The sequence below is a fragment of the Triturus cristatus genome, chromosome 7, assembly GCF_964204655.1.
Source record: "Triturus cristatus chromosome 7, aTriCri1.1, whole genome shotgun sequence".
NCBI classification, from domain to species: Eukaryota; Metazoa; Chordata; class Amphibia; order Caudata; family Salamandridae; genus Triturus; species Triturus cristatus.
This window is the reverse complement of record NC_140590.1, coordinates 1,663,925,758-1,664,069,936: the sequence shown is the minus strand read 5'-3', so window position 1 is coordinate 1,664,069,936 and position 144,179 is coordinate 1,663,925,758. Positions and strand designations below refer to the sequence as shown.

Below are 144,179 nucleotides of genomic sequence, written 5' to 3'. Positions count from 1 at the left end.
GACTTGTCACACATTGTCAATTGAGAAAATATAATGACTAAAAGTGGACTGTGGGGGCAACAAATCTTTAGTTCAACAGCTCTTGCTGAATGGCTAGCAATAGCCCCCCCCCCCTTGTTTGTTGATGACTTGTTGTAGAGTGGAGGATGTCACTTATGCATAGTTGCACTTACATAGCACTTCTCTCTCCACACCAGGGCAGTTTTTGTACATAGAAGAGGCATGGTTATAGTTCAGTTACATCCCTTGATGGTTTGCTCTTGGGCTGCACTATCCATAATGTAGTGTCCCTTCATTTTGTGCACAAGTTGTTGTCCTCTAGATATTCCTACAGTACAATGCATTTTCCAGCCTTTCCACCATTGGGGTTTCTGCTCCTGGTCTGTTTTGTGCCAGTGAAAGACCACCTTTAACTGAATCTCAGTGTGTACATTTAGATTTTTATCAGCTCTGCTTGCAACATAGAACTGGTGGTACCTGTTAAGAGGAGAAGTGGTGTCAGACTTTTCATTGGTATGTGTACTGTCTTGGCACTACCATGCCCGCCTTCATATCGATTTGCTTCGTTGCCCGACCACTTACATCCTACATGCAATGGCTAACACTAAAGAGTACCCTTTAACTAAGGGAAACACTGCAGAGTAGTTCTGTAATTTGGCCATATAAAATGCCTGTGAGATAATAAGGGAGGGGGTAGATCTTGTCCTGGTATCGACTCCTTTTTACATGGCTAATGGATGACCAGTGGCATTGGATCTCCTTTGCACGTGCTGCAACGTCAACAAGCTCACTGAATTCCATCTTCTGGCCCTCTATCATAAGCGCTGTGATTAACTATCATGGGGTTTTATGCTCTTCATCCATCTACTTCACAGAGGAAGCAAAGCACAGTTACCTTCTTGGTAATGGCTGCGAATACTGCTTTATTCCCACAACTTCAGACCCAGAGTAAGTTTCCAGAATCATGTGCCATTTGGGTATTGCTGTAATACCCATCTCCATTGACAAAGGAAAGAGTTATGTGACCCATGCATGGTCTAGGAGTTGGACTGCAGTGTTTGTAGAGAGTAACTTATAAAGAGACCATGGTAATTTTTTTACTCGCCTGCTCGTGTGTCCTGTGTGGCAGTTTTTTGTTATCGTATTTATTAAAGCCAGATGTCTCCCTGCACTAGTTCATCATAAGCTCTCCCATCCTTGTTAAGGCATGCAGAGCTCATCAGTGAACAGGGGCTCACATCCTGGTGAAATTTGATTTCAAGAAAATATATGCATAATTTAAAAAAAATGAAAATTTGACATTTAGTGCTATATTTTAGCGCAAAAAGTGTCCCTCGTATCAGTTTACTCCATGACGCATCCGGAATTCGAATGGACGTTTCATTCCATTTCACCCCGCCGTACTTTGAGGTGCCGGCTTATCCTTCTCCAGGCACCCTCCAGCGACAGGACCTCCAACCCTGGTCCTAAGTGGCACTCGATGTCCTCCTCCTTTGGCGTACACTTAATTGTGCTTCCAGATTATTTTCTCTGCTGACATTCAACCGACTCCACAGTGGCCCTGAAGAGTCACGGGATACTTCCCGCAAGTGACGAAACACATGTCGGCTGGTCGTTTCTTTGTTTGTCGCTTCATTAAAAATAACATTCTTAGCATATCACTGGTGTCGACCGCTGATTTGCAAATACCAGACATTGCTACCAGAAAGAATTTTGTTATCCTCATTACGTGTGCCCGGGACTTTTTCACTCAATTACCAGGGTGGGTTCCACGACCCACACATCCACGGCGGTTACAGGGTAGTTCCTCCAACGTGGCAGCACCGTACTTACTCTCCTCCACTCACACATTACGCATATCTGCTAGAGCGCCAATCTTCCTGTCTTACTAAAAACCCTACATCAATATATTACTCCATGACGCATGATCGCAAGTAAAAAAGTACGAAAAACCTTAGTTGTGCGAGCAACAGCCATTTGCATTCTGTCCGTTCATATTATTCCCATTGTAAAACTTTTGCTGTTAAGGGTGCCTAATGACATGGCATAATCTCGGGAATTTCGGGTTAATAAGCGTAACATGACATTCCCCTAATATACGAATTACGTTGCATAATTTAAGTTTTGCCCTGACCTAATCCTAGCCCTATTCTCAGTTTTTAATCAGTTTGCGTATTAAACCAAGATGCTGATTCTGGCCTTTGTCAGTGGGCTTGTAAATGATTTTACCATTGGGTATTGGATCCGCTACATCTCTCTCACTGATTTAAAAGAAACTTAAAAAGATAAGCCTTCTCTTTGTGCACCTCCTATGGCCATAACCATTTAGTAGCTACAGCCCTATGTTTGCCCGTCATGTTTTGTGATTTTGCTTTGCTTTTTTAGTTGGCAGAAGCCTTGCCCTTGGTCTACTTTACATCTACTGCTCTCTCTACATTCATTACATCAGATCATTGCAGTCAATACAGTCATATGTTTTTTCACAGTCAAACTGTATGCATAGAGCTTGGGAATTTAAAAAAAAAAAAAGCTGAAAAAATATGAAATATCAGGTCTGTGAATGTTCATGTGAAATGCAACTTTGTTGGGAGGATGGAAAGGCTTTACATGGCCGCTTCACAAATTCAGATGGGCCCTCTGCAATGTTCTTTAACATCTCCCTCTTATTGCAGGTGGTTTTCTCAAGGGACCAATCCCTACACAGGGACTTCAGACTGGCTGTACTCTGGGGGATACTTTGACAGAGACTTCTCAGACTGTCCAGACATTTACTGATACTTGTGGGGACCTGAGCACACCATCTCATCCGGACATCGCCCAGTAGCTATCACCCCACTCGACTGGTTCTCTTCATGATGAAGAGGGAGCAGCCCCCTTCTCTGCAAAGATGAAGTTTTCAAGAGCACGGCCTTGTTCACTAGTCGGAGTGAAACGTCCTTTCATCATAGGATTGCCAAATATTTCATTACAAAGGACAAGATAAAACAATGTTACATTGCTAAACAGGCTTCGCGTTGAACAGTCATATTTAACTAGGTAAAATAAAATGGACAAGTTTTTGCCAGCACCGATGGGGATGCTCTATAGAGGGTCAAGTGGCACTGATTGTGCTCTGACCAGTGGTGATAGGAGGCAGATGAATGGCTGCATCTCCGGCTGTACCCAAACAGAAGTGGAGGAGTCTCTCGCTGCTTACCGTAACAAATTAAATTGTATGTAACACAAGAATATTTTGTTTTGGAGGGACCCTTCCAGACGGACAAAGCAATTTAGGGCTATATGTTTTAGGGGCTGGCCGGGTGGGAGGCTGCTATACTTTCGGAAGCAGTTGACAAGACTCGCGTTCTTTTAGAGCTTTGTCAGTGAAACCTTTCCGAGCTTGATAAGAGGCGCAGCTGACTTTGGCAAGTTGACTGGCTGAGTGTAGGGGGGAGGGACTCTGACAATATTGACAGTTTCAAGACAGTCCCATAAAGTCTTGATTATTTTGCTTTATATCCATTCTTCACCGCTGTGAGCTTTGCTGACACCATACACCACCGTAAAGTACTAGCATGGCTAAGTGTATGAAAAGGGCACAGGGATTCAAATACATCTGCTTCTCACCCGGTACGTTACTTTGTATTGGACTCTGCTACTGTATGCAGTGGTGGTAGTGTGCAGTGCCCCTTGACAGCTAGGCACCTTTCAGTGGCAGGAGCCCCTCTCTGTGCCTGAGCTGTTTCTAGTCACACACTTCTCCCTCCAGGCACCGCGTACCTGTCTCACCGCACTGTGGATCTCACCTACGCTTTCCCTTTCCTCCTGTGGTGGCATGCTGAGGTATTTCTGGGTCAAATACAGCTTTAATGGGTGAGGCTGAGGGCCATGGGGCAATAACCTGGTTCAAAACGTAAGAACTTTAGCTTGAGATTTAAGGAGCCCTTGGGGAACGGTTGCTCCTAGTCTTATCAATGTGATGCGTATACATATATTTTTGTTTGCATAGAAATTTCTAAGCCATAATGTAAAACTTATTGAACTGCAAATCAATTTATTGTAAATATTTATATAAATATATATATATATATATATATCAAGAGAGTTTTTGGGAGATAGATTTTGAAAAGATGCACATGTACAATTAGGAGGGAGGGTGTGTTTTTTGATGTACGTGCCTACCTGGTTAATTAATTTCTAATTGAGGCAATGTTTTACCATCACGTCTTTTAATTTTGTGATCAGTGGAAAACTGAGCTTGAGTTGTCCGCTAATGGTATGTTACATACATTGTGCCACTTTCTGCTGCTGCCATCTCCCACTGGGAAAAGAAGGCCATGTTTTTCATTCTGTTGGCAAGTTATAAAATGTTTTGCTGCTTTCATTTTAAGACACCGTGTTTTATGGTGGCATCTGTGTAAGATCATAATGAATGTAAGAAAGAGGTCTTAGATGATCCAGGTGTAGGCCAAGAACTGTAGCAGTGTTTTCATCCAGCCAGGAGTGCGCAGCCAAGGACTTTCACAGACAACCAAATATAAATTAGGAATATGGGATACAGACTGTTCTAGCCATATCTGACTGGCAGACCAAGAGAGGCTTCACACAACCGCTTTCTCTGGTTCTCCACGAAACAGTTTGATCCATCCACCAGATCTGCAGGTAGTGCGTTGGACAACGTAAATGCGAAATTGTTTTTAAATGTTTACCATGATGCCAAGAGGATAGGCGATGGGACAGGGCTCGGCAGTCTTCCTCGCCTCAACACTATCACTACCTAACCTCCTATATGTACCTGTGCCACATGCCTTGTGGAAATACTTTTTCCCATTCCAGGCGTATGATCAATCCTGCCACTGTGTTTTGTAATATTCCTGCAGGTATTGCTCATATGAGGCAAGGTTTATATTGAGGCAAGCCTCTGATATGTGGCATCTCCACTTAAATAGCCACAAATCTACGATATCAATTAAGCAATAATAACCTTTCCTATAAATGTGTCCACACCGAAGGAGTGGTATTTTTAAATGTATTTATGTCTAATGGTGCAAAGGTAGAAGTTCTTGCCCTTGGATTCTGTTTTTGCAGGGTTTGGGTCACAGCGTCTGCAGTTTATTGTGAGGTCTCAGTTAACTTTCAAAAGTGTTCTGGTGGGGATTGGAGAAAGGGCTGCTTGCAAAAAAAGTAATGGAGAATGACTGTCTTTCCAACTTCTTGCTCAGCTCTTTTCACCAGAAGATTCACATGCCGAGCCACTTTCGACAGTCTCAGAAGACACAAGCCCACTATACAGCACTGCAGGCAGCGACTATCCTTCTATGCCTGGCTTTAAGCACAAGTCACAAGCACTATATTTGCCTTTGAATATGATACCGCAACAACACTACAAAAAACCCAGACCTGTTGAATTACTTTTTAATTACTATAAGCACTCTACACGCAGAGTCGCTACTGAAGGCTCACCATGTCCTATCCAGAGGTCCGATTTAGAGTTTATTCTGAACACTGCTCACATCCACTCCAAAGGTTTTTTTATTTAGAAAAAGGAAAATGTCATTTAGTCACCAAAAGGATTTATTTGTCTACACGTGAAATTTTAAAGCTATATTCTTTAATAAAGTTCTGTTTTAATGATCACAAGACGTTTTGTAAATTGTACGTGTGCTATGGTAAATAAAAATGTGTGTAATCCGCTCAGCTAACTGTATACATCCAAAGGTTGATGTGGGTGGTGCTCACAGATGTCTTGAATGTATGGACACACATGTTGGGAGTAGCTTTTTGGAAAAGCTGTAGGATGCTGGCAGGTGAGCTGAGCCGACAGAAGGGGGCAGATTCTTGGAGTCGGGAGCTTTAGAGGAAACAGCCATGTGCTTTCCTGCGTACCCCAAAATGTTTTTTAATAGGAAATAAAAAAACTAGCAGGTGCACACTGCTGAAATATTGGTTACGTTTGTCTATACTCAAATGGCTGTTTTAAAATGTCGTGTCTAGTTGTCTGTCCGACATGATTTGTTCTCATAAAAGATGTTACCAAGCCAACATCAAGCATTTTCTCAGTAGCATTATTTTCTGAAATCAACCACCACTTTTATTTTGAATCATCCTTCTTTTTCGTTGTTTTACTGACTTGCTTTACAAATACAATAAATCTCAGGGTTGCAGTAAAACTTGGGATACATTTGACTGTTTCTCAGCTTTAAGGGCTGTCAGAAGCAACCCGGACAGTGTCTTAAGTTTTCCTACAGCCATGTCACCCTCTTGTAAAACTGAACAATGCCCTGCTTGGGGACACCTTGAGGAGGTCTCTGAGACATTGTAGATGGTCTCACCTGAGAACGCAGTAACTGAGTGTTGTAATGGGCCTGCAGTTTACAGCTCTGCGACGGAGCAGAACGGCCCCTCAGAACTACAATTGTGAGTCGGGGGCATCAAAAGCTTAGCCAGTCTGAAGAGCTTTGGCTGCAACTAAGTAATAGATTACCCTCTTTTCATTTCAGTGCCTCTTAAAATGGAGCATGAAATGAGTTTTAACAATTAAAGACTCTTCTGGAGTCTTATTTTACAAAGTGGTGGGTCGGTCAGTAAAATATTCTTCCAGTAGAGATGATTTCATGAGAACAAACATGTAATTGGCTGTTTCCTTGACTGGCTCCGGATTCCCTTTGTCGCTGCGCCCTACAGAACTGGTCAGGAACCCTCTGTCACATCCTGTATACCAAATATATTGTTTACAGATTCTGAGGGTGTCCAGAAAGGAGCCCATCATCATAAATTCATTTGTGAACAACATTGGGTCTAATAAAATAAAGATTCACCATGGCTGATTCTGCTCTGTGTTTTGCATTGTTTTAAAGTTTATCAGAAAGTATCTTTTTCCTAAAAAGGAAGTAAATTAAAGGTGACTTCCCTTGGGTTGTGATGAGAGCATGCAAAAATCCTGCCTGCAGCCATATAATGTTCTTGATTTAAAGCTCTCCTTGTATTGCCACACCATTCTTCCATCAGATTCTGACTGATTGCTTACATTCATGAAGTAGTTACTCCACATTTGCTCCTAAACAACATTCTAGCTAGGCCCAGCTAAATGGCATTTCTATTGTTTTTTTACTTAACTGTGGTATTCTTATGTTATACTAAATATTGTTTCATTTTCACTAAAGGCCCAGGGCCCGATTTAGATCTTAGCGAACTGTTTGATCCTTCACAATGTTGACATATCCCGGTTGCCGAAATATAAATCCCATTATATCCTATTGGATTTATATTTCGACGGACAGGATATCCGTCACCGTTGCGATGGAATAACCCGTTTGCAAGATCTAAACCCGGCCCCTAGTCTGTAGATCACCAAAGTCACCGTTGAACTAATGGCTCTGAGTTATTTAGTCCTGTCATGCCTCATTAGTAAAATAGCTGGCTAACTGAATTTTCTGATTCTAACTATGCCCAACCAATCGGATTTACCTTCCTTTAATTTAAGTTACTCTTCCACTTTGAGACTGCCCTCCAAACTTTGACTAAGTTTTGTATACTGTAATCATTTCCCTGCCTCCTCCCATCAGCTATCTTCTACTCTTCCCCACTGCCACTGTTGGTGCACTCTGCTGCGCTTGTAGTTTGGTACGTGCTATATAAACTCCCAGTGCAGCACAGACGGCTCCCCAACCTTAGACTGTTACTGCAAAGGAGTCCTCCAGAGCTTTGCTCTTTATTTAATCCCCCTAAGAAAACCAAGTGCTTTCCTGGCTACAGGCAGTGGCCGGGGGTTGATGTTTTCAGTACTCCTGTACAAAGCTTAAACATTTTCAAAGGTTTTCACCTATATAAAATGAAAAGGAAGAGAACCCTCTTAACTCTGTCTGATTCCCCTTTTCATTGACGACATGTAAGGAGCGCCTTACGAAGGTGATGTACTTCGAGTAAGAGTCTGACTGGACTAAGAAAGAGGCAAGCACCTTCACAAAGTGCCCCTCAAAAACCTATTTACCAAGCCCCTTGAAAGGAGGGACACAGACAAAACTCTGCATGGGGCACTAACTAGCCTAATAGGCACCCTAGGACCATCCCATTTTTCCCTCCAGAGTAATCCTCTGATACAGGGGTCCTTGCTGCTGTCCCAACACGGTCATGCTTCTTCCCAAACTTTGACTCTGTTCGCATTATTTAAACCCTAGGTTTTGGCTTCTTGAGAACAAAGACCTTTCATGTAGTCTCGATAACGTTGCCCCATTTCCACTACATCGTTCTCCATTTGGCATAATGGGTGATCCTGCCAATTCTGGGCCTGATCTGTTTCAACATTGAGGGTGACACTGAGAGGCACAGAAAATAGAAGGAACTGAAAGAGGAACTCCAATAGAAAGTTGAGCAGAGTGCACAAAATGGGAAGACATGCTTCACAAACAGAAAGAACCCTTGCCCATCCTTCCTTAAAGGATGTCTGAGGGCATAACCTCCCTGAGGTTCAGCTGGAGGGAGCACAATAAGAGTCTTCAGTCATTCAGTCATAAACTTTATTTCGGGTAACAAAGTAGCCATAAAAGTACATCAAAAACACATTATTCAAATAAAAGGCAAGCCATATAAAGAGTTAAAATCCTCACGAAGGCAAGACACATTTGAACTATATATCTGATAGAGACTTCTAGCTGCAGATTCCTTACCTTTGAATTTCCCAGGAGTCAGGCTGGATCTGGAAACTTTTGCTGAGCAATACCTCTTGCGCATGCTGTCGGGTGGCTTCATTCGGCTCTGCGTGACATCATCAGTGTCTTTAGTATCTGTTATGACGTCATAGTACCTATGTAGGTGCCACCCAGGTGTGCGGACGTCAGTTCTTTTCTTTCTGAGCCAGTTAAGCGCCGATCGGCTGCTACTCTGCCGCTTTTTGGCATTTTTTTTTCCTTGACGTTTTGTCGCTTTCTGTATTTTTTTAAAACTTTATGTGCGAGGGATGTCTTCCAGGAAGACATGGTTTAAACCGTTCGTGGCCTGTCCCCGCACGATGTCGGTCACCGATCTCCACCTCGTATGCCTATGGTGTCTCAAGCACGACCACAATCTGAAGTTGTGCTCAGACTGTCAGGCCAAGGCTCCTAACACCTTGAAGGAGTGGGCTTTGAAGCTCCTTGCGGCCCGTCAGCCGACACCATTAAGTGAGACTCCGCGAAGGACCCGATCATAGAAGAGGAGGTTGCTGGATTGTTCAAAGCCCAAAGTCCTCTTCATCCCACTCAAGGTCGTCGGGACACTCTAGGAAGAGGCCCAAGAAGAAGAAGAAGAAGTCCAAGCGGACTTCATCTTCACCTCAGATGTTGTCCATCGACGAAGGAGGTAAAGAGCACCGACGCTCTAGGTATGTTTCTACGGACCCAGAGCCAGGGTGGACTTCGGTCCTCCCTCCATTTCAGACGGGGAACATTCAAATCTTTCTCAAATGAGAGACAGCCCTTAACAATTTCCCTGTTAAAAGAGGCAGGTGGGTTAGTCCAAATCAAGCACCACAGGAGTAGGGGTGTCAGTTTAATAGTATCTTCCACATAATCTACCCCCAGCTCCTGGTGTAGGCCCTGGGTCTTGGCTACTAAAGTTTGTGATGTTACGCGCTTGTGACTACCCCTCTTCTAGGGATACATAAACCAAGACTCAAGGGATTGTGGTTACTATGATGACTTTCACTAATAGCATCCCTAGATACCCTGGATAATGTGTTACGGGTGACACAAATATAATCGATAACAGAGGAGCATTCTCCTCTTTCAAAGGTACCTTTTGTTGGATAAAGTGGGTCCTAAAATTCTTTGACATTAAAAAAATCCATCATTTTTAAAGTTTGAAAAACTACATGACCTCCCTTTTCCCTAGACTGCCAACACTCCCTATACTAAGATAATCAAATGTGTGGGATTCGTTTTCAGACTGAGTTAGCCCTGATTTAACATTACAATCTTAACCGAGGATGATTTGATACACTTTGTGTGCTGAGGCAAAATGGGCTTCGAGACCTAAGATAAGGTCAGACAATACATTAAGATTGCCAATATGGGCACATTCAAAATATCCATCATAAAGATTAACCAAAATAATGCTCACACTAGAGGGCCACGTTGGTAAAAAAGCTTGGAGCAGATTGCTACTGGAGGGGATTGGAGTAATACTACATTCTAAGGTAACTTTGAACCATGCCATAAGACCAGCATGGGCCCTGCCCGATGAAGATGGAACGGCGGGAACCATGTGTGTATAGTAGTCATCTATATTATCACCTCTGTGAACCATGTTTCCTGGAAAAAAACAATGTCGTACTTGTCTATGAGCTGGCCCCATTCTTCACAGCCCATTTTACTGGCAAGGCCGGCAATATTCCAAAAAAGCATATTAACCTCATGGGCAGGGTCCACAGGGATGGTTAGGCTTACCTTATTGGGTTGCAAAGATAGCTCTATATGGTCAAAAACAGTCAAATTCCAATGGTTTAACATGGCATGGGAGATTATTGTTTGGGCAACTGAGGGACCCAAACCACATATAGCCCCTTCGAAAGGGTTCAACTTTGGAAAATTACAAGTATTGAGTCAGTCATTTTCTGTCCGGTCGCCCAGGGGGGAGAAACTGGTATAAGTTGTGAAATTAAAGCAAAGTAGTTGAGGTGCCAAGATGCTAGGGGAGCGCACCCTGATATGAGAAGGTTTAAGTCTCTGTAAAAGAAGCTGAGGGGCAAGATCTTAACATCGATACTTTTAATTTGGCCTAACTGAGAGGCCCGAATTAGATCAACGGCAGGCCTAGGGATTCTAAAGGTGACAATGACAGAATCCCCCAGGAATTCTTTATGCATCCTCCCGACCCACCCACCCTTCTTGCCATAAGAACCTCGGGGAAAAAGTTACCCTGGGGCCTGGAGTGTCCATTCATCCAATCTATAGCTTTGTTAATAAGCTCAGCAGTGGACTCGCTCGTTTTAGGGCGCAACCTTGGAACATTTGCCATAACTATAATATAAGGACATGCAGCAGGTGGGAGATCACCTCTTGTATCACACCCTATGGTCGACTCCATGTATTTAGAGGGTAAAATAGAATTTCCCTCTTGACGGTGACCCCCAACTTGTATAGCAGGCAACTCCTGATCTCTTGTGCAAGAGTGGACAGACACCTCTGGGCCTGAGGCGGGTCCTACACCATTCATACAAAAAGACAGTTTCCCCCAAACCAGGGGCCGATCCTCCTAGATAGGGCTTGAAGGCCTCTGCCCAATAGTGGTATCACCCCCTTCCTATTGTGCCTTGTGTCAGCCTAGTATCCAATTCCCTCAGTTTACCCCCACGTTCACACAGCCCTGATAACTCCGACTCAAGGAGGTCGGCAATCTCCTTGCTAATCTGCACAAATTGTCCTGCAGGAACCCGTTTACAGTTAAGAGTCATGAGGCGTTGATGTAGGCTTCACTGGATTAGCTGCAAGTTTATGAATAGGCCCTCTTTTCCTCTTCGTGTATAGTGGCAGGGTTTGATTAGCTGCCATCATATGAGGTGAAGGGGGCACAATTACCTGGAATGTCATAACCCGCATTTTTGTGGCCCAATAGGCTAGTGGAGGCTCCACCATCAATAGGTAAGGTAGCAAATTCTAGCCATTTCTCAGCTAGGAGAATTTCCTTGTGTAAGCCCCCTACTGCCTTTTCAATGTATCTATCAAGGGTGCCTATTTTCTTGGCGGCTGCGCTCTCAGTGTTAGGGCCTAACTTATGCATGGCCATCCTATGTAGATATAAGACCAACACCAGGCAACAGATATGTTGAAGATCAAATAGGCAGACCAATGCAAAAAAAAAAAGTTACTTCCAAAGGAACACTTAAAGAACATTCACAATAGCAGTGTATAAAGCCTACTTGGAAACCAAAGCCCAGAGGGATAGCCCAGCCCTATCTTTGAGTGCTGCAAAAGATGGTAAAACACTTAAAGGCAAGAGGAGGAACAACAACAACAACAGAAGCCCCTCCTCATCTGCAAATAGAGTATTATAGGGCTAAAAGACTCAAGGGTAGCAAAGTCTCCCGTTACATATGGGTGGTCAAAATGCAAACACCCAGCCATGCAACCACACAAGAGGTCAAGACTGGGGGTCAAAAGTCCTACCCCAAGCTAAAGTGCGGGGATGCAGAGAGTCATGGCTGGGGGACAACGTGTCACCCCAGCAGATATGCACACATACCAAAAGTTAGGGCCAGGGGAATAGGCCCACCCTAGCAAATGTGCAAACGTGCCAAAATTCAGGGCCGGGGGACAATTGCCCACCCCAGCAAATGTGCAAACGTGCCAAAAGTCGAGCCGAGAGTCGAGGACCCACCCCAGTAAATATGCAAAGAGTCAGGGCAGGTAGGAGACAAGGCAAGTGGGCACTAGGGAACAAGGTCCTGCCCCTGCAGGTGTACAGGCACACAAAGGATTTATGCCAAGGGACAAAATCCTACCCCAGGTAAAGTGCAAAAATACGAGAAATCAATGCATGCACCAGAATATTGGGGCGTCCTCGTAAGGAATGTAATTACAGTACCAGAGTAATATAAGATGGTCTTGATAGTGAAACCATACAGCACCCGGTCAAAAAGCCAAGGAGGGTGGCCCTGCCGCTTCCTGGCGCTGATGGGTGCAGGATGGGTTCCGCCCTGATTTAGATCTTGGCAGACCGGTTACTCCATCACAACGGGGACTAATATCCCAGCCACCGAAATATAAATCCCATTACATCCTACGGGATTTATATTTGGGCGGACGGGATATAAGTCACCGTTGCGAAGGAGTAAACCGTCCGTCAAGATCTAAATCAGGCCCCTAGTCTGTAGATCATCAAATCCACAGTTGAACTAATGGCCCTGAGTTCATTAGCTCATTAGGCTTTGTCTGGGCGCATACTGCACCCCAGTAGGTGGCATCGCCCTTTTTAAAGCTTGCGGTGTGGGAAACCAATGTCTGCCCCTCCTATCCTATCCTGGGCTGAGGCGTTGGCGTTGTGGAACTTAAAGTTCTGAAGCAACAGGGCAGCAAAGTACTCCCGGATTGTTCGGTCACAGCCCATCAGCAGATCAGCGCACAGACTATCCCGGTAATCCTTTCCTAACAGGTGTAAGTAAGTGACAAAGAACGCAGGTCTCTGACCAATATTAGGCCCCAATTCCAGAGTATTACTAGGATACACTGTCTCGCATGGCCCTCATGGACAAGGTCTGTTCTAAATCTGGTTTTGACGTGCAAGTGGAGACTGAGAACCCAGGACCACTTTTCATCTAGAATAGACTGCATTGAAGAGCACACCAATTGTAGGGCCATACATGGAAATGGGACAAAGCTCAGTTGAAGACACCGGCATTTGTTCAGGCAATCCTCACTATGCTAATACAAGAATAAGGCTCCAGACTCTACCAACTCTAACCTGAGGTCTGTGGTAAAACACAACGCTGTCCTAGTGGCAGAAGTTCATTGAAACCCGTGTTTGATTAATGTGTTTCACCACCAGAGAAGGAAAGGTGCATGTTAGAAGGTACTGGGGGAATAATTATCACATACAGATTCCTTCACCATTGAAGCCGCAAAGAGCAATTTTTAAGACCTGCCATGAGAGGGAGCAGTAGCAGAAGATGGGAAGGCTTGTCCAGTAATTTCCTGAGACCGGCAGGAAGAAGCAGTAGTGGGAAGGCTGGACAGAAATATCCAAGACGGTTGTACTGCCCCGTCTATTATATTATTTTACAAATCTGTCCTTGATGCTCTCTTCAGATGATTAAATCAACTCTTGGGAGACTTGCTATGTGGCGCAGGACGGCTTCGGGTGACCTTATGCATGCTTAAGCTACCCACTTCAAGGGTGGCTTGGAAATTCCCGATTTTGTAAAATACTATGCGGCTGCTCAACTGTAAGGGCCCACTAGAACGTTGGCAAATTGTTATCGGAGAATGGACTGTCCTTGGGCATCATGCCGCTGATTTGTTGCAGGCTGCCCTCTTGCCTGGTTCTAAACAGCCGGTCCAATGTTCTGACTTGATTTGCGTAGCAATGGCTGCTTTGCAGCATGGCCTCATCCTGACTGGTGCCTTACTCCCTGGCTATCCCGCTGATAGGCCCACCCCTACATAAGGGTTGGCTTACACCTAAAGCTTTGGCCTCCTGGACCAAAATGAAAATTGTGTGGGAGCGTTCTAACAAAACGGTTTCCTTGTCCATTTCCATGCTTTCGTTCAACAATGTGGTATCGATTGAGGACAAAGTTTAACCTATAGACAAACAGCTGCACCCCACAGAAACCCTCCACACCTGAACTACTCCAGATGATAAACTCTATGGGTGAAGGGTGTTATCCGGTGCAATGCTTCTAAAGACAACAGTTGCAGCATTCTAAAGCTGAATTATCAACACAGAGACACAAATGGAGATGGATATCAGGTGGGCACTTAATGATCAGGATTAGTACAAAATGATACAATATCTGAACAAGGTCTCATAATTCCGGTGCAATGCTTCTAAAGACAACAGTTGCAGCATTCTAAAGCTGAATTATCAACACAGAGACACAAATGGAGATGGATATCAGGTGGGCACTTAATGATCAGGATTAGGACAAAATGATACAATATCTGAACAAGGTCTCATAATTTGAGATTCAAATTAATAAAATTGTATATACTACATAGGGCATATTTCAACCCCTCGAAGGCTGGTAGGGCATTTCCAGAGGTTGGCTATGACCACATGATGTGGAACTGCCCCTTGCACCTTTCTGACACGTTATTGTGGATATACTGCAAAAGTATTTTTGCAGTTGACGAGGGTGTCCAACCTTTTGACAGTTGAAGTGGGCCTGTTGGCTTTAGGCAACTGAAGTCTGATAAGGCAGCAGTTAAGTTCCTGGCCTTGCCCTCTTGTTAGCTAGAAGAAACTTTAGCATAGCATGGAAACCCCGAGACAAAAGCTTGCTTCTAGTTCCACTACCGTTGCATGAGTCGACGGAGCCGCTGTCGAGGGTGGTCTTGGTCAGGCTCCAAATCCACAGGTAAGCTTAAGAAACATAAGAGGTCTAAGCAGAGTTCCTCTCTTTGTGCAATTCCCACTCCCCTGATAAAGTGCTTGGGCAGTGCCAATGGTCCTGTTTCCACTCCTGAAGTTGGCTGACTTTGGAGTCGATTCTGCAGCTGGTTTCAGCACAACTGAAGTTTCCGGTGCATTCAACCATGCCGCGCCAAATGAAGAGTTTCGCTAAGCCATACTCCAAATCTTTGGGTCTTTACCAACTCCCTCTGGTGCACCTTTGGGCCCTGAGGAGCTGAGAGGCCTACCAACTAGATTACCACTTGCAGGTTCACCCTTAGCACCAGTTGGCTCTGCCCAAGCAAATTCCACTAATGGTTCCAGTACCAACGACAAGCTCGGTGTCCTTACCCAATCCAGGAACATGCAATTCGACACCTATGCTGATTTGCAGCATTAAGAGGTGGCCCTGATTTTCCTTTTTGATGCCTGGCTGAATTCGACCGACGCCCCAACCGAATTCGACATGGGTTTCTGCTCTCATCTTACCACCAAGCACGCAACACTTCATGTATTTTCTTTTTGGCACAGACTCCAACAACGATCGTTATCAGGGTGATGAATTTGCTCAGCCCTATGCCGATGACAATTGGTATGAAGACTTGTAAGATGCTAGTGGGCTGGACACGTCCCTAGAGTCCGCTCTTTTCTCCCCTGAGGGCCCAGCCTTGGAAGAATCTGCTTCCTGCGTCATCGGCATGCATAGGGCGACTTTGGTCCTTGACCTCCAGCTTCCCACTATGGAGGTGACAACCAGCATCCTGATAGATGTCCCGCAGCCTGGCCAGATTGCTTCTGAGCCTCTCAATTTTTGAATGAGGCCTTTCAATTTTTGAATGAGGCCTTGACGGATACCATACTAGTCACTTGGGATGAGCCTTGTGCCACCCTCCGGCTAACCGGTAGATTGGCAGACGCCATCCCCCATGCTCCAGGCGACCAAGAGTTATCGCAGCACCCTTCTGAGATCCTTGTGGTACAGACCTCCACCAGCCGGACCAACCCCAACTCTTTTTCTACTATACCCTTAGACAGGGAGTCGAAGCATGTGGAGACATTCGGTAAACACCTCTTCTCATCAACCAGTTTGGCCCTTCTGTCCATTATTGCTTCTTGCTTACTAGGCCGCTACACTCATGACTTCTGGATCTAGTGGCAAAAGTCCTTCCAGGTATTTTTGAAGATCTTCACCTTGTTCTGTCACAGCCCATTTAGGGTGGTCGTGATGAGGCAGAGTTTAAATTTGTTGGGGCTTGGACACTACTTATTCCGTCGGATGGGCTATAGGCACCAGTTTTGCCATTCACCGTCCTGCTCAGCTGGGTTCTCTGGCGATTTCCAGTCCTCACTGATAGACCAACCTTTCGATGGGACTTGCCTGTTTGGACACTAGGCTGATTTGGGGCAAGACTGATTCTGGTTTGGAAAATCTTATGGAGAGTACGGCCACTCCTCGCTCTCTTGGCTTTTCCACCCAGCCTCACCAGCAACACTTACAATGTTCCTTTGATGGCTATGGCTGAGGCATTCCCTATCGTCAGCCTATAAAACCCCAACAGGGAACCCAGAGGTTTTGCAGGAGAGGCCGTGGTGCCCACCGCCCCTGATGCCGAGGTCATTGTGCCGCTTAGAATGACGGCCACAGCCCCTCCTGCAAAGCCTCTTTAGTGTACCCTTGCAGGGTCACAGCCACCTAGTGTTAGGCAGAATACATTAATTCTATCCGGGCTACCAAGCAATCACATTGAACTGTTGGGTCCTCCAAACTGTTTGCAAAGGCTATGCCTTACCCTGCTATTTGTCCCAGTCGCACCTTTCACTATCTACCCAACTAACTGAGGACCATCTCTCCATTTTGCAGCAGGAGATGCAAGCCTTTTTTGCCAAAGGGGATATCAAGATGGTGCCGGCATCAGTAGTAGGATGTGGTTGTTATTTCTGCTACTTTTTGGTGCCCCAGGATGGAGGTTTTCGGCCTATTCTAGATCTGCATCCTCTCAATTTCTTCCTCTGTAAGCATAAGTTCAAAGTGTTCACCCTGGCCCAGGTCTTTTCTGGACCCTGTGGACTGGATGGATGCCTATTTTCATATACCCGTCCTGCCGGCTCATCAGTGCTACCTGCAGTTTACGGTGAGTTCCAGTTCGCTGTGCACCCTTTTGGCCTCACCTACGCCCCTTGGGTGTTCACGAAAGGGATGGTGGTGGCAGTATACCTTTGGAGGTCAGGGGTGCCATCTTCCCCCACCTCGATGACTGGCTGTTGAAGATGGGCTCACCCCTGGCAGTTGTCAACCACCTCCCAACGACGGCGAACCTTGCCATCCTTGAGGGATCACTATCAATGTACCAAAGTCACACCTGACTCCTCAGACGCTCCCTTTAAAAGGAGCGAATGTGGACACTGGGAAGAGTCTTTCCTCCGGGGAGGAGTCCAGGACATTTCAGCTATGATCCCCTTTCAGCCTCAGTCCTGCATTTAAGTGAGGGTTACTCTGAGCCTCCTGCTACTGATCATCGCCTGCATCCTGCTGGCCAAGCACATCAGGTGGAATATGCAGGCTCTGCATTGGGATCCGAAAACCCAGCGGGCCCAACATCAAAGGACCTCTCCGACCATGTCCAGCTCTCGGACGAGACTGCAAAAGATCTGCAGTGGTGGCTAATAGACCGTTATTAGGTCAGCAGCAGACCTCTCTCCTTTCCTCACCCAGAACCGACAGTGGTGAACGAGCCTTCTGGGCGACCAAGCTGCACTCCAACGACTCTCCCATATCCAGCAGACTCGGGTGCAACTTTGAGCATCGGGTCCTGGTATCTGCTGCTGCACAGCGGCGAGGAGCAGCGGCTTGAAGATCTCACCCCAGCAAGCTTCTTCAAATATTGTGATCCTGTGCTGAGAACAGGTGGTCAGCCAACTGAACCTTGGAGTCTTTTGCTTCAGCTGTGCTTTGGAAAAAACTTCTCCATGAGCAGGACACAGTCCCTTCTTTGCTAGCCACCAGGTTCAGCAGTAGCAGTCCATGCCAGTGCAGACTCTCTTTGCCAGTCCCTCGGTGCAACAATGCAGTCCTCCTTCAGTCCTCTTCTCCAGTCCATCGAGATCTGAGTTCTGGGTGCCAGGGGTGCCTTTTTATGGGCAGGAAATGCCCTTGGGGTGCATGGGGTTAGTAGCCAATGGTATACTAAGTTCCCGCCCTCATGATGACCACTTCCTGCATACTGTATCATCTGGCTATACCAGAATTCTCCATTCTGCCACTTTCAAGATGGCAGAACACCTCTCTTGATGTGTAGCGCTCACTAGCCCAACCCAGAGGTGTGTCTTCCAAGGGGGCTACTCGCCCCTGGAAAAAAGATTGGCAACTGATTTCCCCTCTCCTTCCCGAGTGCCAGCCTGTCTACTTAAACAATAGAGCAGCACTACTCCCTAGCCCCCCATACCCCCATTTCCCTTCAAAGGCAGCTTCTTCTTTGTAGCTCGCCTTTTGGGCCAACATCTGTGTTTGCACATCTCCCCAGGAAGGCAGAAAGCTGTCGCAAGAAAAATCCAGGGCCTGATTCACAAATGTAAACTTAGACCAAAAGTCTAATTTTGACAAAATGTCTAGCTTAACTACTTTTTGGTATTCACAAAGGTATGGCCTTGCTCTGGGCACATTGAAAGGCGCTATGGGCACAATTAAAGGTTTTCTTTTGTCCCTCTCTTGCTTGATGAGCCCTCCTTATTGAAATTATCTTGTGATTCATTTTTTTTAAAGGGCTGCAACAGTTGTTTTTTCCTGTCTATTTATGAGGCCCTAATGGAACCTCAGTCTTGCCCTTGGGAATGATGTGTAATCAATTTGAGGTGATCCACAGGTGTTCTTTATGGCTTCTCACCAACAAAACTTTCTTCCTACTCCCCATCACTTCAGCATGGCATGAGTGCCTGTAAGAAAGTGCCCTCTTTCTGCATGGTAGCCCCCACTTTTTGCTGAACTGCTGATGTGCTTTGACTGAGTGTGCCCTGCCAATCAGGTGCCCAGGGCCTTTGTTCTTTCCCTAAAACTGCATTGAAAACAAAACCCAATTGGCATCTCTGGCCACAGGTCAGCCCCTGGTAAATGGTACCACAGGTACCTAGGGCACTGTGACCAGGGAAGACCTCTAAGGGCTACAGCACATATTGTGCCACCCTTAGAGGCTCTGTACCATTACTCTCACACACTGCCTTTGCAGGCTGCTTGTCTTGGTGCAGAACAAAGTGAAGAGTGACATGGCACACATTCCTGTGTAAAACACACAAGATGATGGATGGAATGTTGCACATTGGCAAAACATTCACCACACAGTCACAGATCTGTGTTTAATACATCATTATTTTGCTCACCATGCCACCCCAGTTCAGACATGGTCATATGCAAATCAGTCTTGAACCTGTGCCTCATGGGAACAGACTAGCCTGAACTGCCAAGCCATGTCTTCCCTGGACCAGAATCATCCTAGGACCGGTTTTGGGGTTTCATCCCCTCTTCAGCCAGGATAGCTTGACTCCAGTGGCCGGTCCTAGGATGCTTGATTCCGGTTCAGGGAAGACATGGCTTGGCAGTTCGGGCTGGACTGTTCCCATGAGGCACAGGGTCAAGACTGATTTGCATATGGCCATGTCTGAACTGGGGTGGCGTGGTGAGCAAAATAACGATGGATTAAACCCAGATCTGTCACTGGGGGTGAATGCTTTGCCCATGTGCAACATTCCGTCCATCATCTTGTGTGTTTTGCTGTTCGCCCTATGTGGGAAGGGTATGCCCAGACGTGGGTCCTGTGCTCACTACGCCAATGGAGTCAAGCTATCCTGGCTGAAGGGGGGTGAAACCCCGAAACCGGTCCTAGGATGCTTGATTCCGGTCCAGGGAAGACATGGCTTGTCAGTTCGGGCTGGACTGTTCCCATGAGGCACATGGCCAAGACTGATTTGCATATGGCCATGTCTGAACTGGGGTGGCGTGGTGAGCAAAATAACGATGGATTAAACCCAGATCTGTGACTGGGGGTGAATGTTTTGCCAATGTGCAACATTCCGTCCATCATCTTGTGTGTTTTACACATTCCTGTGTGCCATGCCTACAACCCACTGCCCTGGCATAGATCAGTCACCCCTCTAGCTGGGTGCCCTATACCAGTGGTGAGGGTACAGGTGCATGAGCCCTGTACCCCTACAGTGTCCAAGTCCATTCTTAGACATTGTAAGTGCAGTGCTGCCATTAAGAGTATATGGTGCTGAAAGTTTGTCATTACGAACGCCACAGCACCATAATGGCTACACCAAAAACTGAGAAGTTTGGTATCAAGCTTCACAGCACATTAAACCCACACTGATGCCAGTATGGGATTTAATGAAGAATGCACACAGAGGGCATCTTAAATATGCCCCCTGAAAAAGACCTACCACTAGTGTCCAGGCTGAATGGTTGCTTTCAGCTGCCAACACCATACATGTCTCTGGACCCCTGGGTCAAGAGCCTGCTGCACTCGGGGGCCTGAAACAATGCACATCCTGGGACGAGGTGCCAAACCTTCTCCCCCAGGAGGGGCAGGGTCCACGAAGCGGAAGCTTCAAAGGCTTGCTGCATTTATGAGGTTCTCCAGGCCACTTGCTGCTTTCAGCAACTGGTCCCCACTGGTTCTGACCCCACTTTGGGCGGATGCAGATGGGGGGGGGACCCAGCCAACCAGGGAAAGGCTCCTGCCCCACTCCCACTGGAGGGTGGCATAATAGGGGGTGTACCCACCCCAGGGAAGGGACCCATTAGTCCCAACCTTTTTACCTACCTGTAACACCCCTAAATCTAGTATTTAGAGCCAGCCCTGAACCTTGCTTCCTCAGAAAAGAAACCAGAAGAAGAAACGAAGAAGGACTGAACAGCCATGCCGAAGCTAAAAAGAGGACACCCACTGACTTGGCCCCAGCCCTACCGGCCTGTCCCCACCTCTAACTTGCTTCAGCAAAATCCCGGTGTGTCCTGCAGCCAGCAACCTCGAGAAACCAGGAGGACCTGCATGCCTTCAATCCCAAAGACTCTGTCTCCCGGGAACACTGGATTTCTTCAAACAGACTCCAGCTCCACAAGGATCCGCGAGTTTGCACCCCTCTGCACCCGACACCAAGGACCCGAGTTCGAGTCGCCCAACACTAAGAGGAGGTCTTCCCGGGATCCTGACCCCTGACCTGCCTGAAGCCTTCAGCCGACGCCTGCAGCCTCAAACCGGAAGGTCCCCCCAACCGCGACCAGGAGCTGGTAAGAAGATCTGACCCTAAAAGGCACCCCTACACCCGACGCCCAACGGCCTTGGGTGGCAAAATCAACGGTGCCTAACCAACCCCCAACATCCCAACTTACCCCTCCAAGTGGTGGTCGCGGGGAACAACCTTTACAACGCAACTTTTACAACGCACTACCATTACAACGCATTTTTTACAACGCATAATCCATTACAACGCATGATATTACAACGCATGACACTACAACGCATTTTTAAAAACTACCTTTACAACGCATTCCATTACAACGCATACTACCATTACAACGCATACCATTACAACGCATAATATTACACTATACTATCCAATACTTACCCTACTGATGCACCCCCTGGAGTTAGATTAGTAATTTTTACCCCTATACTATCCAACACTTATCCTACTGATGCACCCCCTGGAGTTAGAATAGTAATTTTTACCCCTATACTATCCAACACTTACCCTACTGATGCACCCCCTGGAGTTAGAATAGTAATTTTTACCCCTATACTATCCAACACTTACCCTACTGATGCACCCCCTGGAGTTAGAATAGTAATTTTTACCCCTATACTATCCAACACTTACCCTACTGATGCACCCCCTGGAGTTAGAATAGTAATTTTTACCCCTATACTATCCAACACTTACCCTACTGATGCACCCCCTGGAGTTAGAATAGTAATTTTTACCCCTATACTATCCAACACTTACCCTACTGATGCACGCCCTGGAGTTAGAATAGTAATTTTTACCCCTATACTATCCAACACTTACCCTACTGATGCACCCCCTGGAGTTAGAATAGTAATTTTTACCCCTATACTATCCAACACTTACCCTACTGATGCACCCCCTGGAGTTAGAATAGTAATTTTTACCCCTATACTATCCAACACTTACCCTACTGATGCACCCCCTGGAGTTAGAATAGTATTTTTTACCCCTACACTATCCAACACTTACCCTACTGTTGCACCCCCTGGAGTTAGAATAGTAATTTTTACCCCTACACTATCCAACACTTACCCTACTGTTGCACCCCCTGGAGTTAGAATAGTAATTTTTACCCCTATACTATCTAATACTTACCTTAAATGTAATTTAATATTATGCGTTGTAATGGTATGCGTTGTAAAGGTAGTATGCGTTGTAATGGTAGTGCGTTGTAAAGGTATTTTTTAAAAATGCGTTGTAGTGTCATGCGTTGTAATGTCATGCGTTGTAATGGATTATGCGTTGTAAAAAATGCGTTGTAAGTGCATGCGTTGTAATAGTGTGCGTTGTAAGGTCATACATCCGGTGGTCGCACTCAGAAGACCTTAGTCCCCGAGCTTGCAGTGTTTGTGCAAACCGGAGACTCCCCATTGAAAGCTACAGGGCTTCCGACGCCAAAACAGCACTCTGCACCCTGCCGCCCCAGTGTCGCTGAGGGTGCATCTTATGTGCTGGCTTAAACCCCATTTGCCCTGAACTTAAGTCCAGGAGCTTTGCTCCCACAATCCAGTGGCCTGCTTGTCAACAGCCACCAACCTGAGGACCCCCTACCCTCTATTGGAGAACATTGGGCCTCAGCACTCTGCACCTGGCCGCCCTAGTGCCGCTGAGGGTGTAACGAGAGTGCGTCCTTGACCCTAGGAGACCCCTGAGTCTAACCCCAGAATACCAACTCTCACAACAAAGTACTTCCCTTTAAACTGATAACACTATTTCTCTCCATAGGATAACATTGACTATTTTTCTATGAAAAGTTTCTACGTGTGGAGTTGGAAAATCTAAGGAAATACTTAAAAATTATACTACATAACAAAAACGCTTTTACTTACCTGTGTACAGGAAATGTCCCAGTGTAGTATCCAGGTATACTACACTCTGTAAGAAAAGTTATCTGAAAGTAATGTACTGGTCATTTTACTAAAAAGCCCATTCAAAGTATATGTACTGTATTTCCAAAGCATTGCATTTCTCGGTAACTGTACTGTAAATCAAAACAAAGTGCATATACAATTACAATTCAAACTGTTTTACAACTGTATATTTACTGCAAAGTATTTATCACTTATCTGTGCCTGGCTTGCTTTGTTCTAAAAATAAATACCTATAATAATATTTTTATGCAAAAACAATTGGTCTGATGTTCAGTCTTTGAGTGTGGTAATTCATTTGCTGACTGAGGGTGTACAACAAATGCTTAACACTGCCCTCTGATAAAGCCTGAATGCTCGACCACCCTACCACAAATAGAGAGTGAGGTGCTATCTACTTTACCTTAGCCTACCTTTTGGGTTCCACTGGACTCTGTGCACACTATACCTCACTCTGGTATAGTATATACAGAGCCAGCTTCCTACAGTGCCTACATGGACACCTCTCTGGTTGCTCCTCATCTACAGTACTGTTTCCAGATAAAGTCTCAAATCAATTTCTTCTGCCATAGCAGCAATAATTCAAGAAGAGGGAAGCTATTTGTGAGTCTGACTCTGATGTGATACAAGGTTTTCACTGTGCTGTACAAGACGAGGGGATAAAGATGATGAGGTGGATAACTTGCATCCTTTCATTATAATTATGCTGGCTTGCATCTCGATTTATGTAATGCAAGTGGCCTAGGCACCTATCGAGGATTCATCCTGGATTCTCTTATGGGGTCGGAAGCTGAAGACAGAACCTCTTTTGTTGTGGTTAGGAGGTCATCATAAGTGCTAAAACTGTCCCTCCCTACTGAAGATATTCTTAGAGATTATACTACCTGGACTCTCTACTTCACTACCTCTGTTCTCATTCAAAGAAGCTCTGGTTGACCCGATTATGTCTGGTTGGCTGAAATCATGTTCGGTGCTTGTGTTGAATCACACTATAGCGAGGCACCAGTTTACCAGCACCTGGTGAGCCTTAGTTCTTGATGCAGCACACTACTCCAGAGAGACTTGTGGTACAGACCTCCATTTGCAAGGTGAAGCTTAGCTCCTTTTCTGCAGCTCCTCTGGGCATGAAGTTCAAAAGAATTGACAAATGGGTCAGGAAAGTTTTTTTGTTTTTGGGCATATTTTACGTTCTGGTCTGGACAACACTGGCTTAAGTGTCCTAGCATTGGGCACCAGTCCGCTTAGTAGACAGCAAGCCTGAATGCACACCACCAGATTTTCCTGAGATGTCAAGGCTTCATTGATGGGTATGCCCTTTGAAGGGGCCAGACGTTTTTGGCAGAAGGGCTTATGGACCTCCGGAGCCTTTCAAAAACAGCTAGTCTGCTGTTTGCTCCTTAAAATTGCTATTCCGGCCTGCCAATTCCACCAGCAGTCCTGGAAGTTCTGAGATTACTCTAGGAACCTCATCTTCTACCATCTATAGCCAATGCAGCCCATCCAGCAAACATTGTAGACTTTTTGGTACTAGTAGCAGAGTCGGTGTCCAGTGCCAAGTTCAACAGAACTATCAGTATTTTTCTCTTGATCTCAAGGAAAGCTTACAAATTCCTTCAGTTTGCCCTGGACCAGACATTTGGGGAGGTTGACATTGCCCACCTTTGATCACTTCTGATCTTTTTTTTCTTTTTTTCTTTTTATTGAGCCATAAGTATAACACAATACAATACAATCAACAGAGAATAAAGCGAAGAAGACAGAAAATAGGTAAGACATAAAATATACATAAATTGTACACTAACGTTGGAAATGTTAACATCACACAGTTCCAATCTCTAACTGACTATTATAGCTGGAGAAATAAAAAAGGTATAGCAGAAAGAATACAAAAAACAAAAGTGTAAGAAGTGACAGCAAGTTCCAATTTTGAGATTATTACAAAGATTAAGATAGATAAAGTGACAGTGCATCATTAATCCTATTGAATTTAAGCCAGGAGCGAGGCCCTCTTGTTGCAGGGATTCTGCTCATGCACAGAACTATGCGCAGGAAACCAGGACCTCAGTGAACTGTGGTGTACCAAAAACTCACCTCAGTACCCAGACCCCAGCATCAGTGTCCCATTCGTTATCTGTATTCTCTCGGAGGTCCCAATGTATAGACAACCCAGAACAAGCGACTTAGAGTACTCTCAGGAATGGTGGGAATCAGAAATACCTGTTCGCTATTATTCTCATATCAGTCCACAACAAGAGTAATCAGAGACACAGTAAAGTTTAAAAGGTTTATTTTATAAACTACGTGTCCTAAAATGCAGTACTTTGGCTAACATAATCAGACAAATGATTATAATAAAAACCATCAGCATTGTTGCAATACCATAGAAAATGAAGGGAGAAATCATATTACAAATGACAGTGGATTACAGCCACCTTACCTTAGCTAGTAGGCTAGTATTATTATATTAATAGAAGGTCTCTAGGCTTGAATGGGGAACCCCATACCGTAAAGATCAGCGTAGGTGAATCACATCACAGGATCAGCTTTGCTCTGCGCCTGGAAAAGTTCTTCTCCAGAATGTGTTTCTAACGCATGGAAACTGTATTAAAGGCTCTCGGCATTCAGGTATTTGCAGCTGTGTGCATATTATGGCTAGAGAGTGGGCCGATCAACCTGAACTCAAAAACATACATTGTCTGGCGGCTCAGTGTGTTTTGCACACAATGTTCAGACCAAGGTCGCAGTGCACGTCTAGGGATGTGAACAACAGACAGTTCTCATGTGAAGAAAAGGCAAGCAAGCAGTTTTCAAATAATAACATGTCTCTGGAGTGTCGTGTGCAAAAGCATCAAAAGTGGCAACATCTAACGCGCTTATGCTAACATAGCAATGTATGCATCTAAATCGCTGCCTTCACTACACCCCCCTCCCCTTGATCGGACCACAAACAAATAGGGATACAAAAAGGAACGCAGAGTTCAAGTTCGATAGAGCGGAACCAAGTGCATGTATTGGAAATCCAAATAAAGAGGAGTGAAAGTTCGAAAAAAAACGTAAAAAAACCAAAATGAAGGGGGAAAAAAAGAAAATGGTAAGTCTATACATCATGCAAAGGCTCAACGAGCCCAGATGTTGGAACACACACAAAAAATGTGTGCTTTGTGCAAGGGAAGCTGGACGATAATCAAGTTAATCCATCAATGTGTAAGCACAGTACGTAGCAACAGCTTCCAAAAGGAAGTCATAGGAACGAGTTGAAAAAGTGTCCGCCATCCAGTCTAATAAGGTAAACGAACATACATGTTCTTCGACCACTGGAGCCTCTAGCATGTTCAGAGGACAACTGGCGTGTTCTTCTAAATAACTTTGTGCCAAGAAGTCATACGCTGCCGTTCCGATGTCCCAATTCCCTAGGACTCCATGTGCCGCTCCACAGGCCATAATCCTAACACCAGAACAGTCCAACTCATGAGCCACTAATGGACTCAGCAGTCGATCATAATCCGGGGCTGGAGACACCGAGTTTGACAAGCACAAATCCAGAGCCCGTTCGAAAGGACAATCTAGGCAATGAAAAAGAGGTTGCACGCATGTAAAGTAGGCAAACCCGGAAGGATAATCCATAGGCTATGCTCAGGGTAGCCAGTGGTAAAGTTCCATAATATTCAAGCATCCGGTTACGAAGATGGAGCAGCCGGGACAGGCTGTCGCGTGACACAAAGTGTGCAGCCATTGAGCAGTACGCAGACCAACAGCAGCATGCCAGCCGTGAGGGCGAGAATCAACGGGAGCCCTCCAAAGACGCTGAAAAAAATAGAATGAAAAAAGGCCGGTATCACACCAAAAATAGTTTGGAAGGAGGTCACGAGGCCGGAGCCCACAATTTTGAAAAAATGCGCCAAGCCAGTCGTTGACGAGGCGTTAAATATAGTTTGAATCAGGGCACCAAAATGAAGTGGGAGATCAGTATTTAAAAGCGCCTGCACCTCGGTACGGGTGTTGGCTACGTGAAGGACAAATGTTTCACGGGACGAAGTCAGAGCGACTTCTTTTTCAGACAATAGAGCCCTTATTCTGCTCATCTTGTTGAACTCTGCTTTCAAGGTTGGAATGGAAGGCCAGATGGATACATCCAGCCGCCCATGCGGGGGTGGGAAAAGGACATTTTTACAGCAGACTACTCTCTGTGATACAGTCACAATGTAAGGAATTCCCACTAGCATCCCACAGCAAGCCTCATTATTTAAAAGCAAATAACTACCGTTAGCTAACAACGTGAAAGATGGTGTAATAGCTGGCACTGGAATCCATTTCAGGACGCCTGCTAAATTAGGCGCTTGCACATTGCACGCGCCATGCAATTGGATGTGCCTACAGACTACAGAATGATCAGCTGTGGAAGAGTATTCCTCACCCTTCAAATAAACTTCTTTACCTTCTCTCATGCACCTGTATGTAAATGGGAGTGACCATATTTCATGCAGGAAAGCAGTACCCAATGGTTCATATCTGCCTAGGGCATAATGTTTCATGCACGAACTGAATTTAAATAAAGGAAATGGCAATGTGATTAACCCGTGGATAAGCCACACAGCTGAGTTAAATTCGGCCACTGAGAAAGGCAAAGGTTCTAACTTTTCAATATGCAGTAATGAGTATGTTGCATCTTTCATGGACATGAATTGTTGTTTCGCAGTTAGATTAAAAGGAAGGAATAATGATGAAGTATTCATGTAGTCCCAGGGGACTTTCCCAGCTATTAACGTTTGCAATGTCTATGCAAACTGCATTATAGAACGCAATTGATTCTGACCATGATACAAAACAGACACATCATTCTGCACGATATCAACAACAGATGAAACAATATTATCTAATGTGTAAATTCTGGAAGAAAGGGTGTTAATGCTGTTCTCTATAACCGCTAGCACCTTTTCCATATTAGCTTGATCAATAGCTCTCAATCTGTATGTATGTATTTGACTCTTATTAAGCGCATCTGTCACCCCAAGGGTATCCTGGCGCTGAGACCCTATTTAAACCACCGATAGAATGTTTATATTGCCCTAGGGAACAGATAGGTCTTAAGGTCCCTTTTGAAGGAGGTCAGATCTTGCTTACCCCTCAGCACTAGCGGAAGGGAATTCCATAATGAGGCGGCTGTGTGGCTGAAAGCTCGGCCACCTATCCTAACTCTAGTGATCCTTGGGATCCGCACCAGAAACGCCGATGAGGATCTCAAAGGCCGGGCAGCTTGGTACCAAGAAAACAGGCCCTGGAGTGGGATTGGTCCAAGTCCATGCAGCGCCTTAAATACAAGACATGCCGCCTTAAACGCGATCCTCTGATGTATCGGCAGCCAATGTAGGTCAGCTAAAGCTGCCGAGGAGGAAGCAGATCGCGGGCGCGATAGAGCCAGTTTTGCCGCCATATTCTGGATCCTCTGCAGCTTCAGGATCAGTTTTTTTGGGGCTCCTAAGAGTAGTGCGTTGCAGTAGTCTAATCTACTGAGTATAATACTCCGCACCACCTCAGCTCTAAAACCTTTGGGGAGAATAGGCAAAATTTTGCGTAGGGCACGGAGCAGGCCCATACAAGTCGCTGCGGTCTTATTAACTGAACCATCCAACTGTAGGTCCGGTTCGAATACCACTCCTAAATTACGGGCCGATTTAGCTCCTGCCACAGAGCCAGGAATGGAAGGTGGCCAGAAGTCGTCAGGCAGCGCCCGGGGAAGGCGATCAGGAGAGCAATGGAGAACCTCTGTTTTAGCCCCATTGAACTGGAGTGAGTTGGTTCGCAGCCATTCAGCTGTGGCCGACATACAGCGATGAAAGGTGTCTTTCGAAACCGCCTCACTACCCTCAAATGAAAAAATCATTTGAGTGTCATCGGCATAATTGATGACTGATATGCCGAATGACTTAATCAGTGCTATAAGGGGTCGAAGATATAAATTAAACAGGATCGGACTAATCGCCGACCCTTGAGGAACTCCCTGCTTCACCTGTCGAGTGGCAGATTGAAAAGGTGGTAAAGCCACTGCTTGCTGTCTGTCACTGAGATAGGACGTTAACCAATCTAAGGCTAGACTGGTTACACCCACGCTATGGAGACGCTCCAGGAGAACCGCATGGTCAACCGTGTCAAACCTGTCAAACCGTGTCAAACCGTGACAAAACCGTGACAAAACCGTGTCAAACCGTGTCAAATCTGAAAGCAGCTTCAATTTGTGACAACTTCCAAACTTCGTTATAAATAGCATACACCCATCTTTTGGACCTGCCACCCACAGGACCTTTAACAAAATCATTCAAATCTATTTTGTCATGTAATTTAGATAAATGAACTTTAACAGATGCCAAGATGGAGTGTTGCAGCCAAGACTGGCATAACTTCCCAACTGAGTAGGTAGTAACAGAATGAGAAGATTCAAAGCGAGGGTCTACGCGAACCTGCGTATACCCAGGCTGCAGACCCAAAAAACGATGTTGACAGGAATCTGAGCTTGTCTACCAAGTCAACCATCCTTCTGAATTTAATTTGGAAATATTGAATGATGTGTTAGTAATGTATGACTGCAACGCAGCAAGGGACAGATCTGTGTGATTATCCCAATGTGGATAAGCACCCAGATCTGGAATAGAGGGGGAATTCAGCTTTTTAGAAGTAGCCAATCTAAAACAGGTGGTCTGAAAAATGGTCGAATTCAAAAACAATATGTGGTTCGGGATGAGGCAGGCACGATGCAAAGCTTCTGTTCCTTGTACCTGCCATGGTTTAGAACCCCGAGCAGATTTAAGATCAATAGTATCTTTCCACAGATCATAACCCCTGACTGCTAAATCATCCATAAAGGATTTGGAATATAATAATTTAGTGTTTGTCAGCCTAACCTTCGAGGCAGACTCTGCTGCCATTTTAAAATAAAAGGCGGCAGGTTGTGAAACACTGTGTTGGACCTAAAGTCCTAGGGTAGCTTGGCTCAGGTGGAAAGGCCTCGTTCCGGAGTAACATGTTGTGCTTGCATCACACTCACCTCAGCACTCCAGCGTATCACCACTAAAAACGACACTACACCAAGGAATTATAAAAGTTAGAAAAGCTTTATCTTTCCTTTTATCAGGTTTCTCTTTTCTTTCAAATGAAACCAATCAGTTTTTATCCACACCACATTAGGGTCAAAACATTTCGTTGTGGTTAAATTGGCAGTACTTAAGTTCCTTAGCCCTGATGTGAAATCAAGCGCACCACCTGGTGGTCAAACACAGCACAGCAAATTCAATAACGCTTTAAATAGAGTCATTAAACATAGCGCTGCACATAGCAATTTCATAGCGCCTTAAATAGAGTCATTAACATAGCGCTGCACATAGCAATTTCATAGCGCCTTAAATAGTCATTTACGTAGCACTACACATAGTAATTTCATAGTGCCTTAAATAAAGTCATTAACATAGCACTGCACTTGCTAATTTCATAGCGCCTTAAATAGTCATTAACATAGCACTGCACTTGGTAATTTCATAGCGCCTTAAATAGAGTCATTAACATAGCACTGCACTTGGTAATTTCATAGCGCCTTAAATAGAGTCATTAACATAGCACTGCAGTTGGTAATTTCATAGCGCCTTAAAAGTGGCCCTTCCGCTTAGCGGTGTACTCAGTACCTCATTAGTGCTATCCCCGGCAAGTACCTAAGGCCTTAACGGGACTCTCCGTCTGAGGCGAGGTCCTCGGGCCCCAAACTCCCTTGTCCTGGAGCCCTACAGAGGCAGGAGATGCTGGTGAGGTGGGTCCCAGGTCAGGGGGAAATGTTGTGGCTCACTGCGCCTCCCCAGGGGAGGGGCGAACTCTGGGCCTCTCTACGGCCTTCCGCCCGCATCCCCCCGGGGTTACCTTTCTCCTCAGCCTTCTCTCGGCCCCTGCGCTGGTTTTCGCCCCTCACGGGCCTCCTCTCAGTCAGCGCTCCACTCGGCGCGGTCCGGCGAGGTGGTGGGGGCTCCACAGGACTCCAGACGGCTCCGGAGTTTCCCTCAGACTTCCAGGGCCCGTGCCCGCAGCCGCTGATGCAGCGCGACCTGCGGGGCGCGGCCCAGTCGGCAAATCACCCAGCGGCGGGGGCGGCGTCTCGCAGTCCGCCCACGTCACGTGATGGGGGGAATCCGCTTCAAGGCCTTGCGCGGCCCTCACAGGATGGCTCCAGGCCTGGTGAGGCCTTCGCAGGGTTCCAGTGGGCTTTCGTGCCTTCCGACTGCAGCGATGGGGCCCTGGACTTCTACACGGGCCCCAATGACTATGGGGGCGATCTTTCCGGCCCTGGGCCGCAGCGGTGAGCTATTCTCTGGGACAGTCCAGACGGGGGTGGCACAAATTAAGGGGTGGCCGGCAGTTCGGGGGTGGCGAAGTGTTCGGCGCCTAGCGCCCCCTGTCTCCTCACAGCGACGCCCAGGCTCAGGACAGGTTGGTTGGAATGCGGCAGGCCACACGCCAGTGGCGGACCAAGATAGGGGGGACCCAGGCACAGTCAGGAAAATCGTGGATAAGGTCAGAAATGGTCACTCTCTTCCCCAGTTCTCTTCAGGGGTCCTGACTAGGTGGGGAGCACAAAAAGTTGACGTGATCCCAGGGTCAGAGGCTGAAGGCAGGGCTAGGTCACGAGGTAGGGGGTGGTGTCAACCGAGGGGGGAGAAAAAGCAGGCCCTAAGAACAGTCAGTTCCCCCCCTCTGGCGCTCCTACCTCCCCACTCAGGTGCCTTACTCCTGACTACCTCAGATCACCCCCCCAAAATGGCCGTCGCACCTCACCTCTATATATAGCCTGGGCCCTGACTGGCTAGACTGGCTAGAGTGGCTCAGAAGGTTCTGGAACTCCTCATGCCAGCCTATGGCCCAGGTTCTAAGGTGACAGTTTAGGCCACCATTTTGTGGAGAAGCTCTCTCCCTCCCTCCATTTTAGGGAAGCGCCTTGCGCCACACCATCAATTAGTGATGATGGGGCACCCAGAGCCTCCAAGTCAACACCAAAAAAAACTAGTGGACAGAAAAATTAGAGGGTAAAGGAAGAAAAAATGAGGAGGGGACAGCCAAAGGGCTGGCAGGTCTAACACGCGTCCCCCCCCAGCTGAAAGTGGGGAGAGCTACCCAATCCCTTGGGAGTTCTCTTCACTAAGGCGGAAATACCTGGAGAGACCGTCAGCATTGGCGTGGTCCACTCCTGGGCGATGTTCCACCCTAAAGTCCATTCCCTGTAGGGAGATGGACCACCTCAACAACATAGGATTCTCGCCCCTCATTTGCATCAGCCACCTGAGGGGCTGGTGGTCGGTCTGAACCAGGAAGTGCGAGCGAAACAGGTATGGCCGCAACTTCTTCAGAGCCCACACCACCGCAAAAGCCTCCTTCTCGATCGCACTCCACCTCTGTTCCCGGGGGAGTAGTCTCCTGGATAGGAAAACCACCGGTTGGTCCAGACCCTCTTCATTGAGCTGCGACAGCACTGCCCCGATGCCATGCCCCGACGCATCCGTTTGGACGATGAACTCTTTGGAGAAGTCAGGGGCCCTGAGGAAAGGCGCCGCACACATTGCTTGTTTCAAGGTGTCAAAGGCTCATTGACACACCTCGGTCCAGATTACCCGTCGAGGGTGCTTCTTGGATGTAAGCTCAGTCAAGGGAGCCACGATAGTTCCATACCCCTTGACGAAGCGTCGGTAGTAACCGGTGAGGCCCAGAAAGGCTCGGACCTCCGTCTGAGTCTTGGGGGGTTCCCAGGCCATGATGGTTTCGATCTTAGCCTGGAGGGGTTGCACCTTGCCCCGACTCACCAAGTGACCGAGGTACACTACCGACCCCTGCCCGATCTGGCATTTGCTAGCCTTAATCGTCAGACCCGCCTGCTGCAGGGCCTGAAGAACAGCCTGAAGGTGACACAAATGGTCCTCCCAGCTGCTGCTGAAGACGGCGATGTCATCCAGGTAAGCAGCCGAGAAAGCCTCCATCCCGGGGAGGACCTAGTTCACCAGCCACTGAAAAGTGGCAGGGGCGTTCTTGAGCCCAAAGGGCATCACGCAGAACTGGTAGTGACCCTCAGGGGTGGAGAAGGCTGACCTTTCCTTTGCTCCATCTGTCAGGGAGATCTGCCAGTACCCGGATGTAAGGTCAAAGGTACTCAGATATTGGGCAGCTCCCAGCCAGTCAATGAGCTCATCCGCCCTCGGGATAGGATGAGCATCGGTCTTCGTCACAGAGTTCAGTCCTCTGTAATCCACACAGAACCTGAGTTCTGGGGTAGTGCCCGGCGGGGCAGCTTTAGGTACCAGTACCACCGTACTGGACCAGGGACTGCTTGAAGGTTCAATCACTCCCAGCTCCAGCATCTTGGTGACTTCACCATGGGTGCTAGCCTTCACCATATCCGACAAGCGGTAGGACTTGGACTTCACAGGTGGGCTATCCCCTGTGTCCACATCATGGGTACACAGATGAGTCCTTCCCGGGATAAGTGAGAACAGTGAAGCGTACTGCTCCAGAACCTGGCGGCAGTCCTTCCGCTGTTCGGGAGTTAGAGATGGTGAGAGGATCGCTCCCTCCACCGACCCATCCTTCTCTTGGGACGCGAAAAGATCAGGGAGAGGTTCACTTTGCTCTTCCTCTGACCCACCAGTCACCATCATCAAAGTGACCTCTGATCTCTCTTGGTGGGGCTTGAGGCGGTTGACATGGAGCACCCGATGGGGCTGCCTGGGGGTCTTAAGATCCACCACATAGGTGACCTTGCCCCTCTTCTCAATCACCTCAAAGGGGCCTGACCAGCGATCCTGGAGGGCGCTAAGCTCTCCAGGCTCCATGACCAACACCTTCTGGCCAGGCGCCAGCTCCACCAGGTGAGCATTTTGGTCATACCACTCCTTCATGACTGTCTGGCTGGCTTCTAGGTTTTCGGAAGCTTGCTTCCACAACCTAGCCATTTGGCTACGAAAGGCCAGCATGTAGCTCACCACATCCGGGGGAAGTTTTCTGGGAGTCTTTTACCATCCATCCTTCACCAGGCTGAGGGGTCCTCGTACAGGGTGCCCGTACAACAGCTCGAAGGGGCTGAAGCCCACTCCCTTCTGCGGTACATCCCTGTAGGAGAACAGCAAACAAGGCAGGAGGACATCCCATTTCCTCCGCAGGCTCTCGGGCAGACTCCTGATCATGCCCTTCAAGGTTTTATTAAACCTCTCCACCAGACCATTGGTCTGAGGGTGATAAGAGGTGGAGAACCGGTAGGTGACTCCACACTCCTACCACATAGCCCGCATGTATACCGACATGAAGTTGGCACCTCTGTCAGACACAACTTCCTTGGGGAACCCCATCCGGGTGAAAATCCCCATCAGGGCCCGTGCCACCGCAGGTGCGGTAATGGTCCTCAGAGGAATAGCCTCTGGGTACCGGGTGGCATGATCCACCAGAACCAGGATAAACCTGTGACCGACAGACGTTGGTGGATCCAATGGCCCAACAATGTCGATGCCCACCCTCTCAAAGGGGATGCCAACGACAGGCAGTGGTTCCAGGGGAGCCTTCAGCTTCACCCCTGTTTTCCCACTAGCTTGGCAGGTGACACATGTCCTACAAAAAGTGTCGGACGTGATCCTCACCCGAGGCCAGTAGAAGTGAGGGACAAGCCGAGCAAAGGTCTTGTCCTGTCCCAAGTGTCCTGCCAAGGGTATCTCGTGAGCCAATTCCAAAAGGAAGGCTCGGTAACGCTGGGGAACCACCAAGGCCCGAGATGATCCATGCACCGGAGCCTTGGGTTCGCTATAGAGGAGACCATCTTCCCAATATATGTGGAAGTTCCCCAAATCGTTACCCGCTGCATGGGCTTCGGCCTGCCGCCGTAAGCCCTCAAGGGTGGGGCACTCCTTCTGGGCCCGACAAAACTCCTCCCTGGTAGGTCCTCCCTCCACCTGCCATTCTGCAGGGGTAGGTAAACCCTCCAGGGAAGTCACGTCCCCTCTGTGGACTCCAGGACCACCTCAGTTGCCCCATCCACCTTACGAGGTGCAGATGCCGGGGCAGGCTTCCCCTGTCCCCGTTTACCCTTTTTGGCAGCTGGTTGGGCCTTTTTCCCAGGCTCCAACCTCTGTGAACTCCCCCTCCGGGCAGTCACGGACCGCGTGTTCGCACAAGTCCACTCAGGCGACCCCAACATCTCCACATGAACCTTGAACTCGACCTCCTTCCAGGCCGTATGTTCAAGGTCATTTCCCAACATATAGTCGACCGACATGGCAGGGCTTACCGCAACTCGAAGAGGACCCGCAACCCCTCCCCACTCAAAGGGAATCTGAGCCACCGGATAGTGACCCTCTCGGTTGTCAGCCATCACAACCGGGTGGACTACGTTGGGAACCACCTGCTCTGGGGACACCAGCTGACTCCTTACCATAGTCATGCTGGCTCCTGTGTCCCTCAGAGCCTCCACCCTCTGGCCATTGATGGTGACCCATTGCCTGTACTTGGTAGTATTCGAGGGCACATGGGTCTTAGGAACCATCTCGCAGTCTCCCAGGGCCACTAATGTTAGCCCTGCCCACTCACCTCCCTTATCTAGGGGCAATTCCTCCCCGAGCACTACACTCGCCACCCCGGGGGTCTTTCCTCCTGTGGGAGGGTGTGGTCTCTTGGGACACTTGGTATCCCCCTTGTAGTGCCCAATCTCGCCACACTCATAGCAACGGACAACCCTAGGCTGCTGACCACGGTCAGGATAAGGGGGTTTGTGGGGGCCAACCTTAGGAGGGAATCCTGATCCCTTTGCCTGCGAACTCTTTTGGGGGCCTTTAGGGAACTCCTTCTTTTTGTCTCCCCCCTCTTTCTTCTGGGAAGCGCACTGTCCAGTCCTTTGGGAATCCCCCCCAGTTCCTTTAGAAGACACCTGGGTACTAGCCCAGATGTCCGCCTCCTCTGCAAGCTTCCTAGGATTAGTCAGCTTGCTGTCCACCAGGTGTTGACGCAGCTCCTGAAAACTTTTCTCGAGGAGGTGCTCCCTCAAAAACAGGTTATACAACCCCTCGTAGTCTTTTACCTCACTGCTCTGCACCCAGCCCTCCAAAGCCTTTTTGGCGTAGTCCAGGAAGTCCACCCAATTCTGGGTGGCCAGCTTTTGGCTACCCCGGAATCTCTGCCTGTACTTCTCAGGGGTCAGCCCAAACTTCCTAATCAAGGAGACCCTCATGGTGGGGTAATTGGTCTGCTCCCGTTGTTCTAGGGCTAAAAGGGCATCCCTCCCCACCGGAGGCATGTACCTATACAGACCACCCCCCCCCCCCTGAGCTTCCGGGATCCCATGGGCTCGTAAGAAGACCTCATAGGCAGCCAACCACTTGGCGATGTCGTCCCCAACACCGTAGCTGGCAACTACGTCCTTTGGTAAGTGGGGTCTGGGCTCCCTGGTGACTTCTTTCTGTACGCTGCCACCAACAGGACTACTGGGGGCCCCGAACTGAAGGGCCTTGAGATCCAATTCTTTCAAATGGAGCTCATGAAGGAACCTCCGCTCCTCCCTCTCCTTCTCCAAGCGGGCTAATTCCATCCTGAATTGCCTCTCCTCCCTCCTGTCGGCTAAATCAGCCGAAGACAGGCTTCCCCCTGAAGCGCTACTACCGGCGCTTGAAGGCGCCCTGGGTCCTGCAACCATATTGCTGCTCTCAGGGGGAAGAAGTGACTCTGCCCCTGACGTGGTGTCCGGTCCCGGTTCCTCCTCCTCCCGTCCCCCGCTAGGGTGGGCCATTACCTAGGCTCTCAAGCTAGTCTGGAGCTCCTCTCTCTTTGCCTCCCGCTTGAAAAATACCCCTCTCTCCTGGCAGAATTCCTTTAGCTGGGTTACAGTGTACTCTTCTAGACTATCCAGCTCAAACTCCATCCTGCCAGGTGGGGCCCTAAACAATGCGGAAAAGACCTCTCAAGGTAAGAAGAACCTTCTTTCAAAAGAAAGCCACACCACAGGACAGGGATAATTTAGGAAAATCCAAAAAGAATCCAATCAGGGAGACAACCTGGAGAAAACTCCAATAAAAACAAAAATCAGGTGTAGGGTGCGTGGCACACACTGAATTGCTGATGAATGGACGCAAGCACAAGCTCAGAATTCCACCGCTGAACACCAACTTGTTGGACCTAAAGTCCTAGGGTAGCTTGGCTCAGGTGGAAAGGCCTTGTTCCGGAGTAACATGTCGTGCTTGCATCACACTCACCTCAGCACGCCAGCATATCACCACTAAAAACGACACTACACCAAGGTATTATAAAAGTTAGAAAAGCTTTATCTTTCCTTTTATCAGGTTTCTCTTTTCTTTCAAATGAAACCAATCAGTTTTTATCTACACCACATTAGGGTCAAAACATTTAGTTGTGGTTAAATTGGCAGTACTTAAGTTCCTTAGCCCTGATGTGAAATCAAGCGCGCCACCTGGTGGTCAAACACAGCACAGCAAATTCAATAACGCTTTAAATAGTCATTAAACATAGCGCTGCACATAGCAGTTTCATAGCGCCTTAAATAGAGTCATTAACATAGCGCTGCACATAGCAATTTCATAGCGCCTTAAATAGAGTAATTTACGTAGCACTACACATCGTAATTTCATAGTGCCTTAAATAAAGTCATTAACATTGCACTGCACTTGGTAATTTCATAGCGCCTTAAATAGAGTCATTAACATAGCAGTGCACTTGGTAATTTCATAGCGCCTTAAATAGAGTCATTAACATAGCACTGCACTTGGTAATTTCATAGCGCCTTAAAAGTGGCCCTTCCGCTTAGCTGTGTACTCAGTACCTCATTAGTGCTATCCCCGGCAAGTACCTAAGGCCTTAACGGGACTCTCCGTCTGAGGCGAGGTCCTCGGGCCCCAAACTCCCTTGTCCTGGAGCCCTACAGAGGCAGCAGATGCTGGTGAGGTGGGTCCCAGGTCAGGGGGAAATGTTGTGGCTCACTGGGCCTCCCCAGGGGAGGGGCGAACTCTGGGCCTCTCTACGGCCTTCCGCCCGCCTCCCCCAGGGGTTACCTTTCTCCTCCGCCTTCTCTCGGCCCCTGTGCTGGTTTTCACCCCTCACGGGCCTCCTCTCAGTCAGCGCACCACTCGGCGCGGTCCGGCGAGGTGGTGGGGGCTCCGCAGGACTCCAGACGGCTCTGGAGTTTCCCTCAGACTTCCAGGGCCCGCGCCCGCAGCCGCCGATGCAGCGCGACCTGCGGGGCGCGGCCCAGTTGGCAAATCACCCGGCGGCGGGGGCGGCGTCTCGCAGTCCGCCTCCGTCACGTGATGGGGGGAATCCGCTTCACGGCCTTGCGCGCCCTCACAGGATGCTCCAGGCCTGGTGTGGCCTTCGCAGGGTTCCAGTGGGTTTTCCTGCCTTCCGACTGCAGCGATGGGGCCCTGGGCTTCTCCACGGGCCCCTATGACTATGGGGGCGATCTTTCCAGCCCTGGGCCGCATCGGTGAGCTATTCTCTGGGACAGCCCCGACGGGGGTGGCACAAATTAAGGGGTGGCCGGCAGTTCGGGGGTGGCGAAGTGTTCGGCGCCTAGCGCCCCCTGTCTCCTCACAGCGACGCCCAGGCTCAGGACAGGTTGGTTGGAATGCGGCAGGCCACACGCCAGTGGGGGACCAAGATAGGGGGGACCCAGGCACAGTCAGGAAAATGGTGGATAAGGTCAGAAATGGTCACTCTCTTCCCCAGTTCTCTTCAGGGGTCCTGACTAGACGGGGAGCACAAAAAGTTGACGTGATCCCAGGGTCAGAGGCTGAAGGCAGGGCTAGGTCACGAGGTAGGGGGTGGTGTCAACCGAGGGGGGAGAAAAAGCAGGCCCTAAGAACAGTCAGTTCCCCCCCTCTGGCGCTCCTACCTCCCCACTCAGGTGCCTTATTCCTGACTACCTCAGTTCACCCCCCCAAAATGGTCGTCGCACCTCACCTCTATATATAGCCTGGGCCCTGACTGGCTAGAGTGGCCCAGAAGGTTCTGGAACGCCTCATGCCAGCCTATGGCCCATGTTCTAAGGTGACAGTTTAGGCCACCATTTTGTGGAGGAGCTCTCTCCCTCCCTCCATTTTAGGGAAGCGCCTTGCGCCACACCATCAATTAGTGATGATGGGGCACCCAGAGCCTCTAAGTCAACACCAAAAAAAACTAGTGGACAGAAAAATTAGAGGGTAAAGGAAGAAAAAATGAGGAGGGGACAGCCAAAGGGCTAGCAGGTCTAACACACTGAAATCAGTAAAATGGGTAAATTTGTTCACCAATGTGTTGGAGCTGCCTAACATTGGCGTTGGACAATGTTCCCATTGTGTATAATTCACAAAATTATGAAACGTATTGGCTGTATGTAGGAAATGATTGCCATAATGTTGATAGCAAAACAACTCCCCGTAATTAGCAGTGTCTAAATACAAATCTTCTGCATCAAAAGCGGCATAATATTTCAAATCAGAAAACAGTGCTTCTATGGCCTGAACGTCCCAATCATCAGAGCGGATGTTTTGTTTAACCACATCACCCATAGAAACACGAAATACATTCGGAACATTAATAACCTCAGTGGGTCCATGAATTTGAACATCTGAAAGAAACACGTTAGTTAGATTCCTCACCTTAGAATATCCCCAGGCGTCAGACTGGATCCGGAAGATTTTTTCGTCAGCAATACCCCTTGCGCGTCGCTAGGCGTCGTCTGTGCCTCCGCGTCCGTCGTCGGCGTCGTGCGCTGGAATGACGTCGTCGGAGTACTTAGATGCCGCCCTCGCACGCTGACGTCAGTTCTTCTTTTTTCCGCGCCAGTAAGCGCCGATCCGGGAGAGCTACCCCTTTAGTCAATTTTTGACTAACTTTTTCAATTCTTTTTGGTCACTTCTCGACTCTGGTGACCGATCATCACCGCCGGTGCCTGTACTGCTTGGGCCTCGACCACGACGCATAGTCGTGCTCCGATTGTATGGCCCTGACCTCGAAAGCTAGGCGGGAGCGGTCCCGCAAGCTTCTCGAGCTTCGCCACTCGGCCCCGCGCCCCTCTCGATCCCGGTCCAGGAGGAGGTCCAAGGATCGGTCGCGGAGCCGCACTCGACATCGTCGCTCGTCTGGCTCGAAGTCTTCGGGTAAGTCGAAGCACTCCAAGAAGTCCAAGAGGCGACACCGCTCTTCGGACTCCCCTCGCCGGTCGCGCGACTCGGCCGAGGGTCCGGGTGGTTCCACCCCCGCGGCTCCGGGAGAGCCGCAGGCGCCGCGCAAGTCCCCATACCCGCCGGTCCCTGGGACTGACGCGACGCCGGCGGAGGTCAGTGCCTTCCTCTCGGCCATGAGGAGCCTGGCCCCGCCGTCAACGCCCGCTGGCGCGCCTTCGGGCCCCGTGGACTCGACTGGGTGACCTCGCGTGCCGGCGGCTCCGGCCCCGGCGCCGTTGGAGGCTCCGGCCCGACGCCGCAGGCCCCCAAGGGGCCCGAGCCTGGGCCCCCGTCGACGCCGGTCGACCTCGTTACGCCTCCTCCGCCGGCGCCGACACCGGTACCACCCCTGACGCCGACTCCGGTCGACGTCGATCCCCGGTTCAGCCCCTGTCCGGTCCCGACGCCGATGCGGCGCCGCCCGATGCCGCATCCGACGCCGCTAGAGAGACATATTGTCTATCAACCGGCTCTGATCATTCCTCCTGTTTACCAGGAATCGGATGACGGGGGCGAATGGGAGGGGTCTGAGGACCCTATGGCCCTTCAGGGGCAACTTTCTCAGGACTGGGCAGATGAACTGGGGGAGGCCAGTGGATTGGATACCTCACCGGACACTGGATTAATCACTCCTCCGACTGTGGCTTCGGAGGAGGGTGCAGCTTTTTTTGTGGTGCTGCGCAAGGCGGCCGCAGCCCTTGGGCTTGAGCTGCCTGCCGTGGCTGTGAGGACTAACATCCTCACTGAGGTGCTTCAGTCTGCCGCATGCTCCACTGAGCCTCTGCTGCAATTCAATGAGGCCCTCACTGACGTTCTGCAGGGCACCTGGTCCAAGCCCTCCATAGTCCCTCCTGTGGATAGGAACGTTGCCAGGCACCACCGCCCTGCTCCGGGCGACCCCAGTTTTCTGTCCCAACACCCCACCCCCGAGAGTCTGGTTATCCAGGCCTCTACCTCCCAATCCTTTTTCCCGTCCGCTCCTCCGGACCGGGATTCCAAGAGACTGGAACAGTTCGGTAAGAAGCTGTTCTCCTCGCTCAGTTTGGGCCTGTGCTCTTTGAACACCGCCTGTCTCTTGGACTGTTATTCCCACTCTCTGTGGGATACGGTGGAGGACGTGCTGCCACTGTGCTCGGAGGAGGCCCGGGCGCGGCTTTCCTCGGCTCTGGCCGATGGGAGAGATGCAGCGCGCCATGCAATCCGATGTGGACTCCACACTACGGACTCGCTGGGTAGGGCGATTTCTACCACGGTGGCGCTTCGACGTCACGCCTGGCTGCAGTCCACGTCCTTTTCAGGGGATGTCAAGAGCACACTCATGGACATGCCTTTTGATGGCGCTCGCCTTTTTGGTGAGAAAGCGGACAGTGCGCTGGCTCGCTTCAAGGACTCCCGGGCTACGGCCACGTCCTTGGGCCTCTCGGCCCCGCGGCCATAAACTTCCGCTTTTCGCTCCTTTCGTGGCCAAGGAAGGGGCACCTCCTCACGCCCGCCTAGCCACCGGCCGCAGAACCAGCCTGCACGCGGACGTGGTTTCCGCCGAGGCGGTACTGGAGGACGACGCGGTCGGTCCACATCCACCCCGGCAGCATCCGCCTCAAAGCCTTCCTAGTCCGAGCTTTCAGGCCCATTCCACGCCAGTGGGAGGCCGGGTTCGCCATCACCTGCTCCACTGGCGTACCATTACTTCGGACAGGTGGGTGCTGCAAATCGTCCGAAGGGGCTACTCCCTCCCCTTCGAGACGACCCCTCCAGCCATGCCACCGCAGCACCACCATATCTCGGGGGATCATTTGAATCTTCTACAAGAGGACGTTTCGGCCCTCTTGGCCAAGGAGGCCGTCGAGCGCGTTCTGACCCCAGAAGTAGGTCGTGGTTGTTATTCCCACTACTTTCTGGTTCCCAAGAAGGGCAAAGGAGGCCTACGCCCTATCTTGGACCTCAGGAACGTCAATGCCTTCCTCAGGAAGGAACGGTTCAAAATGTTGACTTTGGCTCAGGTTCTAGCTGCCCTAGACCCTGGAGACTGGATGGTAGCATTGGACTTGCAGGACGCATATTTCCATATCCCCGTCCTGCCGGCCCACCGGCGTTACCTGCGGTTCACGGTGGGTCAGGAGCACTTTCAGTTCACCGTGCTCCCCTTCGGCCTTACCAGTGCCCCTCGGGTGTTCACGAAAGTGATGGCGGTGGTCGCAGCTCATCTGCGCAGATCAGGGGTTCCAGTCTTCCCCTATCTCAACGACTGGTTGTTGAAGGTGGGCTCGCCCCAGACAGTCGTCTCCCACCTCCAGACTACAGCGGATCTCCTGCATTTGCTAGGGTTTTCCATCAACGTGCCGAAGTCACACCTGAGCCCCACTCAGAAGCTCCTCTTCATCGGAGCGGTTCTCGATTCGGCGCAGTTCCGGGTTCATCTACCGGAACAGCTAGTCCGGGATATACAGACCCTGATTCCCATCTTTCGGCCTCTATCCTGGGTTTCGGTCAGGCTAGTGTTGCGGCTTCTGGGGCTGATGGCCTCCTGCATCCTACTAGTGCATCACGCCAGGCGGCGCATGCGGGCTCTGCAGTGGGACCTGAAGTTTCAGTGGGCCCAGCATCACGGCAACCTGTCCGACCATGTCTTGATCTCGGAGGGCACTGCACAGCAGTTGCAGTGGTCGCTCACGGACCGCGATTGGGTCACGGGCAAGAGCCTCTCCCTACCCCTACCGGAGCATGTCGTAGTGACGGATGCGTCCCTCCTGGGATGGGGTGGCCATATGGGAGAGGCAGAGATCAGAGGCCTCTGGTCTCCTGCGGAGTCTCGCCTCCACATCAACTTGTTGGAGCTGAGAGCGATCCGACTTGCACTGAAAGCCTTCCTTCCCTCTGTCCGGGGAAGTGTCGTGCAGGTGTTCACGAACAACACCACCGCCATGTGGTATTGCAACAAACAGGGCAGGGTGGGGTCGTGGACCCTTTGTCAGGAGGCTCTGCGCCTCTGGACATGGCTGGAACACCAGGGCATCACCCTGGTCGTTCAACATCTGGCGGGCTCTCTGAACGCCAGAGCAGACGAACTCAGCCGCCGGTGCATGATGGATCACGAATGGCGTCTGAATTCCGAGGTGGCGCAAGGTCTCTTTCAGCAGTGGGGAGAGCCTTGGTTAGATCTATTCGCCACCGACGAGAACACGCAATGTCAGCAGTTCTGCGCGTTGGAATTTCCAAGGCGGCACTCGCTCGGCTACGCTTTTCGTCGCGAGTGGAGTTGCGGTCTGTTGTACGCCTTTCCGCCTATACCACTTCTGCCCAGAGTGCTGAAGAAGATCAGGCGCAACCGGGCCCAAGTCATCTTGGTGGCTCCGGATTGGGCACGAAGGTACTGGTATCCCGAGCTACTCAGTATGTTGACCGATCCTCCGATACGTCTGCCCCTTCGGGAGGATCTTCTGTCGCAGCAGCAGGGGACGGTCCTCCACCCGAACCTGTCCAGCCTCCACCTCCATGCGTGGAGATTGAGCGGCGGCAGTTGATGCCATTTGACTTGCCTCCTGAAGTCTGTGATGTCATTCTGGCAGCCAGGCGTCCCTCCACAAAGACGGTAACACGCCTGCCGGTGAAACAAATTTGTGGCATGGTGCACAGCAAAGGCTGTGGATCCCCTTTCCGCCCCTCTTTCTGAGGTTCTCCCCTCTCCGCTCTGGGCACCTTGAAAGGTTATCTTGCTGCCCTCTCTGCCTTCTTACGGCTTCCTGATCAACCCTCTCTTTTCAAGTCCCCTGTAGTGTCACGCTTTCTTAAAGGCATTACTCACACGTTCCCTCCTGTCCCTTTCGTAATGCCTCAGTGGGACTTGAATCTTGTCTTAACATTTCTGATGTGCGCTCCCTTTGAGCCTCTTCACAATTGTCCTCTTCGTCTTCTAACTCTTAAGACTGCTTTCCTGGTAGCCATCACCTCGGCTAGACGGGTGAGTGAGCTCAAGGCTCTATCGTCCAAGCCTCCTTTTCTATCTGTTCATCCGGACAAGGTTGTCCTTCGGCCTCGTCCTTCCTTTCTACCGAAAGTGGTGACCCCCTTTCATCTTGGGCAATCTGTCACCTTGCCCACCTTCTTTCCGCCGCCGCATCCTTCCAAAGAGGAAGAGCGGCTCCACCGTCTGGACCCAAAACGTGCGCTCTCCTTTTATTTGGACCGCACAAAACAGTTCCGAGTGGACGACCAGCATTTCGTTGGCTACGTGGGTGCAAAGAAGGGAAAAGCTGTGCACAAACGGACCATCTCCCGGTGGGTCGTTTTGTGTATAAAAATCTGTTATTCCTTGGCAAAAAAGGACCCTCCTGTTGGGCTGCGAGCCCATTCTACTCGGGCCACGGCGGCTACTACTGCTTTGGGACGGGGAGTCCCTTTACAGGACATCAGTCAGGCCGCGACGTGGGCTTCGCTGCACACATTTGCCAGGCACTATTGCCTAGACAGCCAAGTCCAGGGGGATGGCTTCTTTGGCCGTTCTGTCCTCCAGGACTTTCTGGTGTGATCTTGGTTCGCAGACCCACCACCGGGGTTGGTATTGCTTGGGTATCTATGCTAAGGTGAGGAATCTAACTAACGTGTTTCTTTCAGATGAACAAGTTACTTACCTTCGGTAACGATGTACCTGTAAGAAACATTAGTTAGTTAGATTCCTCACCGACCCACCCATCCTCCCCGTTCTGCGAACTGACATCTAGGGTTAAGGTTATCCCTTTCAGGGCCCTAGATTTTTTGGCACCAGTGTCGGTCTCTTGCATGGCTCTGCATTCCTGGCGCGGAAAGCTATGTACAAGAACTGACGTCAGCGCGCGAGGGCGGCGTCTAAGTACTCTGACGACGTCATTCCGGCGCACGACGACGGACGCGGAGCCGCAGACAACGCCTAGCGACGCGCAAGGGTTATTGCTGTCGAAAAATCTTCCGGATCCAGTCTGACGCCTGGGGATATTCTAAGGTGAAGAATCTAACTAATGTTTCTTACAGATACATTGTTACCGAAGGTAAGTAACTTGTTCTTTAACAGCATCCCACGCAATCCCATCTAACACAGGCCAGGCAGTAATATTCAACAAAAGACTGGTCTCTCTTCATGATGTGTGATGAGGAGTGGGGGGGCCAAAGTTCCATCAATTAGTCTAATTGTAGATCTTTCTTTTAGGTAGTGTCCGTTCACAAGACGAAAAAATACCACCACAAATTTGATGGACATAAATAAAAAAAAACACATATGAGCATTAGCCAAATGTAAGTCCAAGGGGGAATTAAAAAATGTCTTTTAAACCAAACAGCAAAAATAGAAACTTTTGATGGGGCCCTGGAAGTCATACAGTTAGTATCAAAGGAGAAACGTGACTGGGTAACTGCGGTTGATTGTAAAACAGGTAATGTTAAATCTGCAGGATAAGCATACTCAGTATCTTCAGGTAGACCACCAGCCGGTGGTAGCAACAAAGGATCAGTAACTGTATGCATCTCGATGGCAACATCAGGCCTGGTGGTAGGAGCCGGAGCCAAAACAGAATTCCTCAGCATCGCAGGGCAAGAGACCGCTGGAGTCATACTAAGAAGAATCGGCCACTCGCTGTACCTTGACATTGTCAATGGAGATGTACCTGTTATCCTTGCGACCAGGAAGGGGAGGTAAAATGACTGTTCTTGTACCCTGCACGCCAAGCACTGGAACCGGGGCAAGATAAGAGGGGCTGAACTCCTTCTTGTTCTCCACCTTCTCACGGACCAGGTCACCAACTCGAGGTAGCCAGCCGACTACCGGAATCTGAAGTGCAGCATCAGATGTGGAGGGCATGTGTTCCTTCGCGAGACTATCTCTGGTCTCATGTAGACTCTGTAACACAGCACAGTGATCATCTATGTCAAAGGGTGCGGCAGATGCCACCATGTCAAGACCATCAAGGTCCGGGACAAACATTTGTATGCCAAAGAGCATCATGTATGGGGTCCGCCCACCCAGAGACCTTCTAGGGAGATTATTAAGTGCACGTTGAACATTATACAAATGGGCTAACCAGTTCCGGCCAGTGCCTAAAACCCTAGCTGTCAAGGATTGCTTTAAGTCACGGTTCATCCGCTCCACCACACTATTACCCTCAGGTCGGTGGGGAGACGAAAATTTGACTTGGACCCCCAAATTTTTCATAGCTTCTTTGTACGCCTTAGAGACGAAAGCAGGGCCCTGATCAGAATGAAAGGTACCACACACAAAACTTCCCACAAAGACACGCAAATCCCTGATGACAGTGCGAGCATCAGCACTCCTTTGTAGCCATACCCAAAGAAAACATGTGCACGAATACACTGCAACTAAGATATACTTGTACGCAGTATCAGAGGAGAAAGGACCGCAGTGATCTAAATAAACACAACCAAGTGGTTTATTAGATATGTACAACTGAGTTTGTGGTGGGCGCGCAGCAGTTAAAGGTTTAATCTGCTGGCAAATGTCACAATCAAGAACATAAGTGCGAGCCTGTTTACATAACCCGCGCCACCAGTAACGTTGTTGTAACAGGGTAACAGTTGCTGCAACGCCGGCATGGGCAGAGGCCATACCCTCGTGAGCCGCTGTTATCAAGGATGGTCTGCAGTCCGTGTTGGGAATCAATCTGTCACTAACATCGTTAATTATCACTAATGGGATGTTATCAGGACTTTAGTGATAATGGTAACGAGAAGGGAAAACTCTCGGGTAATTACTTCCCTTCTCTGTTGCAGCGATAGCTGCCAAAATGTCATCATCGATCTTACTTTTGGATCTTGTAACTGCTGCTACTAGATATGTCGCCACTGCTGTTTTCTCTGCCTCGTCAGCTAAGCTGTTGCCGACAGCGTGGACACCAACTTGTTGATGACCAAGAGTGTGAATTACATTCACGAGAGGCAGATGTTCTTTAAGTTCTGCCACTCGAGCCCAAAGCATTTTATGCTTAATTGTGCTACCTTTGGAATCACGATATTCATTTTGAGACCAAAAGAATAGATTGTCGTTAAAAGACTGAACACAGTAAAACGAGTCACCCACTATAAGAGTAGTAACCCGAGGATCAGCAAACTCCAGTGCAAGCACCAGAGCACGGAGCTCTGCCAACTGTGCAGTACAATCACCCAATGACTGCGTATGCACGACATCGGACTTGATTTCTCCATTCTAGAAAGTACCCGCCACAATTGCGCAGGCCGCTGAAGAGGCATGCTTCGATTCCATCGTCGGTTGCGCCAAACCATCAGTATAAATGACACAATGGTAATCTTCGAGCGGGCGCAAAGACAGAGGAGCCGGATGAACAAATTCATATTGCAATTACTCCTGCGCCTGCAAAGAGGCATCAAAGATGTAGGTGACATCTGGCGATGTCAGAGAAGTGGCCCATTGTATCCAACGTGGATGCAAAGCTTTTGAATTGGGTACACTGGCTTTCGTCACTGCCTCTAGGGCAGTATACGGTGTGACCACCAACATGCGTTTTCCTTGCGATAGCGCTCATTCTTTAAGAATCGCCATCTGCACCGCAGTCAAAACTTTCTCGACTGAGGAAAAGCGCAGTTCAGCCGAAGTGTACAAGTGTGATTTGTAGGCAATGGGGACTGTGTCGCCCTCATTGAACGTTAAGTACGTGAAACCCACTGCACCTGGCACAATTCTTATCACCAGGTTAGTGTGGTTATCACGTGTCAGTAAGTATTTTGAAGCAAGAAGATCAGCCTGCAAAGATTGCAAAGTAGCTGAATGCTCTGGCAGCCAGCTCGATTTGGAAAAAGTTGGTTGTACCAAGGCATAAAGCGGCTTGATATGCTGGGCATTGTCGGGAATGTACGTACGACCGAAATTCAGAAAGCCCAGCAAAGATTGTAATTTTTTCAATGTTGTAGGAGCACGCAGACATGCGCACTTCTCCAGAAAGTGAGGAGCTAATCCTCGACCCTCATTGTTGAGCTCATAGCCCAAAAACAACACTGTATACTCTGCAATGTGTGACTTCGCAAAATTGAATTTGTAACCGAAGTCTGCAAACATAACAATAATGCGATCAACGCGACACAGATGCGGCCACAACTCGTCGTCCGTGAGATAGATATCATCAACATACAAGTACGCATCCGGGTCAATGCTCTCTAACAGAGAGACTACATGTGCAGCAAAGACGCCAGGGCTGTTTTTATAGCCCATGGCCAATCTTTTAAATTGTTTTTGCTTGCCGCCAGAAGTAAACTGTCAAGAATTCCTGTCATACAAGGGAAACACGCCCTTAGGTAAACAGGAGAGCTGTTACATAACTCAAGGGAAACACGCCCTTATGTAAACAGGAGAGCTGTTACATAACTCAAGGGAAACACGCCCTTATGTAAACAGGAGAGCTGTTACATAACTCAAGGGAAACACGCCCTTATGTAAACAGGAGAGCTGTTACATAACTCAAGGAAAACACGCCCTATAAAGGGAGGAACCGGGAGGTACAAGGCTGTCGGATATTGTGTTTACACCGACGTACCTGCTTCGTGAAGAGCAGTGTTCCGGAGTGGTGCTCCAGTAAGGCAAGAACGGAGGTAGGTCGAGTCGTTACTCCCTGGGCCGTGTCTTGCCCCATCGTCACCTGTGAAGGACCCGGAAGCTCTACCGGTCAACCATTGAGCTTCGCTTTTTGACTCGGCTGAGTCCAAGCGCAGTGGCGCTTTTGCTGGTTGGAGTCGTAACTCCCAGCCCGACCAGAGACACAGGGACTGCCAGCTGTAACGCACACCAGGAGGTGTTTGCCGCGTTACAGACTCGGAAGTCCACAGGATCGATCGAGCGGCTGCTCTCGGTTCAGTCTTCTTGCTTGTGATTGGGGTAGCGGTGACGCATCACCAGGAGGTGACTCCGCGTCCCGGTGCAGTCTGAGGAAGAGGTTGAGCGGCTGCTCCCTTCAGGTAGAGACCCCGGCTGGGTGTTTCCCTGACTCCTCGATTCTCCCCAACACTCTTCGTGCCCCTCACAGCCTACCGATTGGCATTGTCGGCCAATTCATTTCTGCCCTCTGTTGGCATACGCCGGGATCGGCGTATATGCAGAGGACGGTTAGGACCATCCGTGCTGTGGGCTGGTAACGTACTTAGCCTGGAGGATTCCAGTGACTATAACTTTTGTTTGTTCTTTGTATTTTATTTGCCTTCATTAAAAGAACTAACCGTTCACAAGTGGTTGCGTCCTCATTGTCGTGTCTGTTAAACGATCCTGAGACGTTCAGGGCGTTACAAAATATCCGACCTTAATAACACTAACTGTCTCCCGGTCGATAACAGACATGGCAACACTTGATGATGTGCTGGCTGCTTTAGCGGCCATGCAAGTTGAAGTGGCTGCCTCTAGGCAAGAAACAGCCGATGTAAAAGCCAGACTGGATGCTATCCAATTGGACCCGCTCACGCCCAGCACCTCCCTCACGAACCAGACCCCTGCGGTAGTAGTGGAAATGCCGGTAGCCATCCCCTTGGCAACACCAGAGAGGTACAGTGGGGATCCTAACACAGTGCAGGTATTCCTCACACAAGTGGCGCTACATTTATCGTGCAAACCAAAGGCGTTCCCCACGAGTCAGGCTCGTGTGGCTTTCCTTATATCCTATTTGGCTGGAAACGCGGCACAATGGGCCGTACCTCTGGTGAGCAGGGACGACCCCCTCTTATGTGATTGGGGTGCTTTTCGCGAGGAATTCCTGAAGGTATTCGACAGAAGGGCTGACTCGTACACGGCGGACTGTGAAATGCTTGAGTTGAGACAGGGATCCAACGACCTGGTGCAGTATCTCAACGCGTTCCGAAGGCTGGTTGCGGAAACCAAGTGGCCTGTTGCTAAACAGACGGCGCTCTTCCATCAAGGGCTGTGCGATGAGCTCAAGGACGCCGTGGCTCATATTGACCCTCAACCCAAGACATGTGAGGGCCTTATCAACCTGGTATTACGGCTGGAACATAGGCTAAGTGAAAGAAAGGGGGATCATGGGAGAAAAGGAAAATCCCTTCCATCCTATGTGACGGTGGGAAGTCCTGAAACTTCCACCGCATCCAAGGGAGAACCCATGGACATCAGCGCAATACGAGCGAGCCTCACAGCCACGGAGAAAGAGTCACGCCGTAAACAAGGATTGTGCCTATATTGTGGCAAAAAAGGCCACTACGTACGTGAATGCCCTGCCAAACCGAAGACGTCACGTTATCGGGCCAACCGGTCGGTAACAGCCGTGGTGGACATACCGGCGGAAAACTAGAGGACTCCAAGACCAGAGAAGGGGCATCTCGGAGTCACTCATCCATCCCTTCACTTTCCAACTCGGTCACTAAGGGACAACGACACCTGTTTATCACGGTGCACGTGGGAGTGCATGACCAGTGGATACCCGTTGTGGCCATGGTGGATTCAGGGGCCACTGGCATGTTTATGGACCACAACGAGGCATGCAGGCTAGGGCTAGTGCTTCTTCCCAAAGCAGTACCCGAAGACGTCTATGCGGTAGACGGAAGGCGATTGGTGACGGGGCCCATCGGACAGCACACGGGGGTCCTTCCGATGAGATATGGGAGGAACCATTTGGAACAAATCGATTTTAACATCATCCGAGCGCCCCAATATGGCGTCATATTGGGATTGCCGTGGCTACAGAAACACAACCCCTTTGTGGATTGGCCAACACATCGCATCGAAATGACGTCACCGTATTGCATCCTGCATTGTGGAATAAGAACGGAATCCCTTGACGCAGATGAGAGCGGGAGTCAGACGGTGGCTACAGCGGCAGAAAAAGATGTGGCTCTCCCCCAGGCTTATCACAGTTTTGAGGATGTATTTGATGAGGTGAAGGCGGAAGTGCTACCACCACATAGACAGTTTGACTGCCAGATCGACCTGGTGCCAGGGGCCAGCGTTCCCAGCGGCAGGCTGTATGCCCTGACGGAGCCTGAAAACGTGCATCTCCGGGGGTACCTGGATAAACTCCTCAAGCTAGGATTCATCCGCCCGTCCAAGTCTCCGGCCGCCTCGCCACTCTTCTTCATCCCGAAGGCTAATGGGGAGCTGAGAGCCTGTGTGTACTTTAGGGCATTGAATGCGATAACCATAAAAAATCGGTACCCCTTGCCTCTCATCAGTGTACTTCTGGAACAGGTCAAGAAAGCTCGTATCTACACCAAGTTGGATTTGAAAGGGGCATACCATCTGGTGCGCATGAGGGACGGAGACGAGTGGAAGACCGCCTTTAAGACCAGGTTCGGCCTTTTTGAGTACCTCGTCATGCCGTTCGGTCTGTGCAACGCCCCGGCAGCCTTTCAGTACTTTTTGAATGAGGTATTCAGAGAGGAGTTGGATATCTACGTGGTCGTATATATCGACGACATCCTCATCTATTCGTCCAGTGTGGAGGAGCACGTACACCACGTCAAAGCTGTGCTCCAAAAGCTGAGGGAAAACATGCTGTTTTGTAAACTCAGCAAGTGTGACTTCCATGTCACATCCGTGGAATTCCTCGGAGTGATGCTGAGTCCAGAGGGACAGGAGATGGCAGAACGAAAGATCAAGGCGGTGAAAGAATGGCCGGTGCCCCAAAGCGTGAAGGACGTCCAAAGTTTCATTGGCTTCGCCAACTTTTACAGGCGGTTTATAGATGGATTTTCAGGAGTGGTGGCCCCAATCACACAGCTACTGAGGAAGTCCAAGGAGTTTGTCTGGTCCCCTGAAGCGAACAAAGCCTTTGAGGCCCTGAAAAGCGCCTTTGGTAAGGCGCCGGTGTTGGCTCACCCCGATCCGGATCTCCCCTACGTGGTGGAAGCGGACGCGTCGGATGTGGCGCTGGGGGCTATCTTGTCCCAACGCAACCACGACACAGGGGTGCTTCATCCCGTTGCGTACATGTCCCGCAAACTCAACGACGCCGAACGCAACTACCATATTGCGGAGAAGGAGCTTCTCGCAATCAAGGACGCCTTCACCGAATGGAGGCATTGGTTGATGGGGGCAAGACATGTGGTATCGGTGTACACGGACCATCGGAACCTACAGTTCATGACGGCCACTAGACACCTTTCTCCCAGGCAGCTGCGGTGGATGATCTTCTTTGCGGGGTTCAACTTCCGCATCACATATCGGCCGGGGACGGAAAACCGGAAGGCGGACGCCCTGTCCCGTCAATCTGCAGTTAAGGAACCATTGCCTGCAACCGAGCGTTCCATCATTTCCCCGAGGATGGTATTGGGGGTTATCCAACTGTGAGAAAGTGCCATCTTTCTTGCATGGTATGCCCCCACTTTTTGCTAAATTGCTGAATGTACTTCGATTGAGTGTACCCTGGGTTCCTGCCAATCAGGTGCCCAGGGCCTATGTTCCTTCCTTAAACCACACAAACTCCAAATTGGCAAACCCTAGCCACATGTCAGCCCCTAGTAAATGGTACCCTAGGTACCCAGGGCCTTGTGACCAGGGAAGGCCTCTAAGGGCTGCAGCACTCATTGTGCCACCCTCAGAGGCCCTGTACCCTTACACACACACACTGCCCTTGCAGGCTGAGTGTCTGGGTGCAGGACAAAACAAAGAGTCGACATGGCACACATCACTGTGTACCATGCCCATCACCTACACTGCCAAGGCATATGTCAGCCACCCCTCTAGCTGGGTGCATTACGCCTATGGTGTGGGCACAGGAGCAGGAGCCCTGTGCCCCTACAGTACCCGGGTCCCTTCCTGGGCACTGTAAGTGCAGTGCTGTCACTTAAGAATACATGGTGCTGAGAGCTGGTCAAACACGAGCTCCACAGCACCATATTGGCAACACTGAAGCCTGGGAAGTTTGGTATCAAACTTCTCAGCACATTGAACCCACACTGATGCCAGTGTAGGATTTAATGTACTAAGCACCCCAGAGGGCATTTTAGAAGATACCCCCTTACAGCTAACTTGCAATCCACGTCTGCTCTGAGGCTGCCCAGGCTGCCACACAGCAGACACGTTGCTGGACCCCTGGGTGGGAGAGCCCCTGCTCTCCCGGGCCTGCAACAATGCACATCCTGGGTGAGGTGAGAAATCTCCTCCCCCAGGATGAGCAAAGGGAAGCTTCAAAGGCATGCCGCCAGTTGGAGTTTCCCCAGGCCACTGCAACCCCCCACTCTGGCGGGAAGCTTGGCCGGAAACCCCATACAAGGACAGGGGATGTGCCAGCCTGCCCACCCCACCCCTCAGGTGGGGGAGGCGAGGTGAAGCACATCTCCGGGCTCTCGCCATCTTGGAGATGGGAGGCCCTACCCTATCAGGATTAGGCTACTGCCCCCCTCCCACAGGAGAGAGGCAGGATAGGGGGTGTACCCACCCCAGGACAAGGACCCATTGGTCCCTGGCCTTCACCTACCTGTAACGCCCCTAAATCTAGTATTTAGGGGCCCCCTGAACCTTCCTTCCTCAGATTCCAGATAGAAAAACGACAAGAAGAGCAAGAAGAACAAAGACCTGCCCTGCAGCTGCTAAAAAGAGAAGAAGACACCAACTGCTTTGGCCCCAGCCCTACCGGCCTGTCGACTCTCGAACCTGCACCAGCGCGGCATCCCACGTGGCCAGCAACCTCACCAACCCCGGAGGACCTGGCTACCCTTTAGCTCTAAGCCCCTGGGACTCCCACGAGTAGAGGCTCTACTCAAGAAACCTACTTGCTATCCCTGGCACCAGCCCGGGACCGCGGACCCAACACACTCTGCACCAGCCAAGCCTGGCCAGTGCCGGAGTGGACAAAGACCCAGAGGACGACCCCACGGCGACTGTGACCCAGAGTCCGGCACCCAAGGACCCCCCTCGACATCCCGGAAGAAGCCTGCAGCCTCAGAACCAAGTGCCACCCCAGCCGCGATCAACCAGAGGGTAAGATTCCCGACGTCAAAAGGCACCCCTGCACCCGGCGCCCTGCGACCCCCTGTGCCCAATCCCGGGGTACCCACCTAACCTACAACTACCCAACTTACCTCTCGAAGTGGTGGTGGCACCTGAAACATCCTCGTCCCCGAGCCTGCAGCCTCTTTCCAAACCGGAATATTCCCATTGATTTCCATTGAGCGCCCTAAGGCTCAAAAGCACCCTGCACCCAGCCGCCCGAGTGGCCCTGGCAGTGCCCTCTCTACTCTAACCTACTTCCCCACTTGCCCTGAGTAAGTGACCAGGAGCCCAGCTCCCACAGCCGCGTGGCTTGCCAGACAGCAGCCACCAACCAAGGCCCCCCTATCCCTCATAGGATAACATTGGGCCCAACTCTCTCTGCACCCGGCCGTCCTGAAACCGCTGAGGGTGAATCAACTGTACTTACCTGACACTGGGGGACCCCTGAGTCCATGCCCGGAATTTCAACACTACCAGTCGAGTACTTACCCTTAAACCGCTAACTTCATTTTCCTCATAGGGTAACATTGACTGGCTTTTTCTTCAAAAATCTTCTAAGTGTGAACTTTTCAAAACTGCAAAAATTCACCAAAAATCAGCCAAGTGACAAAAACGAATTTACTCACCTGCTCCCCGGTGAGCTCCCAGTGCTGGATCTTGGTGCCCAGCCCTGACTCTGAAAAGTGTTCACAACTATACTTACTTCTAACTCATTTTTCTCCCATAGGAAACCATTGTCTGCTTTTCTGTGAAATTTCTTCTAAGTGTCTACTTTTGCAAATTTGAAATATTCTTTTAAAATCGTACCAATTCTGCAAACGAAATTACTTACCTGCTTTTGATAAGGACCCCAGTCCTGGGTCTAGGCACCCAGTCCTGGATTACTAAAGTAACGATTAAGTACTCTACCTGCAATTTGAATTTCTTGCCATAGAGATCCATTGGATGTTTTCTGTGAAATATTTTCTAAGTGCTAACTTTTGAAATAGCTAAATATTATTTAAAAATCATTACAGTTATTAAGTCGACTTTCATCACTTGATTCTGAATACTGACCCCAGGCTGGTTCTAGGATCCAGACCTGGAATTCCAAAAGTAATCTGAAAAGTAATTTATTACAAATAACCTAAATTTACCATTGAGCTCAATACATTGTTATGTTTAGGAAATAGGATTGTTTATTGCAACCAACTGTGACTGTTTACACAAATTTATTGCTTGAAACAAAAGTATTTATATTCAACCTCTCATTCTGAGAAAGTATATTTTTACCCCCTTTGTGGTTCTAAAAATAAAACAAGCATATATTTTATATATACAAATCATTGGCCTAGAGTTCAGTTATTGAGTGTGTGAAACCATTTGCTGACTGAGTGTGTACAATAAATGCTTTACACTGTCCTCTGGTACTGCCTTACTGCTCGACCAAGCTACCACTTTTGAGAGTAAGGTCATACCTAACTTTGACCTCTATCAGCCTCTGGGGGACTGTGGACTCTGTACACCCTGTACCTATTAGGGAACAGTATATACAGAGCCACTTTCTCACACCAACCGGATACTTTCCTGAGGGGAATAAAGAGAGGGATCAGGTCATTCGCATGGCGGAGGTGGCTCCTCAGTCACAGAGAATGGCAGCTGAAGGACGGGATACCCCTGAAGGGCAGGTGCCTATTGATACCCACGCCTAGGCTAAGGAAACAAGCATTCATCTGGTGCCATGACTCTCCATGCGCAGGTCATTTGGGCTTTGAAAAAACGGTGGCTAGCATGGGACGGCATTTCTGGTGGCCAACCATGAGAGTGGATGTCAGGAGGTGGGGACAGGAGTGTCCTACGTGTGCTACCATGAAGGCCGACCATGGCCGAACCCAAGGGCTCTTACATCCACTTCCGACCCCGGATAGACCATGGGATAGCATATCACTGGACTTCGTGGTGGGCCTACCGGTAGACCAGGGGATGACGGCAATACTGGTGGTGGTGGATTACTTGACGAAAATGGGGCACTTCATCCCCTGCAAGAGAGTCCCTACGGCCGGGGAATTGGCGTCACTACTCCTAAAGAATGTGGTACGACTGCATGGATTACCTGGGGTGATCGTGTCGGACCGGGGGTCGCAGTTTACTGCGCAATTCTGGAAGACTTGGTGCACTGCGCTGCATGTTAAGACCGCCCTGTCCACCAGCTACCACCCTCAAACGGACGGCCAAACCGAGCGCCTGAACCAAACGCTCAAACAGTATCTGCGATGTTTTGTGGACCAGGGCAGGGAAGAATGGGTCGACTTGCTATGGGTTGCAGAGATAGCCTATAACAACGCCACTCACAGCTCCACACAGTCATCTCCGTTCTATAGCAACTATGGCCAACATCCCAGGTTCTTGCCATTTCTACATCCGTTCAGAGAGGACAGGATTCCCGCCACAGCGGACAGGGTGGCACACATAAAAGACACGTTGATGCGCTCAAGGGCTGTCCTAATAGAGGCCAAGAGAAGATACAAGGCTGCGGCAGATAGGAAGAGAAGGCCCGGGCCACTGTACCGCACTGGAGACTACGTCTGGATATCCACAAGAAACATGAGGTTTCGAAAGAACAGTGTGTTCCATCCCAAGTACATGGGCCCCTATCGAATTACCAAGTGTATGGGTCCCGTGAACGTGAAGGTGTGCTTGCCCCAGTCATTGCGGATACGCCCTGTCTTTCATGTATCATTGCTCAAACCAGCACCCTCCAAGCCGTCTGGGACACCTAGGCCGGTATGCGTGGAGTCGGAGGTGGAGTATGAAGTGTCGGGCATACGGGCGTCCAAATGGCGCAGGGGGAAGCTGTGGTACCTGGTTGCGTGGAAAGGCTATGGCCCGGAGGAGCATTCATGGGAACCGGCTGAAGGGGTTCATGCTCCGCGCTTGGTCTCCTTGTTCCATCGGCGTTTTCCTGCCAGCGCTGGACCCGTGGGGAGCCGCTGAGAGGGAGGATGTACTGTCAAGAATTCCTGTCATACAAGGGAAACACGCCCTTAGGTAAACAGGAGAGCTGTTACATAACTCAAGGGAAACACGCCCTTATGTAAACAGGAGAGCTGTTACATAACTCAAGGGAAACACGCCCTTATGTAAACAGGAGAGCTGTTACATAACTCAAGGGAAACACGCCCTTATGTAAACAGGAGAGCTGTTACATAACTCAAGGAAAACACGCCCTATAAAGGGAGGAACCGGGAGGTACAAGGCTGTCGGATATTGTGTTTACACCGACGTACCTGCTTCGTGAAGAGCAGTGTTCCGGAGTGGTGCTCCAGTAAGGCAAGAACGGAGGTAGGTCGAGTCGTTACTCCCTGGGCCGTGTCTTGCCCCATCGTCACCTGTGAAGGACCCGGAAGCTCTACCGGTCAACCATTGAGCTTCGCTTTTTGACTCGGCTGAGTCCAAGCGCAGTGGCGCTTTTGCTGGTTGGAGTCGTAACTCCCAGCCCGACCAGAGACACAGGGACTGCCAGCTGTAACGCACACCAGGAGGTGTTTGCCGCGTTACAGACTCGGAAGTCCACAGGATCGATCGAGCGGCTGCTCTCGGTTCAGTCTTCTTGCTTGTGATTGGGGTAGCGGTGACGCATCACCAGGAGGTGACTCCGCGTCCCGGTGCAGTCTGAGGAAGAGGTTGAGCGGCTGCTCCCTTCAGGTAGAGACCCCGGCTGGGTGTTTCCCTGACTCCTCGATTCTCCCCAACACTCTTCGTGCCCCTCACAGCCTACCGATTGGCATTGTCGGCCAATTCATTTCTGCCCTCTGTTGGCATACGCCGGGATCGGCGTATATGCAGAGGACGGTTAGGACCATCCGTGCTGTGGGCTGGTAACGTACTTAGCCTGGAGGATTCCAGTGACTATAACTTTTGTTTGTTCTTTGTATTTTATTTGCCTTCATTAAAAGAACTAACCGTTCACAAGTGGTTGCGTCCTCATTGTCGTGTCTGTTAAACGATCCTGAGACGTTCAGGGCGTTACATAAACTCTGTCCACTGACTACTAATAGAGGACAGGTTATGGCTGTAAAAGCCATTGGATATGTCAAGTGTGGTTTTAAACCTTTTACGCACAAGACTATCTACGAGGGCAGAACTGTGGGTATTCTGTACCGCGCACGTCCGGCAATGAGAGTTTAAATGCCGGTAATCCAAAACTAGGCGGTACGACCCATCAGGCTTCGTTACAGTGAATAAAGGATTATTCATTGGGGACACACATGTTTCAATAACTCCCTGATATTCCAATTGCTCAAGGATGTCCGCAACGTGAGATCTAGCTTTGCGACGCATGGGATATTGGGGCTGTGGTTGAGGCATAGACCGCAAGGGAATCTCATGGCTGGGAGACAATTTATCTGTAGGACTGGGGGTCACCAGGCCCTATGGGGGTAGCGTGGCGCGAGCAGGTAGGCATCCAAGGGCCTACGTGTAAAGTGACCATACAGCACACACATCCACTGAGACAGGAAACGCACGCAATAATTGACACCACACCGTAGTTTGAATAAAACCAATCAGTTTTATCTCGTTCAACATTAGGATCAAAAGCAGTGCGTTAGAAATAAATTTGGCAGGTCATTAACACATCGAAACCTGGCCTGGAATCAAAGCGCAGCACTTAGCAAATCCATAGCGCTTTAAATATGGCAGTTTAACATAACGCTGCACATAGCAATTCAATAGCGCTTTAAAACATTGCATTTACCATAGCGCTGCACATAGCAATTCAATAGCGCTTTAAAAACATGGCACTTAACATAGCCCTGCACATAGCAATTTAATAGCGCTTTAAAACATTGCATTTACCATAGCGTTGCACATAGCAACTCAATAGCGCTTCAAATCAGAGCCTTCAATCAGGGTATTAAATCTAGTACTGAATCAGAACATTGCATCTGGCATTGTAGTTCCCTGTAGCGCTAACCCTGTATTTCTCTCAAAGCGTTATACATGGTATTTCATCCGGGCATGTCAGTGGGGCCTCCAATGTGTCCACCCCTTACAGCATACCGTCTAGGCCGTTGCAGCTGCCCACTGTCCTGCGGGGCAGCTGTGCAGAGTGCAGCGAGTCAACGTGGGGTTGGAGTCCCCTCCGGGACTCTGAAATCCCCCAGTGCGGCACTAGTCAGAGCCCAGCCCCACTCCCCACTCCTTGGGGGCTGGGCAGGTGAGTCCACCACCGGTTCAGTTCATGGGGGCCCAAGGCGCCCTGGATCGGTGTCCTGATGCCCCCATGTGGGCTCTCACGCCAATTGGGCACACGTTGCAGCTGCCCACTGCCAGCCGGGGCAGCTGAGGAAAGCGGGCCGGCACGGACACTTCTGGTGTCTTCCGGGAAGGCCCAACGGGGGCGGGCACCGACACTGTGCCCCGCTACCCCCCCCTCCTCCTGCAACGGGCCCCCACTCACCGGGGATCTTGCGGGTGTCCTCCGCCTCTTCTGGCTTCACCCGGGCCCCTCCTGGGACCCGGGACTTCGAGGCAGCCTCTGCGAGGCTGCAGACGTCGCGCTTCACCCGGGTCCCTCCCCTGGGGCCCAGGGCTTCACCATGGAGCTGGCGGGGCTCCCGCTGCACTCGGGGCTCTCCTCCGCCTCCGGAGGGCCCCCACCACGGAGCGAAGTCTCCGTCGACGTTGGCCAGCGCGGGGTAGGCTCCCGCCCGGCTCCTCGTCTTTCACCCGGGCTGCTTCCTGGTTTCTTGCCGGCCGGCAGCCAATCTGTGCGCGGCTGACGTGGGGGCGCGGCCGATGACGCGGCCGGGACTTCTGTTGCCGGGCAATGCCTCCCAGCGTACTCCAGGCCCGCGCGGCCTTGGTTCCAGGCGCGACAGCCCTTCCCTCACTCAGGGGGCCGCGGCGGCCATCAGACCCCCAGCGCCTTCCTCCGGAGCAGCGCCAGGGCGGCGGCGGTACTACCAGCCAGCGAGGAGGGGTAGGCTCCCTCCTAAGGTACGGCACACACGCGGGGTGGGCTCCCGCTGTTGTAACTAAGCGCCGAGGCAGTTGGCACTCGCGCCGAAGGGCGGCATCACGCGGAGTGGGCTCCCGCGCCAATTTAAGTACTCTCAAAAGGTGCCAGAACCATGGGGTGGGCTCCCGCTGGCGTCAATATACCGACAATATTGCTACAGCAAAGGGGAGTGGAAAGGTAGCGCTCACCAGCAGACCACAGTCAGTTCAAATATAGCGCTCACCGGATATAGCGCTCTCTTTCCACAGGCAGCTTGTATATAGCGCCCATTCTCCGCAGGGACTGCAGTCCGGGTCCCACGAGGCGCTTGCTGGTTCCTGCGCCCTCGGTTGAGGGTTTCTCAAGGGGGGGGGGGTTGAGTTGGTGGCTGAAGACGGACTAATTAGTCTCTGCAGGTCATCCCTGGGTTCTCCTCCTGCCGGGCCAGATCAGTGGGCTAGTTCAGGATCCCTCACTCAGCTTAAAAGGCAGCACCTAAGCCCTGTCACTTCTAGCGGCATAGGTCCCTGACTAAACCCTACCGCCTAAAACTCCTGCGTAGGTTTCTCCAGGTCTGCTTTGCCCCAACTATAGCTTTCCCTCGCCCTGTGGACAGTAGAGGGGGGTAGGTAGGCTCAGGGCCCAGCACACAGGCCCATGTGGCGGTAACCCCTGGCAGCAGGTCCCCTCTCTCTCAGGTCCACCCTCTGACTGAGCACATGGCAGCCCAGCTCCGCCCTTTATACGCCCCTCACCCCACCTTCCAGACAGTGCCAGAAGCTTCTAGAAGCGTCTGGGGAAACTGGGTCTAACTGGCCTAGGGGGAGGGGTAGAGCACCCTGGGTGCCAGGCTTCCCTCCAAAAGCTAGGGTTGCTGGGAAATAACCTCTAGACTGTTAACCCAGCTCAGTCAAACGGCGCAACCACACAGCTATGGCATCCATTTTAACAGTTACATGTTTAAAATGGGGGGAACTCAGTCTGCGTACACCTTCGCACAGCATTCAATATTTGCATTTACATAACATGTGGTTCCCCATAAAGCGAAAAATTCAGGGAAAAGGGCCAAGTCCAACACCAGCCCACCTAAGTACGATACAAAGCCGGTGCAAGCACCTGAGCCCACACTTCGGCAAACCTTTCAGCGTGCTCCCTTGGCACTGTGTGCGCAAAGGACGGGAGGATTACCTCCTCCCCTCTAGGAGCATCTAAAATGAAAGCCGGGGGCCAGTCCGCCTCTGCCAAGAGAATGTCATAGGAAGAGGTCAGATTATCCCAAAAAATCCCGTGTATTGTACGTTGTATGTCACCTTCAATTAAGAGGACTATGTCATATAATCTGTCAGGGGAGCCACTCTAGTGTCAGCAGTTTCTACAGTAATGAACGTGTCAGTTGCTGTCGCCTCCAGAAATGGACGCAGTGCTTGCCCCACTACTGTAACCTCCGCTGCGCTGTCGAGCAGCGTTAGTGCCCATGTCTTGTTCCGAAGCTGCGTCCGCACTATCTGTGGCATACCTCGCTGTTAGGGCAGCAACCTTCTTCTTCTGAAACGGGGGACATTGATGTGCAAACTCGTCTTGCTTGCCTTTACCATCAGCCTGACGGGGTTGCTCACGTCCTTGTTGGGCACCCCGACCCTTGCCACGTTCTCCGCCACCGGACTATGAGGCCGATGTTTCCTGTGAAGAAGGAGGAGAGCGTTGTTCAGTAACCTGAAATCTATCAGGTGACCTAATCCTAGTGCGATCGCGCAAATCGTATGTGCGTTCACTAGTCGGCTGTACGGGAGACGCAGGACGAGACCCCTGTTTCGGTTGCTGCTTTCCCTGTTTCTTTGTTCGCCAATTTTGCTTTGGAAAAGTTGGACGATCATCTTTAACAGACAAACTCACATTAGTGTGTTGTATTAAGTCAGGAATTACTATAGTTGGTTTGATCCCTAAACTACTGCGGCCAATAGTTCTATATGCTTCCGCAATAATTTTAGGCAACTCTTTGGACTTATCGAGGTCTTCGACGCGGGCTAAGCCATTAGCCACTTGGAACTGTACCGCATCTCCCTTGAGGTTACCAAGGATGAGAGAGGCAACTACGTCGAACACCCCGACAAGCCGCATTCCCAACTCAACAGACGCCTCCGGACCGTGGTTATCTTGAACTCGTTTAATGATGGAGGGAAGCACAGCCATAGACGGAGTGCCAAAGCACTTCGAGTAGACCGCGGCAAAAACCTTGCCCCAGTTGTCACAATCAGACACTTCTGGGATTAAATCTTTCGGCAAACTAATGGTGAGGATCCTGTGTTTCGCAACAGGAGTAGAGTGCGGAAATACTGCTTCCAGTTGGTCAAATTTCTCGGCAAGCCAATAAGGCAAATCGTCCTTATTCTGGGGGCGCTTGCCCATCACCGAATTAACTATGACGGGGCTAATAACAACCGCGGGATGACCAGCCGGTAGTCCCGCAACAGCAGGTGCCCCCACCTGCACGTTGCGTGAAACGTATTGCACTAAAGCCCTATATACTGCAATAAGGGCTGTATGGAGTGTACGCAATTCCTTCACCGCAACAGTCAAATAGAAGGGGTGAGGCGTAAATCCGGCCAGCAACGGCCATGTGGCCCCTGGAATCGACAAAGGGCCCATTCTAGCCGGTGCAACCGTATGGGGAAGGGCGCCATTAAACCAAATGCTATGCTGCCAGGCTGAAAGGGGAATCTCTTGCGTCCTATATGGTGTATAATTTGCTGGGACCCACGTGTGAGTATAAGAGTGAAACGTTTTATCATCCGCATTCACAGCCGGCAGCGTCACCCAAGAGTAAAACAACTCGTAGGGGTGTGACGCATCGGCACTCACCACAAAAATAACGGGCATCCCATTGTCCGGCACCCCATACTGCGTCAAATGACGCCGCAGAGGCGTACGGCTATGTGCTGCAATATCGACCGCCATAAGGCCACAGAGAAGAACAACAATGGATTTTACAGTAGCACCAGGGTTCAGAAATATAAAATACCTTTTTAATTAACAAGCTTGTGTGAACCTATTAAGTGACTAACAGGTAGGTGAAATCCGTCACTCCCGTTATCCGGAAACAAGAGTGAGAGTGTTGTGGACTAATATAAGTACTACTAAGGCGTTTCAAATCAAAAGACCCAACGTTGGGCGCCATGTTGCAGGGATTCTGCTCATGCACAGAACTATGCGCAGGAAACCAGGACCTCAGTGAATTGTGGTGTACCAAAAACTCACCTCAGTACCCAGAACCCCTATCCGACCAGCATCAGTGTCCCATTCGTTATCCGTATTCTCTCGGAGGTCCCAATGTATAGACAACCCAGAACAAGCGACTTAGAGTACTCTCAGGAATGGTGGGAATCAGAAATACCTGTTCGCTATAATTCTCATATCAGTCCACAACAAGAGTAATCAGAGACACGGTAAAGTTTAAAAGGTTTATTTTATAAGCTACATGTCCTAAGATGCAGTACTTTGTCTAACATAAGCAGACAAATGATTATAATAAAAACCATCAGCATTGTTGCAATACCATAGAAAATGTAGGGAGAAATCATATTACAAATGACAGTGGATTACAGCCACCTTCCCTTAGCTAGTAGGCTAGTATTATTATATTAATAGAAGGTCTCTAGGCTTGAATGGGGAACCCCATACCGTAAAGATCAGCGTAGGTGAATCACATCACAGGATCAGCTTTGCTCTGCGCCTGGAAATGTTCTTCTCCAGAATGTGTTTCTAACGCATGCAAACTGTAATATTAAAGGCTCTCGGCATTCAGGTATTTGCAGCTGTGTGCATATTATGGCTAGAGTGTGGGCCGATCAACCTGAACTCAAAAACATACATTGTCTGGCGGCTCAGTGTGTTTTGCACACAATGTTCAGACCAAGGTCGCAGAGCACGTCTAGGGATGTGAACAACAGACAGTTCTCATGTGAAGAAAAGGCAAGCAAGCAGTTTTCAAATAATATGTCTCTGCAGTGTCGTGTGCAAAAGCAGCAAAAGTGGCAAGATGGCTTTCTAACATCTAACGCGCTTATGCTAACATAGCAATTTATGTATCTAAATCGCTGCCTTCACTACACTCTGGCCTTAGCCAGGGCAAGTTCCATCTCATACACCTGGCGGAGCAGAACCCAAACTTCGCTAATGTTTGGACCGACATTGTTAATACAGACTCTAGCGATACATAGTCGGTCACATACTATAATGATAGTAGCTAACAAACTCTAATTCCTAGCATCATCGCATTTGATCCCCAAAAATATTTCCTTTTCAGTGAGCTGGAAATTATGGCCAAAAAGTGTGAAGAGAATTTTAGAGACTACACTCCAAAATCTGTTAAGCCTTGGTCAATCAATAAACATGTGCCTTAAATCTGCAGCATATAATTGACATTTCGGATAAAGTGACTTAAGAGAGGGTCGAGATACAGCCCACTTGGAATTAATCGTCGGTGTATAATACAACATGTAGATTGTCCGATGTTGTAATTTCAGATTAACAGAAGTTACCACCTTATCCAATACACCCATTGACTCCTGTATTTCCTCAGCCGTTATTTCAACCCTAAGAATCCGACTTAATTTGGTAGCTATTTGTGTGCTATCATCATTAACTTCTGCAAGAAATTCTGATAAGCAGCACCGATTGCTCCTCGACTGAAGCTCATATATATTCCAGACAGTATTTTCGATGATTTTGGCATGACTACTAGCCTTTGACCTATTAAAAAAAAGTCCCTGATTTGTAAGTACTTTAAAAAAGTAATCTTTTAATGAAACAAAGGAGTGAAACCCCCATGCGTTGTACAATTGTCCGATTTGATTGATGCCATTACGTTGCCAGCTTTTTCCAATAGAATCTTGAAATACATTAGGAAGCACAGGGTGGCCCCATAGCACCGTATACTGGTGAGGCAGAGGCAGAGAGTATTGTTTACAGATATCCTGCCAAACCCTTGTGATATCTTTTACTACCTTAAACTTAACTCGCTTAAAGAAGTTAGGATCGGAGGTCTTGTATAGCATGAACTCAACCGACGGACCGCAAGCTAGCTGGATAGGCAGCAAGGCTGGACCTACATCCAACCCGCTGAGCAGGCCCCGGATCCTGCCGAGAAAAGCAGCCCAATAGTAGAGCCTGAAGTCTGGGAGCTTAAACCCTCTTGTGTGTTTGGCAATTTCATCAGTCAGAGATCCCTATTGGCGCGTCTATGCCCCCAAATAAAACTGCCTATAACACTGTCTAATCGCTTAAAGAAAGACCAAGGAACCCGCAGAGGTATTAAGCGATATAAGTATAGAAATTTAATCAGAATATTCATTCTGATTATGTTGCACCTCCCATAGATGCTGAGAGGAAGCCAATGCCAACTACGCAATTTAACAGAGACTGTCTTGAGTAGCGGTTCGTAGTTTAAAGATACAATGTCTTCAACCGGACAACTGAGATAAACACCTGGATAGGTAGCGGTTTGTGTAATCCCGAGTGCTAGAGGCAGAGTTTCTGATTAAAAATTTACAATTGTCTGGGTCTTGGCTAAATTCAGCTTATAGCCGGAAGAAGAGCCAAACAGCTCAGCCTCTTGCTTAATGTTGACTATGGCGTCTCTAGGATTAGCAGATAAGACTGCGATGATATCGGCATACCCAGTGACCTTGAGTTCCACACCATTGAGACAAACTGGGGAAATCCCTTCATTCTGTTGCAAATGCCTCGATGTAGAGAGCTAGCAGTAAGAGGGACAGTGGGCAGCCCTGCCTTGTCCTCCGTTGGATGGTAAAAAGGGCAGATGTCATGCCGTTCAATTTAATTGCTGCTACCGGCTTTTTATAAAGCTTCTGCACAAAAGAAATACCAAAGGTTAGCATGGTCGACCAGAGAGCTTCCCAAGCATCTCTGTCAAACGCCTTCTCTGTGTCCAGCATGGCCATCCCTATCTGTTTGTTAAGTTTACCGGAGACATCGAAGGCAGATACAGCAGTGTTAATGTGAGCCGTCGTGTCTCTGCCAGAGACAAAGCCATGCTGTTGCTCCGAGACTAGCTTATGGATGAGGAGAGAAAGATGTGAAGCCAGAATCTTAGAACATTTTTGGGCGTCGGCATTAATTAGAGATATTTAACGTTAAGAGCCTCTATCGTCAATTGGCTTCCCTTTCTTAGGAAATACCACAATATTAGTAGCACTCCATGAGGCAGGAGCGTCGCCCCCACTAAAAATGTCCATATTCAACTGCGTAAAGACAGGTACAAGTATATCCCTGAAAGTCTTATAAAATTCAAGCTGAATAGTATCCTCGCCACCCTCTTTGCCTGACGGCAAAGACTTTATGGCATCCTCGACCTCAACTGGTTCTATGTCTTTCTGTAACTCTATGGAGTCCAAAGAGTCAAGTTGAGGCAGGTTACTCTCCTGCAAATACTCGAGAAAAGTACATTTATTAAATGACGCAGACTCTGAATATAAGTTGGCATAAAATAGTCTAAACTGCTCCGCTATGTCCTGTCGCTGAGTGAAAGACAAATCGCCATCTCCTTTGATCAATTTAATGTTGGATCTAGCCTTCTGATCGGCGATCTGAATTGCCAACACACGCCCCACCCTTTCCTCGTATTCATACTGTAAAATGTTATGCTTCGGGTACTTGGTGGCAATTTTATCCATTAGCCCTCTATTAATTTTAGACCAATCTTTCAAAACCCGAAGGTATAATAGCTGCGCCATTGGATCCCTTGCCCCGATCGCCCTAGCATGCTGGTGTTCCAGGTCTAAATAGTCAAAATGATCCTGTTCTGCCTCCTCAGTTGCATGCCTGTTTAGTACTAGAACAAACTGAAGTGTCACCACCCTAACAAAAGCTTTCATACAGTCCCAAACTATTGAGATACTGGCAGTACCCAGATTATTACTTAGATACTCCTCCAATGTTCCTCTAATATGTACCAGATACTCCGGATTATTGAGCAAGTGTTTGGGAAATGAAAAAGCCAGAGGATCCTTTCTAACACCAAGTTGTTTCTGTAGGGTTAGCATTACTGGATTATGGTCGGATGTAATTTGGGACAGACCTCTAGGCGTACATTTTCCAACAGTGACCTCTTAATAAAGATCATGTCAATACAGGAATACTGTTTATGCGGGTGAGAGTAGAGCGTTTACACTGGTAGCGATGGAAAGATTGTCCTCCAGGCATCGTCAAGCTGATGTATGTGCAATAATGCCAACAAAGCGGCCCTGGTCTTGACCATTCTGGCCCCTGCTTCACTATTGGTAGTATCTATTTTACTGTCCGTAATACAATTGAAGTCGCCTATAATAATCAAATCCCCGGCCCACCCCAATAATTCAGAACTTAAATAATCAAAGACATCGGTACAATCCGAGTTAGGACCATACACTACACAGATCATGGCTTTACGCCCTGATATCGGCAACTGAACTATTGCCCACCTACCCTTAGTATCAGCTAATGTGCTTAAAACAGTAACTGCGAAGTTCCTAGATTTCAATATAGTGACCCCACGGATAGAGTCTGCTTGTGAAGTGCATATTAGTATGTCATACCCAAGTTGTCTCATCAGTGATCTGTCCTTATATGCAAGATGAGTCTCAGTTTGGCCAAGTAAATGTGGTTTAAATGCACTGAGTTCCTCCCCAATTAGTCGCCGTTTTCTCGCTTGATTCAACCCCACGACATTCCAACACATACATTTTAAGTCAGACATTACATAATTTTTAATTCAACCGCTTCCAACCTGGTTCCATCTTCAAACGCCTTATGTTCTGCATCTACATTCCAGCATGGTGTAAGACCGCTATCTGACGGAGCAACCTCCAACCAACCCCGGCTACGCTCCCCCAGCTCCTACAGAAAGGAATCATCCCCTTATCCCGCTGTCGATAGATGACAGCCAAAGGAGAACAACCCACCCGCGACCCCCAACCAATGTGTAAAGAATACCTCAAGCAATAAAAAATTAGAATTTACAAAAAATTGGAGAGAGCGAGCATTGAGAGAGAGAAGAGAAGAGAGAGATAAGATAGCAACATTATGCACACTTTGATATATCACTTTACATATCTGCCCGTATCTGTACTGTTAACCAGCTGATTCAGTCTGCCAGGCTGGGAGTGCTTGTCAAGCCTCGTGCTCAGTATAGAAGAAAGGCGAATGTCTATGTTTCTAATAATCTTCAGGCGGGCTGGTTCCTGAAGAAAGAATTGTGAGTAGACTGACTTAAAGGGATCGATTAACTGGCGAAGCTTCCATCGCTTGTCCATTGAAGACTTACACAAATCTGAGCGCACATACATAGTAATCGAGTCTAATTGGACTGGAGTAGAAGGACGTGCTTTTACAGAAATGGGTTGCCGCAACAGAAAATTGCCCAGGAATACCAAAATTGGGCGTGGACAAGGTGGCTTAGCTTGATTACCCTGTGTGATAATTAGAGGAAACTGATGTGCCCGCTGGACTTGCAAATCCATGTCCCAGTCTGCCAGATCTGGAAACGCTTGTTGAAATAAATTGACTGTACGCCCGTGGGTCGGAACCATCTCTCCTTTCCGGTATGCCTCAAACACGTAGGTTATGGTGCCGTTTTCGATTTTCAAGATCGTCAACTTTAGAATGTAGAAGTGCCATCTGATTCTCGCAGGTCTTGGCAAATCTTGAGGTGAAGGTGTTGACTTCCTCGACTGCTGCTACCCGTTCTTGCAAGTCCGTAACATCTGAGGATAGTGAGGGGACCTTAATAGTAACGTCCATGAGTGCTTGTTTAATCTCCCGGCTATCAGCTTTAGCTTGAAGATAGTATTCATGAGCCTCAGCTCTCTGAATGGATACCGCCTGCAAAATTGTAGACATGCAGGGCACCTCATGCTTGAGTGATTGCGAGAGGCCGGCAGACGGCCCTTCCATGGAGTTACTGCACTCCGTTGATTTTGTGAGGGCAGATTCAAGTACCTCAGGATCTCTGCCTCAATTCCCTTCGGACCTGGCCAGCTGAGCAGTTGGCGAGACCATAGAGTTCGTATAGAGGTGAAAAGATGTTAGTGAGTCCCCCCGCTCAACAGATGCCGCAGGGCCCATAGGTGCAACAGCCTCCATATTCCTAGAGTTGGAAAGTCGTGAAATGATGGCTTTAACCTCTCCCTTTGATGCCACCCATTTGCGCAGAGGACTAAAGCCAGAATCGACTTTTGTGCTGCTCGGGGCGGAATTTTTAAATCACAGTTTGGTTCTACCACAGCCTTTGCTACCTTTGGCCCCTCTAGTGCTTTTAGAACCTCTCGCCTTTAGGCCTTTCTCCCCGGCCGGGGAATAGACTTTTTGTGTGTCTGATAGCAAGGCGTCGTCAGTCTCAACATCCTCACCAATTGCATTCACTGACAGAGCTACGGACTCCAGCTAGGTACCACCCTGGATATCCAAGAGAGCATTGACAAGATGAGTGCGCATAGAGCCAGCAGGGAGTTCTAGCCCAGGGTTGCTGCTAAGCCTGGATGACTGCATATAACATTCCGAGCCCGAAATAATATTGGTTTGAGAGTAAGTATCCACATCACTGGGCATTGCGATGTTTAGATTATTAGCACACAATGGTAGATAAGAATGTACTTGAGTTGGCAAAGCAGGTTGGATGGCAGTCAACACTGGAGAACTGCAGTCACCTGATTCTAAGCCACCTGACTGCATTTGTACTGCATGGCTCTCCCTACATCCGGAAAGACTTCTTCAATGCTACTAAAGTCTGCTATGGGGGGGCCACTCCCCTGCTGTCCAGGAACTGATAGTACTGTATTCATAGTAGGACAGACTGGTGGATCACCCTTTTAACTCCAGCCTTCATGTACTGCATTAATCAGGACAACAGCCATCTCAAGCCCCGGAATGGATGTTTCAGAACCACAGGACCGGAGCAGCCCACCAGCCCTGCCTCAGTGCAATAAACGTAGGATTGGTCTTCCCTGTTGGGAGCAACTGTCTGCATCAACAGCTGATCCACGATCTCCAGTCCTGCTACCAGTACCGAGACCCCCCCTCAGCTAGAACGGAGATTGCTACTGCAGCTCCAGCCATTCCCACTGCTTTGGTTATTGCCACTGAATCGTCGGTGCATCTGCTTCCTTTGGGAGCAGCGGTACGCTGTGGAGCCATCACTGCACGAGATAAACACAGCTGACGTTCGCCCACAGCAGCCAGCCGCATGCCTGGAAACCGGTGCAGAAAGAGGATAGAAGGGCTGCCCAGCACGACACCACTGAACTGCTCTGCTCACCTGAAAGCAGTTGCGAGAGGCCGCTGAGCACAGCCGCCAGATCTGAATCGCCCGGACTGCAACTGCTACTGCCGCCGTGTATGGCGGCTCCGCTAGCCGCTGTGTGCTCTTCGCCGCAAGTAAGTAATAATTGACAAGCGTTTATCAAGTCATCGGGGCATCACATCCGCATGCACCCTACGGCTTCTTCAAAAGATCTCCGCCAAAGAGCCCCATTTACGGGAGCCTGTCGGGCATTGCAGAGCGGCCCGATGAGGAGTTTGGCCCAATGATGAAGCATGACATCCTTCGGGGTGTGTGAGGGCATCACGAAGAAAGACCACCTTCTCCCCTCCCACTAGGAACTGCACACCCCTTTGATCCGCGTTCTTTTATGTACCAGGCCTGCAGTTCTATAACAAGTATCTTGGAGTTGTGGTGTAATACCTGCTAGAGCATTCTTTTATGTACCAGGCCTGCAGTTCCACAGAAGTATCTTGGAGATCTGGTGCGATCAAACTACTTCTAGTTCACAATCTTGCCTCTCAGTCTTACATCAGCCCCTATGGTCTTTACCATGGTCAGGTCAATGGTTGTGGCCCATCTTTGCAGGTCGGGTATCCATATATTTCCTTACCTCAAGAAGCTATTGAAGGCAGGCTAGGTTGGGGCAGGGTTCAATCAGTGAGTTCAAGTCTCAACTTCAACCTTTAGAGAAGCTACCCTTTATCAGGCCATCTTGGACATGGTTGCCTTAAAGGCTTTTCCACATCCCTACCAGGTCTTGGACATTCAGCTAAGAACTCAAAGTTTTGAGCAAGAGCAACTCTACCAGGCTTGACAGTTCTGAGGCTCCTGGGCCCACGCCCAGTGGTGCATGCAGGCATTACAGAGGAATGTATGCCTGCAGTGAGCACAACATTGGGGAAGCATCATAGTTAAGATCTGTATTTCTTATGAAGCGGTTCAAGACCTCAGTGGTGGATGACGGCCACCACTCTGATTTGTGTCAGATGGATCTCCTTATCCCCTGTGGAAGTCACAGTGGTAATTGATGCATAGGCTCTCAGATGGGGATGTTTCCTGGATGATGTTGAGAAGAGAACACCACATAAATGTGCTGGAAATGCATTCCTTATCCGACTTGCTGTCTAGGCATTTCTGGCTTCTATCACACAGGAGCTGAAAAACAAGCAAATGCGATATTGTACTGCAACAAGCAGGCAGGCAGGCATAGGACATTATGTCAAAGTGGGTCCTTAATTTGCTTTTAAACTTTTTCTTGCGTGCTCCCTTCAAACATTTACATTGTTGTACTCAGAGGCTGTCTATGCTGTAAACTAGGTTTTTAATTACTACTTCATCTGTGCACTGCATTAGCTAGCTGCAGTCCTTGTCAATTTAGCCATTGTATGCTATGGGTTTCCCTGACATGCAGGAACTAAGAAACTGTGCATCCTTTCTGCCAGCAGTGATATCATCTTTCCATGTTTGGCAGTCAATCCCACTCCCTGCCTTCTTTTCTCAATCCATCATCAGAAGAGGAGGGGTTACACCGATGGCATGCCCCTAGTTTATACATTGATAGTACTGTTTGATGATCTAATCTTGAGTTCACCAATGTGAAGAAAGGAAATTCAGTCCAAAAACTGACCTCATTATGATGAATTGTCCTCTGCATATAACAGTGTTATGCCTGAGCCAAAAATGATCCTTTTGAGGGTCTTTTGGTTTATTCATCCAGGGCAAACCTGCCATGACTGTCCCTAGCTCACGTTGTTCCTGTTTGGAGCATTTGCAATGCAACAACGTGGCTATATGTCCATACTACCACCTGACATTCCTGCATCAATTCTTAAGTCCCTGTGGAGGGTTATTCGCCCGCTCATCCGGGAGGACATCCAGGTGGAAGTCCACACCATCGATTCTCCACCTTGGAGGAGGCATTGCTTTGATACTGATTGACAAGTGAGCAATCTGCAGTTGCAAGTATCCAACAGAGGGTAACGCTCTTTATGATTGATACGGTCTCTAACTGCAGATTCTTTGTCGTTTACCTCCACATGGTGTGAACTTCAAAGGATTTATAAAGCATTCCGAATCACCCATGAGAGTCTCAAGGGGCTGGGGTTGCTAGCTGCTTTGTGGTGATTTGTTCATTCGAACAGCCAGGTCTTGAGGCCTTTCCTGAATTCCTGAAGTGATGAGGCGGTCCTGAGTTTCATGGGAAGGTTGTTCCAAGATTTGGCCTGCAGGTGTGATAAGGAGCGTCATCCGCTATTGCTTCAGCATATCTGGGGGGGGAGTGTCTGCGAGGAAGAAGGAGGCTTATCGCAAGTGTCTGGTCAGTTGGTGGAAGGTCATGCGTTTGCTGATGTATGCTGGTCCTTCGTTAAGCAGGGCTTTCTTTGTATGTTTGGGTTAACATCTTGAACTGGCATCTCTTCTGGATCAGGAGCCAGTGTAGCTGTTTAAGGTGCAGTGTGATGTGCGTCCATCCGGGGAGGTCGAGGATTACTCCTGCCGCTGAATTTTGTATTGTCTGTAGTCTTTCAGGAGCCGTGATGTGATTCCTACTTAGTGTGTTCCCATAGTCCAGCCTGCTGGTGATGAAGGCCTATGTGACGGCCCTTCTGGTGTTAATATTAAAGTCCCCACTTAGGTTTGCACACTGCCTTGTTAGCCATGGTCCACTGGGAAGTGGTTAGTACCCTTGTCTTGAGTAATGCAAGGGTAGATAATTTGTGAAATTCTTGACCCTGGGAAAGGGGACAAATACTACTCTGCCCTTGACAAGGCAGTTTAGTAACTATTAAACAACCCTCTTGCACTTGGACAAGGTAAGAAGTGTGCACGCCCTTAAGGCCCCCTTCTTGGGAGTTTATATTAAAACGTATGCTGCCTTCCTCCCCTAATTTTCTTTTGTGTTTCTTAAAAAAAAAAAATATATAAAATCTCTCCTATTTGCAAACAATAGGTCTGGTTTACATTTTTACACACAAGCCAGCCTCTGCCAGTTATATCTCTTAGGGTCACTGCTGCTTCAAGTGGAGTAGGACCATAGAAAGGGGCTGCAGTGTGTGTGGTGATACAATGGGGGAAGGCAGTGGAGACACGAGGTGGGACATAAAGAAGTTCTGCAGGAGGGGGTTGGTGAGGTCACACACAGAGGCACCTGGTCCTATAAAATACCATCACTGGTATCTTATAGATTCACATGCTGTTTAAATATTTCCCATCATCAAACTGGTTATCCACATTAAAAAGAAAGAACATGTCATGTCTTTATGTAAAAGTCCTATGAAAGGGTTTTCTATGGTCAATTCAGCTCATGTTTACCCACTAGTAGGGGTATATTTGTTAGAAACCCCTAGTCCTCTTACCAGTAAAAGAACTCGATCATCCCAACTACCTTGAATTCTACTAGGTAAAGTAGCAAGATCCTGCAGTGTTGTGACCCTTCCTAATCACACAATAATGCAAACCAGCAATATACCATGCCTTGAAAGAATAATATTGATATTGAATATTGATAAACGTATGAACTGTTTAATTGTGATCCACAGAACTCGCACCGTATGGCATGATGTGGGTCCAGATATTACGACCCTCACTCCATAAGAGCTACACAAATTCAATAGCTAGTTGATGACAATCAACTCAAAGTGCCACGCTTCGTAGTGAATTGAATATACATCTGAGGGATACCCAAGATGTGAATGGTGATAGCAACCATACAGCATTAACGCTATTTTTCATAATATTTACCCTTTCCTTGTCAGGGCCAGATATTTGGTAAGAATCAAATAGGTTTGGTTTAGAAAACGTTGTTCTTTAGTTTTATATAGATTTAGGCGAAGAAGTGTGGATTACACCTAGATCCTAAAGAAAGCAAAGGTATTGTGTCTGTACATTAAAGTGTACTGTAGACCATAATGGATGACTGAGGGTGGAACGATAATAGTTACCTCTACTCCCACAACGTTCTGTTTTTGATCATGTGTAGGACAGGAACTTTTCAAATAAGGTCATAGCTTTCCCCTGCCTTAATACCATCTTAATGCACCCTTAATAGAAATAAAACTATAACATTCCACTTATTAAAGTACTGGTACTTTTGAAGGTGGCCCCTATGATGAAGCATGTCGCCAAGAGTCGTGAGGGGTGCCATCCTTTAAAAAAAAAATGTTTTTAATTATTTTGTTTAAAAAACAGGGCTGTGAACTTACAAAATATCACTTTGGAATCATCTCAGATAAATCGTCTTGCTTTGTATGTGACTGCACTTGAGGTGCCTCATGATCGGGTGCAGGCCTAGCTAGAAAAGTTTGCAGGAGTGAGGAAGTGAAGGACCACACGTTTTTTGCTCTGCTTGGTCTCATTTCATTTTGTATAATCTTGGTGCTGCTGCGAAGAGCCAAGACTTGAGCCCCGAAGAACGTTCTTTACTGCTAAAGGTTGACAAGAATTGGGAGGATTAGGTTCAGGTGACGGGTCTAAAGAAACTGACTTAAGACTAGTGGGTCCATCATATGCACCTGATGGTCTGCGTGCATTTTTGTCTTCTGCTCTGGAGTTCATGGCAGTTGCAGATGATTCCATAGGAGGTAAGGGAGTGTACGATGGACCACTGCTGACTGGGGGCCTGGGATCTAATTCTGAAAGGAAGACACATGAATTTGCTGGAGGCACAATACTTCTGCATGTTCATAACTGAGTCAGTAAAACTGGGTTTGAGCTGTGGAACATAACCTGTTTAATCAGTGGGTTGCCATGAGCATCGTCCTATTTGTGATGGGAGAATATATGCTTGTCTGTGCACTTTAGCTTGCTCTAGAAATGCCTCTAGATGCTTGCCAGTTCTAGGGCTGGCTCAGCCTACACTGGGTAAGATCAAAAGTGAGAGGTTCTGCATCAAATGCTGAAAGGAAAGTTAGTAACCATTGGTGTGCAAGTCATTTGAACTGTTGTCTTCCCTTCTTGTCTTGGCAAAGTCAGGACTGCAACATGAGTCCACCAGTGTATCTAGCAGTGACATCTTGCTGCATTGGCTATAAGTCCTTCATTCACTCTGTAATACGACACTTTCTGTAAAATCTGCTATGAATGTTGCTCAAGACCGTCTCCCGGTGGTAACTCACTATGGCGCTGAAATGCCTCATGTCAAAGCTTGAAACTGATTTCATATTCCTGCTGTGGTAGGCAGCCTTCCAGACCAGTATCATAATTAGAAGGGATAGGGCAGTTCAAGCATTTTCTTTAGATGATTCCTACATATGATGTCTATGAGGAACTTGGTTATTATTTAGGGTGGGTGACTAATTCAAAGAATAATCGGCCCTTGTCAGGGTGAACCCTCATCAATAACTGTGCCACAGCTTCAATCTTCAAAACATCTAGTCCGGTACTGTGCTCCTTTCAATGTCACATTGCCTTGCCCCTTCAGTATACACATGCCTACCTTTGGGGATGTTCCTCTGTTCTCATGACTGTGTTTATAATTGTCCCAGTGAGTAGGTCTTCAGTGTGAAGCCAGAGCCAAATTAGTACCAAAGGAAAGTTAAATCTATTGGACACCCCTAACAGTACAGAACTCCTGAGTCTCCGGGCCAGCTTTGGATGTCCCAGTTAGGTAGGATCGCTTGACCTCAATCAGAATGTCATTGAAGAATGAACTCATCCTCAACGTTCTCCATGCAGCCTACCGCCCCATATGTAGTGCCTCTTTCCTTCTTCTGAACTATCACTCCTTATGCTAGCATGCACTAAGCGATTGTATGTTACTTTCAGATCTGCCAATCACCTAACTTGAAAGGGATCATGGTTTATCATTATGCAGGTTTCTTTCATAAATTGCCAAGTGCCAATAATTATGCATAATGTGAAAATACAAATATCTTTCATGTGCCATATGTGAAGAGACACATTGCCCACATGAATTGTGCAAGTTACTTTTAAGGGTACCATGATGTTGTACACGCATAGACAAAAATAATACGCTGCAGATGGCAAAACTGTTGCTGTATTATTGTGCACAGTTGCACAACAAGAACATCTTTAATTACATCCTGGTCTCCTAACCAATGCCTTAGCCTCCCCTGAATCACCACCTCCGTTTAATTTGGTGAGAATCTGCACTTTCTATTCCATTGAAACACTGCTAATAAGATGTTAAATTGTTACCTGTCATGGACTCAAAATCCACAACCTTTTAAAGGGTGCGATTTTCCTTGTCCTTCTTTTGTTTCCATGTTTGGCTCCATAATGCCGTATCACGATGGTCTGTTTTTAGTTTTCATTACCCTTCCTTATGACACAGCACACAAAGCGCATCAGCCTAACTTGCTAACCCGCTACGAGCATATGATCCGGTTAACTGAAGGATGGATCATTTAGCCAACCAGCTAGGAGAACGATGGGCTGGTACTTCACTGCACTCCAATGGGAGCCAGGAGTAGGCGGGGCCAAGGGTGATGCTGTGACGCGGACGGAAGACCTATACTGAAACGCGGAGGAAGTGTAGCGGGAGTTAACAGCATCACCATCAAATTTACAGGTACGGTTGTATACATCTTTTTTTTTTTAATTATTATTAGTCTACCGAGCAGTTAGTGTCCGGCGTAAGTAACCAAGTGTCAGCCTGAGCGTACGCCATGTTCTCGCTTATTGATCCTTCCTGTAGTGTGTGTGCGCCCGTGCTGTCCTGAAGGTGTGCCGTCCTGAATGTGTTTTTGTGACAGCGCGAAGTCGGTCTCCTTGTACCTTGGTCACGGAGCGATCGTAATCCAGCCTGCCTTGTTTTACTGTTTAAGGCAGGCGCATTTCGCGCTTCAAGACTCATAAGTTGCTTCTAGACTCGTAAGTTTGTCTTTTAAAAGTATTGGCTCAAACAACCAGTGTACAAAATGTTTAAAAAGCCAGACCAAATATGCATCACATTTAACTATGGTGTGTCTGTGTGCATATTCCAGGACAACTACAACTTTCACTGTAACCCTGCGATGCAACGTTCCATTTACTCACTGCAGCTCAGTCATGACCTTGAAGACTACAGAGAGAAAATACTGATGATTTGTTAATGCCCAAAAAATTCCGCCACTCTCTGAGAAATTTTCACTGCATGTTAGAGCTGCTGCAGCCTGTCCTGTGAAACGTACCATTTAGGTTATGCATTTACCTGAACCCTCAATGCAGCACCAGTTCTTTAAGCATTGCATTTATATACTCGAGAACATATACACCATAAGCTGTTATCTTACCAGCACCACAGCTACTAACTAACTCCTTATATGTCCATGCACAGAACTTAAAGTTAAAATTCCAGCCCAGAGTCACAACTTTTGCCCACAAAACATTTTCATCTAGTGTAATGGAGATTTTCTTAGCTTTATTGAAAGAAAGTTTTGGTTTTATTAAAGACCGAGGTGAGTATTATCCCTTCTTTTCTTGCCTTTAATTGATTTGCAGCCAAGAAAAAACTTCATCTCCCAGCATGCTTAGAAAAGAGACTACAGTATGCTATCACAAAGAGTAAACAACCAATCATAAATAAGCAACTCCATAAATATCTTGACTGGGAGCAACAAGTCCTCTTTTCTTGCAGAAGCAGTTAAGGATATTGTAACTGTAATCATAACAATAGAAACAACCAAAAATAGACAAAAACGTTCTCTAGACAGTTCATAAGACAACAACATTGTGGGAACAGAAAATTAAAGTCACTATCCTAATCCACATGCCCATGCTGGTATGAAGGATTTGAGAACCCTGAAAATCGATGAGACCCGAGTATATGATGAAGTTGAAATCCCTTCTTAAGAGATCGGGTTGGTGGATGAGACTGATGCTATAGAAAAGAAAAAGGGAATGCCCATGAGGAGGGATAATACTCGCCTCCGTGTCTTTAATAAAATCAAGACTTTCTTTCACTAAAATTAAGATAATCTCCATTTTATTTCAAGAACTGGAGGATCCTATTATGCTTGTTCAAAGCATAGGGAAAAAATGCATTAGTAGCATGAGAAACAGGTTTGCAATAGAAAGTCCTAAACGTGGAAACATTTGTCCAGTCAGCATATTTGTGGATGTCATCTAGACTCACTCCAGCCCAAAAGGCCTTTGGAGTCATAGCTCCTCTGGTAGAGTGGGCATTAAAAACTAAGGTGTTAATGCACGCCAAACTCAATCCATTTGACCCAACGAGCTATGGTAGAAAATGAAACCGGATTATGAGGAGTTCTAAATGAAATAAGAAGCTGGGGAGCAGATGACATCCTCAAATGTTTAGTCTTTAGTATGTATTCTCTTAAACCACTTCCTACACGTAATTTCGGTTGATTAGGAAAATAGTGATAGAACACAGACATTAAGTTTCTTTTAATTCTTCTATGAACCTGGAAAAGTACACCAGAAGACATATAATGTACAGCATAGACCCGTAGAATGCTCACATCAGAAAGACATTTTAGAGAAACTAGACATAAAAGAACAGTCAATTTTGCAGATAAAAGTTTGAGTGATAAATAAGAGTTATCAGGTTGTTGATGAAAAATTGTATAATTACATTTTCATCCCACATTGAATTGTATTTTGTAGAGGAGGTGTTGAAAATAGTACTCCCTTTAACAGACGACATATCAATGGGTGTTCACCTACATGTTTTTCATCCACTCTGATGTGTTCAGCTGAAATAGTTTGTCTGTAAGTGTTGACTGTTCTATAAGCTTTTCCTTGGGAAGCTAAAAATAATATTTTCAACGTTATATCTGCTGAAAAAGAGCCTGCACCCCGTCCATGCACCAGCTATTCCAAATCATCCAGGCTGACTTGTTTTGTTTTGGTTGTACCTGGGGCCCAAGATTGCTGGATGAGTTGAGCAGCCTCAGACAAAATACCTGGGGTCCACCAGGAAGACCTGAAATTATCCATGCTACTAAGGTGAGAGATTGATTGAGAAACAGATCTTGAAGTAGTCCTTGAGGGTTCTGAAGTAATGTTGAGAATAAAGGGAGTAGAATGGGTCGGTCTTTAGATAACTCCATGGCTGTATTGGACCAGGGTTGGGTTTGCCAGAGTGGAGTAACTAATAATACCTTTGCTTGCTGACGTCTAATTTGAGCGAGGACTCGAGATATAATGAAGGGGGGGGGGGGGGGGGAGGATAATTCACTTTACGGGACCAGTTTTGAAGGAATACATTTGTCGCTAAGGCTTGAGGATCTGGTCTCCAACTGTAATAAGAAGGAATTTGGATATTCAAGCAGGAAGCGAAAAAATCTATTGACAAGGGACCAAGTTGGAAAAAAGTTTTCAGAATACTGATGGATAAAGACACCAGTTGCATGAATCCAGAAGATGTCTGGAGTTCCAATCCGCTACCGTATTCAGATTCCCTTGGAGATATTCTGTTGGGACTAAATCTTTCTCTGAAGACAAAACTCCCAAAATATTTTGGCTAGCTCGGTTAAAGGTTTTGGTCTTGTACCTCCCAGATGATTGATCTATCGAATGGCCGATAGATTGTCCATCCGAAGAAGAATGGAACCGCTTATCTTGTTTCTTGTAAAGGTTTGGATCGCAAAGGAACATGCAGGTATCTCTAAACAATTGTAATTGCATTTATATAGCCCTTACTACCCCTGACGAGATGTCAAAGCGTTTTTTTCAGCGGGTAGCATGTTACTCCGGAAAAAAGGATTAGTATAGTGAAATATGAAATTCATTTGAGCGGTGAACATGGTAGTCTGTTGTTTGGATTGAGAAGGATAGTGGAGGGATATAAGAAGGAAGGGTTTGCATTTATATAGTGCTTGCTATCCCTGATAAGGGATTGAAGCCCTTTTCGGCAAGTAGCATGCTACTCTGGAACTCAAACAGGATAAGTGGGGAAGTAGTGTAGGGAAATATAAATTAGTATAGGGAAATATGTAATACATTTGAGCGGTTGACATGTTTGTCTGTTATTTGGATTGAAACAGATAGAGGAGGGAAGGGTTGCCTTTTATCTAGCGCTTGCTACCCCTGATGAGGTGTTTAAACGCTTTTCAGCGGGTAGCACACTACTCTGGAACCCAAACAGGATTAGTGGGGAAGTAGTGTAGGGAAATATAAAAATTAATTTGAGCGGTGGACATGTTAGTCTGTTATTTAGATTGAAAAGGAATAGTGGAGAGATAGAAGAGGGAAGTGTTTAGGAAGTTTTTGGGGGGAGTTCATAGCAGTAGGAGGTGGTTTGGGATGAGTAAAGGAGAGATGGAGGGGGAATAGTCGGAGAGACTGGTTTAGAAAGGCTTGTTTGGGAGATTTGAACATTAAAAGAGTTATGAGATGATACACGGAGGGGTAGAGGAGGCAAGAATCTAGAAAGGGTTATTTTGGGGATCATAGTAGTGGAATGGGGCTTGGGATGAGTGAGAGAGTGCAGGTAGAGGATATATTGAGAAAGGTATAGGGTAGTGCATTGGAGAGAGTAGTAGAATGAGGTGTGAGATGAGTCCGAGTTGAGGTTATTTTGAGAGGTATAGGGTGAGATATAGGGTAGTGCATTGGAGATGCTGAATTAAAAGCAAAGTAATAAACATATATAAGTAGGTACACAGAAGGTATGTATGAGGAAGGTTGTATATGTAGATTTAACTTGTATTTAAAAAACTGACTTTCAAGTGTTGCTGTACTTTATTTTTTTTTCTAATAGTGAAGCAATTGTAGATACATATTTATTTAAAAATCTACTTATTTAGCCAGTCGCCTATACACAGGTTAAACATTAATAATATAACTATAAGAAATATGTACATTTGTTAAGCAAAACTAACAAATATCTATATTTAAAAACCTAATTATACACGTTTATACAAAGCAATACACATATGTAGGTACATGTCTATAATCCAAACAAATGCGTCTATACAGATGCTGTATATTTATGTTTGAGTATGGTGGTTATGTGGGGGAAGAGCCAACTCTTGATTAGTCTTCTGAAGATAAGGTAGCTATCATTGGATCTTATGTTTGAGGGTAAAAAGTTCCATAGTTTGGCAGCTTGAACAGAGAAGCATGTGCCACCTATGTTTTTTTTCTTGTATGGTTGGATTTTGAGGCGAGGTGCCAATCTAGAGCGGAGGTTCCTTTGAATGTATTTTGTGATTTTATTCCTGATGAGCAGTCCTGTTCCATGTACTGCTTTGTGGTTGATACAAAGCAGCTTGAATGTGGATCTTCTGACAATCTGAAACCAATGTAGGGCTTTCAAGGCAGGGGAGATGTGGGCTTGTGGCTTTGTATGTAAGAGTAGTCTGGCAGCAGAGTTCTGAATCTGTTGTAGTCTTTTCATAGTTGTTAAAGGTGATCAGTGGTAGATGCTATTGGCGTAATCGAGTTAATATAGAACAAGAGAGATAGTAGCCTGGACCTTGTGTAGAAATCCCAAGTGGTAGAAGATGCGTCATAGAGTTTTTATAGTAACGAAGCTTGATCTTGCTAATTTGTCCACTTGGGCATTCATTGATAACTTGAAGTCCATGGTAATTCCGAGGTTTCTTACTTCCTTTGATGCTTTAGGTGGTGTTCCCAGATCATCAGGCTAAACGGTGAGTGGGTCATAATTTTTGCAGTCGCCACACGTGAGTATTTTCATTTTGGAAGCATTCAGTTGAGATTGCTGCATGTCATCCATTGATCCACGGCTCTGAGACAACTGAAAATTTATGAGTTTCTAATGTCTTTGGGGCTTTCCAGTTTAAAGAGTAGTTGTGTCTCATCTGCATAGTTATAGCACGTGAGGTAAAATTGATTGCTCAGTGCCGGTAACGACTACATGAAAATGTTGAAAAGCATGGGTGAGTTGATAGAGCCTTGAGGGACCCCTGTTTTGTGGAGCATAGTTTGGAACAGAAAGGGGGGTATGGACGACATTAGTCCTGTTGTGAAGGTAGGATGTGATCCAGTTGAGAGCAGTCCCCTCTGTTAGCTTTGTTGAGTCTTTGTATTAGAGTGTCATGGTCAACTGTGTCAAAGCCAGCTGAGAGTTCGAGAGAAGTAGTGCAGCAACCCCGTTTTGGTAAACTGTGTTCTTAAGGTCATCCCAGATGGCAACAAGGGCAGATTCTGTGCCTGTTCCTGGACAGAATATTGTCTGGAAGTCTGAAAGTATTGAATTATCTTCAATGAATTGTGACATCTGGGTGAATGCTGCTCTTTCTATCAGTTTGCCCAGGAAAGGTCCATTTGTAATCGGTCTGTAGTTGTCTGAGTTAAGCGGGGTTATATATTTAAGTTTCTGAACCAAAAAATTACCAAGGTAAAACCTCTTGGAGAAATCAGGACAAGAAAACCCAACACAAATATAGCAATTAGGACAACAAGAAAGCCCAACCCAAATATTGCAGACCTGACTCAGAGCCATCAGACCCCAACTACTAAGCCAAGAAATCACATATTTGAATGGTTTCACACCCCCAACACTCGCCATAAGGTACGCATCTGACCCCCACACTTTCAGTTCGGAGACGCATATGTGCAGCTTTCGGATCGCCATCTGCGTAGGAAGAACACAGTCAGTCACAGATATACTCAGTCCTTGCTGGCTCAGGTCCACTAATTTTTAGTGAAGCCTCTCACCCACAGAGGTGAAAACTAGCAGGGGAGAAAACAGCTCTATTACCATAACATCAGTGCCGTAACTTTGGTGCGAAAAAGGGGTATGATGGAGTCTAAAAAGGACATGGTGGTACAGGGGCTTATGGCTTCAGCGGCCTTCCCGATTTACCTAAGAAGAATGGAAGACGATGGGAAACCTGTGTTCGGGCCAGTGGACTCAACCAAAGCCTTCATGAAATGACGCACATGGACAGTGGATGGAAGGAAGCACATGGACGGTGGATGATGATGAAAAAAGACAGCTATTGATATTTTATTCCTTGTCTCCCGAGGCGCTCACCAAATATCTTTAAGACTAAAAGGATAATTCACCCACCCACACCTCTAAATCTGGAAATCTGTGACGCAAGTAGAGTCCCCACTACATTACAAAAAGCCTCTTGTTGACCAAGCCCATTCCTTAGAAACTTACAAAAGTAGACCACTCCATAGACTGTGCTTCAAGCTATACAACCTGTTGAACATTATACTAAGAAAGGATACATTTGGCCTCTGGTAACTAACAGCATTCAGGGATCACTAGGTTAGCTACCAGGTACAGAGGTGACTTGGGATCACAGGATTGGTGTACATGGAAGGTATCTCCAAGGTAAGATTGTATACAAAAAAGGGTTTCTATTGGACACATGCAGCACAGGTAATTGCATCTCCACTTTGTAAAGCACAAAAGGGTAGACAGGAAGCACAAAAGGGTAGACAGGAAGCAAGTATATGTTCCCTATAGCTGCGCAGCGAGCGGGAAAGAAGCTCTTCTGTGAAAAGACATGAAATGGACATAAACACTGACTAAGTAGAAATGTCGCCCTGGAGCTCCTTAATGTTGGGGCTTTTCTTGAGGCAATTTTAGTAAAGAGCTTTCACAAAGACATGAGGTAAATGTTGAGATCATCACAATCTTGTTCATCCTGCTGGGCTAGCGACGTAGTTGAGGACGCCGCCATATCAAATTGGGGGCGGGTGAGAGCCTTTGCCTATAGGCCCATGCTCTGATACCTTCGGGTCTAGCAAGCGCTATATAAACCTATAAATGAATAAATAAATGTGAGAATCAGTCAAGATGGCACTTGGGACAGGGAAGGCAACAACCAGGTACCAAATGTTTTCCCAGTATGGATCCTGGTCAGTTTTGGGTGACATCTCATTTTTACAGTCTTCTTGGTCTGGGCTTTTACAAAACGTGCGTACAGGTAGCGGGGTTTTTTTTGTTGGTAGGATGGGGGTAGGAGGGAACACAACTTGTCAGTGTTCTCCCACCCAGAACATTAGGGAATGCAAGCAAGCATTCTTGGAGAGTATCAATGCTTCCCACCTCTAAATCCCTCTTCCAGAAATAAGACGGTTCTAGTGGATAACAGAGCGATACCAAAGGGGATGATGGACGGAGCGTTTGAGCAAATCAAACACTCACCCCCAGTCAACTGATCTGGGTTTAATACATCCTCATTCTTTAGCTCACTCCACCACCCCAGTTCAGACATGGCCATATGCAGATCAGTCTGACCCTGTGCAGCATGTTGTTTTTGCACTTGTCACCCCGAGTGGGACGGGTATGCACAGACGTGGGTCCGTGCTCTCCATGCCACTGGAATCAAGCTATCCTGGCTAAAGAGGGGTGAAACCCCGAAACCGGTCCTAGGATGCTTGTTTCCAGTCCAGGGGGGACCTGGCTTGGCAGTTCCGGCTGGACTGTTCCCATGAAGCACAGGGCCAAGACTGATTTGCATATGGCTGGGTTCAAACTGGAATGGCATGGGGAGCAAAAACGATGGATTTAGGCCCAGATCTCTGTATTGGGGTGAATGTATGAGATTGTTCTGCATTCTGTCCATCAACTGTTGTTTTTGCTCTAGTGGATAACAGTCAAGGTGTGCAATGCTTTTCTACACTCTGCGCCGACATCTTTAAGCATTCCGGTATCCCACAGTGTGACCTTGACTAAGGGATACATACACCATGGGATACATACACCATGAAAGGCTCCATGTTGTGAGACATCGGTAATCTAAACTGTCCCGCATGCTGCCAGTCAGATGGACACTTCAAAGTGGGAGATATTGATTAACAACAACATGAACTTTCATGGCTGAAAGAAAACATACCTCACTTACAAGAGTCCTTATAAAGCACAGAGAAATCAGGCGGGCAAGGCGGTATGGATAAGAATGGCAGAGTTGTAAGCCACATTGAAAATACTGCAGACAGATCTTTCAGAGTCTGTAACAACTCAAGAACAATTGGGATCAGATGGGTGATAGATTAGAGAAACCAAAATGCAATACAGAATTTTGCCCATGGGGCAGATTTTTTATTATCACTGGCTTCAAATGAGGCATTATTCTAATATCAAATGACCTTGAGAACGAAACGGGGATAGAATTTCTCTTTTTTTAAAACCTCTATCAGTATTTCAACATGACATTATGTTATGAGTAGGAAGTTATGGAATAGGCGGAGTGAGGGTTAAAATGTAATCCAATATTCAACCTTTCATGAGAAGACTATTTGAAGGAGGTGTTGTCAAAAGGGCCACACAGTCGGTCTGAGGAACAGGGCGCAACTGAGGTTTAGAAATATTAACACTTAGCAAGAGGTGCCATAAAAGGGAGTCTAGAAAGTGGATGCTGCTACAATTCCATAGCAACTGCATTTCTGAATGACGTGGCCCAACTCGCGGAAAAAAAGATCTGTAAAGTCATCAGTGCAGACTGAATATGAACAAGCATAGTTGTAATAGTAAAATAACAAAAGTTTCCAAAAAAAACGAAACGTGAAAGGAGACTACAATTAATCCAGGCTCCAGGGAAGGGACAGCCCCACAAGTGGGAATCCTACCTACGGAATATGCCCCTTAAGCAAGCAAATATGGATGACAAGGCAGCCAGTGGTTAGTAATGGGCATTCTCCAAGCCCACTGATAGAAAACAAAAGGTCTCGAACAGACAGCCAGTGCGCTAGCTAGGTGAGACCTAAAAGCAGACAGGCAAGAAAGGCCAGACCATAAAGAAGTCACTGTGCTTTTAAGCTGAAGGCAAGAGCATATTAGAGTACAGGAAAACAAGTCCATCCGGCAACAACCATGAGAATAGACTGCAGCCTCGCAATGTTATACCAAGTGCCGAAAAGAAATCAAAAATCCTCTAGAGCCCAGGTATAGTCCCCTAAGAAAAACCCAACATCTCCCTATCCCTACAATCATTAAATTAAAAATAACTATTTAAAAACAAGGGTACCCAAAATACACCAGAAAAGGAAGCCAGGAAACTACAGGGTTTGTGGTGAAACAAATCCATATAATACAGCCTCATCTAACTTGTTTGTGCAACAATCAATTTTACCCAAACACCCTTGGCAAAACCAATACTGTTTACTAGCATTTTCTTCATACTTTATCTGCTCCACCTACCATACATCACACATTTTTCTGCTTATTGGTTTCCACAACTTTCCTAGCCAATAAACCCTCATAGCTACTCTATTCCTCAACTTGCAAAGATCAGCTAAAACAGTATTTGAAAGAAGAAGCCAAGCAAGAGAATTTGATTTCTCATCAACACAGGAAATGACATGGCAGCTGGGACTACTCCCCCACCCCCCCCTGCCAGGACCTACTTAATGACAGCTGCATCATGGGCGCACTGCGGGGGGTGCCAAAGGTAAGCCCGTCTGCACCCGGACCACGTCTAGTGCAACAAACCCCAGTCTGATCAACGGCCATCGATACTCTGCACCAACCCCATAGGTCGGTAAACACAGGACACCGTTCACCCAGCTGCTGCCACGCAGCACCTCAATTGGGAAACAATGACTCCTCTTGCGACCATGCGCTGGCAGTCGAGAACTGACCACATTTTGCGCCCCAACCAGTCCGACTTACATCGGATTCTAATACAAGATCTGGTGCGGTAGTGACAATTGCTATTCCGTTCCAACTTCTAGATGGTCAAACCACCACTGGAGGTCTGAGCGAAACGCCTAATCTAGAGGGATGACATCTCCATATCTGAGACCCTTTTGGAGATGGTGAATTTTGAGTCTTTGCAACGCTCAATAATGTAGGGGACCTGGAACAATGGCTTTCATTGAGGAGGCCAGAAGACCTACTATTCAGGCAAGTAGCCTGAGTGTTAGAGTGGAGTGCTTCAATGCCAGAGTTATTGCTTTTCAGATAAGACAAATTGTCTCTTTTGTAAGTTGAAGTGAGTTGTCTAAGTCTATTACGAAACCTAGGAACTCCATCTGTCGATTGTAATGCTGAGTTGTCCTTGTTGATGAGGAAACCTAAGTTTTGTAGAAGAGATATCAAGTTTGTTGGATGTGATACCAGCAAATCCCTGTCTTGGTGTAATAGAAGGAAATCGTCTAGGCAAGCAAGCAATCTGACATCTCGAGCTCTCATGTGAGTTATGATTAGTTTCAAAACCTTGGTGAAACCAAGGATATGAAGAAAGGCTGCAAGGACGGCTTTTGAACTGATAAAATGTGTTTTTCCATTGGAATTGAAGACCTTCCCTGAATGAGTTTGAATTAAAACAAAGAAAGGGGGGTTGGCATAATTTGTTGAACTGGTACATCGTAAAGTTCTATGCAATAGCCCTGTACTGTTTTGGAAACCCATTGATCTGAGACTATCATACTCTAAGCAGGAAGAAATAAACTTGTGTGCCCTCCCACTGGAAGAATGCCAGAAAATAAAAAGCTTACCCGAGTTCTGGGATCCTATGTTTCTGAAACCATGTTTCCTGAAGTCTTCTGTTGTTCTGAGGGTAAAAATGTGGTTTGTAGACTTGTTGCCATCCGAAGGAGCCTCTGGTCAGATTAAACGCAAGTCTTGAGATAATAGTGGCCAACAAAGTGCCTCCTGCCTTTCTCGGCTCTACCAAAAACCTGATGGTTATACATTTTGTGTAAAGAAGATTGCTCTTTGTCCATGAACGCGAAAGTAGCCACATATTTACTCAGCTCTTTAATAATGATTCGCCAAAAAGCAGAACATTTGCCTCCTGACCCACTTCTTTGGCTGCCAAAGTGCTTAATTTGGGGGTCAGTCTTCATGAGCAATTTCTTACTTCTTTCTTGTTCCATGGCCAAATTGGCATTACCTAAAAGACAAATCGCCCTCTGGGCCCAGTTGGTCAAAGTGATGGGATCCACTTTGGTGCTCTCAATTCTTGCCTGTTCCGCCATGTCCAAGATACTCGTTAGAGGACCCATGAGATATAATGATCAGTCCTGGCAAATGGTCTAGGCTCCGTCTACTCCATTTGTTGGGTCTTTCCCAAATTTTGTAAAGGATAACCACATATTTAGAGTGGCAGTAATTTTATTGGCTAAAGAAGGACGTGGGTGTCAAAAAAAAAAAGCTGATTACGGGAAGTTTTTTCCAAAGGTTATCTTAGTTTGTTAGAGTCCTAAAGAGGCACATGTTTACAATGAGACCATTCTGTAGAATTTGGGTGACGGATAAGAGTAGGATCAAATATCCGTTGACTTGAAAAATCAAGAAGAGTTTCAGAAGTATTACTAGAAATAGTTGTTGATGACTCTCCCAATTCGTTAAGAGAAGTTTTACGCCTTTTCTCCGCAGACCCAGATCATTATGTCGGAATCACCCTTATCCATATCCTCATCAGTCACCCAAATTGTCATCTGTGTTTTCTGAAGGACGTTTTTTTAACTCTTTTGGTGTGAATATCTTTAAAATCCTTCACCAATAACTTTTCCATGGAGGCTTGGAGAGTCTTAGAAATACTTGCCATTGAATCAGATACAGCCTGTTGTACTGGGTCCTCTATAAAAGCATCTGAATTGTCTTTAAACATTTGAGCATCCTCGGAGTAAATCTCCATAATAAATGTATGGCAAATGAAAAATCTAAAATAGAGCGCAACAAATAATTATTATATGTATATATTTAAACTTATTTATGTATCTAAACTTTTATTCGCAATATCGTTTTAGAAGGTCTGCAACCCTAAAGAACTATCGGGTGTGTAAAACAGACACTCCTAACACCAGTTCGAAAGGGTGTGAATAAAAGATGGCAGGCAGGCTTGTAGGTGTGTCAATTTGGAAACGGAGGCGGCAGGAAGAAAGACACGGCTCTCGCAGTTCGCGTCGGCAGCCTCCGCGAGTACTGGATACAAAGAATGCAGCCTCCGACACCAAGGACATTTTTCAGAGAAGAAGGCTGCGCAGCATGGCACAACATTGACAGAAGCGTCTCGGTACCACTGAGAAAATGGTTACCGCGCAGAAGAAAGACATTGGGCTAAACGAAGTTAGTATTAACTCTCTTCACCAGAGTTTTAGCTATGTCAAAATTATATAGTTTCAAGGGAAAAGTTAAAACTGAGTCTCCTAGAATGCAGGCGATAAATATAGAGCCCTTCCTCGTAGAGAAACAGCATCCATAGGACCTCCGTTATGAAATTAAATTCACACAGACTTGGATCGGGGCCCCAGCATGTGCTGGTACCGGCATTATTTTTTATATATCTTCATCTTAACAATCATAATTTGACGTGTAAGTAACCGTATATTATTGTTAGAAGGAATAGCCCTCCATAGTAGGACGAATAATGTAAAGCAAATGCCAGGATTTTAAGGAAAAACGATAATACTGAGTAATAATTATAATAAGACAGATGAATACAACGTTAAGGACCTGCACTAACATTCGGGCACTGATCCATGGGACATAGAAGAAGACTGAAATACAACAGTAAGGTACAGGAGGAGTACAGGACTGTGCTAGGCAAGACGTAAAATCAGATGCAGCCTTCAGAGTGAGGTGGTAGGGAAGAGCAGAGGATTGGGCATGGAACCACAAGAGAGACTGAGTACTGTTGTAGAGACACCCTACAAAGACTAGCGGAACTGTTAGTGGGTCATTGGCATATCAGACCTACCAACTCTCACGGTGATACCGCGTGTCACGATTTCAGCTCCTTTCACACGGTTACCTGGTGAGGAGACAATATCACACGGTGGCAGGGAAAATGGAGACAAATGCAAAGAGTGGATTTCCGTCTCCTCTTTCTAGGCTTTGAACAGCCGATGTTCATTAAGGGATTTTAAAACACCGAATACATTGGCACTAGCCTCAGCAAGCTTTCTGTTTTTTACCTTCCGGGATGGGGTTTCGTACCTTATGGCCTTAGGCCTCGCCTCTCTCCAAGGCCCCAAATCTTTCTCGCACAGTTTTTTTTTTTTTTTTTTTTTTTTTTTTTTTTTTAAATTAAGTAGTAAGGTCTGATATTTGGAAGAATACTATACCGAGCCATGCAGATTGGATCTAGAAGAATGACTAGAAAGGACTTTTAACTTTATCACATCATAGATCTATAGAAAACCACTTTAGTGCGTTGCCCCATGTATTTGATAATTGATGAAAAACTAATTTACTGAGCCAATGGGCATAAAGACTAGTGTACAATTTGACACATGAGACCATAAGAATGATTGACACCTACACACTGGGCCTATTAATATGTTAGAATGCTTGTTCAAGTGCCATCCAAATAAACATGATGCTCCGAGGCAAACTGGTCTAATTAAACAAAAAGATCCACTGGAAAATACTAGAATGCAGAGATAAATTTGCTTAGGCAATATTGAGTTGTGGAATTAAGCATTAAAAAATGTTGTACACAGAAGGATTAGGGGAAAAAACAAGGCACCAGGTCATACAAACAGAACAGATACGGGAGTACTAAGTCCTTTGGCCAGATAAGGAGATGAGTGACTACAGCATTGGTCTACAGGATGTAGAGAAATATGAGCGTCTAGGGCATTGACAAATAGCCAACTGCAATAGAATGTTCCCCATCTTTTGGGGATGTTGTCACTAATGATGTGTTGTTTCTTGATGTGTTTTTTGTACAGCTTTATTAGGGCTCTGAAGGGCTGGTGAGGAGGAAGGGATGGATAAAGACACAGAGGGGTGAAAACGGAAGAGAATGATGTCATAGGGAAAGAGGAATCGTGTTAGGCCATGTTTTATTCAATCTGTTGCTGGGTAACTCAAGAAGGGGCGGACTAGAGAAAGGAAATTGGTTTGTGGGGTAGGGAGGGAACCAGAAAGGGAGTGCAGATAATCCTATATTAGACTCATTATAAAGATTGACTGACAGTAGTATAATGAACTGTGTTATTGGTGGAAGCTGGGTTTCTGTTGCAGTAAATCCCCCCCACCTTTGCCTGACTACTGATGTACTTTGACTTTTGTGCCTTGGGTCCCTGCCAATCGGGTTCCCAGGGCCTGCGTTCTTTCCCAAAACTGTACCTTGTACCCCCAATTGCCACCTCTCTGGCTTCATGTCAGTCCCTTGTAAAGGTACCATGGGTACCAAGGGCACTGTGGCCAGGGAAGGCCTCTAAGGGCTGCAGCACTTATTGTGCCACCCCTAGAGGCCCTGTACCTTAACACACACACACACTGCCATTGCAGGCTGCGTGTTTTGGTGTAGAACAAAGTGAAAACTCGAGATGGCTGTCTGTGTGCCATGCCTACAACCCACTGTCCTGGCATAGGTCAGCCACCCCTCTAGCTGGGTGCACTATACAAGTGGTGAGGGTACAGGTGCATGATCCCTGTACCCCTACAGTGACTAGTCAAATTCTTAGACATTGGAATTGCAGTAATGCCATTAAGAGTATATGGTGCTGGGAGTTTGTCATTACGAACTCCACAGCACCATAATGGCTTTACTAAAACTGGGAAGTTTGGTATCAAACTTCTCAGCACAATAAACCCACACTGATGCCAGTGTGGGATTTAATGAAAAATGCACTCAGAGGGCATCTTAGAGATACCTCCTGAAAAACGACTAGCCTCTGGTGGGTTCCCTGACTGGTACACACCAGCCTGCCACCACGAGACATGTTTCTGGACCCCTGGGGTGGGAGCCTTCACTCCCTGAGTCCAGAAACCAAGCCTTTCCTGGGCGGAGATTGTCACACCTCCCCCAGGCCAGGAAAAGACATCTGTGGTAGGGGAGCTTCAAAGGCTTTGCAGCCTATGTAACACGACCCCCAGCCTCTCCTGCTATAAGGAGCAAGCCCCTTTCCTATCTCCAATCCTTTTTAGCTTCAAGACAAGTGGGAAAAATTAGCACAGCCCAGATGGTGTGCCCACGTCTGCCAACCCCTCCCCTCAGGTGAGGTAGGCGAGGTGAAGCCCACTCTTCAGTGCCCGCCATCTTGCAGATAGCAGGCACTCACCAGTCGGGATTAGGGATTGTGCCCACTCACCCACGTGGGGTGAGGACACCAAGGGTGTAGTCTTCCTAGAGTCAGTAGCCCATTGGCTACTGACTTGGAAACCCCTAAATACAGTATTTAGGGGGCAGCCCTGAACCAAGAAGACAGATTGAATAGAGGAGTTCAATGGATTACTAGTTCCTGTTAAGGAATTTGATACACACACTGAGGATTTACTCGGAGGTCGAAGTGTTTACCTTATGTGTGTATGGGACTATCTCGTAGTCGAATTGCTTATAATTATGTAGCAACCACTAAGTTCTAAGTTTGGGGTAGGAAGGAATGTATAATCATGTGTATTATAATGTATAATGTATTTAATTGTTTTTTGTTAATATTTGTGCAATTGGTTTAATTCCTTTTTTTGGTTGTATTTGTGTATTTCATTTGTTGGTAAGAATAAGAGAACAATTAAAAGAATTTATAAATTGTTCCCATTGCAATCAGAGGTGGTATGTGCAATAATGTTAGTAATTCAACATGAAGGGACTTTGTACCAAAGAATAGGATTTAATTTGTATGTGTCCTATTGAATTGTGTGCTATATCGATTCCTCCACATAATTTCATGGTATAGTTGGATACTTTTTGCCCAGATGTGGGAGGAGGATTAAAACAAACCCCTTTGTTATATATGTTCCAGTGTGATATCTAGGCATATCACACGGAGTAGAAAAAGTAACTTAAAAAGTAAAATACAAAGTAATCTGTAAAGTAATTTCAAAATACTGACTTACCTGTAATTCAGTCACCTGCATCCAACTGTAAAACATTGCATAAGATTTTGAAAAGCATTTACTTCACTTACCTGCACCAGACTCGACTTGGTTCTAGAAGTAAAATAATAATATTTTTGATATAGACAAATTGGTCTGAGTTCAGTCTTTGAGTGTGTGATGTCATTTACTGCCTGAGAGTGTACAACAAATTCTTAACACTACCCCCAGATAAAGCCTTACTGCTCGCCCACACTACCACAAATAGAGTAAGGTGATATCTACTTTTCCCTTTACCTACCTTTGGGGTACCACTAGACTCTATGCACACTATACCTCATTTTGGTATAGTATTCACAGAGCCAGCTTCCTACAGTTATGCATTGAGAATGATTAAAGAACTCCAATGTCAATGCCAGACAATGCAAACATTGAGCTCTCTGGGAATCAGAACCCCATCCTGCTCGAACATTTTTGGTTGACTTCGCAATATTTCTAGAGCCAAATTGACTTGCTTTTTCCTTGATCCGGTGCAGATTGATGAAGATAAACGTTTATCAGTGTTGTTGCTGACTTCCTTGTTTTCTGTCTCCAGACTCTTTTCCCACGATGTCATCAGGAGCATTGTTTCCAAGCCTGGTGCCAGGCTCACGTGGATCTTCCAGCAAGTACCTTGTAGAGTTCCGAGCTGGAAAGATGACCATGAAGGGTGCTACTGTCACCCCAGACAAACGGAAGGGAATGGTGTACATTCAGCAGACTGATGACTCCCTCATTCACTTTTGCTGGAAGGACCGGACTTCGGGCAACGTGGAGGATGTGAGTATGAGACCCTGTCCGTTTTACACTAAGATTTCTCAGTTTTTAAGACTAATGTTAATCTTTGTTGTTTATAACTGTATTTTATTGTGACCTTTGCTCTTGGTCACAAGAAGTTGTGAGCCATATGCACCTCAGCTTTTTAATACATTTTGTAATCACTTTAGATTACCACAGCATGTTAATTTATTATTTAAGTGTAGACAGAATATATTCACTCCTGCGAGCATTTTGGCTCTAAAAGCATACCTCGTATCAATAATAGAACCAATGTTTTATAGAGCTATGCCGGGACCCCTATCTGGCACCATGTTTTATGTTATTGTGTGGTATCCTGTGTCCCCATTCTTTGTATGTCTGAGCTAGTGTCTTGAATGCGGAAAGTAAAGTGTGTGTGTATGTATATAGATAGATCGGAACAGTTGGAGGGAGGAATGAGACCAGACCTGCCTGCTATTGATGTAACTTTGGGGCCTAACATAAAATAAAGAACTTACCTCCTACCAGAAGGGCTCTTGGAACTTGTGTGAAGACCCTTCTTTCCAATAACACTATTTTTGTGATAAGTTTATATGGTTATGGACCTGCGTGAAAATGCAACAAGGCTCTGGTGGCAGTTGGGAGCCATTTGCATGAGAGAAAGAAGCCTGTTGTGAGACGATGGCCTTGTGACCATAGAGGACTAGTCTGCGGTCGCCCACCATCAAGTCCCCCAGCAAGTTGTGTCAGCTGAGGCTGGTGAGCAAGAGAAGCCCAGCGAGGAGCGTGGGTAAAATCGGCAGACACGGAGTCAGCAGGAGGAAGTTATAAACTGAGGTGATGTGTCCCAGTGTCTGTCTTAAATTTATGGGCAATGGTGTGAAGAGGCAGGAAATCTTTTACAGTAAGCATAACTCTGAAATGCCCCATGACACTTCAGACAGTAATACAGTTAATAGCAACAGTGACATAGAAAGCCGCATTGGGGAGCGCACTGTGATTTATCATTTAAGTTGACTGGCACAAGTTAATGCCTTTGGAGGGTCATGTGTGCATTTTGCATATTTTAAAGCACCCAGAGTGGAGTGACAAGAAGAGATGATGCGGCTCCTGCTAGCTCTGCGGTTCAGCTGTTTGACAAAGGTCCTGTGACAGTGAGCAGCAACAGATAAAGACGGACTTTCCTCTCCATCACAAGTCCGTCATCATTTGAAGAAGTGGTTGTGGTGTTTGGAGGTGTAGCACTACAACTTGCTTGTGATGAATCCTCACCAGTATCGGGCATTTTATCATAATGCTGCTATCCTCCCATCTGAAGGAGACTTCTATTTGCAGATTCCTCATCTTAGAATTTTCCCCAGGAGTCAGACTGAATCTGGAAATGTTTGGTGAGCTGCCCCCCTGCGTGCCGGTAGGTGGCGTAGTTCAGCTCCTCATGGTGTCGTTGGCATCTCCTGCGCAAGAAATTCCGTTGCGGTGCCTATATAGGTGTCGCTCAGGTGTGCTGGCTGCTTTTCTTTCCGTTCAGTTAGTGCAGATCCAGGAAGAGTTGTTTTTAGGGCTCGCGCCCTGCGTTGCAGTGCGTAGCGCTGCTGGCGCAGGCGAGTCCTTTTGTAGAGGGTTTAGAAACGGAGCCTGGAATTGCACACGCTCGTGCGTGTGCTTTTCCTTTTGGCTTCCGTGATTGGCCTTTGCGTGCGTGTGTTTCTGAAAGACGGCACACAATAGGCCAAAGGCGGGCGCATTGCTCCGCCCTTGGCCTATTGGTGTCTGTTATGCACACCAAAGGCCATGTGGTTTCAATTATCATGCCCAGACACGGGCACGATAATTGAAAGCACATGTTCGCAGTGACGCGCGCGCACCACCCGCGGGTGTTTTTTTTTTTTACAGTAGCGAGTGCGAAATCTCATTGGTGTCCCGAAACCCTGCTATCTTACGAGCCATCCTGGTTTGGAAATGAATGCGGCAGCAACAGAAAAACTAGAAGTGACCCAGGAAATTCAGCAAGTATGGGGGATGCTGCGAAAAACAGTCTGTAAAATAAATATTGACCTAAGTTCATACCCTAGCCGAGAGTAGCTGTAAATGTTTAAGTTGAATATGGTTTAATGATCTCTGGGTTCAAGCTTAAAGAAAAACACATCATGGAAATCGTTTAAACCAGAGCCAAAAAATGATAGAAATAAACACAGCTCAATGAAGCTCCGGGCGCTGGAATTACACATAGCTCCACAAACTAACAGATCATAGTGTCTGGCAGCTAGAGGCGAAATGTTAGAAGCCGGTTGAGTCGTGAACTGTGCCGTTGTCCGGTGACAGCCAGGGGCGTTCCAGAGAACAAACTACGGAGATCAGTTTGCAATATAGACTTTGAGAACAAGCATTTACAATGCAATGGTCTCGGCATTGTTAAAGTTAGAGCTATTGGCATTGCTCATGACATTATTTTTGTTTATGTTTTTGTTTTTAAAACATTTAAAGAAACGGCATTGTTATTTACAATGTCAATAGCTTAATCTCACCAAAACCCCACTGTGACATTGTCAGCCGTAGAGAGAGGCCGTGCTTTACATAAAATACACACTGTGACTGCCAGCCTAAGGGAGAGGCCCCACTTCACAACAAAAACACACTGTGATGCTGCCAGCCTAAGGGAGAGGCCCCACTTCACACCAAAAACACACTGTGACGCTTCCAGCCCCAGAGAGAGGCCGTACTTTACACCAAATACACACCACGGCAGTGCCAGCTGCAGGGAGAGGCCGTGCTTCACAGCAGATACACACCGTGGCACTGCCAGCTGCAGGGAGAGGCCGTGCTTTACTAAGCCCTTGTACTAGCAGAGATAAAGGTGATTAAAGATGTCACTGCCTACGTGACGTAGATGCCTCAGACGGGTCGGCGGTGGCTGTCAACCGCTATTTAGAAGGGCGATATATGCAGAAGAAACGTCGAGACGAATACAAACTGGGGCGACAGATATGACCGACAAACCAGTCACAAGTCTCTTAACGATTCGCGAGGACACAAGGGTGGGGCTTGGCAGACTCTACACAAACGTTACAGACCCAGGATTGCTAACCTTCTTTTGCCCCGAAGATCTTGCCGCAAACTAACCCCCCGACGGTCCAGTACGCAGAGTAAAACTATAAGTGTAAGGGGCGTCGCCGTTAGCGTCACTGAGGAGGAGACTAGGATACACAGAGCCTCCTTGGGCGGGGCCGCCCACGTGATCGCTTTGGCACGATGCCGTATGAAAGGGAAAGGCGGGTTAGCTGTCGTGTTGAGTCTACTGTAACTAATCGGTACTAAAGCGTCATTGAGGTGGGCGCGGTTAAGCGCTTGGTAATAGAGGTTAAGAAAACAGAACGGAAGCGCACTTTTCAAGACTTGTGGTGTGTGTTGTATGTGTAACTAATGTAAGTCCAGGACTTCACTAAAATACCCCACATTTCAGTACATGCAAGACATGGGTGGATAATTATGAAGGTCTGTTATAATATGTATTTAATATATTAGTAACAAAATAAATCATTATACAATGACTGACAAACATATTCAATTTAGTTGATGTAATGACGAGAGACAACGTGTTTCATTGTTTCTCATGCCCAGCTCTTCGGTCACCTGAGACCACTTAATAGAATGGTTGCCAAAATTCAGCTTTCCAATATGGCGGTGTCACTGGCGTTTTTATTCCCGCTACTATTTCCAAGCCTGGAAGTCTCTATTGCGCGAAATTATTGCAGCGCTTTTCACAAGCACTAATTAAATTGCATAAATTGAAATTCACATATATGGTTTTAGGGCAAGGGGATAGTAAGCGATGTGTTTCTAATCACAGGATCATATAGCGACGCACTCGTCACCCAGTTCAACAAGCACACCACTGCCTTTCTCCAAGGCAAAGCAGAAATGCCTCGGAGAAAGGCAGCGGCGGTTTCGGATTCGGGGGCGTGTTTTTCTTTTCTCTCCTCCAGCCATTGGCTGGAGGAGATAATTAGACTTCTTGAAAAAAACACGCCCCTGAATCCGAAAAGGACGGGGCCTGTTTGGAGTGACGGACCTCTTCTCCAATGGCTGGCCAGCATTGAAGAGGCCAGCCAATGGAGAACAGGGGAGAAGAGGGGCGGGTTCAAGCCCCTCTTCTCCAAGTCATTAAATCTCGGATCGAGACTGCGCAAGCGCAGCCTTCGAGCCGAGACCTAAAAAGGAGTCTTCCGCTAGGAATTCTGGAACTTTCAGTGCCCAACGAAGCCTCGAGTATATAAAAGTACAAACAATCCAGGAATCCTGAAATGCATGCTGGCAGGTGCCGATGTATGTACAATGGTAAACTCGGCGCCGTCTCCAAATCACAGCCTTCAGTTGGCCCTGCTCTGCTGACTGATGGTAGCTTGAAAAGTTCAATACATTTTTGATTCGGTTTCGCTTACATTTATATGCTGCTTTTGCTGTTACAACATTAGGTTATTGTTTAGGACAACTCACAGGACAGATTTGGCTGGAGTTTGTTTTCACGTGTTTATAAGCAGCGCTCCCAAACGTGCAACTATATTTCTATAACATTTGTTAATAAAAATGATCCCACTACACAGGAAGTACTAAGGTGTACAGAACCCTAATAACTGTTCGTGTGCTATATCGGCTAGTGTAGTGAGATCTGCACAAAGGTGTGTGCTAGCTTGCCGTTTTTTTGTTTTGTTTTCTGTGCGATTTCATATAGTTCGAACTCCCACCCAAAACAGTGGCACCTTTTACAAGAGAGCTAGTTGCATAGTACAGGAACACATTGCCTTTTCAAGGATCCACAGATGGTCTTGCCATTTCGATCTTCCCCAGCACCAGTCCTAAGGTTGACGCTCCCTGCACCTCCATTCTCATCCCGGACTCCCAACACGGAGCTGGAGGGGCTTTGTCCTATGCCGACTGGTGCTGTACTGTCCAAGCAGGTGCCTGAGCCCTATTCTTACAACTCGGGTGGAATGGGAGGGGGTCTCTGGACCCTGAAGAATACTAACCTTATGATTAAGGCAATATGGACTGGTGTGTGGATCTGGGTGAAGCCAGTGGCCTGGACACTTCTCCAGTTGTTGTCGTGCTTTCTCCCCTTACCGTGGCTATGGAGGAGGGAGGGTCCTTTGCTGTGGTGGTGCAGCGGACGGCTGTGGTCCTTGACCACAGTCTACCCTCAATAGCAGTCAAGACAAATATCTTGACATAGGTGCTGCAACCGGGCGTGTCCCCCTCCCACCTCAGAACCTTTACTCCCGTTCAACATACCTCATATGGACATCCTACTTGGGACCTGGTCAACCCAGGGGCTCCTGTGAATAGGACGATTGCCCACTGCCGCCACCCACACCAGGGCACCCCAACTTGCCCAACACCCTCCCCCAGAGAGCTTGGTGGTCCAAGTCTCTTCATCCATTGTAAATCCTGGCACATTCCCTACGGCTCCCCCGAACAGGGAATCCCAAGAGGTTGGACGTTTTGGGGAAGATGATGTTCTGTTCCTCCAGCCTGGCATTGCAGTCTGTGAGCACTGCTTGCCTTTTGGGCCTCAATTCCCTGCCCTGTGGGATTCGGTTGCGCGGGTGCTGCCAGCGGTTCCGGAGGAAGCCTGGACCGTACTTTCTCAGGCTGTTGCCGATGGGAAAGATGCAGCTAAGTTTGCAATAAACTGTGGACTAGACATCACCGACTCACTGGGCAGAGCAGTTTCGTCGACGGTGGTCTTGCTGCGCCACGCCTGGTTGAGAACGACTGACTTTTAAGGGGATGTCCAATCCTCTCTTATGGACATGCCCTTTGGTGGCTCCAGTCTCTTCGGAGACTAGGCAGATTTGGCTCTGGAGCGCTTTAAGGACAGCAGGGCTACGGCCAGGTCCTTGGACCTTTCCATGGTCTGCCATCATCCTCAATCTGCCTTTAGCGGCCACAGAAGGGGAGTACAGACACGTCCTTACCCATCCAGAAACCGCGGCTCGCAAGCTTCCCAGCCTCTGCATGGCCGTGGATGCAGCTCTAACCGGCTCAGGGGTCGGTGGCCAGCGGTTGGATCAGTCCACAAACCCACCCCATCAGCGGCAGCCTCCAAGCCCTCCCAGTCTTCCTGCTTACCATCATGGGCACCCAGTGGATGGCAGGATTCGCAATCACTTCCGCCACTGTCAGTTCATAACATTGAACAGGTGGGTTTTGCAGATTGTCCGAAGGGGCCATATCCTTTGAGACTATCCCTACTTCCATGCCACCTACTTACGAAAGCCTGACGGAGGACCACCAATCTCTTCTCCGCTAGGATGTGACAGTTCTTTTGGCCAAAGGAGCCATAGAGAGAGTGTCAATGCCAGAATTTGTTTGTGGTTGTTATTCCCGCTACTTTGTGGTGCCCAAGAAGGACAAAGGTCTTTGTCCTGTCTTGGACCTACACTTTCTCAACTTCTGTCTCAAGAAGGAGAAGATCAAAATGCTCACTCTAGCTCAGGTCCTGTCTGCCCTGGACCCAGGTGTCTGGGTGGTAGCTCCCTTTTGGCCTTACCAGTGCCCCTCGGGTGTTCATCAAGGTGATGGAGGTGGTTGCAGCCCATCTGCGTAACTCAGGCGTGCCTGTCGTTTCCCACCTCCAGACTAGGGCGGACCTCCTGCATTCGCTGGGGTTCACTGTCAACATGCTGAAGTCTCTGACACTTCCTTTGACTCAAGCTCTTCTGGACATGGAGCAGTTTTGGGGCTATCCTCCCGAAGGGTGAGACCAGGATTTTCAGGCTATGATAACGATGTTTCAACCTCCATCCTATATTTCAGGGAGACTGACTCTAAGGCTGCTGGGCCTTATGACCGTCTGCATCCTGCTGGTGACACATGCCTGTTGGCATATGATGGCTCTGCAGTGGGACTTGACGTTCCGGTGGGCGCAGCATCAGGGAAATCTCTCCAACATGGTCCAGATCTAGGAAGGAACTGCGAAAGATCTGCAGTGGTGGTCAACAATCCGCGATTAAGTCGGCGTCACTCCTAAGATGGGCGGCCATTTGGGAGAGGTGGCGATCAGAGGTCTCTGGTGTCCGGCAGAATCCGGACTCCACATCAAGCTTCAAACTATCCGTATAGCATTGAAAGCCTTTCTGTCCTCCATCCAGGGAAGACTAGTGCAGGTGTTCATGGACAACACCACCGCCTTGTGGTACTGCAACAAGCATGGCGGTGTGGGGTCGGGGACTCTTTCTCAAGAGGCTCTGCGTCTCCAGACATGGCTGGAACAGCAGGGCATTTTCCTGGTGGTTCAACATCGGCTGGGTTCTCCTAACCTCAGAGTGGCCATTCTCAGCCGAAGATGCTTTGGGCATCACTAATGGTCTCTCCATCTGGAGATGATGCAAGGTCTCCTTCAGCAGTTGGGAGAGCCTTGGTTAGATCTGTTTTCTATTGACTAGACCGTGCAATGTCAGCAGTTCTGCATGCTGTAGTTTCAAAGGCGACTCTCGCTCAGCGACTCTCGCTCAGAGACTCTTCAGCTCGAGTGGAGCTCAGGCTTCCTTTACACCCATATCTCTCCTGCCCATACTACTCCTGCTTACAGTTCTTCAGAAGATCAGGAATGACTGGGCCCAAATCATTCTTGTAGCTCTGGAATGGGCACAGAAACTCTGGTATCCTGAGCTGTTGAGCATGGTCATTGATCTCTGATCAGGCTACCCTTTATGAAGGATCTTCTGTCGCGGTAGCGGAGGGTTCTCCACCGAACCTGTCAATGCACCTTCTTCTAGAGCAGCAATTGAGCAGCGACTGTTGACAGCTTTCGACCTGCGATGTTATTTTGGCATTTTGACGGTGTATGCCTGACGCTGGGTAAATTTGTGGCCTGATGTGCAGAGAAAAACGTTGACCCACTTTCTGCTTTGCTATCTCCGGTTATTTTGTTTGTTCTTTCCCTTGTCCAGCAGGGCTCTTCTATAGTCAGAGTTAAGGGATATCTTTCTGCAATATATGTATTTCTGCGGTTGCCTAACCAACCTTCCCATTCAAATCCCCTATTGTGCGTACGTTTTTGGAATGTTTGCAACATATCTTTGATCCTTCTTCCTTTGTTATGCCTCAGTGGGACCTTAATCTGGTCCAGACTTTCCTGATGTGATATCAGTATGAGCCTTTACATAACTACCTCTCAGGCTCCTTACCATCAAGACTGCCTTCCTGGTGGCCATAACATCTGCCCAGAGGGTCAGTGTGCTTCAAGCCTTGCCATCCAAGCCTCCTTACCTGAACATCTACCTAGACAAACTGCTGCTTCATACAAGGGCTTCCTTTCTTCCGAAAGTGGGCACTCTATTTCACATAGCCCAAACCATCACTCTGCCTTCTTTTTACGCTCTGCCTCATCCCTCCAAGGAAGAGGAGCGACTTCACTGTCTTGACCCAAAAATAGTGTTGCCGTTCTACCTTGACCGCACACGAGTTCTGGGTGGACGACCAACTCTTCCTGAGGTATGTCGGAGTGAAGAAAGGACGGGCTGTGCAGAAACGGACCATCTCCCAATGGATCGTATTCTAAATATAGATCTGCTACGCTTGGCTAAAAAGCAACCCCCTGAGGGTTTACGTGCTCATTCCATCAGAGCTAAAGCTGCCCGCACGCGGAGTTCTGGACATCTACCAGGCAGAAACGCGGGCTTCCTTGCACATATTTACTGAACATTACTGCTTGGACAGCCTGGTCAGTAGGGATAAGGATTTTCCTTGTTTGGTCCTGCACGACTTTATGTGAAATTGGTCCACGGACCCACCTCCGGTCAGGTATAGCTTGTGTATCTATTCTAAGGTAAGGCATCTGCGGCTAGAAGTCTCTTTGAGATGAGCAAGTTCCTTACCTTCGATAACACCATATCTGATATAGAATCTATCTAGCCGCAAATTGCTTACCAACCCACTTGTAAGAAAGGGCCCTCTTTTTGCATGGTTGTCCCCACTTTTTGCTGAACTCCTGATGTACTTTGAATGTGCCCTGGGCTCCTGCCAAACTGGTACCCAGGGTCTATGTTCTTTCCCTAAAATTGCACTGAAAAACAAAACCCAATTGGCACTCTGGCTACAAGTCAACCCCTGGTAAATGGTATCACAGGTATCCAGGGCACTGTGACCAGAGAAGACCTCTAAGGGCTGCAGCACTTATTGTTCCACCCTTAAATGGCCCTGTACCCTTACACACACACTGCCTTTGCAGGCTGCGTGTTTTGGTGCAGAACAAAGTGAAAAGTTGATATGGCACACAACCCTGTGTGCCATGCCTACAACCCACTGCCCTGGCATAGATCAGCCACCCCTCTAGCTGGGTGCACTATACCAGTGGTGAGGGTATTGGTGCATGAGCTCTGTACCCATACAGTGTCTAAGCCAATTCTTAGGCATTGTAAGTGCAGTAATGCCATTAAGAGCATATGGTGCTGGGACTTCGTCATTATGAACTCCACAGTACCATAATGGCTCTACTGAAAACTGAGTTTGGTATCCAACTTCTCAGCACATTAAACCCACACTGACGCCAGTGTGGAATTTAATGAAAAATGTACACAGAGGCAATCTTAGGAGATGGCCCCTGACAAATGACCTAACACTAGTGTCCAGGCTAAGTGGCTGTTGTCCAGCTGCCACCTCCAGACATGTTTCTGGACCCCTGGGTTGAGAGCCTTAGGGGCACCCCCGAACCTTGCCTCCTCAGACCAGCAACGACCGAGAAGAAAAGAAGAAGGACCGAACAGCTGTGCTGAAGCTAAGAAGAGGAGGACGCCCACTGACTTGGCCCAAGCCCTACCGGCCTGTCCCCATCTCGAACCTGCAGAAGCGAAACTCCGGTGTGTCCTGCAGCCAGCAACCTCAAGAACCCAGAGGACCTTCCCTGCCTTCCAAAGAAAATACTTTGTCTCCTGTGAACACCGGATTTGTTTATCCACAGACTCTGGCTCCGGCCAAATCCGCAAGTCTGCACCACTCTGCACCAGTCGCCCATGAGGAGGTCTCCCCGGCGATTCTGACCCAAGATCTGGTGATCTCTGACCTGCCTCAAATCTCCCAGCGAAGCCTGCAGCCTCTTTCTGGAGGATCCCTCCGACCGCAACCAGAGCGTGTAAGAGAAACCCGACGCCTAAAGACATCCCCAGGCATCCTAACTTACCTCTCCAACCAGTGGTCACCTCCAGAAGATCTTCGTCCCCGAGCCTGCAGTCTTTGTTGAAACCGGAGAATCCCCATTGCAATCAATAGGGCACCCGACGCCCAAACAGCACTCTGCACCCAGCCGCCACTGCGGGTGCACTTTGTGTGCTAAACCGGACCCCCCCCCCTTTTCCCTGAGCCTAACGCCAGGAGCTTTGCTCCCAGAACCCAGGGGCCTGCTCGTAAGCAGCCACCAACTGGAGGCCCCCTATTCCCAATTGGATAACATTGGGCCTCATCACTCTGCACCCAGCCGCCCTAATGCCGCTTAGGGTGTAACAAGAGTGCATCCTTGACCCTGGGGGAACCCTTGTTCTTACCCCAAAAACTCAACCCCAAAGACTGAGTACTTACCTGGTAACCTTTAACTTCATTTCTCTCTATAGGAACCTATTGACTGGAGTTGATTTGTATGGAAACCTGAAAAACTACCTTTGTGCAAAACTGATTTTACTCAACTTATCTCTAGGGAATGTCCCAGTTGATATCTAGGCATATCACACTGAGTAGAAAAAGTAACTTCAAAAGTAATCCAAAAATTAATCTGTACAGTAATTATTTCAATCCATTGACTTACCTGTATTTCAAACCACTGCATTTGAACTTCCATTCACTTGTAAACACTGCATAATACTTTTGCAAAGCATTTATTTCACTTACCTGTGCCAGGCTTGGCTTGGTTCTAGAAATAAAATCACTAATATTTTTATACAAACAAAATTGGTCTGAGTTCACTCTTTGAGTGTGTGACATCATTTGCTGATTGAGTGTGTACAACAAATGTTTAACACTACCCTCTGATAAATCCCTGCTCACCCACACTACCACAAATGGAGAGTAAGGTGCTTTCAGGGCCCTAGTTTTCCATACTAGAGTTCAGCGTACTCAATGGCTCCGTGCTTGTGGTGTGGAAAGTCACGAACAGTGACTGACACCAGCGCACCTGGGTGGCGCTTATATAGGCACTGCGAACGTTGTTAAGGATGCCACGTGAGCCGAACAACGCCACCTACAGTCACGTAGGGGGTACTGCTCACGAAAAATTTCCGGATCCAGTCTGACGCTTGGGGATAATTCTAAGATGAGGAATATGCAGCTAGATAGTCTCTACCAGATAAGGCGTTAACTAAGGTAATTAACTTGTTCTTTAGTGCAAACATGTTTTTAGATGCTGTACTTGTCCTTGTTTGTTGTTCATTACAATAACTTCACATCTTGATCAAGTTATGGTCATGGCAGCACGCAAACTCTGCACTTTTCCAGCACCAGGCATGAGCACTTGTACTGCAAAAAAATATAAGTCACAGCAACACAGATTTTATATATTTAAATCATCTTTAATAGCAATTTTCAAACTTCTAAATCGCATTGCAACTCCAGAGTTCATGGTTAGATATTAGTGTAAAAATATCCTATGCTTGGATTATGGCCTGATTGGTATATGTGACTGGCTCAGAAATGTAGGAAAATGTATACAGAACTATAATGGGCATGCTATAATTATAAGGCAGTGTGGTACAGATATGCTTATACAACTGGTCTTAATATGTTGCAGCTGGAGTGGATTGTGTGGACTCCAGTGTCAAGTCCTCGGGGTAGTGCGGAGAGAGCTCTTCTACTCTATTCTTGTGAAGCTGAATTAAGTAAAGTTTTTGAATTTTCATGGTGTGACCTTTCCTAATAAGACAACAAGGCAGAGTGCTAGTTTTGTAATGGATGCAGTATGAGGTAAATGTGAGTCGGTTGATTACCAATGCCAGTTGTGGTTGTCTGCAGCAGTTCAGGTTTGCCCTGGTATCATCAGTGCTCTATTCTTTCAAGGACTATATTAGCACGTCCCATTGACACTGTCAGGGGAACTTTCTAAGGCTCCTCGACTCATTGTGTAGAACTGTGCTCTCTGCCTCTGACCAGCAAAGAATTGACCCCATCCAGGCAGACCCGGCCAGTGGAGTAAGCAGGGGCAGGATAATGGGAAAAGAGAATGGCAGCCTTCCACTTCATGGTAGATTGCTGTTTTCGCAAATATCAAGGCCAAGTCTAGAAAGTTTTCTGCCATAGGAGTCTTTGATCAGCTGAAAAGTCTTAGTATGCAGCTCCTTCTATTGAGCCAGAATATTTGCCACTCCGTTCTAGTAATTGCCCAACCTAGGGAAATTCCATAGTATGTGTTTCTCCCCACAGGTACACTGTGGCATCTGGGACATTCAGGGCTAGTGCCAGGGAATGTTCTGTGTCTGCTTGGTGTAGGGTAGGCTCTATGAAAGATGTTCAGTTGTATATACTTAAACTTCACTTTGAAGGACATTGTGTGAGTAAATTGAAGTCCTAATCTAGTCTTTGTCACTACATTCTTAGCCCGCTTTCCTCTCCCATTTGTTTAGAAGCCCGATGTGTGCGTTTATACACAAATATGATTATTATTTTCATAATTATTTTTGAATAAGATAATTTGGCAGACAGCTTTGCCGTCAAGAAAAACCCAGATGGAGCTTGATCAAATAGTTGCCCGCTAAAATGTTGCTTCAATGTTTTTGGGTTTGGCATGTGCCTATAGTGTTGAGAGGCAGTACTGGGGTGTATCTGGTTGAGTTATCGGGGTGCAAGTACAGCACACGCTGGATTGAACGCACATGAGCAGGATAACATTTAGATAATTTCCATTTAAGGATAGATGCAAAAGACACGTTCTGTGTTTACAGTTACTATAATTCTTCGTTTTAGACAGTGGTACTTGTAGAATTTTTTTATGTATAGCTGCAGTATAGTCCCCAGTCAATCACTTCATAGTCGACTAAGTCAGACGCAAAACCAAGGAAAGCAACAGAAACTGGTGTTTTCAATGTTCAGAATTTACGAATGTCATAATGAAGCGCCGCTTAAAAGAATTTAAGATATCATCAGTTTGAATTCATTCTTGATGATTTTGCCGTTGGCAATTTTACTATAGGTGTCAATCCTACATTTTGGCCTATATGATATCTGTGACTGAAGTCTGTGAAAACTGGATTTAAAGGGAATGAGCACTTGTTAATTGGAGGCGCCGTTGAACTTTTTGAAAAGACAGGGCACTGGTGGCCAAGGTGGGAAGGCAAAAACACCCAAAGTTGGATAATACTAGCCATTTTGACGCCAGCAATATGTACTTCTTTAGTCTGCCAATGCACTCTGTGCAAATTCTTGACCATGTCAAAATCTACTAGTTTATAGCTCTCCCTCCATACTTGAAACACGCCTGGTATCCTGCTAAATGTGCAGCTATGTACCCATGAGAAACAAAGAACTTACCTGCCTGTAGGTGGAAGTGTACTGTGTCTGCCGCAAGAACTACTATGATCCTAGGGAGATCTGCCCAAACCTGTGTGGGGGTTGTCACAGAGATCGCACAAGAACCAAGAGATCCCTACTGATCAACTTCCTTGACAAAACCAAGGACATGAAACAAAGACCAATATCATCTGGTTCTTGGAGCTACAAGTTGTGTATCGCCAAGTTGGTGAGCCTGTACCTCCCCAATTATCACAGTACTATTCAGGTGGTACGAACGTGCCCCTCCCTGGCTTTCAGGGAGGACCTGGAGGCCATCTGCATACACACTTGCAGCATGGGATTTGAATCTGTTGGCTCTGTGGGTGGCCCAGTTTCAAGAACCATTTAAACCATCTCTCTAGCCCATAAGGTTCCAGAAATATCATTGTTTATGGTATTGACTGAGCCCTAATCCTAAAGGCCAGTTCTCAGTGGGACCTTCTAAAGTATTTTGAGTTCTGTGGGTGTCCCCAGCAGTGAGAATTGTTTTTGCAATGGGCGCCTCTAAAGTGAGGATCCACCAGGTGCCTTCATAGTTAGTACTCACTAATTGTAATATGCACACGCATTGGAAAAATGTTGGGTGTTTGATTTGTTTTTTAACTGTGGTAGATGGCCTCCTGACCAGACCGAAAAGAAACTGTGCTTCTTGCTGCTGAAATACTTTCTTTGCATTGGGTACAGGGCCAACAAGAGTTTGAGCTCTGTAAGTCAGATGTAGCACTGCCAGTCTCTGGCAGTTCTTGGCACCACAACAGCCTGGACACCATAACACTACAGACTGAAAGTAAAAAAAAAAAAAGCTAACAGACCTTTATCTATGCACTCTGAATCTGGAACAATATGTGGGGGGCGGGGCTTGGGAGTAGTGCATCCCTTCCAGTGAACAATTGGGTGGGAAAGGACAGGGAAAACTCCTTAAGCTTCAGATGGGCCCGCTTTCTACTCCAAACTCAAAGTCTAACCCACTTCGAAAGTTCCCTGGATTTACCCCAAAGGAGCCCTGCCATTTCCATTGCTTCCTGGGACTGTCTCCACCCTCCATCTTCGGTACCACTGGAATATAGATAAATAAAATGGATTCCACTGTGACTATAGCTATGTCTGACATTTGCTCCATACACATCCTCGATGCAGAAAATTAATTAATTCACTAGCAGTATGTGTTCCACGTGGACGCAGGACCTTGTTGCAGGGGAGTTGTAGACCAGTTTAAAAGTGTGAAGTAGCTAGTAAGGGCCTGATAAAACGTCTCTCTTGGCACTTCATTCATATTGCTATAGTTACGGTCAGTCCTCTACAACTTGGCAAGCGAACAGTAGTCACCCTGGGTAGACAGTGCGTACATGATGTGCTCCGCTTGACCACACAGGCCCTTCTCTCTGTCGCAGTCAATGTCCTATTAAAGACTTCAGCACACATACAGGACTGTCATTTGTGTTGAGGTTGGGTCGGAAATCTACAGAGCTTGCTATGACGAACTTGATGCAGGGCGGCATGTTAAACAGACCACGTGAGGGACCTTTCTCCATTCCAACTGGTTACTTCACAGTACCAGCAGTCCTGTGCATAGCCTGTATGATGGGCACAACCTTACATGTTCAAATGAAGCTTTCTATGTACAATACAGCTGAATGTTCCCAGGTGTAGCCCAATGTGGTCATGCATGCCTAGTTTAGCAAACTTTGGCCAGTGCAGTTTCATAGGCCAGGTGTTGGCTGATATGTTTAATGCAGCTTGTCCTTCTCACTTCTCCAACCCTTTCCAACCTACGCCTTCCCCTGCTCCCACTTGAACAGTGCAACCCTCTATTATCTGTAGGGCATCAGCCCATGCTGGAGAGGGTGAGGACAGGGTTTATAGAGGTGGAAAGCATTGTGTATGCTGATAATAGTTTAAGAACTGTATTGCTGGACATTGCATATCAGTAACCTACACATTACATCCAGAACAGCTCATTAAGAGAAAAGGCTTATAGTAACTAATGTTAGATGGGAAGGCCATAGTGGGGTCTGGCACACAGCTGGGAGTCACCTTGCAGTGGATATTCCCAGCAACGCATAGCAGACTAAGAGCTTGTGATGGTTGCCAGCTCATTCTGTATTTTGAAGCTGTTTGACATTCTTCATGGAACTGACGTTCATATGGATTTTTCCAGGACCTTATTATTTTTCCAGATGACTGTGAGTTTAAGAAGGTACCTCAGTGCACATCGGGACGTGTGTTCGTCTTGAAGTTTAAAGCTGGATCCAAGCGTCTTTTCTTTTGGATGCAGGTGGGTGCTTGATTTTTATTGCTTTCTTCCAACTACACTATATATATGTTTTACATACAACTTCATCCATCACTTATGATTCCTGAACTTTCCACTAAGTATAGTTCTCTAAAGTCAAAGCATCAAATCAGTTGTTCTTTAATAAATAGGACCCTCCACCAGTGTCATACACTTCTGTGATACCTAAATGCAGAGTCAAAGGATGAAAGAATTGTAAAAGGTAGACAAGGAGTAGAAACGGAGGCTGAGAAGATGTTGTCGAATTATATGCCTTTACTGAGTGGCTGCAGGGCAGGCAAGAGCATAGCAAACAAGGTATAGTAGTAGCAGACCGAGGATGGAGGAGAAAGACCTGTTAAGAGTGTTTGGGGGGGCTGGGGGGGAGGGACTAAATAAATACAAAATCTTAAAACTAGAATTAAGTGTTTTCAATCTTGGCACAGACTGATGGAAACAAAGAGAAAATAGAGATGGTAGTAGGAAACGTGTTGAGGGATGAGGCAGAAGGAGGAAAGACCAGAGTGTATGTTAAGTCTGCAATTGGGCTGTGGAGGAAGTGTAACCCATTTGTAAACCCCATTGTATTTTTCACATTGTTCGTGATGGTTCATCCTGTACATTGGGGAAGAGTAGCTATACATGCTGTTATACTGAACATGAGTTCATGCAGTATTTTGCATTAGAGGGCATCTCCCAACTTTGCCCTCCCCATTACCTTCCACCCAAGGAAGCATCACCAGTGGCAGAATTACAGATTCCCTGCACACATGGAGGAAGCACTCACTGGTGCACTTGGTACAGATGTGTGTTTTAAGTACTTATTTCACTAAGCACAAGATTGGCAATTTGCTTGTAGTTTATTTTTTAATATTTCCCAAAAACCAGCACTGAAACGGCATCTGGATCTTCTTCCAAATCAAAAAATAGAACACAATAGATTAAGTATTTTATCACGTGCAAGATTATACAAGTTATAAGCAAACTGAACTTCTATAGACATAAAGTAAACCCACCCTTCATAGTCCCTAAATTAAATTCTGAACTTTCAAATATTTACCTCCAGAACTCACTTAGTGAAAGACTGGCACTTTATTTTGTTTGTTGAATTTACAAGTGGGTACCGGAGAAATATTGTTCTTAGGATATTTTCAACTGTTGGTTTGAATGTCTTGTTGCTACTCTCTGAAGGCCTTTCTTTTACAGGAGCCCAAGTCCGATAAGGATGAAGAGAATTGTCGTAAAGTGAATGAGTTTCTGAATAATCCACCTATGCCTGGGGCTTTGGGCAGCAGCGGAAGTGGGGGCCATGAGCTCTCTGCACTGGGAGGTAATCATTCCAGTACTTTTGCAGCAGCTCGAGTGTTTTATATCTCAGCAAAGTAATTTAGTTTGTCCATCCCTGTTGATGTCAGGGTCTCTAGGAGGGGCAGTATACCCAATATCTGTGTAGAGAACAGGACTTGAATCTCTAAATCCACTCAGTCAACTTAAAACAAAGGAAGGTCACTTAAGCTAGGTTCTTTTGGTCGTCATAAATTTGGCAGTTTTTGGTGTTTCCTGTGTTTCTAGTTCTCCCAAGTTTTTCTCGAACAAACTAATGTCCTGCTAAGAGAATGGATGGGTGTAAATATCCTGGACCATTGGTGAAACAAGTGATTGTTCAGGAAGCAGGACTACTCGTCCCAAACTACACTTCACCCCTCTATGGTGACCCTACTTGTAATGACTATACTGACCAGGGACTCCAGAAAGTGTAATCCTATCCCTCCACTCCTATTCGCTTTGAAATGGCTTCCCCTTGAGACCTAATTGTCTCCAAACTCGTTTTTCTAAGGCACTCTACTCGAGTACCTCAAAATATCTGACCCAATAACTGGTCATCTCTGGGTGCAAGCATCGCCTTTGGAGCACAGATAACCTGTATCTCAAAATCCCATCTTTAAAGAAGATAATGTAACTAAAACCATTTTCCTCAGGGAGTATACTATGGGTGTAAATGACCGTCCCACCACACATCATGACATCCTTTTCCTATGATAACTCCAGAAAGGAACTGAAAAATCTGCCCTTGCAGTTCTTCCTCCCATTATGAAGGGTTCATGTTATGTTGTAATAATACAACTTTGTAGAGAGCTTGTTCGTTAGAGTTTTCTCTTGGCGATTTATTAGATATCCGAAAGGCACTGCTGGAGATTAGAAGAGTGAATTTAGCCAGCAGAGGTAAGGAAGCCTGTGTAAACAGCAATGTTTTCAGATTTTTCTGAAACGGTTTAAAGTCTGTTTCATGATGACGGTGATCTAGGAGAAGAATGGTTCCTGTACAGAAACATTTTACCCACCCAGTCTCTTTTAGCTGTATCTCAGAATGGTACAAAAATTGTAATATAATAATCTAAAAGTACGTGAAGGGGTATACTGTTTGATCTTTCTGGCCACAAAACTTTTGTAGAATGTAGGAGATATCCTCCTAATCAATCAGCCATCTCTGTTGCACCTTGCAATTGCACTGTTCCACCAAGCATTCTGAGCCAGTTCACCTGCCAATTTATTCCTTCATCCCTCTTAAGTCGGCATGCTTGGATTGCTTGAAGGCGTGATATCCTTTGATTCCCAAGGCTCTGTATGGTGTGTAAAGCAAGATCAGCTATGCTACATATCTGCATACGTCTATTATTTTAAAGTCATGCACATCTGGTAGGTGAGTTGTTACTGTACTTGAGTCCGATTTTGTGATGAATCTGTCTGCTGTGTATATAGTTATCACAGATTCCATGCTGTGTTGTGCATTTTGTGATTTTTCTGGTTTACGATGCACATTGTCTTTTTTATCCTTCCAGGTGAAGGTGGTTTACAAAGCCTCCTAGGAAATATGAGTCATAACCAGCTGATGCAGCTCATTGGACCAACAGGCCTGGGAGGATTGGGTAATTGTGCTTTTTTAATTTGACAATCAGAATTGTTTCCTTTTAGGACTTGTAAACTAGTTGACATCTTTGAAAGCTGAACATTCTAGTTATGCTGCAAAAGTAGTATAAGAAAGTGATTACAGGCCATTCATCACAGCTATAAATATGCAATCAATTCAGGTAATTGATCTTCATGCAGTTTTCATGAAGGTGTTTGACTAGTTGGTGCTATCCCTTTCTAATTCCATTTATGGAGTATCACTTCTTCCGCCAGCATCCATCATCACATGGTCTTAAATATCTCTGTCATAACAGCTGTTGGATAAGATTCAAGGGCTTTGTGAGCTGATGTTTGTGGGTACCGAGCGTTGGTTTCTGTTTCCCTTTTCTATTTTATATGCACGCCTTCATATAGGACAATTCTGTATGTCTCAAGTGCAGCACAAAAGAAAACAAGTAGTGAGAATATTTTATCCTGAAAATGTGGTTAAATAAAAGCAGACCATATACCTACAGCTTCTCTTTTAGCATGGTTTGGTTTCAGGAGGAGTTGGAATTGCTACAGATAGGTTGAATGTCCGAGTTTAGTGACATTGTAGTTGGTTGAACATACTAGGCTAGCATATCCAGTGAATGAGAGGTACCACGAAATTCGTCATGGAGACTTGAAGTTAAATGATCACAATTTAAATCATTTGTGATCCAACTTCTTGTTTGAATGTCTAGAAACAAGTGCCTTTGTAGTCCTGATTTCTAAACTGTCTGTGACTATAGAATACAATCAAAATCTGAGGCTGTCAATATCTCTAAAACATTTGTGAAGGAATATAAATATCACGTGGGAAGGCAATGAAAGTATGAATGATACGAATATGCAATTGCTTCCTGATCAGTAAAGACCAGTATGTGTGAATTTGGGGGGAAAAAGGAAGGACTACAGCAATATGATGTGTTAAAAAAAGTCTTTACAAATTATCCTTCACTTCTCTGAGAAGAATTTGCTATTGAGTTAAAGTGGCGGTGCAGACCCATTCACTAGATTGACTGTTTGGTGTTTTTTTTTTTAAAGGTGGTCTTGGTGCTCTGACAGGCCCTGGCCTGGCTAGCTTACTTGGAAGCGGGGGTCCACCTGCAAGCAGTTCTTCATCAAGGTAAGAACCTGAGTTACTCAAAGCCTCATTCGTGTAGAAAGTAATCTGAATGCGTGCCACATGCCGGAATGTCCATTGAAGACATCTGTGCTTGTGCCCTAAGAACTTAGTAGGTGAGCCATAATCTCAGTTTGCCCCAGTGTCAGATAAGACCACTCTGCAAATCTCACCTGTAACTAACTGATTGAAGCAACTCTATTTGCCCTTATTTGGAAAGAGTAGATTTTGTTGCACAGGATGCTTCGTTCCTTCTTCACTCTTCTGTTAAACCAAACTACGGGATGTCTGAGAATTGGTTTAATGTGAAGGATTCAGATACAGGCTTTGCACATCCTTCCTCTTTGAATTTTATATAATCTTTTAGCTGTTTGTACAGGATGCATTTTTCTCGATGTACCAAACAACTGTTCTCGCTGTGGTGCATTGCATTCTTTTACTGGTACATTTGGATCATCCATTTGCTTGGTCGAGACACTTTTGAAGTGGCTCACACATTTCCTGTATTGGGGCCTGTTGTTGCTATATGTAACCCGGCCTCTTTAAATACTCATATTTAATCAAATTGCTATAGGGATAAAGAGTTTATTTTATTATTCCTTGCCTCCCTGATTAACCATTGATGTATCTCGTCATGGGATGTGCAAATACATCATTGTCTTTAATAGTTAACAATTCGTTTCTTCGTTTAATTTTCCAGAGTAATCTAGTTACCATTCTCTATGTATATATTAATTTAAAATGTTAAAACATTTCGAAAATCCAAATGTACTTTGGGGTGATGTCCGTACACTGTATAAATGCAACGAAAATGTTTTGAAAACCTATAGAAGCAATAAATATCAGTTTGAGTGAATTATCTTCATGAACTGGATTAGTATTTAATTCTCTTAATAAAATGCAATGTTTTTGCTATCCTGTGTTTCTCGTGAATGTATTCCTCACATGGTATTGGAAGCAGCACAAAACTATATCTTATGTTCCTGGGTCAGGTGAAATAGCTTTTAAAATTTCGAAATAATTTAAATTCTCAAGATACATTAGTTTATCTCACGAGTCCAAATATCAGTATTTCAGGTTGTTGTATTATATTGCAGTGCCAACTGTGTTGGCTAAACACACAGATTGGCTTCAAGCAAACAGAAGCTGCAAACCCATTCCATTCCTTCTCGGAGAGTAATGCATTTGTGTTGGTTCAACTAGACCCCGGCAGGACCTCATGGTGGTCTCCTTCCCTACTTGCGTCATGATGCTCCCCACCCACTCATGCACCAAACTGTTCCACTTGCTTACAAGTGTCTTTGCTTGGCAAGCCCTGCTCAGAAATCTTTTTATTTGATGGAACCAGTTTGGTTTTTATAATGAACTTTGTTTATTCATGACTTTTAACCATGAGATGGTTAGAGTACATTTGAATTTCACATATACATAGTATCACTTATTTTGTGCCTTCCAGGATTACATTCCCTTTTGGAATTTCAAGTCGCACTCTTTGTACATATTTTTAGAAATCCCATGTCGTAGATTTGAATTATATTTCCATGAATTGTTTGACTAATTGAATTAATGCTGTTACTTCACATATTTTGATAACTCTGAAGAAGTGAAGGAAAATAAAACAACCTCTCAGAATTTTAAGCTATATTTGTACGACTTTCAAACTTTTAGTTGGTACATGGATACATGTGGGATTGGGTTCTTTATGTATCTATCAGAGGTAACTTAGTGATGCTATATTTTAAAAAAGAAATGCAACTTGTAAACATAAAATGAAAAGGCAGACTAGATTTAGTGATTGATTGGATTGGAGAGGTGTGGCTCACTGGTTAGAGGCGGCAGACCCGTAAGCAGAGGACGGCCCGGGACCAGGGTTCGATTCCCGACGCGGCAGGGTTGTGGACCAGGGTCAGCGGGCTTGATAATTCTCACCTTGGTGCCTACTCCAGTCAGGGACCACACTCGGCAACTCTGGGCATTAGCTTGCCTCATCTTCACAACGGCCCCCCCAGACCGCCGGGGATGCTTGGTCGCACCTTAGAGATACCCATTAGGGACCATCTCTCAGGGTGAGCCAGGACGGGTTCCCCAGCGGTCGAAGCGCGGAGATACTCCTCCGGGAGTCGATTCTAGCGCTATATAAACCCACAATTAAATTAAATTAAATGTGAGAAAAAAAGTGTTACATATGTAGGAGTATTATCTTGAATTTCATGTGCCATTCTTGCAGCTCTCGAAGCCAGTCAGCTGCAGTCACACCGTCATCCACTACGTCTTCCACACGTGTGACCTCTACCCCATCGGCTCCTACTCCTGTTCCAGCAGCTGTGACAGCAGTCACCACCCCAAGTCCAGCTGTGAGTAGTTCTGGGAATGGAGCAAGCACAGTAACAAGTCCTACTGGGCCAGTCCAGTTGAGCCCTACCCAGCCGATCCAGTTAAGCGACCTGCAGAATATTTTGGCCACTATGAATGTTCCAGCAACAGGAGAAGGTGGACAGCAAGGTGAGTGATTTGGCGTATGGCAAAGGTGCTGTCGGGTTTCTCAGTGTCTGAATTTTTTTTTGGGGCCTGATCTTTTACTTTTAAAAACGCCACAGCTGTTCCCATCCTTTCTAGTCCATTTGTGTGTGAATGACTTTGCAGCTTCGGAAGGAGGCGCACAGGACGGTGCTTCTATGAGGTGTTCGGGCAATTGCTGGAAGGGAATACAAGCATGCTGGATGATGATGCATTAGTGGTGGCAGGAGGTACAGAGAAAGGATGCTGGGAAAGTGGTTTGGAAGTAGTTGTGTGTAGTACACTGGTATACTATGTACACCATTCTGCAGTAGTTCTAAATTAGTGCTGTACACATTGCTACAGGAAAGTACTAAAAGGATTGCTCAACTTAATGGATACATATAGGGTTCACCAAGAGTCTTCACTGAGAAGCAGCAGCAATGATGTCTCTTTTTGAAAAGCATTAAAGGCTTCCTGGTTGTTACAGCAGAAAGTGAATCATCTAAAGTTTGGTCCTGTGGATTTATCCAAAGCACCCATGAGGTGTAGGAACGCATCGAACGGTTGTGTGGGGTAGAGAGAACTGCAATGAGCAGCAGTGAGTGGCAACCGTATGAAAATCAGCTACTGAGTCATTATGAAGTACCCACTGGATCATCAGTTGGCCTTAGCATGAATAGTAGAGAAAGTTACCTCAATGTTTTTGGGAAGGTTATGGTTTAAACGTAGTAGTAAATAACAACATTTATTTCCAAGTCCTATATCATATAGAACTATAAACATTACAATAACTTCAAAAGGTAATAAATAATACAGATAATAAATTAATTCATCTTATAGAGATGTACACATAACAGCAACCGCTCCAATAGATAAAAAAGAAACATAAAAAATGATTTATTTAAAAAGATAAATATATAGAAGTTGAAACATCCCAGCAAAATAAAAGCCCCCTTTACACTTTCATTATTTTAAAATAGGGGGATAAACGCAGGTTTCAACATACTAATAATTCTTCAACAAGAAAGGAGAAAACCCCTACTTATCATACTTTATACTCAACTACCACAGGAACGTTTCTTCACATCATTACCTACTCGCAGCTGAAGGATTGTACACCACAGCTGCCTTTCCAGAACCTTGTTCAAATGATAAACAAGGCATCTGTTTAACAAGAACTCCAAGGAATGGGCCACTGAGCTTTTCGAGGCTAAGTAGTGTCTATCTGCTGGTACTGAAGCTTGGTGCGGATCTCCTTATTTAGTCGTGTGTATCATTTATTGACTTAGTATGTATGCATCAAATGTCTAACACTCCTCTCTGATAAGCCTAAGGCTGCTCGACCACACTATGCCCTAAGAGAACACCTTCAGATTGCTAGAGGAAGCCCCTGTCTACTTATAAGGGATACCGGAACTCTTTGCACTGTATACCTCTATTTGGTATACTAATAAAGAGCCGGCTTCCTACATCTAGCATTTCAGGAAGATCCATGATGAAAAGACTAAAGAGCAAGGGGGCCAACAGGCAACCTTGCTTAGCCCTGTTGCTCACTGGGATTTTGTCTGCTGGAGAGCCTAGGCCATTCAAGTCAACCTGTACCCAGTTATTCTCAAGCAGTCTCTGTATCATTGTCAAGAGATCTCTGGCAGTGCCCCGTGCTACCAACTTTTCCCACAAGAGCCCTCAATTAACTATCGAAAGCTGTCCTGAAATCCACAAAACGAAAATTTCCCTCTTGAGCCAACTGTCCTCCACGCTTCACCACAGAGAGCAAAATAGTGACCGACTGTAGAATAACCTGGCCGGAATCACCCTTGCTGTTTTGGAATGCACCCACTGCCAAAGGCCCAGGACTTAATAGCAATGGGTAGTGTTTGGGGATAAATCTTAAGACGCCACATCAAGCAGGGAAATCAGCGGATAATTTTCAAGTTCATCATAGGCTCCTTTCTTATAGATAGGTTTAATAATAGTTCCTCGCCAGGAATCTGGTATTACACCATTTCTTGTCACTTATTTCAAAAGAGGCTTAGGACATTGGCCCACCATGAGTTTCAATCATAGAGAATTGCTGGTAACATCTGCCCGTGATGACTTCATATTTTCAATTATTTCTGCTTCGATGACCATCTCAATCTGGAGAGGGTTTGAACACTCCAACTGATCAACAACATGGTCACTTCTCACGTTATTATCGGGTTCTTATACAACTACATAATAATCGTTGTCCACTGTGATTCACAAACCTGAGCTTCCAATTTCCACTGGGAATTTTATGGACACCATTTACCAAGCACCAAAATGAACGAGCATTGCCCTTTGCAATCGCATCCTGCATTTCCAATTTTTCTCATTAAATGCCCACCTTTCTTAGAAACAAACTACACTGTAGGTCCTTTTTAGGGTCCTCAAATCCTGCTGGAACTTGCCATCTTTTGTTTTGCCTGCTCTTAAAAGCGCCATTCTTCATCGAACCACTCTGTGTGCACTTTCACTATAGCACTTTTCAGTGAGTGATCTTCAAGTAGAGTCAGGCTTTCTTTTATCATATGCTCCTACCATTCGATTCCTTTTCCCTCTATCGCTGCCGGATGGGCCTCTATTTGAATTTTTGCTAATTCACTTAATTTGTGTTCAGCGATAGATACCCTTATTCTCTTGTTATAAACAAGGAGAAAATCCTCCGCCTGCTCTCCACTAGGAAAGGGGTCCTGCTTGAGACTCAGTTCCTTTGCAAAAGGGCCCCTCATTCCCAGATCCCTAACCTTAAAAGTGCGCATATCTCCAAAGTGCTCTACAGATGAAAGCGTATAGTCAATGGGACCACTGTACCTACTCTAACTAAAGGTTGGTCCTGCAGGACAATCATTTGGATAGTGCCCATTAAAATTAACTAGATCATGTTGAGCAACGGCTAACACAAGTAGTGTTGCTTTAGAAGAAGGCTCCTTTACAAGGCCTGAGACAGATGGAAACCTTGCAAAAAGAACAATTGATGAACAGAATACAGAACAATGTCATACATTCACTTCAGTACAGAGATCTGGGCCTAAATCCATCGGTTTTTTTCTCACCATGCCATTCCAGTTTGGACCCAGCCATATGCAAATCAGTCTTGACCCTGCGCCTAATGAAAACAGTCCAACCCGAGATGGAAACCTTAACATAGTACATTATGTAAGCGCTCATCAAAGGTACTAAGAGGGATTGTTGAGTTAAAGTCTCTGGCTACCATAATCTGTGCAGATGCAAAACGACAGTAAATCGATAACCAATCATGTTTCAACATAGGTAATTCAATCTCAAACGCATTGCAGTTAGGCGGGATATAAACCTTTAAACATACCAACAGTTCATCTGCACTAACAGCATTTGTAAGCAGGATTGTACAAGCTGGTAGCCAAGTACATGTTGTTTCTAGGTGGTTAACTTGTTAAGCAGTAAGAACTGATACTAGAATCAATGCAGATACACTGATACTCCTAGAACGGTAAAAAAGTAGGTAGTGTCTTTGGTGCACAGTTATGCCTGTCAGATATGCACTAGGGGCTGGAATGGGTTTCTGTTAGTACTGCACCTTGGCCAATGTTCTGCTCTGTTGTAATCATTGTTTGTTCTCTTGTCCTCAGTTGATTTGGCCAGTGTGTTAACTCCTGAGATCATGGCTCCTATTCTGGCCAGTGCGGATGTTCAGGAACGGCTGATGCCCTATCTGCCATCAGGAGAATCGCTGCCACAGACTGCAGAAGAAATTCAGAATACGCTGACCTCGCCTCAGTTTCAGCAGGTATGAACCTCCTTGTGGTCCATTTTAGAGCCATCATAGTTTATCAGACAGATGCAGTATGAAGCTATCTAGAGAGAAACTGCACTATTGACTTTGAACACAAAGTGCATGTGTAGGAGACGGCTGTGCATCCTCTGAGCTTTTGTGTTGCTTAAAATAGTTATTTAATACATGCAGTCCAAACACTGAATTGTCCCTAGGCACCGTTTATTCAATTTTGTCATAAGTGGAGTCATTGGTATTAATTTTATGGTTTCAAGTCTGAATACATCAGGGCTGAGTCTACCGTGAAAGATTCAAGCCTGCAGTTTGAGTGTATGCTTCTCTTACTGTCTGTTGGGCTAGATTGGTCTTTGCGCAGAACTACATATGTAAATATGCATGAACAGATGAATGTAAATCTTCTCATAGAGGCTAAAAGAGAGTGCACCAGTTGCTTGTGTGCAGAGTAATCGCTGCTCGAAGAGTGAAAGCTTTGTCCCCTCATCCTCGGTAGAGGCAGAACTGCAAACATATGCATCCTCCCCAGTGTATTCCAGTTTGCGGGTCATGCTGCCTAAGCACAACACTGCCTGCAAAATCCTATCCAGCTGTGACGGGCCAAGGATCGCCTTGTGCTCTATTTGGATGGTGGCTGGCGTACTGTAGTCAGATAGAGTATTAAAACTACAGATCACAATGTATTCATATTACATTCAGAATATTGCAATAAGATCTAGAGCTGATCTTTACTTCTTAGTTTGCTGAGAGCTGTCTCTTTTCGTCATCAGCGTTGTGCTCTAATGTATGGGGAACACTCCAGTGTATCCCTGTACTCAGTGAGGGTGAGATCAGGGTATGCTGTGCCTGTGTGACCCTCTCTGGCGGCTCTGTGGCTGTAAGTTGTTACTTAGCAGTACCCACATTTAGTGGGTACTGCCGTTTTATCACTGGGGTTCGAAGACCACTTACTAATGCACTCCAGTAGGATAAACACATCAGTATTTGTGGGCACCACTCTGTCAAGCTAGCTAGCAGTCGAGGCTTTCTCTAGGAGAACTAGACTGCAAGCTATACTAACAAGCGACTACACAGATCCATTTCATCATTCAGTGTGATGATCACCTTAGCATCAAGCAAGGTCTTTACTCACTCTGGATTACAGTTCCCACACTTTTTAATGCATTTCGATCTCTGCATGTAAATGAAGATTGAAGCCTGGAAACTTGACAAACAAACAAGCAAGGTCACGCTTGCAAACCATCTTCATTCCTTCATCTTGCAAATGCATGTGCATTCCTTGGAGACAGACGTAACTCCTCCATAGGAGACACAAGTGCAGCGACCGATCAGACCATCCTGCCTCATTCTGTATCTGATTGTGTATTACAGCTATTTTAATGAAAACAAATGATCTAATTTTCACTGATTATTTGGTTACATGTAAAAACTGTAGTATCACCTGGCAGCTGAAGAGTGCACCACTGGCTGTATTGCGCATGCGTCAGGTGGGGCTGTCCAGACAGTACTCCCACAGACACAATACATATCTGACTAGCTGCAGGGCAGCTTGTCCAATAAAGGTGATTTGGAGAATCTCGGTCATGCACGTTTATGGCCCCCCCCTCAGAGGCCTCGATATAAGAAGACGGATATCCTCCCATCCTAGCTGAGCTTCTGGTTGGGCACACAGTTGTTGTTCTTGCTCTGGTGACGTTTGATGGATCTCGAAGCTTGGGAATCGTGGTAGCCATTTGAAGTGCAGAGCGAAGTGCGTGTTGACTACCCCAGGTTAGTTTCCACCTCGTGTGTGTGAGAGCATGTTTGATGTTTTTGTGCGAGTGTGCACCTGTGTGTTTGTGTGTGTGTTTATATGCGCGTTTATATGCGCGAGATTGTTCGGAATTGTATCTGCAGAATAGCAAACAATCTGGGAATAGCTTTTCCTGACTCGGACACAACTAGTCCCCACTACCAATTGAGAGAAAGGCTAGAACTTATTATTTTTAAACACCTGCCTTTCCTCGTTGAGGCTGCCTCATCCTATCCTAACGCCAACCCACGGGCTTATTGTGACGCAACTACAACAGAAGTTATTTGTGCACAACCCTATGCCTGCCATATTCTGTGTAAAGTGGTGCCATGTAAATGATGTCTCAAATAAAATAGCTCGCATTGAGACTGGAGAATAAATCGTGATGGTGCAGACAAAACTCATCACGCAGCAGGTTTCTAATGTGAACTGTCTCCCTCAAGGAGAGAAGCTGAACCAGGATATTTGGTGACATCCAAGTATGACCAGCATTCACATTTGTTACGATCACTTCCCTGTACGAAAGAGCATTCTGAGACAAACTCAAGGCCATCTGCTGCTCCTTCGCTAAGGCGGAAAAGCGCCGCCCACTACATTTTGAGCAGTGGAAAAATAAAATAATAACACTACATTATTACCATTTTATTTTTCTGTTGTCAGGCACGTTTACGGGGTGGGACTTGGCTGTCGTCACAGCCAGCAAGGGGAGAAGTGGTGGGCACTTATGTGCGCTTTACTGGCCGGCCGTCTTGGCCCAGCCAAACAGTCATGCAGACTTTGCATGTTCCCCACAAGGCTGTAATACACAGCCTGGTGAAGAACATGCACAGGCTCCCACTGCCTGTCTGAACACTGAATATTGGCGCTCAGACTAATCACAACGCTGCATTGCAGTGTTGTGATTGGCTTAAGGGAGCCTGTGTGCTTCCTGTTTCAAGCAGGAACAGAAGAGGACGAGGAGAGGTAGCGGTCCGGCAGCAAGGTAAGTAATTTTTGTAATTTATTTTTCTATTCCCCTTGTTCACCCATGCTACTTGGTGGCAGCTACTACTGCTTAAGGCATTGTTTTCAGCTCCCCAGTGGCATCTCTAGAAAAACATGTTTTTTGTGGCAGCACACTATGGGTCACAGATAAAACTGATGGGTCCACCAAAAATGGGTGAGCGCATAGCGTGTGTGTGCGTGTACATATATGTTCGAGGCGTATGAGCTGTAGATCGCGTACTTGTGCATAGATCGCCATCTGTTGTAGGGCTCGTATGTTAGCAGTTTGTTTTTGTCTTGGAAGAAGTTCTTTGTAGTCGTGAGATAGGTGACTCCTCCTTAGGACCATATTGCGCATGGGCATCGACTCCACCCTTAGATTGTTTTTTTCCGCCATCGGGTTCGGTTGTAAACGGCTGCGCTCCGGGTCGGTGTTGTATTCGATTCCCCTTCGACGCACAATCCCTCACCGTTGGGTATTGTTTTGATCGCGTTATATTTCGACGCGCATCCAAAGTATTCATCAACTTCGATTCCGGTCGTTCACGCGGGCCATTGGGCCCATCGACGCCACCAGGCCCTGCAGTCAATGGAAAGAACTCCATTTAAAAAATGCCCCCTGTGTGGTGCTAAATTCCCACACACTGATCTCCACGAGGTCTGTAACCTTTGCCTCTCTCCAGAGCACGAGGACAAAGACACTGAGGCCGGTGCCTCTTTCCGATCGAAAAAGACTATACGGGATCGCCGGGCTCAACGCCACGTAATGTCTCGACCATCAGCTTCGGCGCCGGATGACATCTTCGATGCAGGTCCCGAGGCTCTACAACAAAAGCAACCGGAACATGAGGACATCAGCGTCTCCGAAGAAGACTACTCAGATGCCGAGGATCAAAGCATTACTCCACGGCAACGTACCGTGAGTACTGACCTCGGCTTCCCTGTCCCAACTAAAACTCAACATAAGGCTCCGGTAACACCTTCACCTTCGGGTTCAGGTTCACACCGAGATAATGCTTCCGATGCCCCAAGTAAAGCCTTCCAGGGGTTCAGGACTGCGTACCGGTACCGACAATCCTTGGCACCGAAACAAAGGTCCAAAATAGACACTGTGCCAAGTCCCGACACGTCGGCACGGAAAACCACTTCAACGCCGAGCCTTTCGGCACCGAAACACTCCGAGAACAAGCCATCGGACCCGAAGAAATCCCATAAAACTTTGGAACCGTGGAAAATTTCGGACTCAAACTCTACCGAAGCATAGGAGACCAAGACCCCTCCTAAAGCTACAGAGACTAAGTCAAAGCACCACTCGGTACCGAAGAAAGATGAGGGTTCCGAAGAACTGTTTCACCCGGATCCACCGGGTCCAAAGCAAAAGACTCTCCACATTGACCCTGTAACAGGTCAGGTGACAGCATTGCCACATAAGAAAAGCACCTGAGCTGCCCTTCAATAAAAAGGACATGGCCACTTCACCTCTTAGACCCTCCTCTCCCCCTCCACCACTTCCAATGGTGCCACTTTCTCCAGCACACTCTCCACTACCTCCTATTTCACCTCCACCACAGGATGATGAAGATGACATGGGGATGGGGAGGGAGACCCACAAGGGGATGACGACCATGATGACACCCACAGTATTCCACCACCTGACCCCTGGGTGTATTATGATGAGGCCCCAGATATACCCGAACCAGACTCATACCCATCTAAGCCATCCCCTCCAGATGACAACATAGTTATTGCGCAACTCATAGACAGAGCACCCAAATACCATGGGATAGAATTACACTCACCCCCCCTCCCCCGGACGAAGACTTTGTTAGAGACCTTTACACATAAGAGTTGCGTCACAGGAGGCAAATTATTGGCGCATTGCTAATGCCTAGGCCTTATTAGCCAGGTATGATAGAGCACATTACGATGAACTGGAAACCTTAATGCAACATCTTCCAGAGCAATATAAGGCAAAAGCTAACTGCCTTATACAAGAATGAAAGCTTATTACTAACACCTCTATTAAATGTGCTCTCGATGCAGCAGACACAGCATCTCGTGCTGTTAACACAAGTCTTTTACTGCACAGGCACGCATGGCTGCGCATATCTCGTTTTAAAGAGGAAGTGCAATCTCAAATTCTTAATCAGCCTTTTGATCAAGAGCACCTATTCGGGCCTGCTGTAGACACATCTTTGGAAAAGATGAAGAAAGACACCGAGACAGCAAAATCCATGGGGGCCCTACAGTCACCAACAAATAGAGGCTCCTTTCGTCGCTCCTTTTGTAGGGGCGCCTCCAAAACCATTGGTACAGACAACTCTTCGTCATACAAAAGCCCCACTCCATCTTCCTCTAGCAAAGGATACTTTAGAGGGGGTTACCGAGGCAATAACACCAAAGGAAGAGGCCGCGGTAATAATACCCGCTCCTCCCCTTACCACAAAACAGTAACTTTCCACCGCTTCAACGCGAACATTCCACTCCAGTCTGGGGAAGACTATCACAGTTCCTACCTGTCTGGAACTCCAACACCACAGACAGGTGGGTGAGACAAATTATCCAGTATGGTTACTGCCTGGAACTCACCTCTACTTCTCCACACATACCACCCGGACAGCGTCCCATGTCCATGGAACATCTTGCGCTTCTGAAACAGGAGGTTCTCTCTCTCTTGCAAAAGCACGCAATAGAACCGGTTCCCATATACCATCAAGGTACAGGGGTGTACTCCCTTTACTTTCTCATTCGATAAAAGGACGGTTCTCTCAGGCCAATATTAGACCTCAGACTGTTAAACCTGTACATACAATCCGACCACTTCCACATGGTCACTCTCCAACAGGTCCTCTCATTACTTCAAGGCGATTTCCTTGCCACCTTAGATCTCAAGGACGCCTACTTCCACATTCCTATTCACCCTGCTCACAGGAAATATCTACGGTTTGTAGTGAGCGGTCAGCACTACCAATTAAAAGTGCTGCCCTTCGAGGTAACTACAGCACCCAGGGTCTTCACAAAGTGTCTCGCAATAGTAGCAGCTCACTTGCGAAGACAACACATTCATGTCTTTCCTTACCTCGACGACTGGCTTATAAAAGCCAAGTCACACAGACAATTTGTGCACCACACACACACAAAACAATCCAACTGTTGCCGACTTAGGATTCACAATAAATCTCACCAAGTCAAATCTTCAAACGTCCCACACACAACAGTATCTGGGTGCCACAATAGATGTGTCCAAAGCCCTTGCATACCCCCAATCCAGTCAGGATAGCAACCATGCAGACTCTCATAACAAGGTTTCAACCGCAACACTCACTACCAGCTCGGGTGTTTATGCAACTAATAGTAATGATGTCCTCTTGCATTTTAATTGTACCTCATGCAAGACTCCCAATGCGTCCCTTACAGGAGTGTCTAGCACATCAGTGGAACCAGGCTCAAGGTCAGCTTACAGGTCTGGTGTTGGTGGACAGCCATACACATCGCTCTCTGCAGTGGTTGAACACACAAAACCTTTCCAAAGGGCGGCCGTTCCTAGACCCGGTTCCACAGATAGTGCTCACAACAGACGCATCGCTCACCGGCTGGGGAGCTCATATCCTAAACCACACAATTCAGGGTATGTGGACCCATCAGCAAAAACAGCTCCTTATCAATCACCTCGAATTACTAGCAATTTTTCTTGCACTAAAAGCATTCCAAGTACACCTCGTACGCAAAGCTGTCCTCGTCCGGACGAACACTATGACAGCAATGTATTGTATACAAAAACAGGGGTGAACACATTCTCTGCAGCTTTCACGCCTAGCACAAAGCATATGGAGATGGGCCATTCCTCAAAACATATACCTCTTAGCAGAACATCTTCCAGGAGAACACAATCAGATTGCGGATTTGCTCAGTCAGAGACAACAGATCCACGAATGGGAACTTTATCCGCAAGTTTTTTCAGATGTGGGGCCAACCAGACATAGACTTGTTCACCACACATTTAAACGCAAAATGCCCAAGCTTCGTCTCCAGGTATCCGCACCCACTGTTCAACGGCAATGCGATATGGATGAATTGGTCAGGCAGATTTGCGTACGCTTTTCCGCCTCTCCTGCTCATTCCCTTACTGGTGCTCAAGCTCAAACAGTCTCTCACAATGATCCTAGTTGCTCCCACATGAGCACGAAAACCATGGTTCACAACCCTGTTGGAACTCAGTAGTTCCACATCACAAGCTACACCTTTCTCCAAAGCTCCTCACACAGAACCATGGAGAAATAAGACATCCAGATCCATCTCAAATGAACCTAGCGATCTGGCTCTTGAAATCTTAGAGTTCGGTTACCTCAACCTACCGCCAGACTGCATGAATATCATTAAAGAAGCTAGACACCCTACCACTAGAGTGTGCTATGCAGCTAAATGGAAAAGGTTTGTTATTTACTGTAATAACATAATCAATCCACTAGATGCCTCTATTCAAAACATTATTTGTCCTCTTGCATCTACAAAAATATAATCTGGTATTTACATCTATACGATTAAATCTTGCCGCCATAGCCGCCTACCTACAAAACAGACCACACATGTCACTTTTTAGAGTACCTGCCAAGAAAGCATTCATGGAAGGCCTTAAAAGGATAATTCCTCCCAGAGCTCCACCTTCTCCTCAGTGGAACCTCAACATTGTCCTTACCAGGCCAGGTTCATGGGTCCCCCTTTTGAACCTTTCCATAAATGTGAATTACAATTTTTCACATGGAAAGTAGCCTTTCTTATTGCAATCACACCTATCAGGAGAGTTAGTGAGCTTCAGGCATTAACCATACAAGAACCATTTTTGCAAATACATCACAATAAAGTGGTACTTAAGACAAACCCCAAATTCCAAAAAGTAGTTTCTTCTTTCCACCTTCACCAGTCTGTTGAGCTGCCAGTCTTTTTCCCTCAACCAGACTCGGTAGCAGAACGGGCTCTTCATACACTTGACGTTAAAAGAGCTATCCTTTACTACATTGAAAGTACAAAAACGTTTAGAAAAACTAAACCAATTTTTGTATCTTTCTCACCACCACATAAAGGCAATCCTATATCAAAAGCTGGAATTGCCTGGTGGATCGTTAAATGCATTCAAATATGCTACCAAAAAGCAAAGCGCACATTAACCATTCCCCCGCGAGCTCATTCTACACGCAAACTAGGAGCATCTATGGCATTTCTAGGAAACATTCCACTGGATGACATCTGCAAAGCAGCAACTTCGGGTGCACCACACACGTTCACAAAACACTATTGTGTAGATGTGCAAGCTAAACAACAAGCTAGTGTGGGTCAGGCTGTATTAAGAGCACTTTTTCAAACCACTGCAACAGATACAGGTAGCCACCGCTAAGGAGGTGACTGCTGTATAGTCTATGCACAAGTATGCGACCTACAGCTCATATGCCTCGAATGTAAACTGCTACTTACCAGTATGCATCTGTTCTTGGCATGTAGAGCTGTAGATCCTCATACACCCACCCGCCTCCACGGATACATCTTATCTGTTCCAGTACCATCTTACTTACGCACATCACACATGGACATCTTTCTGTTTCTGACAAACTCCACCCTCTATGGCGAAAAACAATCTAAGGGTGGAGTCGATGCCCATGCACACTATGGTCCTAAGGAGGAGTCAGCTATTTCGTGACTACAAAGAACTTCTTCCATGCGGATCTACAGCTCTACATGCCAAGAACAAATGCATACTGGTAAGTAGCATTTTCCTTATTAGATGATCTACTCCTCTGCACATATATTATACCACAGTACTGAAAAGTATTTATTAAAAGTGAGTTTTTTTAAACATGAACTGAGAAATATTCCTGTCCCGCTTTTCTGGTAATGCTGTTTGTGAAGTAATAGACCAGCCTGGGCCATGTGCACCCTACATGTGAACTAGATGCTTATTATACATGGAGCAAATGTATTCTCTCTTAATAATGAACAAAAGACATTAAAATAAACAAGACAGCTGTCTTTTTGCATGCCCTCCTTCCCACCAAGTGTAACCTGCTGATGTCCATGTGTTCTGTTGACAGGCTCTGAGCATGTTCAGCGCAGCTCTGGCCTCTGGACAGCTGGGTCCCTTGATGAGCCAGTTCGGGCTCCCAGCAGAGGCCGTCGAAGCCGCAAACAAAGGAGGTGAGCAGCGCTCGAGAAGTGTGTCCATTTTCTTGTGATGGCTTTTTTATTGTTATTTTTTTTTAACAGATTTTATTGGTTTTATCATCAGGAGTATAAAATCCAGTGTGACACACATTTGGCTCATCGAATAAGGTTACATTTTGCGAGTGCAGAGCATTGGCGTACAATAGGTACAACACATCCTTACAGTGCAACAGCGACCTTAACACCCCCGTTCCAGAACCATACCTTGATTTTATAGAACCAGCCATGTCCCCCATACTCGGCTGTGTTTATGGGGGGAACCCCTAGCCTCATAGTGTTTCCACTCCTACAGCGCCGACCAATCTACCCCCAGCGCCAATGTGTGAGAGTTGGAGGTGAAGAAGACCTCCAACGGGCAGCAGTATCCCTCTTTGCGACTGTAGGGGCCGTCCCCAGAAATGTTGGGTCAGCCCTTGTACCATCCAAGCCCTCAAGGTCTCCTAGCAAAAGTGTGGGGGGAAGAGGGGTACCTCCCATTCCAACACCCCAGTCAGTTCATCTACCACTGCCGACCAGAACCTTTGAACGATAGGGCGTAGGTTGTGATGGCTTTTATTCACATATTTTGATGTGTTTAGAGGGGACTTTGTGGGACAGACGAGTTAAACAAGTGCTGCAGCAGTTACCTAATGCTGCTTTTGTTTTACCTTTCCATTTTGGACCGAGAGTGCTCCCGTAACAAGAGTTCACACCTGTGTTACAACTCCCGAAGTACTGTTGCGTAAAGACTAATCGAGCTCTATGAACGCAGACACAGTAGGCTCAGCAGCTGTATTTCCAGCTCCTTTATGACTCCTTAACTAAGGGAGTAAGCTTCTAGATAGGCTGTGATTGTGTTAATACCGGGGCCTGATGCTGAACCTCCAGAGACAGTTGTTCCATGCACCCCACCTTCTGTAAGGGAGTGGAGGCTTTTGAGTCGCAGCAGCTTCACGTCCAGCCCTACTGGAGGGAGTGCTTTTGAGTTGGCTTAGTAGATAGCCGACTATGTGAATATGATGGTCCATTGACAAAGCTGCCAGATGCACACATCCAAATCTAGCGTGCAGGATACTCGTGAGAAAGTATCTGCATGCGTGGATTCTAGTCCGGGTACATTGTGCTCCTGAGACGTGCAGCCAAACACTAACTTACTGCAGGAAGACTGGGACATGCGGACATCAGGACCCACTGACGCCACCTTTACTGAGATAAAGCGCCTCAGAGTATACAGCCCACTTTTCATATAGTTACTCCAGAGGTGTGCTGCTTGTGTGCAGCTTTCTGTAGGGGACAAGGGTCCATCTGGAGACGGCGTCTCAATGCATGTAGCTTATAAGGAATAATGTCCAGCATTGTAATGCTGTTTCTTCGCGGCACATAGGGATTCTAGGGCCTACGCATCACTGATTAAATGGATGATGCCATATAGAGGCAATATGTCCAGATTATTCCTTTACTGCTTCTGTATGTAATCACTGAACATGATAAGATTATGTAACATAACAGTATATTGTAAATACGTTGCACCCCGTCGTTAACTTAACAACAAACATTGATTCCAGCTTAGATCAGTCCATTAGTTTGATGTAGCATGAGGAGTAAAGAATTTCTGTTTGTGCTGGAGCATGTGACAAGAAAGACTTTTAAAATTAAGGTTTTGATGCCCATGTCCAATAAATTACATGAGTAAATTTGTGAGTAATGTGGTGTATTTTCTTCCTAGACGTGGAAGCATTTGCCAAAGCAATGCAGGGCACTTCCAAATCTGACCCAAAGGAGGGCGACGCCAAAGAGAAGAAGGACGAAGAGGAAGATATGAGTTTAGACTGAGGCCTTCTCTCCCCCGTTTATTCCTTCTCTTTTATTACGTATTTAACTTATCTTCTGCTTGTCAATCTTGATTCCAATAAAGTTCCTTTTCTTCCCGAAATAAGCTCAACCTGCTCTTTGTCCTATTAAAGTACATTTGTCTTCTAACAGTAGAGCCACCAGCGTAGTTGTTTAGTATGCTGACCAAACTTGTTGAAGTAGATTTAGGACATAAAATTGGTACTTCAGGCTCACCAGCATGTCTCAACCAGAGGAGCACGAGGCAGCAACAAGAGTGGATGTCAATGAATGCTTCTGTGAGTACGTCTCAGAAATGATATCCCTCTGAATTCCAAAACAGAGTTTATAGAATGTGTTGTAAATTATACTGTTGTGCACACCTCTAACATCTAGTGTATAGGGTCAGAATTGTCACTTGATCATCTCAATTTTGAAGTTCTTGGACTACCCACAAACGTTTTTCCTTGCCTCTGCTCATGGGCTGGATCCCCCAAAAAGTTTTTTAATAATGCTTAGTAGACCGCTTATTTTCAACCAAATTGAATGTATAGAGTAGTTAGCTCTAGACATCCTTGTAAACAATCTTTCTACAACAAATCAAAATACATTTTAAATATCAGTTTTTAATTTCGAAATTCTTTTAAATGGATAAATATGCCTATAGGAGGTAACGTTTTCTGGCCTTTTGTAATTAAGCCCATTTTACTTTATAACAGTGAAAATCTAGTGTATTTCCTGAAAGCGTAACTCTAGAAATGAATTTGAAACTAGAAAAATACAGGAGTGGGGGTGGGGGGTTGTGAAGATTTACTTCCAGAGTCTTCATCATCCCATCATACTCTGCAGGGCCAGTCGGGTAATGTTTTTTTTTCTTTTTTACTCAGCGTGGATCCCCAAACAAATCAACATCTCAAGCGGCTATTTTAAAGCCCCGTTTAATACGGATTTTGTTTTTTGCTTCATTCCCTTTTTGGGCCTCGACTAGGCAGCGCTTGTGCGGTCTCTTCGAATTATGCTGTATACAAGGTATAGACGGGAAGCTCCGCCCACTTTCCATCCATTTTTTTAATTGGCTCCTGTCACTGTCCTTTGTAAATGGTGCCTTTTTAGTGGTCTATAGACTTAGTAGTCCCTCCTTATGCCTATTCTCTTCTTGTAACCTCTCATGAGGACTGCCCCAGTTACATGTTGTTACTCTAGGCTAGGCCTGGGTGGTGAACTTCACTCCATTCGCTGAGTTTTCTGCACTCCGCACTCTGCGGAGCTCGCGGAGTGCAGATAACGCCGCTTCGCAATGTGCAGTGGAGTTGTTTTCCCCACTCGCGAACAGTAAGTTTGCGATTGCAAACGGTAAGTTCGCGAGCGCGAGCTGCAGCTCGGGTAGAGTTTCTACCTGAGCGGCAGGAATACCATCACAAACTGCAAGTCGCACTGCACTCCGCCACTCGCGGAACTTCGCAGAGTTTTTTTGTAACTCCACGGAGTTCCACGTAGCAAAGCTACGCCCAGGCCTACTCTAAGGCTTTAATTACAGCCTCCCAGCACTATGTTCTTAAACCACTTTGCAGGACACACTCTCCCGCAACGCTTATTACTAACTCAGCGCAGTGTCCGCTCTATGGACCTCGCGCTATAACTTTTAAATATGCTCACTCTGCCTTTGCCTGTCTCCCCCCCCCCCCCCCCCCTCAAGCTGCACTAACGCTGCGCTTCATGGTTCGTGATGCGGTCGCTTCCTCCATGTGCCATTGTTCCCCCTCCCATCCATGGCTTCCAGCGCGCGTTTTGCTTAATCTCACCCACAGATTGGGCTTTTGCCCGTTTGTGCTGTGAGACGACGTGACTGAAACGCCCTGTTCGCACCGGGTGGCGCTGTGGTCACTAACTCTAATGCGCTGTTGCTAACGACACACAGAGCTAGGTTTTAAAAACTGAAAAATAGACAGGACCTCGTGGCGGTACTGCAGGGCTGGCACACGTGCGGTTGGGCCTTCTCTATTGTAGCACGCGGAGGGCTTCATCCGGTGCACCTGAGCTGCAACAGATGCTTTCAGAATGGGTGGGCTCTCTTTTTCGGGCGGTTCCTTTTCTAACAAATCGCATGCAGTTACTAGGAAGTAAATTGATACCGAATGTCCTAGTACTGCCCCACAGCCTGCTTATCACTTTGAATCCAACTTTTTCCTTACTTCGCCTCTTTTTCGCATATGGGAGAGTCAGAAGCGGAGTGAAGGCAGCCACCTGGGGGAGATCGTCTATCCAGACACGGGACGTAAGCACCACTTTCAGGCGCCTCAACGCCCGGTTGAGGAGTGTTTGTGTGTCAGCAGCAGCCGCTGTCGTAAACGTGTGAAGTTGTTAGGTCTCGCCTGGCGGTAGCAGCGCGCATGCGCTGCCCTCGCCATTGCGAGTGCCTTTTGCAATCGATTCAGCCAAAGCTCGTACGGATGGACAAAGATGGCTGCTCTCGCCATTCAGCCAAAGGTAAACATGCATGCATACGTGCACGCGTCGTAGGGACAGTGGACATTCCCATGCCATCTTGTTTTGCTTCGTCATGGAAACCACTCCCTCAGCAAACTTCCCAGGAGTCAGAGGGCTGTCCTTACTCCAGCACCAGTCAGGACGTCACCAAGGTACCGGCACACGCGCGTAATGGTTTTATTTACTTTATTTTCACTTTCACGGCACAAGCGCTTTATCTTCAGCCATGTTAAGCTAAAGCGCAGGTGCTGTGATTGTAGCAAAAGTAAACAAATAGAAAAACATCTATTTCTTTACTTTTTTCAAAAATCCCGGCACCCCCGCTTTAGCTTAACATGGCTGAAGATAAAGCGCGTGTGCCGCGAAATTGAAAATAAAGTATATAAAAGCATTACGCGCGTGTGCCGGTACCTTGGCCTGACACCTAAGTTACCCTGCACCAAAGTTGTATGAAGACTTATTTTTGTAATGTGTCAAATGTGAAGCGCTACATTCAGTGAGGTCAGCGCTATGCAAATATTATTAATAGTAAAGAGGATAAGGTTATAAGTAATAAAATAATGTTTCCATGGCCTAGCAGCTTTTAATTCACCTTCAAATCTCTGCGTATATGTATACTGTAGGCATGCGTGTGTATGTCTGTGCGCGCTGACAGTTTGTTTGTATTGGTTTTATCTTGTGTATTTTCCTGTGTTTTCGCGTTTTTCCTCAATATTCACGTTTCTCAATGCCCACCATAGATGCTCTTGCACACACACATCTGATTACTCGCTGACGAAAGCCTCATTTATTCCAGCTAGGGTATAGCTCCCCTCTTACCCATGTCCATAGGATCCTACCGATGGCCTCACCCCGTGTCCTTCCTCGCCAACGTGGCTCTCTACATCCCGACCCTCCGCACGGACACAGCTGCCAGACCAGTTCGTGCTTTCAACATTTGCGGCCGCAAAATCAACACTTTTGACTTCTGAGCACCCGTAAACCCCGCGAGGCGGTGCCCTTAGATAAACCGAAGACAACGTGGGCTTCCTGCTCTTTGAAGGGGCTCTTTTCATGTGGGAAATGTGATTTACAGCGTGTGAATATTACAGGAAACAGACTGAGTGCACCTATCCCATGCAGGCTGCCTTCATTCTCGGCCCTCTGACATGGAAACTGTGCCCCGGGAGGGGCAGGTCATCATCCTAGAGCCCTTTCAGGGCACGTCGCGCGGGGAGGCCTCAGCCCAGATGTTCTCCGGGCACCAAGCGTGTGCCCTGATGGAGGCAGTCGGTTTCGGGGTAACATATGCAGACTGCCCTCTGACACCGAAAGCGATCCCTAAGATGGGCAGGCCAACCCACGGGCATCGAGCAGGGCAGCCATTATACAGGAGCCCTCTCGGGGTATCTTACACAGCCTCGGCCCACCGCCGAAAGTGTACCCTGAGATGGGCACAGTTCGTAACGCCGTTGTCCGGCTCTGGGTTTGACGTGCAGGCTGCCCTGACAGGGACAGTGTGACCTGTACCTGGCAGGCCATCGCATCCGAGGCTTCTCGGGGGATTTCACCGGCCTCAGCCCAGGTGTTCTCCGAGCACTGAGGGTGTACTCTGATAGGGGCAGTCGGGAACACCAGAGCCAGGCTCAGGGTAAAACGCGCAGGCTGCCCTCCGACACCATGCCCTGAAATGGGCAGTCAGCCCATTCTCCAGCACCGAGTGTATCCCGAGGGGGGCGGTCATTAACACCTGAAACACATTCGGGGTACCCTATGCAGGCAGGCCTTCCACAGCCTAGGCGTGTGTGCCCCCCAGGGAGTGTACTGCACCATACCGAATCTAGGCCCGGTGTAATCATGCAGTTTGGCATGCAGGCCAGCCTACTGCAGCCCTGACGAGTGTACACCCTGAGGACGGTACTCCCGTACCGAAGCAAGGGCCGGCGTTTTCAAGCCGGTTGGCCACCCAGTCCTGGATTTCTTAATAAGGAACCCTGAGGGTGTACCCTGAGGGGCACAAAATGTCCCATGCGTTCTTGGCTCGGTATAGACCATGCAGACCTGCCCCGACCTGGATCTTCTGCGACATGGAGGGGTTAGCCCGAGGGGGGCAAAGTGTCACAAGGGAGCCAAGCTCAGAGTATTTTATGCAGGGCGACTTTAACCCAGTTGTTTGGGTGGAAAAATTACAGGGTGTAGCAATGTGTTTCTAAGAATTTTGGGAGCCCGAGCTAAAATATATTGGGGGCCCATGGTCGGAATAATTTCAAATGTCTTTTACCCATTATCTGGTAAATTGAAACCCATTGGTGACATATACTATTGAATTATTCGTGAAAGGTTATAACTGAGCAATATACAGAGCAGAAAGAACAAGCATTGAAAATGCAATAGGTCTCGCCTTTGATTAAGTTAAAGCCATTTGCTTTGCTAATGGTATTGCATAGCAAAGCAAATGGCTTTAACTTAATAAAAGGCGAGACCTATTGCATTTTTTAATGCTTGTTAATTGTGTTGCTGCCTTCTCTGTGTGAAGGTTCACGCTAGGTGAACACAAGCTTGATCACTTCATTAACGTGAAGGCTCGCCCTGTATTGCTAGCGTACGGTGCTTGAAATTAGGATAGGTCAGGTGTGTAAATCTCAAACACATGTACACAGACTAATTACAAATTAAAGAATCTGGGATCATTAAAATGTGTGGAGGCCTGCAATATTCTTTAAAACTCGTACCGAAGTCCCTAGCAAAAACGCGCTAGCTAACAATATAATGTACATAATTTTTTCATACTTTCTATTTATTGACTTTTGTACCATTAGCGACATGCAGCTCTTTAGCTTTAAACATCTAAAATTTAAGCGTGGCGTGCCGCCATTGCTACTAAAGGCAATAAATGAAACTAGCATTTGCAATGCAATAGGTCTCGCATTAACAAGAGTTTAAGCTGTTGGCAATGCAGTAGCTTATGCGAGAACTATTGCATTGCAAATATATATATATATATATATATATATATATATATATATATATTTATATATATATTCACTGAAAAAACCATAGGTTTCACACACGTTATAGTTAGGAATTAGCATTTAAAAAACCTTGCTAATTCAATGAAAAAACCATAGGTTTCACACATGTTATAGTTAGCTGGAAATTTTACTGATAAAAAAACAATGAAATTCCCCCGTTATAGTTACTGTAGGCAACTATAACTCACGCGACCGCAATCCTCTGCTGATGCTAATACTGTATTTAGACACTTATTTGCCCATGTCTTCTTCCATTAAATTTTAGCTATACATATATTACAAATATTTTTTTTTCATAAAGACACATATGTCATCAGCAGAGGATTGCGGTATAACGTGTGTGAAACCTATGGTTTTTTCAGTGAATTTGTACGGTTTTTTAAATGCTAAGTTACTTTACGCCATTCGTGGCATGCACGCCCACTTAACGCAGTTCGTTCCGTGCGCGCACGGTGCGCTTTGCGCGCGGTGCGCTTCGCGCACCGCGCGCCCACTTTACGCAGTTAGTGCCGTACACGCAAGGTGGGCACGCAGTGCGCTACGCGCACCGCGTGCCCACGTTACGCACATGGAGGACATATTATGCGCTTCCTTGTGATAGGTAATCTGTTAAATTTAATTTGTAAGTGATGACAATAATATGCCATGCACAGAGTGTTTTTTTTTTTTTATTAAAAATTTTAGCGTAAGCGCACCGTACGCGTACGGTAATCGTAATCGGCGAAATTTTCAAAAAATAAAAATTTACCATTTTTGGCCTTGGGGGATCTTTGAGGACTCCACTAACATGGCTATGTGCATGGGCGCTGTCTAAACAGCCCCTTTTTATGTTTTTTGCCTTTGTTTACAGCCCCCCCCCCCCCTCAGAGTGCGAGAGAGAAAATGGCGGCCGCCGCTTCCTGGTTTCGACCGATTCGAATGTTTACTTAGATGTAACAGCCAATCAGAATCGCGCTCGCGCACGCCACCGTACGCGTACGGTAAGCTTACGGTAAGCGTACCGTAAGCTGGCTCAGATATATATATTGATTTAAAGGCTATTTTCTCAGAATCTACTGAACAGATTTACACCAAACCTACAAAAGGCACTTCCTTGACCTGAGGACTACCTCTCTGCCAAATTTCTAGTAATTCTGTTCAGCCGTTCGGGCTGTAGCCCTGTCTAAAGGTCCTATGGAAAAATGCATGGGAAAAACGCGTTTTGGGACCCCCCTTTTATCTCAGCCCCCGCTTGACGAATCCCCCCCGAGACTTTCAGGGTAGGAGCGGAGCGTAGCGCCCCACCTATTTTGAGAAATTCGCGAGGATTCGTCGACCGGCGCCAAAGTTATTCAAAATAGAATGTTGCGGATTTCCTATGGAAACAGGGTCCTAACTATAACTACCTACTGGCGACCGCCAGTAGGTAATATATATATATATATATATATATATATTCTGCAATCCTGACAGCGTCCAACAAACAGGCACCGACTCCGTGAGTATACAGCAAAGAAAGATTTATTCCAAATGGCATTTTTCGGCGGGAACAGCCGCCTTGTTCACTGCATCCAGTTAACAAATGATCAAACAAGATTATTTATACATAATTGTCTCGTCACTCTCTCGTGGTTGTCACAGCAACCAAACAGAAAAGTCAATAGACATAGTAGAGGTCATGTTAGAGTTGTTGTTATGACAACTCGAGAATAGAACTAATGAACCCCAAAAATTAAATGAAGCATGAATAATAATACAAAATCTAACGTGTAAAGAAAACACTGTACATTGGTTATATAGTCCCACAATATCAGTGAAAAAGAAATACAAATATAAAAATATAAACAGGAAATTTGTAAAAATATATAATTATATTTCTACAAATGTTGATTAATAGTGTGTGCCTACTGTGTGAGTTCGCCCACGAAATCTAATAAAACATTGAAACAGATGAATAAATGTCAAAATTACAATTGTTGTGTGGAACACAAAGAAAATTACACAGAAAACAGTCGACTTGGTGTAATGGTGTGTATGAGAACGGTAACCAAAATGTGCTGGTTTCGTCCCTTGTGCGAGGAAAGTAATGTATATTCCCGTTTGGTGTATAGGTATTTGTAGTGTTACTCAAGGGAACTGTTTTTCTGTTTCTCTGTAGGTAAAGCCCAAGTGGGCACAAATATATATATATATAAGGGCAGAAATTTACGGTTTCAATGGGAGTGAGCAATGACAGATAGGAGCGAGACGAAAATAAAGGAAAAATATCATTTATAAAGCGTATGTGAACTGAATGCTAAGAGGATTGAAAAGAACGGAGCGGAGAGACAGATAAAGATTTATTGCAGAGATTTTTACAAATGGACACTAAGAGCTTCATCAGCATTCATTCCATGTGGAATTTTGCAGTTGAGGAGAATGATGTATCTCGACTCTAGTCTCCTTAATGCCAATTGTCTGTTGCCTCCCCTTGGACGTTGTCAATGACATAATAGGATAGATCCTGAGATCTACCAGCATGTTGTGAATTTATATGTCTAGCAACAAGGTATGTTTGGTCATTGTGTGTGATGGCTCGAAGATGTTGCAGGATACGAACATGTGCTGGGTGAATGGTGCTTCCTACGTATTTTTTGCCACACGTGCATTGAAGAACATATATTGCAAAGTCTGTTTTACAGTTAAAACTCCCTCTTATTTCATAGGGTTTATTTCTGAAAGGCATGTGCACAAGTTTGGTATTCGTACCATGTTTACATGCTTTGCATTTGCTGCATTTGGTGAATCCCTTAGGCGTTTGAAACCAATTTGATTTTTTAGTAATGGTGGGCGCATTACGCACTAGCTCCTGGCGCATGGATCTTGCACGTCTGAAGCTAATAGAAGGTTTTTTTTTCACAAATTGGTCCTATAATAGGATCATTTCTTACATTGTTCCAATGTTTATACAGGATTTTACGTACAGATGCATGATACGCATTAAATCCTGTGATCATTCTTGGCAGATCTGTTTTGGTACGTTCTTGTTTATTCTGGTTGTTTCTTTTATTGGGGAATAGAAGTTCCTCTCTGGTGATTGTCTTGCTTCTGGTTTTGGCATTGTTTAGGATTTTAGTTTCGTATCCCCTGCTATGTAATCTAGTGAAGAGGTCACTGGTAGACTTGTTAAGACTCTCTTCAGTGCTGCAATTACGTTTCATTCTTATGCACTCTGCATAGGGGATACCATTTTTCACGCTATCAGAGTGGAAACTATTGGCGTGCAAAATATCATTTCCAGCTGTTGGTTTCCTATATGTTCTCGTTTGGATTTTGTTTTCCTCTATGTACATTTCTATGTCAAGAAATTGGATACATTCTTTACTAACATGGCTGGTGAAGGAAAGGTTGAGTGTGTTGTTATTAAGTTCCTGTGCGAATTGTTCAGCGCTTTCATGCGTACCTCGCCATAGGACAAAAATGTCATCAATATATCTGACATAAATCATTACATTTTCTTTCATGGTTATGCTGTGTGTTTACATGAGTACTTGCTCCTCCCACCAGCCCATATGCAAATTAGCATAGCTGGGGGCGAAGCAAGTACCCATGGCTGTGCCCTGCAATTGTTTGTAAAACAATTTATCAAATAAAAAAATATTATTATCAAGGCACCATTCTGCCATTTGTAAAAGCATATAGGTGTGTCCGTGCAAATGTATTGGTCTTTTGTTGAGGTAATGTTCTAATGCATGCAATCCGTCCTTATGTCTAATGCTCGTGTATAATGAGCTGACATCCAGTGTCATAAGTACATAATCATCATGCCATTTAACATCATACATTTTGGTCAAGAAATCACCTGTATCCTTTACGTAAGATGGTAAGTCACAGACAAAAGGCTGGAAGAAAAAGTCAATGAAACGGGAAGTATTTTCAAATAGGCCACCTATAGCGGATATAATTGGTCTACCCGATGGATCAATAGCGTTCTTGTGTATTTTGGGGATTAAATACAATTGGGGTGTTGATGGATAATCAGTTTTAAGGAAGTCAAATTCTAGTTTAGTAAGGAGGCCTTGACCTCTCCATTCATACAAGGTTTTGTGATATTTTTCTTTTACTCCGATAAGGGTGGTTGGTGCAATGCAACTGTAGCACTCTCTATCATTCAGTTGGTTATGTGCCTCTGCATTGTATTTAGTCAGTGGCCACAGGACCACATTGCCCCCTTTGTCTGACCATCTGACCACAATGTCTTGTCTTTCTTTGATTTTATTTATGACAATATTGTAGTCCCTTCTGTTTGCATTGGATGTTCGATTGAATTCTTTGCTACTTTTGAGGGCTAAAGCTTTAAGGTCTTTCGTAACATTGTCTGAAAAGATATCAAGGCCATCTCTCGGCATTACAGGAGTGAAGATTGATTTTGGTTTAAAAGGAGTTTGTTCGAAAGGAAAAATATCAAAGTTACTGTTACTTATTGTTCCTGGTGTTTGCTCCACATTTCCCAATTGTATCATATCATGTAGGAGTTCCATATCGGCTACTGTTAGGCCACTATTCATTTCACTACTGGGCATCTCATCGGTGTCTTTCTTAGATGTGTAGAAAAAGTGTTTTTGCAGTTTTAATTTTCTTACAAAATGAAAGAGATCGATCCGTGTTTGGGGATAGTCAAAGTTGGTCTTATCACAAAACGAAAGTCCTAAAGAAAGGATATTCTTCTCTTTTTCCGTGAGTTCCATATTTGTAAGGTTGATTACTGTGTTTGCATTGTCATCTGTTGGGCTTATCTGCGCCTGTTTCTTCTGTATGGTTGTTTGTTTGTGTGTTGCACCTTTTTTACCCCATCGTCTGTTTTTGCGCCGCCTTGTTCTTGCTGTTCCGTATTTGTATTTCTGTTCTCTTGGCGCAGGGGACGTGGGCGTAGATTCATAGTCCTTTCGATGCGTAAAAAACCAAGCTCTTGGATAACTGTTGGGGTTATACGTGGTTGTGTAGTACTTGTGATTGATTCCGTTTCAGATTCTAGTTCAGAACTGAGTTCTGATACACTCGGTTCTCTGATTCTTGGTTGTGATTCAGCTGCAGTTGACAATTGTTGTCTGCGTATATTATCGAATTTTTTGGAGAATGTATATATCCTTCCTTGCAAATAATCGTTTCTATCTCGTTGAAACTTATATTATTTATTATTTTACTAGCGCCCATGCAGCGCTTTCACATTCTTGAATGGCGTATCCTACATTAAAGTGAAACTGCGGCATGGGGTTTAAAAAAAAAAAAAAATGAATTTAACGAAGCGCGACACTAAATCTGGATCGCACTGCTAAAATAAATACATAAGCATTGCAGCTAAATGCGGACTGCACTGCTAAGTTTAAAAAAACACGGCTGCTATAGTTAAAGTGGACCGCGATTAGTTAACATTAAAATAAAAGCGGGCGGTGTGCTGCGAGGTGGTGGGTGGAATAGGGGAAGAGCATTAAATAAAAAAAGTGCTCACCAACTTATGAAGCAGACCATATAACGCCACCAGTAAAAGGTCCAGTCCTTATGGGTGGTAACAAATGTAGATAAGGCAGTACCAAGGAGAGACCAACAAGCCTAATAATGAATCGGAAGCCAGCGTTTATGAAGGACAATGACGCAAGCCAATTACAAATATGGGCGGGGATTCTATTCCGTACTCCACTACAGCATGCCTTGCAGCAGCGCATGCGCTGCCCTGGCTCGACCTAAAAAGGCAGGTGGATGTCACATTTCTTGTACATTTGAAAAGCAATAGCTCTGCATTTAACGAATGCGAGACCTATTGCAAATGCTTGTTTTTCTTGAAGCTATTTGGTTTTTTTTCTCATATGTTTTCTGTCAAAGGATTTTCTTATCCTACATTCTCTTAGACAACACGAAGATTCTTTTCCAAGGCTGCACTTCTTGCGTTGGAGTCTTGGCATGTTTATATTGTCTACCTTTAGACTTGCAACCCTAAATATTATAGTTCCCGGAGTGAGGTGCTAGAAATTAGTGTTGTACTATGTGTTGCGGTAGATTCACTTGTCATCCAGTGTTGGGCTTGGACATTGCAACTTGTTTTTAATTAAAGAAGCTTCGAGTCATGGATGCTATATGACTTCTTATGTTGAGTCTGTGCTTAAAAGCATTGTGCACTGACTCCACCTTAGATTGTTTTTTTCCTGCCATCGGGTTCGGAGGTTGTCAGCAATGACTCGGAGATTGACTAATTCTTTGCTACTTTCTCTTGCACACCCTTCAAATTTTGCCAAGTATAGTTGGGCAGACGAGTATGGTGTTTACATCCTAAATCTCTCCTCCAATTGTTGCAAGTCATCCAAGTACTTCTGCCTCGCCATTTTCTGCAAAAAGACTAAGGTACCGAACAGAAAGGTGTTGGGCGCACCAAAAATGCAGCAAAAGTCATCCTCTGAGACACTCAAAATCTTAAACGAACGTGACCCGCTCTTCATTGAGGAAGAGGAGGTAGGGCCCTCTGGCATACCTGTGGCCCAACCAATACCCAGTCCCAAAACCATATCCTCAAGTGCTTCAGAAGGAGAAGATCAGGATGTTGAGCTCTCAACGTCAACAATGACTGGGTCATTCATGAAGACACAGAAGGCCTCTGCCTCCGGTCCACCGCTGGGTGAGGGCAGGGGGTATGGGGTTGGGGGTTTTGCCGTCGAGATACAATGGGTACTACTGGGAAGAGATGGAGGTCCCAGTACAGTATCTCCCTGAGAATACAGGTAGAAGCGTGAGGAGCTAGTCATGGACGGAAAAATAATTTTCATTTTGAATGTCCATCACGCACTGGATGCCATGGATACTTCTCGCACTGTTAACCCCACCATCCTGCTCCGCTGCCACCCCTTGCTTCTAATCTCCAGGCTTAAAGAGGAGGTTCCAGTGGCATCTTCTTAACATCCTGTTCGATGGGAACATATTTTTCCTCCCCAGCTTGGTGAGATGCTAAAGAAAATTGAGGACACAGATAGCAATAGTACATGGATGCTCTGCAGTCTGCTACACAAAGGGGCTCCTTTTGGAGATAGCAGCTCAGTGGCGGGACCAAGACCTCACTCTCTGCCAGGTACGATCCTATTGTGCCATCCGCATGCATTTAACGGGTCCCAGGCAGGTAGGGGATACTCAAGAGGGAGGTTACATAAATAATGGCAGGAGTAGCAGTGCATCCGGCAATGGGGCCTCAGTTATGTTAATTGGGTTTTGATGTAGCGCGCGACTCGTCACCGAAGGGACATCTCAGCGCTTTAGCATCTAGGAGATGAGAGGGTATTGAGAGAGCAGTTAATTAGAACAACCATGTTTCGGGATGTTTCTAAACCGAAAACACGAGGACCTGCACGCTTAAACGGATGGAGCTTATTCCAGTGAAGCGGGGCAAGATATGAAAATACCCAGCGCCCATATTATGACGTGCAAATGCATTGAGGATGTAGCAGAAGTTGATTTTGTGGATCATAGATTCCTGTCGGGGAGGTATGGGGTTAAGTCTGTCCTGCAGATATTTTTGGCCTAGTCCTGACCTAGATTTATAAGTGAGGCAACGAAGTTTAAACAGTGCTCTCTTTTTAATGGGGAGCCAGTGGAGTGCTCTAAGTGTGGGGGCTGCGGAGTACGTTGGACCAAGTTCGGTCGGCCTCCAGTCATCTCTGCGACTTGAGTGTGCAAGGCCCCTGGATTGTCCTTCAGTAT

General features: G+C 46.6%; 2 protein-coding genes across 11 annotated transcripts in view; both read left to right on the top strand.

The window, feature by feature from the left end:
* The window catches only part of OSBPL2 (oxysterol binding protein like 2), a 391,960-nt gene extending 385,156 nt beyond the window's left edge, over positions 1-6,804 (top strand). For all 8 annotated transcript variants that reach the window (XM_085619766.1, XM_085619768.1, XM_085619763.1 and 5 more), the window contains one exon: positions 2,673-6,804. In XM_085619766.1, the coding sequence (XP_085475892.1) occupies positions 2,673-2,775 (103 nt within the window). In that variant the 3' untranslated portion in view covers positions 2,776-6,804. The remainder of the gene's footprint in view (positions 1-2,672) is intronic.
* Positions 6,805-76,921: 70,117 nt separating this feature from the next.
* ADRM1 (ADRM1 26S proteasome ubiquitin receptor) lies at positions 76,922-131,086 on the top strand. Of its 3 annotated transcripts, none has more exons than XM_085619762.1 (11): positions 77,060-77,165; positions 82,169-82,197; positions 93,838-94,061; positions 109,726-109,842; positions 111,046-111,169; positions 112,680-112,766; positions 113,818-113,899; positions 116,124-116,398; positions 120,028-120,185; positions 129,045-129,147; positions 130,880-131,086. In XM_085619762.1, the coding sequence occupies exons 3-11, from the start codon at positions 93,852-93,854 to the stop codon at positions 130,984-130,986; spliced, it is 1,263 nt and encodes a 420-aa protein (XP_085475888.1). In that variant the 5' UTR covers positions 77,060-77,165; positions 82,169-82,197; positions 93,838-93,851; the 3' UTR covers positions 130,987-131,086. The 3 variants fall into 3 exon arrangements, with proteins under 3 accessions (XP_085475887.1, XP_085475888.1, XP_085475886.1); XM_085619760.1 differs by lacking the exon at positions 77,060-77,165 and adding an exon at positions 79,387-79,546; XM_085619761.1 differs by lacking the exon at positions 82,169-82,197 and having other exon boundaries at positions 76,922-77,165.
* Positions 131,087-144,179: the final 13,093 nt, after the last annotated feature.

Bases quoted from the DNA above. Each gene is read 5' to 3' on its own strand.
- ADRM1 (XM_085619760.1), top strand. The intron at 82,198-93,837 runs GTGAGTGGGTCA...TTCTGTCTCCAG, and splicing joins CCAGATCATCAGGCTAAACG to ACTCTTTTCCCACGATGTCA. The intron at 120,186-129,044 runs GTATGAACCTCC...TTCTGTTGACAG, and splicing joins CCTCGCCTCAGTTTCAGCAG to GCTCTGAGCATGTTCAGCGC.